General features: G+C 48.5%; 6 protein-coding genes and 1 non-coding gene across 9 annotated transcripts; 1 reads left to right on the plus strand and 6 right to left on the minus strand.

The window, feature by feature from the left end:
- Positions 1–3,720: 3,720 nt before the first annotated feature.
- LOC110091757 (uncharacterized) lies at positions 3,721–17,674 on the minus strand. Its single transcript, XM_072983939.2, has 12 exons — positions 17,011–17,674; positions 15,005–15,191; positions 13,431–13,586; positions 11,663–11,799; positions 10,777–10,922; positions 10,284–10,472; positions 9,588–9,677; positions 8,238–8,327; positions 7,173–7,295; positions 6,330–6,461; positions 5,834–5,950; positions 3,721–4,444 (listed from the first exon to the last, which is right to left on the minus strand). Exons 1-12 carry the CDS (start codon positions 17,018–17,020, stop codon positions 4,331–4,333), a joined length of 1,491 nt encoding a protein of 496 aa, XP_072840040.2. The 5' UTR covers positions 17,021–17,674; the 3' UTR covers positions 3,721–4,330.
- Positions 17,675–21,860: 4,186 nt separating this feature from the next.
- Positions 21,861–36,420, minus strand: RIN1 (Ras and Rab interactor 1). 3 transcript variants are annotated; one of them, XM_020816014.3, is made up of 6 exons: positions 35,490–36,420; positions 31,742–31,922; positions 28,391–28,505; positions 27,659–27,731; positions 26,995–27,086; positions 21,861–23,393 (listed from the first exon to the last, which is right to left on the minus strand). In XM_020816014.3, the coding sequence occupies exons 2-6, from the start codon at positions 31,919–31,921 to the stop codon at positions 22,768–22,770; spliced, it is 1,086 nt and encodes a 361-aa protein (XP_020671673.3). In that variant the 5' UTR covers position 31,922; positions 35,490–36,420; the 3' UTR covers positions 21,861–22,767. The 3 variants fall into 3 exon arrangements, with proteins under 3 accessions (XP_020671673.3, XP_078238219.1, XP_078238218.1); XM_078382093.1 differs by lacking the exon at positions 35,490–36,420 and adding an exon at positions 32,462–34,949; XM_078382092.1 differs by lacking the exon at positions 35,490–36,420 and having other exon boundaries at positions 31,742–32,435.
- A 3,154-nt stretch (positions 36,421–39,574) lies between these two features.
- Positions 39,575–53,120, minus strand: BRMS1 (BRMS1 transcriptional repressor and anoikis regulator). Its single transcript, XM_072984501.2, has 11 exons — positions 52,992–53,120; positions 48,109–48,250; positions 47,131–47,221; positions 46,079–46,206; positions 45,132–45,211; positions 43,587–43,683; positions 42,846–42,938; positions 41,490–41,554; positions 40,848–40,887; positions 40,514–40,652; positions 39,575–40,115 (listed from the first exon to the last, which is right to left on the minus strand). The coding sequence occupies exons 1-11, from the start codon at positions 53,031–53,033 to the stop codon at positions 39,998–40,000; spliced, it is 1,035 nt and encodes a 344-aa protein (XP_072840602.2). The 5' UTR covers positions 53,034–53,120; the 3' UTR covers positions 39,575–39,997.
- B4GAT1 (beta-1,4-glucuronyltransferase 1) lies at positions 52,029–55,412 on the minus strand. The gene is made up of 3 exons (XM_020816010.3): positions 55,135–55,412; positions 53,828–55,032; positions 52,029–53,242 (listed from the first exon to the last, which is right to left on the minus strand). The coding sequence occupies exons 2-3, from the start codon at positions 54,887–54,889 to the stop codon at positions 53,051–53,053; spliced, it is 1,254 nt and encodes a 417-aa protein (XP_020671669.3). The 5' UTR covers positions 54,890–55,032; positions 55,135–55,412; the 3' UTR covers positions 52,029–53,050.
- A 204-nt stretch (positions 55,413–55,616) lies between these two features.
- Positions 55,617–55,698, plus strand: TRNAS-GCU (transfer RNA serine (anticodon GCU)). The gene has a single exon. It is a non-coding gene; the product is annotated as a tRNA-Ser (tRNA).
- Positions 55,699–57,155: 1,457 nt separating this feature from the next.
- On the minus strand, positions 57,156–79,836 carry SLC29A2 (solute carrier family 29 member 2). Its single transcript, XM_078382100.1, has 13 exons — positions 76,394–79,836; positions 75,399–75,498; positions 72,595–72,676; positions 71,094–71,278; positions 70,111–70,250; positions 68,497–68,631; positions 67,335–67,432; positions 66,197–66,293; positions 65,086–65,261; positions 64,506–64,611; positions 63,759–63,844; positions 61,991–62,190; positions 57,156–60,940 (listed from the first exon to the last, which is right to left on the minus strand). Exons 2-13 carry the CDS (start codon positions 75,425–75,427, stop codon positions 60,829–60,831), a joined length of 1,446 nt encoding a protein of 481 aa, XP_078238226.1. The 5' UTR covers positions 75,428–75,498; positions 76,394–79,836; the 3' UTR covers positions 57,156–60,828.
- Positions 79,837–85,070: 5,234 nt separating this feature from the next.
- On the minus strand, positions 85,071–93,863 carry NPAS4 (neuronal PAS domain protein 4). The gene is made up of 8 exons (XM_020816017.3): positions 93,464–93,863; positions 92,868–93,019; positions 92,529–92,631; positions 91,814–92,063; positions 91,524–91,633; positions 91,232–91,370; positions 89,209–90,566; positions 85,071–88,299 (listed from the first exon to the last, which is right to left on the minus strand). The coding sequence occupies exons 1-8, from the start codon at positions 93,636–93,638 to the stop codon at positions 88,271–88,273; spliced, it is 2,316 nt and encodes a 771-aa protein (XP_020671676.3). The 5' UTR covers positions 93,639–93,863; the 3' UTR covers positions 85,071–88,270.
- Between the last annotated feature and the right edge of the window lie 12,761 nt (positions 93,864–106,624).

Raw genomic sequence — 106,624 nt, forward strand, 5'->3', positions numbered from 1 at the left:
GATGGAAACCTTTTACATACCATTTTTGTTTCCCTTCCTGGCCCTGAAATCAAAATTGGGGGGCAGTGGGTGGAAAAGTGAATGTTAATTGTGCAGAAGTTCTTCAGTATTTTTTCACAAGAGAGCGAGCGAGCGAGCACATGTTTATATTTAATCCGTATGAATAGAATAAACCCATGGTTCCATACATCCCATTATGTTCGATCTCTGGGGAGTTCTAATGTGCAACATGGCAAACGGTCGGGGAGTACAAAACAGAGTACAGTAAGTGGTGCCCCGCATAGCGAGGTTAATCCATTCCGGATTAACCTTCGCTATGGGGAAACATCGCTAAACGGAACAGAAAAGCCCATTGGAATGCATTAAACTTCGTTTAATGTGTTCCAAATGGGCCCAAAACTCACCGTTCTGCGATGTTTCCCCATCCGCGAAAACACTGTGCGCAGCCATTTTGGGTGTTCCGGTGGCCATTTTGGGTGTTCCGGCAGCCATTTTGGAACCGCCAAGCAGCTGTTCCCCATCGCAATGCGATAAAACATCGGTATGCGATCGCATTAGCGATCGCAAAATCCGCATCGCTATGCGGATTCATCGTTAAACGGTGCGCTCGTTATGCGAGGCACCACTTCTATATAGTCTTGACAAATGAGCTGAATAGAACTTGAATGGAATAGGGACCTACTTTAAACTCTGAATTTGTAGAAGTTTTCGTGGAGAAGGAAGTTTGTGATTCCCCTAAACTTGGCTCAGTGCTCTCGGTTTTCACATTTCTGGCTCGGGGGGCAATCCAAATTTTTGGCAGAAGCACTTCCCTAATAAAGCTGAATACCTCTATTCTGAATCTGGCAGGAAAGAGACGGAGGGAACCTTGCTCGCGTTTGGGCCCGATCCACGGGGCCTGCACACAAGGCTAAGCTTCTCTCAAGAGTTTGGGAAAACAATCTTTCGGGCTAAGCACTGAACCGCCATCAGCTCCCGCCAGCCAGTTCTGGAAGTTGTAGTATACTACAGGAGTATCAACTCTGAGTGCTCCCTGGAAGGACAGATCCTGAAGCTGAGGCTCCAATCCTTTGGCCATCTCATGAGAAGAGAAGACTCCCTGGAAAAGACCCTGATGTTGGGAAAGTGTGAAGGCAGGAGGACAAGGGGATGACAGAGGATGATGAGATGGCTGGACAGGGTCATTGAAGCAACCAACATGAATTTGACCCAACTCCGGGAGGCAGTGGAAGACAGGAGGGCCTGGCGTGCTCTGGTCCATGTGGTCACGAAAAGCCGGACACGACTTAACGACTAAACAACAACTGGGAGTTGTGCACCGTCTTTGTCTTGTTCTGATAAATGAGAAACTGCAAGAACGAAAAATCGGAGAGATGACGAAACCTTTTCCTCTTGGTCTTGAGACGTTCTGCATTTTCCAGGCCCTTTTATTCCCAAAATTGCAGGAATTAAGGACGTTGCACGGCTAATCCAGGCCAGCCGCTCACTTGTACCCTGTGTTTTGACAAATGGGAAGATGAGATGGATGGTTCACAATTTTAATTTTTCTCATCCATTCTCTCTGTACTAGTCATAGGCGCTCATTTACTTCTTAAGGGGAAAAGCAGCATAGATTCTTTCTGCTTGGTTGTGGCGATGGGAACTAGAGGTGGGGGAAAAGGGACTAATTGTTCTCGCATTTCAGACAAGATGCCCAGCAGAGTTTAATATAATGTATTCTCGAAGGCTTTCACGGCCGGGATCCGATGGTGGTTGTAGGTTTTTCGGGCTGTTTGGCCACGTTCCGGAGGTTTTTCTTCCGAACGTTTCGCCCGTCTCTGCGGCCGGCAAATATTGTGACAAAAGGTGAATACGCTTTTCTCACAACGTTGTGAGCGTGTCTCCTTCCGAAGGAGCAACGGAGCGAGCTTTTCTTCCTATCCTGAGCGCGCACGCAGGCAGAAACTTATTTTCAGAAAGTTTTCGGTACTCCTGATAATGCGTTCGGTCGTTTGTTTTTGTAGCATTGATACGGTGCTCGTAGGTGGTTTGGGCTTCTCAGGGGTTTGGGTCCCTGGCTGTGGAGCCAGAGATTTGGGAGTTCGATTCCCTTACTGTGCTTTCAGGGAGAGGGGAGCCACCCTGTGTGGCTTCCGGCCAGCTGCCCTGTCCTAGGATGCCTCCCCCCCCCCCAAGAAGAAGGAACGGGGAAACCACTTCTGACCAATTCCACCTGCAGAAGGCTGAAAAGTGTCACCATAAGAATTGGCTTGGTGACACACGATAATCATCCTCGGTCAGAGAGGACGTGCTGTCCTCTGCTGGTTGCCTTGTGCAACTTTGCTGCAATAATTGCATTACATGCAAATTCACCCGTTAATCTTGAAGTTGCCACACTGTTATTGTTGATTTTGGTTTGTTTTTTTGTTTCTGGCTGATATTGCTGCAACCTCGCTGATTAAGAGCAGGGACTTGAAGGAACAGGAAGGGACCCAAGACGTTTGGCAGGTGGGTGAGTGGGTAAGCACCTATTTCCTTCCCAAGAATAAAAGCAGACCCGACTTTTGATGGAGCAGTGCCCTATGTTAAAATAACAAAAGCAAAAGTGTGCTGCTTATATATGGCCCCATAGGGCTTAAAACACTCTTTGGGCTGTTTATGATGTAATGATGCAGGCTACACCTTGTTTTCCCTCCCCCTCCCCTTCGTACTCAATGTACCAACCTTAGAAGGATGGAAGGCTGAGTGAACCCAAACCACCTACCTGGGATTGAACCCAGGTCCTGAGTGGAGTGCTGGCTGCAGTACTGCAATTCCACCACAAGGCTCTCCCTGCTAACATGGGCGGGGACCGTTTGGAAGGACTACCCAACACAACATATTGTGTATGTACACACATTTTTATGTTAGTTGTGTTATTATTATTATTTCTTTAATAATCATTTTAAAAGACAGTCTTGAAAGGTGCCGCAATGTATTTTTTCTTCTTCTTTGTGGTTTTTTCCCCCCTTTTGTTTTGGCCTGATAGGCCAACACAACTAAAATAAATTTATTTAAATAATGGATTGTTCCTGAAGAATACCTGTACAGTGGTCCCTCACAAGACAATTTTAATTCGTTCTGCGAAAATCGTCGTCTTGTGAAAAAAAAAGTCTTGCGAGGTTCCCTATGGGAACCTCACAAGGCGAATAAAATTTAGTTGTCTTGCAAGGCATCGGTCTCGGGGGGGGGAAGCGTCTTGCGAAGCACGGCCATAGAAAAAACCATCTTGAGATCACAAAAACTAATCGTCTTGCGGATTAATCGTCCTGCGAGGCAATCGTCTTGCAAGGCACCACTGTACTTGGTTGTTCTAGATGAATCACTTAAAAAAATGGTATATTGAAAAATAAATAGTGAAACAACAGAAGTGTTTAACAAAATTAATGGTGCAACCAAACTAGGTCCTCTGAAGGAAAACTTTAGGAACTGGACAGGTTAAGTCTTGAGAAAAGAAATCTGATACGATAGCCCTTTTGAAATACTTGAAAGGTAGCCCTACAGAGGAGGCCTAGGATCATCCATCATCTCAGAGTGCAGGAGACATCATCATGGGCTCAAACTACAGAGAGCCAGAATTAGGCTGAACATCCGGGAAAACTTCTTAACTGTTAGAGCAGTATGATAATGGAACGGATCGCCTCGGGAGGTGGTGAGTGGCGCCGATGCTGGAGCCATTCAAAAGAAAATCAGAGAACCATCTGTCATATGTTTATTTATTTAATTAATTTATTAGATTTATATACCACCCATCTAGAACGTGTCTACTCTGGGCATTCTACGGATGGGACTCAATGGCCTTATCGGCCTCTCCCAATGCCATTATTCTATAATTCTATGATTCTATGACTCGGGGGTGGGTGGGAATGTTTTCACCCACCTATTTTCCATATGCGTTCAGTGTGCAATTCAGAAGAGAAGAGAAGGGAAGAACGGAGATGTGAAAGGACTCAAAGACATAATTAGAGTGACTGTAAGGGAAAATCTAGAAGAAAAAAAATCCACACCAGAAAAAAATGGAATTTCTTCCAGTCCACTCAACCAGTGGTTTCCCAACTTTGAGGAAGCCAGGTAAGTGTTCTTGGACTGCAGTTCCCAGAAGGCTTCAATCCTAGCTGTACTGGCTGGGGATTCTGGGAGTTGTAGTGCTAGAACACCTGGATTAACCGAGGTTGGGAACCACGATGTTATACCCCAAGGGAAGAGATGCAGACTTGAAACTCGATCGGAACGCTTTTCTAAAAAGCTGTACTGCCGGAGAGGTTATGGGCCCGGCCAAGGTTTCGCCGCCTCTCCGCACTCGTCCCTCGGTCTAGTTTGGCTTGCGGGCGGAAAAGACCCCCCAGCGCTGGTCCCCATCCGCACACCGCTGCAGTTTCTCCCGCCATCCGGAGGCCATGGACTCAAACTCCTCCTCGGAGAACTCCTGTATGGGGAAGGAGGGAGGGAAAAAAGAAAAACAGTTACTGCCTCAAACTGCAGTCATGCAGGATGGTGTGCAAGCTTTTTTACCACACTGCACTCTTCTTTTGGACGGACAAAGATCTCTGCGAAATTCAAAAGCAGCCCCTTTCTCTTCTGACCCATAACTAGGAAACAAGGAGGCAAAAAGCATTTCTATTTCCCTGGAGTGCAAGCAAGCATCTTTCCTTACTCAAATGCCTTGCTTTCCACCATCATCCACCACAGCGTGAGGATAGTCCTACTGCTCAATGTGGTGGCTGTGACGAACCTGCCTTTCCAGTGGCTAAGGGACACAAGCAGGAGGGAGCACTTGTTAGGCGCTGGCCACTATGGGACGCCAAGTCGCTGGATGAGGTGGGTCCCGAGTAGGGCTTTGCTTCTGTTCCTGTGCAGACAGAGAGGTTAACTATTCTGTGGTTGGATGTGGTAGGATTTTTGAGCTGTTTGGCTGTGTTTTTCTTCCTAACGTTTCGCCAGTCTCTGTGGCTGGCATCTTCAAAGGAGAGGAGTTAGAACTCTGTCCGCGTTCTGGTGTACTGTGTGGGATAGTTGAGTATTTGCAGCTGTGGGATCAGCTTTTTTGTCCATTTCAGACAACACCCATCAATTACAGGGACAAATCATCTCTCCCCCTTATCTCTCCCCCACAATACACTTATAAAAAACAAACAAACACCTTGATCACCCTAATCACCCAATCTCCTGAAAAGGACAAAAAGCTGATCCCACAGCTACAAATACATTATAGTGGTGCCTCACTTAACGACGATAATCCGTTCCAGGAAAATCGCTGTTAAGCGAAAACATCGTAAGGTGAAATTAAAAACCCAATTGAAACGCATTGAAAACCATTCAATGCATTCCAATGGGGTAAAAACTCACCGTCCAGCGAAGATCCTCCATACGGCGGCCATTTTCGGTGCCTGTATAGCGAGGAATCCATCCCTAAGCACAGCGGGGAGCCATTTTTGAAAACCCGACAATCAGCTGTTTTTGATCATCGTAAAGCAAAAATTGGTTCCCGATCACCGCTAAGCGACATTCCCCCATTTAGACCATCATTTTGCGATCGCAATTGCGATCTCAAAAAGATCGTCGAAAAGCAGGTTCGTCATAATGCGATGCAATCATTAAGCGGGGCACGACTGTACTCAACCATCCCACACACTACACCAGAACACAGACAGAGTTTTTCATCTGGGGCTCTCAGTGGTTGTGGGGCATGCTGGCTTCCAGTGTGGCCCTGTTGTTTTGGGGGAAAGGAGACTGGTCCTAAAACACGCCCAATGGAACATCCATCCTGCCTTTGGAGCAGCTCCAAAGCTAATCTTGCTCCGTTCGTCCAGCCAACCTGAACAAACGGCTCCCGGCTTCTCTCCAGTTGCTGCAGCTCCTCGGTCAGCGCTGACACCATCCGCCCTGTGTGGTCCAAAGCCCGGACCTGCACAAATCCGGCATCCTGCAGCTCCTGTGGGAAAGCAGGCAGAAGACCCAATGGGAAAGTTTTTTTTAAAAAATGGAGCGCTGTGCCTTTGCTGCTTTGAATCTGGGTTTGGGGTTGATTTCGTTTGCAGTACGGTATTGATGTGATTCTTTTATCTGCACGCTTGCTGCTTCCAGCTTTTAAAGATAGTCTTTTCGTGATATAAGCGGCTTTGTGTTCTTTTTAAGGAGAAAGACATGGTAAACATATTATACATGCATACATGTTTCCCAGGGGAAAACACGCTCGGTACAAGAATGGAGTTGGACGGGGCCCGTAAGGCAATCAAGTCCAACCCCCTTAACTAATCTTAATATTTTCTTCCCCCCCCCCCAAGGTGGCCAATTCACATCACCTACCGTACCTGCCCATATTCCTGCGGCGTATGCAGGCTGTACCCTCGCTGTTGGACGTACTCTGTGAACATTTTTGACCAGGGACGCGGCCCGCAGCAGTAGTCGGAGATCAGAAGCTGGCCCTCCGGCTTCAGCCATGACTGGGAGAAGAGACAGGAAGGTTAATGGCGTAAGCTTGAAGAGAAGGAAAAAGTCTGGTTCTATTCATAATCTTTGACGAAGGACGATCGAACGGGGGGACTTAGGAACGAGAGAAGAAAAACCCAATTAGTTCTGTTTAACAAATCTGTTCAACACAGGTGAAACAAAGCCGTTGGGCTGTTTTTTCTTCCTTTTAACGCATGTGGGAAATAGCTTTGCTTTCGCCACCAAGACCTTGGTGCTGTTTGAGATGTTTTATTCCTAACGAACGTTATCTTTGCATCGCCTAGAATAGGTGTAGACAGATTTCAAGATGGGCCGGGTGCCTTTGAGGGAGACGCCATGCAGATTTTGCTGCTTGCTACTAAAACAGAGAGAGAAAGAGGAAATATTTTCTGTTTCCTCAAGGACTCCTAGAGTTGTGATTTCCCATTGCAAAAAAGCTTAGCCCCCCCCCCCCATGCACCTTGTTTCCCACCACCATCCCAAACCCCCAAAATTCAGAACATGTGTTCAGAATATAAAGTGGTCTCCTGGCCCTTTCCAGTTCTGATTTTTGCTGTTGAGAAACACATTCCCGGGGGCTGGTTCAGCCTGCGGGGGGGGGGGGGTGTTTTAGGGCTGTCAAACAGACTCCACCAGGTACGTATGACCCCTGGCTCAGAGGACTAGCCCCTTGTTCTTCTTTGCAGGCAGGAGAGGGCACTCACCAGGAACTTCCTGAAGAGGGCGCTCTTGTCCTCCACATGCAGAAGGGTGTCCCGGCTGTAAATCACGTCAAAGGAGCCCTCGGGAAAGGTCCTTCGGGTGGCGTTGCCAATTTCGAACTGCACCTAAAAGCAAGAGGGTCAAATAAAGTTTTGGGGAGGCTTGGCATAATGTGCTAGAGAGAGAGAGAGAGATGCAGTCTTAAAGGATGAGATGGCAAGCATGTAGGTGTCCTTCCATCTCGAGAGATGATGGTGTCATGCTCTGTATGGAGGACGAGGAACAGCGTCTAGCATGGCTGAGAAGGCCAATCCGAGAGGGACCATCCCTTCCACACTGAAGACAGATCCAATCTGTCCCCTGTACAGCTCCCTGATTTTGCTGCTTTTAGGACTGCCTCTTTCCCTCAGCCTGCTGGACAAGGGTCTCTTCAAATTGGGAGAGGCCGTGATGGACCGCCTGCCTCCAGGCTGAACGTTCAGATGTTCAGGGTTTCCCATCTGTTGAGGTCCATTCCTAAGGCCTTCAGATCCCGCTTGCAGATCTCCTTGAATCGCAGCTGTGGTCTCCCTCTGGGGCGATTTCCCTGCACTAATTCTCCATACAGGAGATCCTTTGGAATCCGACCGTCAGCCATTCTCACGACGTGCCCAAGCCAACGTAGACTTCGCTGTTTCAGTCATGTATACATGGTAAAAACTCCAGCTCGTTCTAGGACTACTCTGTTTGGAACTTTGTCCTGCCAGGTGATACCGAAAATCCATCGGAGGCAACGCATATGGAAGGTGTTCAGCTTCCTCTCCTGCCTCGCATGAAGGTCCAGGACTCCCTGCAGTGCAGGAGTGCGCTCCGGACACAGGCTCTATAGACCTGGATCTTGGTCTATGCCGTCAGCTTCTTCTTAAGCCATACTCTCAAGTGATGGGGGAAGGAATATTTTTCCTTCCACCAAAAGCAGCATCAAACGATTCAGCCCTGGGTCTGGAATAAGTAATGACTTAGGGCCTGTGAGGTTGCGCTATGGATCCCGTCTCTGTCAGTGTTTTTCTGCCCCCCTGTGTCCTTACCAGGGATTCGGGCTCCTTCTGAGCCCGTTCGAGGGCCAGCTCCACCATGTTATGAGACAGGTCCATGCCCAGAACGTCCACACCAAACTCCTATGGAGAAAAAGACATCATCGCGGCTGCTCGGGGTGACTTGCGGACAGTTGAAATCGGGGACCCAGGCGGGCTCCGCAGTTAGCTGCCTCAGGCGGCCTAGACAGCAATGCAGCAAAAATATCTATATCTATATATATATTGGCGGCAGAGAAAGCAAGGTTCCCCTTGACTCGCTGGCCGCCTTGAGGGACCGTAGAGGATGCTAACCCATTACCGGAAGAACTGAAGGAGGGCAAAACCACAAATCCAGAGAACTGGGAATTTGAAAAAGTGGTGGGTGGGTAGCACCATGAATTTGACCCAACTCCGGGAGGCCGTGGCAACCACAGATTTTACCTGCCCACGAAATCAAGGTCTGCCCCCTGCTTGCTTATGGCCAGGTTGAGCCCATAGGCACAGACCACCGGGAAGATGCCCGACCAGAAGGATGACCCGGGAACAGACGGCGAGCTTCGAACAGCAGCTCCAACGTTTGCTCCCATCGCTCTTCCTGAAGGACTGATCAGGGAAGAGTTCTGTGTGCGAGGGTTGCGTGAAAGCAAAGAATGAAAAGAGGCCCCTGGATGATCTTTGTCTTTTGCTGTCTTGTGAATGAAAGCAATAAATGTTCAATGCATGGTGTTTCACCTAAAAATTCGGTGCATGGACTTCTCGTCAGTAGCCGGATCGAGGGCTCTGTTTCTCTCCTCCTGGTCCCCCTCCCCAGGATATAATGAACATGAATCTCATGGGTCATAAAAGCCCCCTTCCCCCCCCCCCGGGTTTCTTCCCGGCTGGAAGAACTAGAGAACCATGATTTGTAAAGCATTGATATTCTGAGATATAACGGGTTAGCTAAGAATGCAAGATAAAGAATCTATACAAAATCAATGTATTCGCGAAGGCTTTCACAAAATCAATCACTAGAATTATTATAACTTTAGGATGGTTTATATTGAACTCAATATTTAAAAGCAATAAAGTTGATGCAGCCAGATTTATATGATGGATAATATTGTATGGAAATGCCTCCCCCACTGCCTATATGTTTTGTATTTTTTTTTTGGTTGGTTTTGTATGTCTATATGTGTTATAAAATAAAATAAAAAACTAGACAACAACCCAGAAGCGGTTGGAAACTGCCTCGGGGTGCACATGGGGCAGCCCAGACTCAGGGGTTGTTCTCCCTTGCTCCAAGGTAGAATGGAAACGGACAAAAGGAGTGAAAGAAGAGAAAATGGGGAAGGCCGTCCGGATCCTAATTCATTTCCCCGTTACCTTGGCCATGTAGAAATCGCTGCCACCGAGCCCGCAGCCGACGTCCAGCACACGCTGACCGAGCTTCAAATCCAACAGGCTCACCAGCTCCTGTGGAGGTGTTTGGAAAGGGTTAGGTGGCCTGAGATGAAGCCACAAACGGTCCTTCTTTCATGCTCGGGGTGGCACCCGATCCAAAGTCACGCCAACGAGGAAGAACGTTCGCACGGGCGCCTTGCGCACGTTCATCGGGACCACCGACCACGCAACCGAATGGCACATTTCGTACGGTCTGGGGGTGACACCGGATAAATTCCTGCAGGTGTCATTTTATATCAACAAAAGATAAATGGGATTCTGGCCACAAGGTACCGTGTTTCCCCGAAAATAAGACAGGGTCTTATATTCAATTTTGCTCCAAAAAATGTCTTGGGGCTTATTTTCAGGGGATTTTTTATTTTTTCCATGTGCAACCATCTACATTTATTGAAATACAGTCCTGTCCTCTTCTTCTGGTTGCTGCACAAGGGTGGAGGACGGGGTTTCACTTCACTGGGGCTAATTTTTGGGGTAGGGCTTCTGTGACGAGCATCCTGAAAAAATCCTATGAGGGCTTATTTTCAGGTTAGGTCTTATTTTCGGGGAAACAGGGTAATAGTAACATTTCTAGAAGACCAAAGCTGCTCCATTCTACTCCCAGCTCTTCATACCCACTACCTTGGTGGTGCTGAGGCCGCCCGTGCTGACAAATCCAGGCCCAAAGATCCATTCGTAGCGCCGGATGCTGCGGGTGGCGTATTGCTCGCGGTCAAGAAACGTCTGGAAGGTGTCGTACCCTCGAGTGGCTTCTGGATCACGGGGGACTTTCTGGAGCAGCCAGCAAACCTGATTCCGATTTTGCTTCCTCTGGAAAAGGAGGTAGATGGGACGGGAGTGTGCGCCTTCTGACAGATGCAGAAGTCTTGAGAATCACATTCCCCTGCATTTTTTTTAAAAAAAGGTTTGAGTTTCTAGTCCTCAGGAAATCTCTGCACAGAGGGTAAGCTCTTAGTACAAAGTCTTTCGGGAGCAGGACAGTGGTTTTCATTGGGCAAGGGGCTCAATAATTGTGTGTCTCCAGGTGTCGGTGCAGACAGTTTTCTGCATAGGCTCAGAGGCACCCTCTTCATGCCGGGGGGGGGGGGTCAAAATACAAGTTACAAGTAATTACCTTTATGTAGGTTTGCACCGAACGGGACATGACGATCTCGAAGCCATGGCGCTCACCTCCGGAAGCCACGTGGGCTGTCGCCAGAAAGCTATTGTACTCCGCAGGAGACCGGTACAGCGTGGGGTTGAAGGACCGGGGACGGTCGCCTGAAGCCCAATGAAGCCAACAAGATTTGATTTTTCTGTCTTACGTAATTACCTGCCATGGGTCCTTCTCACCTTGGGATGTGTGTGTGTGACATAAATAGTGGGGCAGCGTGTTATAGGGTCAGCATACATTCCTTCCAGTTCATACCCTAGAGTAGACACCTCTTTAGTTTTTTTAATTATTATTTATAGACTTTAGGGCTATGCATTTGCAAGGAGAACAAACCTATCAATTCTAAAGGAAATCAACCCTGAGTGCTCCCTGGAAGGACAGATCCTGAAGCTGAGGCTCCAATCCTTTGGCCATCTCATGAGAAGAGAAGACTCCATGGAAAAGACCCTGATGTTGGGAAAGAGTGAGGGCAAGAGGAGAAGGGGACAACAGAGGATGATGAGGTGGTTGGATAGGGCCATCGAAGCGACCAACATGAATTTGACCGAACTCCGGGAGGCCGTGGAAGACGGGAGGGCCTGGCATGCTCTGGTCCGTCGGGTTACGAAGAATCAGACACGACTAAACAACAAAAGGGCCATAAATTGCATTTACAGAATCCAGTTCAGAGAGAGAGAATCCCATGTTTATAAACCAGATCGAGAGCTGGATGGATGGAATTCTCTTTATACCCATTGACCACGACCCTCTCGCCATCATCCATTGCTTCCCAGAATCAATCACACCCAGGACCTGCTGAGACTTAAGCATCCTCCCCTTTTTCCCTCTCACTGTTCGGATTACAGACCCGACTGGCAGAAACAGGACTCCCGGAAGAATAGATGTCCTCCCGGACGTAGCCAGAGAAGCATCTTCTGGACGACATCCCTCACTTCCGAGTCGGAGAGGTACATGAAAAGCCAGTTGGAGAAGATCAGGTCAAAGCTGGAGCAGGGGAGAAAAAGACCGAGTATCATCCTCTGAGTTGCATCTTCACCTGTTGAAATGCCGAGTCCCGAAGCCTTTGGGGTTCAAGGGCTGGAGGGGGTGTTGTGGTTAGACGTTGGGGCTCGGAATCGTGAGCGCTGGGTTCGATTCTCCCCCCCCCAAGACACAAAACTCATCGGGTTACTTTATAGCTCTCTTTCTGTCTGTCCTACTTCGCAGGGCTGATGTGACCGAAAAGGGGTGAGTTGGGGGACCGGCCGTCTATAAATGGCAGAGCTGGGACGGACTCTGTCCAGCCACTTATCAAACTGAATCCCCAACCTCTGGCTCTCCACGGAACGATCCAGCAGCCTTTGCTGCCAGGAAATAATATAGGATATGAATGTAACCCTAAATAGGCAACTACAGTGGTGCCTCGCTAGACAGTTATCCCCGCATGACAGTTTTTTCGCTAGACGTTGACTTTTTGCGATCGCTATAGCGATTCGCAAAACAGTGATTCCTATGGGGGAATTTTGCTGGACAATGTTTGGTCCCTGCTTCACAAACCGATTTTCGCTAGACGACGATTTTGACAGCTCCCTCCGCGCTCGCAAAACGGCTGTTTTGGGACCTAAGCTTCGCAAGACAGCTATTTAAACAGCTGATCGGTGGTTCGCAAAGCGGCTTTCCTATGGCCGATCTTCGCTAGACAACGACGATTCTTCCCCATTGGAACGCATTAAACAGGTTTCAATGCATTCCAATGGGGAAAATGCTTTTCGCTAAACGATGATTTCGCTAAACAGCAATTTCAGTGGAACGGATTAACATCGTCTAGCGAGGCACCACTGTAGTTCAAAATCAAAAGAGATGTCAGCGGGTGAACTGTAAATTATCTGGGTCATGCTTATGTCTGCTCTAAGGAAGCCTGTGATCCTTTCTGTTAATGAGTTTGGCAGCATCATTGTCGCCACCTCTTTCTTTTTTTACGGCTCCTGTGCCTCTTTCTTCTCGAACGTCCCTTGCACCGCAGCCAGAAATTTGACAGGGAAGATTTCCATCCAAGGAAGTCTGCGGGGCTCCCCCTTCGTCAGCCTGGATGGCAGCTTAGGGGGGGGCAGTGGTTTGTCCCCATACAAAGCAACTTCCTATGTTCTTAACCCGATCCTCCTCTGTCTGAAGCCACCTCACCTTGCTTCTCTGTCTCCCCCTGGACTTTGCTTATGAATTTTAACCTGTAAGCTCTGTGGGGCAGAGAGCTTGCTTTTCCGGCAACCCAAAGCAGAGGCGAGAACCTCCAGCATTTGGGCCAAATACAGCTTTTACGGTTTCTCAACTTCTCTGTTCTGAAAGATTCAAATATCTTTCCAAAGGCTGTGTGATCATCATCTATAAGACCTTTAAAGCTAAAAAGAGGTGTTATTTTTGAGCCCACCGAGACCCCCTCGCCTCCACCCAGCCCTGGCCTGAAGCTGTCAATATCTTCTTAAAGGATTGAAAGCAGAGGTGGGTAAAACGGGTTGGACTCCATGTCCCATCAGCCACAGCCAATGGGGAAGAATATTGGGAGTTGTTATAATCCAACAGGAGCTGCCGGGGTGTCACTCTGCCCACCCCCACCTCCTGTAAATTGCATTATTTCTCACCTCTGGCTTGGCATGACCAGGCTGGTAACGTCGGCCTGTTGAAACGCCACGTTTGGCCGATGCCCGTTTTCCAGCTGGTTCCGATTCAGGAAGCTTTCCGTAAAATCCACCGCCATGACATAGCGAGCCATCTCCGCCAGATGTCCGGTGAACCGCCTGAAATAAAAACGGGGAAGAAGAAACCTCAAAGGGCATTCACAAACTGGAAAGCAATCCGTTCCAGGGATTAATCCGAAGCGCCCATAAAGGAGTGAGTTATGGTTATAACTTTTTTAAAAAAGAGAATAACTCCTCGTAATGTTTGTTTTTACTTTACTTATCCCCTCCTTTTGCCAGAATTGGCTAAGACGTGAGGTGGCGTAGAGCAAGAAAGGGGGGGAAAAAAGAAAAGAAATGAAAATGCATTTTAATTAACGCCAGTGCTAGCATGCTGTTAAGCTAAAAACAATGTTTAAGCATCTCCATTTTTTAAAAAAGCGCATCATCTTTTCCGTGAATGCCCTTTCCCCTGTGGCAAGAGATAAAAAGCCCATCGGAAGGATCATAAGAGTCCTGTTTGTTCCTTCAGAGCAGTGGTCCCCAAAACTTGGGGCCTCCAGATGTTCTCGGACTACAAATCCCAGAAGCCTTCACCACCCCCTCTGCTGGCCAGGATTTCTGGGAGTTGAAGTCCAAGAACATCTGGAGGCCCCAAGGTTGGGGGGACCCCCTGCGTTACACCGTCTTAAGTTATTATTACTACAAGGTAATGTAGTTAGACCTTAGTTATTAGGACAGGGAAATAAATACAGCGAGGTTGTTATTTGTAATGTGTTGCTTTTCAAGCTCTGAGCGCACCCCTTCCGCCTAAATCAGGTAATTCAACATGGAAGGCTGCTCCTCGTCCCCACAGCCGTGCAAGATGCAAAATGGCTTAATTCTCTACGGAGTATCTGAGCATCTGAAGACTGCTTTCCTCCTCACGGATGAATAAAAGCAACTAGCTGTTGAGAGTTTTATTTACAACCTCACACACGGTCTGTAGTTGGAGGTACTTTTCCGGGTTGGGGTGATTATCTATCTATCCAGCACTAACCAACTGGTTCCTTTCAGCTTTTTTTTTTTTAATTCAGAGAAAGCCCTACCTCTCTGCTGTTCTATCTATCCCTCTCTTTCGTGGTTGGTAGCCGTCGTTTCGTTGCTGTTGATCTTTTCAGTTGGTTGCTAAGTATGTGTGCAGTAAAGAAAGCAGTATACTCAAGTCTGTTATTTCAAGCAACTGTAAGTGAAGAAACGCTTTTTATCCTTTCTCCTACAAATGTCTCAGAGTGAGTTGCTGAGATTTTAAGTGCCGGTTAATGAGAAAGGCGTGGACTCTGAGAAATGTGTAGCTACTCTCCTGTGTGGATCTCTGTACTTCTACTGTGTAGCAAAGAAAGAAAGAAAGAAAGAAAGAAAGAAGGAAAGAAGGAAAGAAAGAAGGAAAGAAAGAAAGACAATTTTACCAGAAATTCAAAAGACCATCACAAGAGAACGGAGGGTGAAACGCAGGTCTTTTGGGGGGGGGCGGTTGCTTCTGTCTGTTTGCCACTCACCCTATGCCGGCTCCCAGTTCGAGAACATCCCGTCCTTCCAGGGGAGGCAGGAGGGCGAGGACCTCAGGCGTGTCTTCCTCAGACAGCTGCTGCGCCCCCGAGTCGAGCATCATCTCCTGCAAAGAGGAGCCCCTCGAGTGTTCCTTCCAAAACTGGCGCATTTGCCTTCGGGCAGAGGAGTCCGGGGCTGTCCAAAACGGAGGCAACTTTTAATTTGGTTTTCAAATATTTCTCACCTCTATGTCTCCTGTCTTTCTTCCAGGGCCGGCGGGCGGGGGGGGGGGAGAACGTGGCTCTCCGTCTCCCTCCTTTATCCTTACGACAGCCCTGTAAAGATAGCTGAGGCGAAGAGAGAAGGGCCCGCTCGAGGTCAGGTCCACCCAAACAGATGGGGGGGACGACGAGAAAGGGTTTCGACCGAGAGGCAAGGAAGGGAAGGAGCCTAATCCTGTCGAGCAAGGATTTAAAGTGGCTGCCGTTGTTACGTTTCAACCTATACCTTGTCCCATCATGCTAAAACTCTCTCTGGGCAGTTTCAAACGTCATTACGCCAGCAGCACATGGCCCCCCCACAGCAAACTGGGTCCTCAATTTATCAACCCCGGAAGGATGGAAGGCTGAGTGAACCTCAAGCCGGCTACCTGAACCCGTTGGGATCAAACTCAGGCCATAAGGAGAGGCTTATCCGCAGCACTGCAGCTTAACCACTGTACTAGGTACGTTCGGAGAGGTATTTCTAGGTCTATGGACATTAAAAAATGCAGGTGTTCATCACCCACCATCGTTATACCTATCTGCCTTGTGCAAAGAATCCAAAAGCCAGCCGCTGTGTGTAGAGCTGTACCGACAAACCAGTTTTAGGTTGACTTCTACCAGCGGCGGGTCTTTTATGGAGTGAACGGACCCTAACGGCCACCAGAAGACCCAGCTGCCCCTGACTATTTTGAATATATATTGCTGAGTAAATGGATGCCCACCTGTAATGACTGTGACCCCCTGCAGCTAAGTCTAGGAGCAGCAAAGGTATTGGGGGGGGGGTGTCCTGGCATTTTGACCCCTGCCAGCTGCAGCCTCTCTAAACCCCAGTGGATAGTGAGAAAGGCTGGCATGTATTCTCGAAGGCTTTCACGGCCGGGATCCGACGGTTGTTGTGGGTTTTCCGGGCTCTTTGGCTGTGTTCTTGAGGTTTTTCTTCCTAACGTTTCGCCCGTCTCTGTGGCCGGCGTTTTCAGAGGACAGGAGACAGGACTCCCACAGACTGCCCCAGAGCACAGACAGAGTCCTGATTCCTGTCCTCTGAAGAACACAGGCAGAGTCCTGACTCCTGTCCTCTGAAAGATGCCCATGGCCACAGAGACGGGCGAAACGTCAGGAAGAACAACCTTCAGAACACGGCCAAAGAGCCCGAAAAAACCCACAACAACCAAAGGCCGGTATCTCTGGAGGAGGAGGAACAACATGGTCAACGTGGAGGAGCAAGAGTCCGTTACCGATAAATGAGGTGAGATGACCAAGGTCATCCCGGACTCTCTGATGGGACAGGAAGCCATTGGAGGGTGGGAAATAAGGTGGAACTGGTGCTTTTGAACCACTATCCCCAGAATTCTGCCAAGGTAGAGAAGTCCTAGGCATGGCAAGACCACAACTCTTGTTGAGCTTCTCGGCTAGAAAACTGAAATCACACTCCCTGGAACGACGCGCATCTAACTCGCGCATCCAAACTACAAAACCCATGCTTCTCTACGGACAGAGCGGGGGGGGCGTTGTCCCTCCCCAGGTGAAAGACCATCCAAAGAGCCCCTTCCCCTCTTTGACAGTGGAAGGACATAATACACCCTTTGTGTACACAAGACATGTCATATTTCGGGTCTGCGTCTAATGCCCAGGACAATCCCACCACGTGATTCCTGCTTCGCCAGTTCAGATTATATTTCTGACGGACCCCCTCTGATACACTCCCATGCCCCCCAAATCATGCCCACCCACCCCCCGGCCACCCCACTCACTCTGTGCCATAGGGTCAGCTTGCTCCTTCTGAATGCGCCTTCACCCCAGCGTTCCGATTAATCATTAATTGACTTTTGTCCTGATAACGAGACGGGCAGGACATTGGCAGGATCTCTGTCTCCTCCGAGGCTTCTCCAAAGCGAGGAAAAATTTTGTCCGCTTTGGGGGGGGGTGTGTGTGTTTGGTTTTTTCCACCAGAGCTATGATGCCAAATCTGGATTTCCGCAACCAGCGGAATAACCTCATTTTTTAGGATCTCAGGTCACTGGGTGAGACCTCTATGTAAATTTTTAGAAAGAACTGGCCCTGTCAGAAATACAGGTGTGAAGGAGGAAAGAGAGAGAGAGAGAAAAGTGAGCAGTGAGCCAGCAGCTGGAATCAAAGCGTCGGAGAAAGAGGGAGAGAGAAAAATGAAAAAGGAAAATTGGTTGTAGAAGGAATTGGTGGGAAGGAATTGAAGGAGAAAGAAGTAAAGGCAGAAGTCTGTCTGGTAGAGGAAGGAAAGGGGGAAAGGGAGAGGAAGAGTTAACTCTACCTGTGTGGGAGGAGGAGAGAAAAGATCAAGAGAAAATGAGAGTTTTCGGTTTATCCCAGGGAGAGATAAAGGAGGAGGAAGCGAGAGCCAAAGGGGGAGGAATTCAAATATGGAAAAGCATGCGGGACTCTTAGAAGATTTCCCCAAAGTGGGAAGGACTATTGCTCGACCCTGATTTAAAAGATTAAAAGGGGACTCTAATGGAGAGACAGGAATGTCCATTCTGAAGGAAATCAACCCCGAGTGACCATTGGAAGGACAGATCCTGAAGCTGAGGCTCCAATCCTTTGGCGACAGAGGACGAGATGGATGGACAGCAGTGGTGGGATTCAGCAGGTTCGCACCAGTTCTACAGAACCGGTAGCTAATGTATTATTGGTTCTGTAGAACCGTTTGTTGGCCTGCTGAATCCCACCACTGATGGACAGGGTCGGTGGCTCAGTGGGTTGGCCTCGGTGCTCCTCATGATGGGGGCAGTGGAGGCTAACCAGACGTTTGTGATGTCCCCCAACCCATGCGAGGCCACAGGCAAGCAGCTACAGGACGTTCCAAAGCACCACCAGAAGGAGGAGTTGGTAAACCACGAGTGGATCCTTTAGGTTTAGCAAACGGTGGGACAGAAGCTCACCATGAATCAGCATTAACTTGGTGACCGTTGGAATTATTTTGACCCGGAAGGTGATGCCGGGCACCATTCCTCCATCCAAGAGATTCTGTTTCGGTTTCCCTTGGGTCCCTGTCCAGTTCTCCATAAAAGAAACAGACGAGATGGGTCCGTTTGCTTGCTTAAGGGGTCCTAGTCTAGGTTTGAAGGAGCCTGGTTCCTAGTCTGGGGGTCTGCTGGGAGATCCGGTTGCGTCACTCATGTCAGAGGCCCCGGGGCGCATGATTGCTTTCAGTTTATCTGTCGTCTCCAACTCATGATCCATGGACTGAAAATCTCCCACTCAGATGATTGCCAGTGCTTTGCATCAACATTACATCTAAGCTTTGGGCATCAAAGATGTCTCAGAAAGCTTTCACGGCCGGGATCTGATGGTGGTTGTGGGTTTTTCGGGCTCTTTGGCCGTGTTCTGAAGGTTGTTCTTCCTGACGTTTCGCCCGTCTCTGTGGCTGGCCCCTACGGAGGACGGGAGTCAGGACTTCCACAGACTGCCCCAGAGCACAGACAGAGTCCTGACTCCTGTCCTCTGAAGAGGCCGGCCACAGAGACGGGCGAAACGCTGCTTTCTGATCACAATTCACAGTATTCCTCTATTGCTATCCCTCTTCCTGTGGGCATCAGTCCTTGATTTGCACTTTTATCTTTCCTTTTATCCTCTCTCTTTTTTATTCCCTCTCTCCTTCTCCCCTCCCGCCCCCTATAAATATGAGAATATCTTGCTATTTTTTACAACATCACCCCCGATCTCTTTTTATGATAAAAGGTGTAATGTTTTTGCTTTTTATATATAGAAATTCCCCAGAGGGCTTCGGTGGTTGAGCTTCTCGGCTAGAAAACTGCGATCACACTGCCTTGAACGATGCGCGTCTAATGCGCGCATATATATAAAACATTAATGCAAAAAAAAAGTTTATCTACGGTCCCACCAGCAAATGTGGTTATCTACGGTGAGACCATAGATAAACATTTTAATCAAAATAAAAAGTGTAACGATGGCTTCACTAGCACATTTTTATATACAGCGAAAGTGTACTGTGCAACACACACACAAAAACTTTTACAAATACACAGAAAAGGAGAGACAAAGACATTCGTTTTCAAGAAGTGACGAATGGACATCAGACTCAGAAGGGGCATCAATGAAATGCAGCGCTGCGGATCGTCTGGACTACCAGAAAGGTGAACCAGTGGGTCCTTGATCAAGTTAAGCCTGAAAACCATCCTTGGAGGCAAAAATGTCGAAACTCAGGCTATCCTGCTTTGGACACATCCTGCAAAAGCAGGATTCTCTTGGGGAGAAAAAATCGCAATGGTAAAGGCGGAAGGCAGCAGGGAAAGAGGAAGACTAGATAAGCAATGGATAGACCCCCTCAAGGAAGCCACAGGCTTCAGATTGCAAGAGCTGAGCAGGGCAATTGAGGACAGGATCTTTTGGAGGTGGCTCGTGCGTGGGGGTCGCCCTGACTTGGAGGAGCCCTGACAGCGCATAACTGCGCATAACCACAACCCATTTGACGCGTTTCGATTAGAACTGAGAATGCAACCGTTTGAAGGAGAGACGAAATGTTCCGGGGAAATTAAAAAAAATTACGCCACAAAGGGGCCGTCCCAGGGGAGGCGAAGAGGATGATAAGAAGCTGTGTTTTGCAAGGAAGGAGATTTGGCGGAAAAACAGGTTGTGCCAGGCTGAGCCAGAGCAAGGATCCGGGTGGGACCTGCAGCAAAATGCTCGTGGACTAAATGCTTTAAGATCCATCCATCCAGCTTCTTTTTGAATTTCTTTTCCCCTCCTTTCAGCATTTCTTTTGCCAAGGAGAGCGTTTAGCCCTGCTTGGGGTACTTGTGAATTTCTTTTGCTTGGTTTTTATGCCCCCCCCTCCCAATTCCTTTACAATCTCTTCCCATTAAAGTTTTATTTTATTTTTTACTGCTCCAAACTCTTCAGGGCCTATCCCCGCGTTACCGGGACCTCCTCCTTGTTCCTTTATTGCCTAGATTTGAGGACGATCTTCTTGGCATTCGTTGGGCAAAATCAAAAGGACGACTCCAGCTCATGCTTCAACAAAGAACGGCTATTTAGGTGTGAAGGTTTCCGTATTTAGGTGTGAAGGTTTCCCCAGTGTGGTGTGGTGGGTAGAGTAACAAAACCAGGACTTTGGAGAAGAAGGTTCGATTCTCCCCTTGGCCACGGAAACTCAACTGTGAAAGAATATGACTCTGGAAGAGACTTTTCCCTCCAGGCAGGCTTTCTTTCAGTGCCTTGTGGCCCGAGTGGAGGATTTTAATGGGTGATATTGTTCCTTTACTGCTTTGAATGTGTTTGGGTGTTGCTAGACATTGACTTTTTGCGATCGCTATGGCGATTTGCAAAACAGTGATTCCTATGGGGGAATTTTGCTGGACAATGTTTGGTCCCTGCTTCGCAAACCAATTTTCGCTAGACGATGATTTTGCCAACTCCCTCCGCGCTTGCAAAACGGGCGTTTTCGGGACCTAAGCTTCGCAAGACAGTGATTTAAACAGCTGATCGGTGGTTTGCAAAGCGGCTTTCCTATGGCCAATCTTCGCTAGACAACGACGATTCTTCCCCATTGGAATGCATTAAACAGGTTTCAATGCATTCCGACGGGGAAATGCTTTTTGCTTGACAATGATTTCGCTAAACAGCGATTTCAGTGGAACGGATTATCATCATCTAGCAAGGCACCATTGTATCCTTTCTCCCTTGCGACTTGTCTTCTTGAAGAGAAAAAGATGGCCTTAGGCAGAGGTGCGCAGTATTCTGGACATATTTAAAAGGCACACCTGTCCTCGTGTCAAGGGTGTGCCCCATGGCTTGGAAGGGAAGTTATTTCAACCCAAAGGAAGCTGGCACAGAACAGGCAGGAGTGAGTTACTGCTAAAAAATGCACCTAGTCACATTGCATTTTTTCCACATGCCTTTTGCCTCTCGGTCTCCGGCATTCACGTATCTCATCTCACCCCCCAAACTCCCTGGATTACACTGCCCTGATGTTGATATTTTGGCAACCTTGCTTGGCTCGCCTACGAAGGGGAGGTGGGTCACCAGGCGTAACCTTAGGATGGGGAAGGGGGTATGAATCAGCAAAGCAGAAGAGACAAAATGGTCAGGTTTTTCTTCTGATAGCAGCCTTCCTGCCATAAATTATTGGGTGTGTGTTCCTTATTATAATATCATCATTTACACTCAGCTAGGTAAACATAAAGGTTCCCCTTGACGTTTAGTCCAGTCGTGTCCGACTCTAGGGGCGCGGGGCTCATCCCCGTCTTCAAGCCGTAGAGCCAGCGTTTGTCCGTAGACAGTTTCCGTGGTCACGTGGCCGGCGTGACTAGACATGGAATGCCGTGACCTTCCCACTGAGGTGGTCCCTATTTATCGACTCGCATTTTTACATGCTTTGAAACTGCTAGGTTGGCGGGAGCTGGGGCTCCCTCCATTGCGTGGATTCGATCTTGCGACGGCTGTTCTTCTGACCTTGCAGCCCAGAGGCTTCTGTGGTTTAACTCAACTAGGCAGAGAGCTTAAATCACGTTTAAACGGTTAAACCGTGGGTATTTATGAGAACCAGGGTTCCCGAGGTTCTGATATGGATTGGCATGTCACTGAATTAAAAAAGTATTCCCGCCGATCATAACAACAGTCTTTATTCAAAGAATTTTATACCTGCCCTTGATCCAACGTAGGCAAAGCGCAATATATAAAACGGCAACCTAAACTGAACCGTTATTTGGCAGGGGTAGAACATGGTCAACACAACACGCTGCCAAACATAGACAGGGATGGATTTAGGGTAAGATTAAAAGGGGAAAAAAATAACAACAATTTTCTAGCAGCTTGTTCAATACAGCGATGTTTTTCTGCCTTGTTTTGGGGTTGTTGTTGTTGTTGGCCTCAGGTGGGGCTCGCCTGTTGCATTTAGCCTCTCTGCATCCAACAGAATCCATCGTTGGGAACACTTTCGAAAACGAAGCGAAGATTCTACTTCCGTCTGATGTATGTATTCCTCCCAAGTAGCCATGCAGAGTTCTCTTCTCCTCCCCTAATTTTACACCCTCTACTACCTGTGACGCTTCCGGTCACAAAGGGAGCTCGGCCGACCCTCAAAGAAACCCTAACGGTTATACAATATTGGTCCATTCAGGGAATGCCTTGAATTCTTGAATTACGAACTCCACTTGCATCTCAGCTTTCCTCCCAGAATATCCAGATGATGGACGGGCTTTGCACTCCCTTCCCGTCGGATCCTCACGGCCCCTGCGAGGTGGGTTGGCCTAGTTTTGAAATTAAACACTGCAATTCACTGGTTGGAACAGATAGTTTTGAAAGCATCCGAAAATACATGCAGGCACAGACGCTCCCTCCAAAAAAACGTTGGTCCCGTGCTGAGAATTCTTGGCTTCCAGACGATATTCTTTCCCCAGAATTTAGGATCCATTCACCATCTCTCTCTCTCTCTCTCTCTTTTCCTTCAGAGACACACCTGCGAGTCTTGGCATTTGTCTTCTCGACAAAATAAGCACGGCACCCGGATCGGCTCACGAAGGCCCGGAGAAGGAAAGGCCGTGGTCTCTTCCTCCGTGGCCCAAATTTTCTTGGACTGGGAAGCTGCACCGAAAGTGGCCGAGCTCGGCTGTTTGGTCGCGTAACTCGGGCTGTTCCTCTTCCATAACCTGCAGCGGCTGATCCAGAGACGAGGGAGGGTTCAGAGTGGCTCTGGGGTGGCCACTGGACACCCTCTCTTGGGTCTGGGGTATACGGTAGTCTTCCCGCTTCATCGCGGCCTGGGAAGAAACTCCAGCCCACGGGCTCGGATTCGAAGGCTGGCTTCTCTCCGTCGGAGACGGCCGTGGGTTCTTCTTCATCTTCTTCCCGACAGGGATGGGCGGTGGCGGGGCTGCAGGCGGCGAGAGAGGACTCGCGGCTTCCGTGGACACTTGTACCTTGACGTGGTTCTTGAAGTACTGGCGCCGGACACCCACGTCTCCGCGCAGTGGTCCACTCCACGGCGGGTTTGAAAGGTTGGTAGGCGTCCTGCCCGCTGGCTCTGCGGCGTGCGTCCGGTCGTCTCCCGCGGGGCCAGAGTCGGCATCCACCCCAGAAGGCAACGCCAAGGGAGTGGGGATGTCCAATTCCTTTGTGTTGAGAGATGAGCTCCAGAATTCTGGGATGGGGGACAGAAGGAAAAGGAGCAAAGTGTGATCAATACTGTATTTCCGAAGGCTTTCACAGCTGGGATCCGACGATTGTTGTGGGTATTCTGGGCTGTTTGGCCGTGTTCTTGAGGTTGTTCTTCCTAATGTTTTGTCTGTCTTTGTGGCCGGCCCCTTCAGAGGACAGGAGTCAGAACTCCCACAGACTGCCCCAGAGCACAGACAGAGTTCGGACTCTGTCGGTGCTCTGGGGCAGTCTGTGGGAGTCCTGTCTCCTGTCCTCTGAAAAGACCGGTCACAGAGACGGGCGAAACGTTAGCAAGAAAAACCTCCAGAATGCCGCCAAACAGCCCAGAAAACCCCACAACCACCACGTGATCTATACTGCTTAGCCCAAGACCTTTCCCATCCTGTTGGCCATCTTTGAGATGGCTAACGTGGCCGGCCAGCTACCAGAGGCGGAACGGAAGAAGCCTGGACAGGGTTAGCCGGCGAACATGGGCCTGCTCCCCAACCATCCGTGACTCTTTTTAAATCACGTTTGAATGTCAGTTCCGTGGCAGACCATTCCGGAGGCCTTTATGACCTTCTGTGGACTTTCGGCGGTCATACGCCTTCTTCGGCCCTTTCCAACTCATTTTTTTCCCTGCCGGATTCTTTTCAACGGGAGGTGAATCCAGGTCCTGATGAGCCACGCGCCCTCCCCTACAGTTGCCACGCGACAGTTGCCACGTCTTCTCCTCAGCGAGCCTCTTCCCACCCACCCTGTCTTTGCCAAACGGGGGGAAAACAGGATAGAGCCCCGTTGCTAGGCAACCGCAGGGGTGTGTGGGATGCACCCCTGCATCAACCCCAGTCACAGGGAGCTAAAAAAGATTTCCATGGTTCTCCTATTCTTGTGAAACCCACACAGTGAGAAAGATCATCGCAAAAGCCCATTAAAAGCATCGTGTAGTCCTGAACCTCCGGCTGTTTTTATTGAGAATATGGCTTATGTCCCTTTATTAATAATTGTCCATTTTTACTTAGCAAGTGCTGTGTACTGAAAAAATCCGATATAAAAGATATATCAATAAATTAGAATTTGATGTTGTAATGCATTGGATTGCATTTGTAGGGCAAACCGGATCACGCCTGAATCTGCAAACTCCCTCTGCTTGCAGATTCGATCTGATGGCTTTTAACATCTGGCCAGGACGATGAATCCAGAACGGTTTCCCACGTTTGGCCAACAACAAGCCTGATTTAAGACCGTCTGAAGCTTACTTTCCCCTTTTTCCTTCCTTCCTTTTTGAAATTTTGACAGTCCCATAAAAAGTGATCCCACTCTGCTTTTCTAAATTTGACTTATGAACCCCATGGCTAACTTTAAAAAAAAATAAAATAAAATTGCAATAGGGAGAATAGTACAAACAGAGGCTTTGGGGAAGATCAACCACCCCCACCCCCACCCCCGAGATCCGCCACCCTACAAGAGGGAACGTGCTCGATGGAAGACTGCATCGCCCAGCGTTCGGCTCTGATGGGCCATATTTTTTTTGTTTTTCCTCCCTCCTCCCAGATTAATGCAATGCCCAGCTGGTTGGACAGTCCTCAACGAGATGAAAAATAGTTTTTTTTTTCCCTTCCTTTTTTTCCATTGTAAAAAAAAATGTGCGACGGTCCAGGAAAAGTGATTAGCCAACTGCTTTTTGAAATATAAAAGCTGGCTTTGCAAAAAGAAAGAAAGAAAGAAAGAAAGAAAGAAAGAAAGAAAGAAAGAAAGAAAGAAAGAAAGAAAGAAAGAAAGAAAGAAGGAAGGAAGGAAGGAAGGAAGGAAGGAAGAAAGGAAGAAAGAAAGAAAGAAAGAAAGAAAGAAAGAAAGAAAGAAAGGAAGGAAGGAAGGAAGGAAGGAAGGAAGGAAGGAAGAAAGAAAGGAAGAAAGAAAGAAAGAAAGAAAGAAAGAAAGAAAGAAAGAAAGAAAGAAGGAAGGAAGGAAGGAAGGAAGGAAGGAAGAAGAAGAAAGAAAGAAAGAAAGAAAGAAAGAAAGAAAGAAAGAAAGAAAGAAAGAAAGAAAGAAAGAAAGAAAGAAAGAAAGAAAGAAAGAAAGAAAGAAAGAAAGAAAGAAAGAAAGAAAGAAAGAAATTATTATTATTAGCCACCGGAGGCTACGCTGGTCTGATCTTTGTCATCCTTTCGGAAGGAGGCAAAGCTTTTCCTGAGTGACCACCAGCCTGAGTGACTTTTTAAAATAGATAGCGCCACTTTTCTGCTCTCAATGTCTTTGGGTGTTGCTCTTTCTTTTGTCTCATGAGTGTTTGATCTTTTTTTAGTATTTGTATACTCTCCGTTGTTTGCTTTAAGAGTGCCTTTTAAGGATGTAAACCGCCTCGAGTCCTTTTAAGGAAAATGGCAGGGTAAAACTATTTTAAATAAATATATATTATTGGTTTGGGTGATCCCACCTTTCCCCCCCCCAGTGACCTCCAGGCAGGCTACGAGGTCATACCTGCACATTTTTAGGCTTCGAAATGAGCCCATGAGGTAGGTCCGGAGAGGAGTAAGGTTACCCTGTGCCCTTCGTGCCCAAGTGGGATATCCCTCGCCCTCGCCCACCAATGCTGTAACTCCGATGGGCTCTATCCAGCACAGCCGGTCCGCAAGGATGACGGGAGGCAGATCAGAAGTATGGATACGCTATGGTTATAGTAGCTCAGTAGCATGTTAGTTTTCCTACGGAAAGGTGGGATTTGCAGTCTGGTGAGATACTCTTAAAAAGCAGAGACATCCCCTTGCCGACAAAGGTCCGCATAGTCAAAGCTATGGTTTTTCCAGCAGTGATGTATGGAAGCGAGAGCTGGACCATAAAGAAGGCTGACCGACAAAGAACGGATGCCTTTGAATTGTGGTGCTGGAGGAGGCTCTTGAGAGTCCCCTGGACTGCAATGAGAACAAACCTATCTGTTCTGAAGGAAATCAACCCTGAGTGCTCCCTGGAAGGACAGATCCTGAAGCTGAGGCTCCAGTACTTTGGCCACCTCATGAGAAGAGAAGACTCCTTGGAAAAGACCCTGATGTTGGGAAAGAGTGAGGGCAGGAGGAGAGAAGGGGACGACAGAGGACGAGATAGTTGGACAGGGTCATTGAAGGGACCAGCATGAATTTGACCCAACTCCGGGAGGCAGTGGAAGACAGGAGGGCCTGGCATGCTCTGATCCATGGGGTCACCAAGAGTCGGACATGACTTAACAACTGAACAACAACAAAGAGATACTTGGAAATCTCTGTCAGAAAACTCTTAGTGCTCTTCCTCTGAACTCCAGTAGAGACTCCTAAATTCCTCGTCGTCATGGTCGTTTAGTCATTAAGTCGTTCCGACTCTTTGTGACCCCGTGGACCAAAGCACGCCAGGCCCTCCTGTCTTCCACGGCCTCCCCTAAATCCCAGGAACCGACAGGATGGAGCCAGGATGACAGCTACCGCAGAGTCAAACCGCTGTCACTCCATGCATGTTGTGGATTGCTCTCAAGTTAACAAGAGGGCGATGCAAGAGGAAGGGTGTGGTGGCTATTCTAGGGGTCCACAGAGGCTGGTGTGTGTGTGTTGCCTCTGATGTCACACTGAGCCACTCACCAAGCCCCAAATGTGCAATGGCCTCCAGCTGCTGGCAGGATGAGGCCTCCCAGATGGGCCGAGGAAGACGCAAAGAGAGGGGGAGGATATCCCTTAAAAAGAGAAGAAGAAAAAAAGATTCGTCAAGCGACCGATGGAAATGATTTTTTTTAAAGCAAGTTTTTCAAAACATGTTATCCGAACCCAGAAATTTCAAATTTAAATTTTTTAAAAAAAAATTGAAATTTCTGGGTGACCATAGCATAGTACTGTACAGTACATTTGAAACATAGGCATTGACTTAAAAGTATCCGACGCTGCCAGTATTCTGTGGCTCAGAGTAGCCAATGGCACTCAACGGGGATCCACTGAAAGAATAGGGATTCAATGAGTCAACTCCTGTGTAAACTCCATAGACTCAAATGGGTTACTCTAATGGGGACTTATGATGCTAAATGAGGGTAAGGCTATTTGAACTAATAAAAGTTGTACATGCGAGGCATGTACTTTAGGATGGAATGGCAGCCCCTGGCTGAAAAAAAAATTGCCGCTTCATAAGAAAACCCTTCTATAACGAAGGATTTTCACCCCCAACGTATACATGAGTTTCAACTGGAAGAAAGTCTCTTGTCTTGGGGCCATCCAAGGAGGTAACAGGACTGCAGGGGAAGGGGGGAAAACTTACGGGATCGAACAGTAGGAGGCGATGAGATGCAGGAGGCTGGGGAAGGTCAGATCCGAGCCCTCTAGCCAGGTGACTAGAGAAAAGAGGGAGGTGAGTATAAATAAACAATTATTTAATTGCCGTATTTTTCTGTGTATAAGACGCCTCCCACTTTTCTAAACCAAAATTAAGACATCTAAGTGGGGCTTAGCAAGTGTAGGGGGAAAGGGATCAAAGCGCTGCAGAATGGCTTTGATCCCTGCTTTCTCCCTTCACGCTAAGCCCCATGGAGCTTAGCAAAAGAAGGGGGAAAGGGATCCCTTTCCCCCTTATGTAGCCATGGGATTGCTTTGATCTTCCCCCCTCCTTTTGCTAAGCCCCATGGGACTTAGCAGGCATAGGGAAAAGCAGGGATCAAAGCCATCCTGCAGTACTTTGATCCCTGCTTTCCTTTTGCTAAGACTTAGCAAGTGGAGGGGAAAGCAGTGATCAAAGCCCTGCAGGATCACTTTGATCCCTGCTTTCCCCTCCACTTGTTTTTTTCTCTTTCCTCAGCTTACTTCAATTTTTAGTCTAAAGATTTTAGACAAAAATATAGTCTTATATGTGGAAAAATACGGTAATTGGATTTTTATAACCCCCCCATGAATGCAAACCACGTGAAATGAAAAGGTGGCACCTCTACTGCTTTCATCAGATGCTGCCTCATTTCCCTTCCCATCCTTCCCAAATGCAAAAGCAAACCCACCTTACCTGCACGATCCTGGTGTAAGCGATAGGTCGTGACAAAAGCCGGGGACGAAATATCGGGGAGACGTAAGCACAGCACCTGGCACTGCCGCGTGTTGGATCTCCGTACCAAAAATGTCTAAGGATGGGAAGGGGTAATGAGGCACTGGGTTAGGCGGGACTGTACAAGTCTGAGGGAGAGAAACACCATGAGAGGACCAGTTTTCTCAAAGGAGCGTGTGCCTCTTTCAAAACAGTGTCTGGTTAGAAAACAGAACGAAAAAGAAAACGAAAAGAAACCCCACCACAAACAAAATTGTTTTAGCTTTGGTTACTCCTCACAGGCGTGCACCCAAAATATCATTTAAAAAACCCAGATTCTCCATTTTCATGGATCTGGAGCCACTGCTTTTGTTACGTGCCATGAAGTCCTATTTATTTATTTATTTATTTATTTATTTATTTATTTATTTATTTATTTATTTATTTATTTATTTATTTATTTATTTATTTATTTATTTATTTATTTATTTAAGATATTTTTACCCAGCCTTTCACCATAAAAAAGGACCCACGAGGAGAAGACAAGACTTAAAAGCTAAAAACAGTAGAGACACAAATATTTAAAAGAACCAAAGAAATTGCACACTAAAAATAGTAAACAAAACCGACGCCAAAAACACATCCAAAGGAACGAGGCATAGTTTTCAAGGTATTTGAGGCATTTAAGGAATGGTTTTGCCAGTGCCTCTCCCAGTGAGTTTCCCGGTGGCTGAGCGGGTATTTGAACCTGACACTTTACCCCAGGTGGTGTGGTGGATAGAGGGAAGGACTACGACTCAGGAGACCCGAGTTCGAATTATTACTCAGCCATGGAAACTCACTAGGGGGTGGTGGAACTGGTAAAACCACTTCTCCAATATCTCACTTACCTTGGAAGTCCTATTAGGGTCACCGTAAGTCAGTTCAGACTTGAACGGCACGTAACACCAAAAGCTCTATCCGTGACACCCTTCTGTCTCTCTGTAATAACTGTTTGCTTGGATTTTTAGTAATCTAATGAAGGTATGACCTCCTCTTGTAACCACACAGCCTTTTCCTGATTTTTGTTTTGTTTTCTGCACTACCCTCAGGTTTCACGCCGCCATGAACAGAGACTGGAATTTAACTAGTAAGGACTGCATGTTACCGCAGTTGCCCTCGAACACATGAAAAGCGGGCATGCCGAAAATGGAGCAAACTTGGAGGAAAGCCAAGAGGGGGGTCCGGGAAGCCGATCTGGACTAAGAAATAGCAGAAGGAACTTTTCAAAAGTCAGGGCTGTTCTGAGTACGGAAGAGCCAGCCTCGGAAGCTGGTGCCTTCCGCTTGGCTCGAGATATTTAAGCCAGTGTCCAGATGTGCAAGTGTCTACTGATGCACACCACACATTCAAAAGTCTGCAGTGTACTGATCAGGTGGCTGGACCACGTGGTCTCCCAAGATCCCAGCAGGCTCCGATTCTGTTCTAATTTGAGGCACAGCATCACTTACTGCCTTTTTGGCTGTCACTTAAAAGCCGAGAGTCTCCCCCATGTTTGTCCACTTCTGGAGCCCTCTAAGAACAGCTGCGTCCCACATAAATATCCGAAGAAAGCCGTGTGATCGTCATGACACAAGACAAAATTGCAGAAGAAGGTGACACCTTTCTTAGACCACTAAAAAGCAAACCATAAAGGGAAGCTTTCATGGAATAACAATCCACTTCTTCAGGCATACCTCAGTCCCTTGTGAGTAATGCAGGAAAGTTATAATATCCCAAAAAAATGCATGGCAAAGATTGCCAGGAAAACTCCTCTTAAAGCATGTGTAATGCCGGTGGCTGGCAGGATGTGGCTTAATGTTTCGCCCCACGCCATGTGTTTCGAAATTTCCACAGTGTTTAAGAGGCAGCCCATCCCAATTTTGTTTTCAACATGAGGGCCAAGAGTTGTTGATGATGGTTCTTCAAGAGAGCTTAGACGTACCTCTTGCTAATGTCCTTTATGGCTGTACCAGTGACATGGATGTGGTATGTTCAGCAAGTGAATTTCACACAATCCCCCCCCCATATATGGCAGGCAGATTGTGAACGCAAAAGAGTGTCTAGTGGGACAAAATGTGGCAATCCTATCCAGTGGAGGAGGAAGGAAATACAGTGGTGCCTCGCACAGCGAGGTTAATCCGTTCCGGATTAACCATCGCTGTGTGAAAACATCGCTGAACGGGGCAGAAAAGCCCATTGGAACGCATTAAACTTCATTTAATGTGTTGCAATCGGCTGATTTACTCACCGTTCAGCGATGTTTTGCAATGGCCGGCAGCCATTTTCACGCCCTCCGCTCGCTTAACGAGGGCATGAAAACGCTGCGCACGGCCATTTTGGGGCTTCCGGCGGCCATTTTGTAGCCGCCAAACAGCTGATCGGCGGGTCGCAAAGCGAAGGTCGGTAAGTGAACCGCTTACCGACCTTCGCTCTGTGATTTTTGCCCTATACGTGGTTTTGCCAGTGCCTCATCGCTCTACGGTGCACTCATGGTGCGAGGCACCACTGTACCATATTTTTCCATGTATAAGACTACACTTTTGCCTAAAATCTTTAGACTAAAAATTGACGGTCGTCTTATACACAGAAGCTAGCTGAGAACAAAAACAAGTGGAGGGGAAAGCAGAGATCGAAGTGATCCCGCAGGGCTTTGATCCCTGCTTTCCCCTCCACTTGCTAAGCCTTAGCAAAAGGAAAGCAGGGATCAAAGTGCTGCAGGATTGCTTTGATCCCTGCTTTCCCCCTCTGCTTACTAAGTCCCATGGGGTTTAGCAAAAGGTGGAGGGAAAGGATCAAAGCAATCCCATGGCTGTATAAGGGGGAAAGGGATCAGAATAATTGTGCATTTGTGGAATTGCTTTGTTCCCTTTCCCCCTCCTTTTGCTAAGCCACACGGGGCTTAGCACAAAGAGAGAAAGCAGGGATCAAAGCCATCCTGCAGCACTTTGATCCTTTTTACCCTACATTTGCTACCGTATTTTTCCATGTATAAGACTATACTTTGTCTAAAATCTTTAGACTAAAATTGAGGGTCGTCTTATACACGGAAGTAAGCAGAGGAGAAGACAAAAACAAGTGGAGGGGAAAGCAGGGATCAAAGCGATCCTGCAGCACTTTGATCCCTTTCCCCCTACACTTGCTAAGCCCCACTTAGATTTCTTAATTTGGTGTTAGAAAAGTGGGGGGTGTCTTATACATGGGGGCATCTTATATACGGAAAAATACAGTACTTTGGCTAGGCTCAGAGGTCCTCTTCCCATCAACGTTCATCCACCAAAGATGAGTTCTGGTGCAAATGACACATGGCCTTACCCCGGGAGGTTCCCGCTGCAAGATGTGGAGGGCGGTGGCGGAATTGATGCCAAGCTGTAGCCAAACGGCCTGGGTGAGGCGCAGCCGGCCCACGAGGCTGATGTTTTGGCCAGACATCAGCGCCTCACGCCGAGGATTGGCGTAGGGCTCCGGGTAGTCGTAAATGGGATTGCGCGTCATCCTGAGGGAGCGAAAGGAAAGAGAAGATTCTCTTACGTCAGGCAAGACGCAAACCTAAAATAAAATAAAAGCCACGCCAAGGACGGAAATCAACCTGAGAGACCCAGTGGCCTTTCGTTTCCGTTTTGCTGATTTATATCCAATATGGCCCACATCTCCGAGAAGAAGACCTAAAACCTTCTATCTCTCTCTTTTTTTTTTTTTTTTGAGAAAATGGGCCATCTAACGAACGTCCTTCCTCCAGTGCCAGGAGGGTAACCTTCAATTCAGTTCTCAGAGAAGTGTGTTCCTTGGAAATCCCTGAAAACCTCTCGTTCCAGGTCACCTGAATGGAAGGCAGAAGAATGGCTCCCACACCAGCCAAGAAATCAACCACAAAATGGAATCGAAAGGGGAAATCCAAGAACAATTTGGAACCAAGACACCCCTGTTCTGAGGAGCCCCCCGGAGAGCTTCAAATTTTCCAGCCTTACGGGCTGTGATCCCATTACGGAAAAATGCAAGAGTCATCACGGGACGACCAAGTGGGTTAGCAAATACCTTTGGAGACAACACCTCGTTGTGCGGACAAGCGCTTGAAGAGGGAGTCGGGGATGAAGCCGCTCCTGTGCATGTCAAGAATTCCAGTCCCCGTCCCCTTTAGTCAAAAGGTGACCGGTGACCATCCGTGGTCTAGAATGATCTTTCTCCGCTTCGGGCCCCGGAGAGAGCGGCTGCCCGTCAGAGCAGGTCATATGGAGTTAAGATGGGTGAAAAGATGGTGCGGCGAGAGAGCAGGAGGATTCTAAACGATGCAAGGTGGAGAAACCCAACGGGGGAAAGACGATGCCTGGCACACAAATGCCAACACAGGTGAAAGCAGCGCCAGGGTCAAAGGCCAGGAGGGGGGAGCGTCCTGCTGCTTTGAAAAGGCACGAGTGGGGGAGTCCTCGCCCTTTGTGGGGGGCACATCTGGAAAAGGATGGGCGCTGAACGGAGCCGTCCTGGAGTTCTCACAACACGCAGTGGGAGTGGGCGGGCGGGCAGGAGGCCAGAGAATGAATCAGACAGGCATGGGTGGAAGCGAGCCAGGAGCAGCGTCAATTTGGGGAGAGGCTCCGGTGCATCCTTGAGGCCTTATCCTAGAGGTTAAAAAGATTAATCCCGAGTGAATCAGCCGCATGCCAGGGTGAGAGAGACCTTAACCCCGGAGTCCTTATTGCCTCCAGCCCCACACAATGGCCCTGCTCCAGATAGAGGCTTTGTTATCCTGATTTCATGTTCCCTTTTCATCCACTGCTCCACCCTAAACCATCGGATTAGATTGTAAACTCCTCGGGGCTCGGCCTTGAATGGTTTGGCCCTCGCTCGTCCCCAAACGAGTTGAAATCTTCCCATTTCTTCCCATCGCAGTGCAGACGGAAAAGCCCACCACGTTTCCCGGTCCATGAAGAGGAAACTTTCGTCGTACGTCGGTTCGCCGGGGGCTACTGACTCGAGGAGCGATTCATTGCCATCGTTAAGCGTTCTGCCAGGAAAGAGTGTCGTAGAGTGGTTACAGAGGGGAGCCCGGGTCTGGGGAGATGTGGGTCTCAACGCATCCATGGAAACCCACCTGGGTAGCTTTGGGCCACTCACGGTCTCTCTGTGTTCCTCATCGACCTCACAGGGTTGTTGTGAAGAATTTTTTAAAAAAAGTCTGGCCTGGAGGAAATCTCAGGGCAGGAGGCAAACGGGGAATGTGGCAATTCCGGGGAATTTGTAAGTTGAGCCTTAAGTGGGATCCTTTGGCCAGGAAGGGTTGACTCAGCCCCACAAGGGGCTGATGCTGGAACCCTTCCCTCCCCACCCCCTGACAGAGAGGCTTGATGTGATGCCATCATCTCCAGCCAGGGCAAACGAGGGGAACAGCCTCTGGAAAAGGAAGAAATGCCTCTTTTTTTTGCCTCCCCTCCCCTCAGAGGTGCTGGACTACAGCTCCCATCATCCTCACACAACACGGATGATGGATGTGGCCACCTGACCCGTCTGGAAAACACCCATTTCAAGGAGAGCTGCACCAGCCCGCTCCACTCTTTCAGCAAATTTCTGTTTCAAAACCGAGGACACGCGACAGAAGAAACGAAAACTGGTCATACCGTCGCACGAAATTCGGCGAGATGGGCTTCCCTTTAAGTGGAATATAGGTAGAGAAAAGAATAAACCTCAGCCACTCAAGAAAGTCACGGTGCAGGCCAACCAAGTAAGGTTGACACATTAAACCAAAAAAAACAAACAAACCCCACATCCTTCTTTTTTATTCCCGACAGTTTTTAAAAAAAATAACACTCCACAAGAATGAGATGAACAACAAACTCTTTCATGCCTTCTCATGCCATTTAGAATTTTCTGCCGTCGCATCTCACATATTTCTACCTGGCTCTGGGGTATTAAGATCACAGAGCCCCAATAAAATAAAATTAAAAAAGAGTGATTTGACAACGCTTCACTTAATCCAGTGTCAAACACTTTCGCCTCTGGGCGGAAAGTGGATGGAAAGTAGACCTCAATGGGGTGGTTGATCTCGGCACACGATTTCCAGTAGATCGGCGGGGACTTCCCATTCCTAACTGCTGAGTGTCAAAGGAATGATTCATCATCCTCCACGTGAAAAATTTTGCTGCTAAAAAGGAAGCAAGAGGAGCCGGTGCCGACCCAGACATTCTGCTGCCTGAGGTCAACAGCAGAACTGAGTTGATCTCGCACCCGAGGGCTGGCCAACTTATTTTTTTAGATCTTAGAGGCATAAAAACCCCAAAAGGAACACACACACACACATCCTTTTATAACACAAAGGATAGGAAGAGCTCAGAATCCCCAGTAATGTACACAATGTCACTTCAGTCGGTACTACAGTGGTGCCTCGCTAGACAGTTACCCCGCATGACAGTTTTTTCACTAGACATTGACTTTTTGCAATCGCTATAGCGATTCGCAAAACAGTGATTCCTATGGAGGAATTTCGCTGGACAATGTTTGGTCCCTGCTTCGCAAACCGATTTTCGCTAGGCGGTGATTTTGACAGCTCCCTCCGCGCTCGTAAAACGGGTGTTTTCGGGACCTAAGCTTTGCAAGACAGCGATTTAAACAGCTGATCGGCAGTTTGCAAAGAAAAAAAACTGACACGTTTGCAGTCCAGAAGCTGAAAATAATCTCAGATGGTTAACTTCAAGCTTTCCATCAGGGGACCCTCGCTTCCCATATTCCAGCCACCGGATGAAAACGAAATCGGGACTCTGCTCATCACTTCACTTTGGAAGACAGCTCCCTTTGGCACAAGCTGTTTTGAGGATACCCACAGAGGCCTTGATAGCAACACAAAGCGTTTTATACCTCTTGAGAGGAGAAGGTACGAGATAATTTCAGATCGACTTCGGTCACCAGACCTCTGACCTTCCCCAAAGCTAGGTTGCCACAGAACCTGGGCACTTAAAAAACTAGGAAATTCATCTGCAATTGTACATGCACAGTTGTGTGTGGGGGGTGTTGCTTTTAAAATGTGGACAGGCAAGTTCAAGGAATGAAACCGAAAAAAACGATTATCGCTCACCTCTGTTGTTTTCCCCAGGCGTCTCCTTGGCAGTGTGCGCTCCTCGCTTCTCCAGCAGCTTCTGTTCCATGTGATTTCCCTTTTTCGTTCGGTTGCACCCACTTCTGGGCTGTCGAAACACATCTCTCGGGCAGCGATCCAATGACGGGGAAGGCCTGGGCAGGAGGAGGGTTGGCCGGGTGTGAGTCTGTGTGTGTTTTGTGTGTGTGTGTGTGTGTGTGTGTGTGTGTGTGGGGGAGAGAGAGAAAGAGAGGTGGCCAGCTTTTGATGCCAAGGCTTCAATTTTGAGGAATCTGGACCTCCACCTCGTGGGTCACACCGTTGGCTTTGAGGCCTCTGTAAAAAGCCGAGGAACAGCAAAGCCCCCGGGAGCATCCAAAGAGCAGGCGAGAAGAGGGTCTCTGGGGACGCGCGAAGTGCTTTCGTCTGACAGCAGCCCGAGAAGTCTTTATCACTCAGAGGGCAAAGTTTCTTCCCGCTGCTGGGTTTATGGCGCTGCTACGCCACGGGCTTAAGGGTCAGATCCTGGAAGGGTGCCAAGCGTCCTCCCTGGTGTTCCCATTCTGGCTTGGTCGCAAATCCCAAGCAGGATGCTTTAAGATCGGGGCGAGGACAACATCTGCTCTGGGGAACAGCTCGGCTAGATGTGGGCAGAGGGAGCACCCAAAGTGGTCTCCTGCGGGGGCGACAACGGCTTTCGAACGCTGTTGAAACAGTTATTTGCACGCACACACACACCTACACATCCCTTTGGGTTTGCACGAGGTTTTGGAGAAGCGTGCGAAAGCATACAGAACACCGTTGTGCAGAACACAGTGTTCTTTTGTATACAGGACACCATGGTCATGATCTGGGTGACCCAGGCAGGAAAAGACTCTCCAGATGTCCTTGGATTACAACTCCCATCGTGCTTCACCTCTGAGACAAACGGCAGTCCAACAAAATCTTGCTCAGCCCTGGACCAGAGCATTTCAGAGAGATAAAGAAAACCCAGGGCTTAGCCCCTAACCTTTTTTTAAAAGGTAAAACAAAACAATACCCTCCACGGCACCACGGCCAGAGGGTGCAGGCAACGCCCAGCGAGAAGGGCCCACAATTGGACTCAGTGGGCAAAATCCTGTAGCATAAAGTTCCACCGGCTTTTAAGTTTGGCTCTTAATCAGTTAAAACTCACTGAAGGCTTTCTATATCTGAGGTTTGCTGGGGGCTCCCTTTTGTGCCGGGGGGGGGGAGAACCTGAAGCAAAATCTCATTCATTCAGGATCCATTCCTTACATTTCATCCCCACCTTTTTTTCCGACGGAGGAACTGAATCAGGCACAGGCACCTACGTTACATAAAAAAATCCGACAAACAAGTATGAGATGGACAGACTCCCTCAAGGAAGCCACAGGCTTGGTTTGGCAAGAGCTGAGCGGGGAGACGGCTCATTCAAAGGGCTGGGAGCCACCGGACAGCATCCTAACAACCAGTTACAGCTGATTGATTGACGAGATGCCGGGACGTGTCTTAGGGCGCAACTAAATGGCAAAAAAAGAGATCAAGTCTCCCCCAAAGGGATGCTTTGACTGGAGAGATCTCTCTTCGAGGGACCCATCTTTGAAGGACTCACTCCAACCCCCAAGCCCCTTCCAAAGAGTAGCTGTGTTGCTGAACCCAAAGACCCAAGCTTCCATTTTTAATTGGGGGCCTGAAATGGACCGAGAGCCAGCAAAACTGTCACAAGCCGGAGGCTCCCTGCCGCAAGCCATCCGGGTGCCACACCTTGGCTTTCCCGAGGTCCATCCGAATGGGAGGTAACCAACGGATCTCTGGCCGGAGCCAGATCGGACGTTCCCGGGGGGGGAGCCGGACACTTTCGCTGCAATGGAAATGCTGTCCGGCTTCGAGGCTGAAGCCGACGGTAACACCCCCCCCCAAAAAAAAAGCAATGGAGCAGGCTTTGGAAGCACAGATCCTTGCCAATCTGACTCGATCTGCCCCCGAAAGCCTCCGTTTGGCCTGGTCAAATCTGCAGTTCGATCCCCTCCATCCAGTCCATTCATGGTTTAGAACCAAAACCATCATCTCCTTCCGGTGAAATGGAGACATGAACTGTATGACACCGGCCGGACACGAAACTCCAGGCTATTCCGTCCCACCAGTTTTTTGTGGTTCCAGAAACAGGACCGAACCTCGAGGAGTCCCACCAGCACCCTCTTGAGATCACCTTTCAAGGAAGGATCCAAAGCCGCTGAATCGGAACCCGTGACATGAATAGCAATTTTTTTCGGTGTGACTAATAATGAAGAGTTTCTAAAGCAGCAATTTCCCAGCTTTTATATACCTGGGACTGGATACAGATTGGTTGTGTTTTTTTTTAACGGCACAAAGATCAGTGAGCCCACATTTAAGAAATTAACTGGCCCGTGGGCCACCAGAGATAGCCGGGGCTCTTCATTTCAAGGAATGAATGAATTCTCAAGATTGTGCGGAAATACCTGAAAATAAGACATTTTTTCCTGCTCACTATGAACAGGCCTTGTTTAGGTCTTTAGCAGAGGACATACTTTAGAAAAAATAAAGAACCCTTTTTCAAAGAACATGTTCCCAGGCTTTTACCATATTTAAATTTAGGGATTCCATTTACCCGTATTTTTCGCTCCATAAGACGCACCTTTCCATAAGACGCACCAATTTTTTGGGAGAAGAAAACAGGAAAATATAATCTGTTTTCTTCGCTCCATAAAACCCACAGATTTTCCACCCCCGTTTTGTGGTAAAAAAGTGCGTCTTATGGTGCGAAAAATACGGTACTACCTATCAGATGGATTAATAATTATGATCTCATAGTAATGGATTTTAAACAAAGCTGCACGTTTTAACACAGTCAGAACTGCATTATAACAATTTTGTTTCGTACCCTGCTTGGAAATGGGGTTGAAGGTATATAAATAGGCAGCAATGTCAATGTTTGTTGGCGAGAGTTGCGGTACGACTCAAGAGATCCGGGTGTGAAAAGAGCAAGACCACGAAACCCACTCGCCATCTGACTTAGGCTTGCTGTAAGGACCAATTAATAGAAACGTAGGCTATACAGGCGAGTCCTAGAATCTCAGGATTCGCACCGGTGGCCTGCAGTGCCGCCTCCCGCTTCAGAGGCCTCAATATCCTGGCATTTGCCCTTCTGTATTTTCAGCAAAATTCCCATGATTGGAATTCACACTGGCTTCCTTTATTAGATTTTGAATTTTCCCCCTGAACTTCCTTGAAGCACACAACACCGTAAGGAGGAGAAGGGGGTGTGTGGTGTCTGGGGAGCTCAGAAAAACATTACATTTTTTGGATGGAGCTGGGGGATTCTGGGAACTGTGGTTAAAAATAAATAAATAAATAAGGCTTCCAAGCGTAAACCGTACGACGGCGGATGGGTGACCAAGCAGCCCTAGCAGAACGGATAACTCATCTGACTTCAGGAGTTGGCACTAAGAGGAATTCCAGATGTCTTTTCATTCAAAAGCAAAGTACCGGAGACTTCGTCCCAGCTCATGGCTAGGGGGCGATGGGATTTGTAGTCAACAAAAAAACGAGGCCAGGCTGGCCTCATTTTGGTCGCCCCTCCGCAACGCAGGCGAAGACCTTTCCCTTCAGCCAAGTTTTCCCCCCCCCCCCGAGGGATGGGCTGCCTGGGCGAAGCTTTTTTTAAATGGATGGTTGCACCTGTTTTGAATGTGTTTTGGTGTTACTTATGTTTGTGTGTGTGTGTGTGTGTGCGGTATTTGTTGATCCTTTTTAATATCCTCCCTGTGGTTGGCCTTAATATGGTCTCTGAAGGACGTCAGCCACCTTGGGGGTCGTTTTTCAGGAGAAAGGCGGGAGTAAAAACATTTTAAATAAATAAATTTGCACACACACACAAACCCAGAAAACTCTAGATCTGCAGAAGGCGATGGGCAGCTGGAGGCTAGTATTTAGGATCAGCGAAGCACTGCGTGGCTCCTTCCTTCCACACATCGAACACCCCCCCCCCGGCATCCTCTACCTTTCCTCTGCCCCCAAACGGTTCGTGCTGAGTTAAGGAAGCCAGAAACGGAAGGGTCAGGTGGTGGTGGTGGTGGTGGATTTCACTTTGGTGTTTTATTTCTGGGGGGTGGGGGTGGCGGCTTCCAGACAGAGGCGCTGCCGGCCACCCCAACCCTGACTTCCTGACAGACAGAAGCCAAACACGCTTGGCAAGCGCAGTCCGACTTGTAGCAGGAGCATCGCAGGCGTTACCATCAACTCGATGCGCGGCAAGGAGGCCGGTGTCCTCTGACCCAGAAAGGCTGGTCTGGGATATTCGTCACAGTGAGCGGTTCTCCCTTCTGTCCCGGGACGGGAATCAAAAGAGGCAGCGACGGGACACAGCTTCGGCTAGAGGTCCCCTCGGTTTCCAAGCGAGAGAAGCACAAGAGAACGGCCCGGAGGGTTCCGGGAGAAGCCCGGGGGGAGCCAGAGTCTGCGGCCCCCGTCGTGGGGGTCCCAAATTCCTAGATCCTGTGCACGGAGTACTTGCCCTTCTGAAGCTGGGACATGTAGAGTTTGGTCTTGGTGCCATCATCCCTGCGAAGCCAAACTTCTCCTGTGCTGATGGCTGTAATGACCGCCCTAACGAGGAGAGAAGGGAGAAGGTTCGGAAGAGACCAGCGAAAACAGGGAGGGGGGGGAGGCTTGATAGCACGGCCTGAAGTCTTCTCAATTTTTGAAGACCAACCACGCCCAGGGCTGATTTAAACAAAAAGAACGGTTGCAGAGGCGATCAGGACTTTGAAACGGCCGATTTGCTGTAAAAGAACCTGGACATGAGATGCTACCTTCTATCCTGGAAATCACGTGTAGTCATCCCAACAAAGCGTTACTGACAAACTAGACACTTCAGGCCTCCCCTAAGTTTGCTCCAGGCTCAAATCTGCACAACCCTCCCTGCTTTCAGGGAGAGGAGGTGCCCCTGAATGCACCGGGCAGGGTAGCTGCCCAGCCTGCTTTCTCCGGCCTTTTGCACTCACTGGACAGGCGCCTCGTCCCCCACGCGCAAAGAGACGGTCTGCCCTCTGACGTAGACGTCGCCTTCGTAATGGAGGTGGCCGTCTTCACAGTGCGCAGAGAAGAGGGATGGAGAAGGCAGCTTTTCGGCTTTCACCGGGCCTGGAGAAAGGAAAGGAGGCCGGAAAGTTGGGGGGGGGGAATCAGGGCGTTTTAAGGGGAGGCACTGGGAGTCTCTCCAATCCACATCGCCCAAGATCCCCAATCGCACAGAGAGAAGCCCCTGAAAAGGTGGGGAACGGCCCCCAGCATCTCATGAAACCAAGGGAGAGAAAATTAAAAAATAACAACACCTGCCTTCTAGTTTCCTCTTCGGGGGCGAGACTGCGGCTTTAGCCTGGGAAGAAAACAATAAGGCAGAGCTGAGAAAGAGGCTTCGTTGACTCAAAGTGATGAAATAGTGGGGTTCTCCCCCCCCCCATTTTTGACTACAAGTAAGAGAATATTCCCAGCAGCCTATCCCAAAAGCAACTTTCCCCATCTCTGCCCTGAGTGCCTCGATGAAGGTTTCCCTACAGTCTCTTTAACTTTCTCAAAACAGTACAACAGTATGGACTCGTGCTTTGAGATTTGATGTACAGCCGTTCCGTTCCAAAAATCTTAACCATCGCAGGACAGAAAGGCCAAGGAAAATCCAGCCGGCTCTTTCTCCTCCTGAGTCAGAATTTCTTTTTCATGCTGGAATGATCTGCATGGTTTTAACATATGTGATCCGTTGGTTTTATTCTACACAAGGACAGCGGTGAGACACAGGGGTGGTGTTCTAGTGACATCCCTTATCTGAGCATGATGCTTTTGGAACAACAAGAACACCGGCCACAACAATCGGTCTCCCTGGTGTCTCCTCGGTTTCCCTCTCGGAATCACTAGGACACCATCAAAATCCTGACCCTACTCCCCTTCCAGAAACACCTTGCCTCCCACCCCCAACCGACTTACCTTCTTGATGGCAGTCCAGTCCTCCATGATGTCCATCTCATGCAACATGTAGACAATGTACGGCCGTGGGAAAGGAGGGCTAAGGGAAATATCTGCACTCTGTCTGCGCTCAGACCTGCTCACCCCCTTTTCAGACTGAACGTCAAGCTGCACGGCGATTTTTAAACTTTTTAAAAATTTCCAGAACCTCTCAGTTAGCATCGCTACAATTCCTGCAGTTAAAAAAAATCCTAAATCTTTATTTTTTCCCCCCTCTTAATCATTTTGAACACTTTCTGTTCTGCACAGATCGCTAAAGTCAGAGGATACCTGCTTTGACGCAAGTACTCACAATCCCCCTAAAAGGGGGGGGATTGAAAATAAAACAGTCAACGTGATAACGCCGTTGTACAAAATGCTGGTCAGGCTGTACCTTGAGTATTGCGTACAGTTCTGGTTGCTATACCTCAAAAAAGACACTGTGGGACTGGAAAAGGTGCAGAAGAGAGCAACTCAAAGGCTGACTGAGCTGGGGCACCTCCCTTGTGAGGAAAGGCTACAGCGTTTGGGACTCTTTAGTCTAAAGAAAAGGCGCTTGAGGGGGACATGATGGAGACGTATGAAATTATGCAGGGGATGGATAAAGTGGATAGAAGGAAGCTCTTTCCCCCCTCACGCAATACCAGAACCAGGGGACGTCCACCCCAATTGACCGCTGGAGGAGTGAGAACAGACAAATGAAAATATGTATTTGCCTGGCATGTTGTTAGTCTGCGGAACTCCTTGCCACAGGATGTGCTGATGGCACCTAGCTTAGATGCCTCGAAAAAGGGGACAGGGCAGATTTCTGGAGGAAAAGTCCATCGCAGGTGACAAGCCATGATGATGGGGATATATAATCTCTCAGATGCAGGGCAGGGGGATCAGGAGACAAGGATCTCGTGGGCTCTTGTGGGCTCCCAGAGGCATCTGGCAGGGCCACCGTGAGAGGCAGGAAGCTCGACCAGAGGGGTCCTTGGCCTGATCCAGCACAGGGCTCTTCCTAGGTTCTTACATTAAGGCCACGCCTTTCTTCACAACCCCTCCCCGAACAGACCACTCTGGTTCTGACTCCCTAATTCTAATTTCCAAACTCTGACGGACTACACTTATCGATCTCCATCGATGCAGAAATCATCCTCAGCAGCAACAGTGGGGATTCTGGGGGTCGTCATCCCTTTCCCAAGCTTCGGAACGAGGCCGGACTGACCCAACTCCTTGCACAAAACGCCACGAAGGCCTCCAGACCCAGCTTGGCGTGGCTTCACCCTCCCTGAACCCTAACCCCCCTCCCTCTCCCAAGACAAAACACCCAGGGGAGAGCCGAGAAAAGGATATCGGACACCAGCGGCGGTTTCTTCCTCTTTCCGGGCCGCAGAGGGTCCCAATCCTTGGAGCTGTGCTTCGGCTGGAGCTTGTCGTCCCACCATTCTGAGGGAGGAATAGAAAACAGAACTCTTGCCACTCCCTTCCAGCCCATCATCCTCTGGCTGACACAGGCTTCAGGTGTAAGGGAGAGGTCTTTCCCACGAACTCCGCGCCCTGGTCCGTCCTTAAACTGGACCCACCGTGACCTCTTCTGCTTGGGAGCAGGGGCTCTCCTGAGAAGCCCGGGTCCCCCTGCCCCTCCCCTGGGCTGAACCCGGAGGGCTGAGGGCAGCCGCTCCGAGGGTTCCTCTCTCCAGCGCTGACTAGTCCCTGCTCTCCACCATCCTCAACCAAGAACGGTTCCTTCCAATTCCCAAGCTGATCTTATTCAACAGGAGATGGCAAAGGAAGAACACGGAGATGAAGTTATGTGCTCTGCCACTGAGCTGTGGATTCTCCCTGTTCTGCCACCAGGCAGAGTCTCTTAGTCCACCCTGATCCGCGTGGATTACACGGATGGGTGACAGCTCTCCAGGGTTAATAGACAGAGGCCTCTTTTCTCATCCTGCCCATCAGGATTCTCATCAAACCTTGAGCATCCTGTGCCTCCAACAGGTCACCCACCGCAGGGCTACCGTCCTTCCCTTCGAGAGCAGACGACTGGCACACGTAATAAAAAGGTAGCAGCCAGCAAAGCCCTTCCTCACTGACCTGACGTGAGGCCGACACTGTGCCGGTCATCCTCCAAACGCTGGATCCGTTCCAATAAGCGCTCCTGGAGGGTGTCGAAGAGCATCAGCTTCTCACTCTGGGTAGAAAGCAGAGCAATCACGTCAGCCGAGACGCGCTGTGCATTTTCTCTTCCTTCCTCCTCCCCAACGGCGCTTCTACAACATCTACGCCTGCAGGGGACCTCCGAAATTCACCCGCAGCTTTGCCTACAGGAAGACCGGGCTTGCTTCCAGACGTTTATTGATTAGTATTGATAAGCCACTGACATCTATTTCAGGGGGGCGTTCTACAGCAAGAATACTGAACAACAGGGATGTGGTGGTGCTGCGGGTTAAACCACAGAAGCCTCTGGGCTGCAAAGTCAGAAGACCAGCCGTCGTAAGATCAAATCCACACAACGGAGTGAGCGCCCGTCGCTCGTCCCAGCTCCTGCCAACCTAGCAGTTCGAAAGCATGTAAATGCAAGCAGATAAATAGGTACCACCTCGGTGGGAAGGTCACGGCATTCCGTATCTAGCCGCGCTGGCCACGTGACCACGGAAGATTGCCTACGGACAAACGCTGGCTCTACGACTTGGAGACGGGGATGAGCATCGTCCCCTAGAGTCGGACACGACTGGACTAAACGTCGAGGGGAACCTTTACCTAGGCTGAACAACACCAAGACAACCCGCAATAAGAGGTTTGTCAAGAATATCCCACATTGTGGGTGCTGCTTCATTTAAGGCCCTGCTCCGAACCGCCGCTATGAGACTGTCCTTTTGATACCATTCTTGGTTTCGCAAAAAAAAAAAGTTTCAGTACATGCCAGGGAGGAAAGAAGAACATCACCCTTACTAACAAACCTATCTTTATTCTCCCTTTGCTGCAAAAGAAGCTGAAGGCCATATGCTTTTAGTGCCTCATTGCTCATTTTAATCTTCTAACAACCCTGCAAAAATTAAGCTGAGAGGGAGAACAGAACCGACAACAGCAGCTATGGTTCTAGGAGATCACGACACAGAGAAACCAAAAAGCTTTCTTCTTCTGCATGCTAACGAAGGACATCTTTTTGAGAAACGCAGACCAAAATGAAGTTCATTTCTTTTAAAGTATTCCCCCCCTCCTCCCTGACTTAAGAGGCCAGTGTTTTTTTCTACATTCTTGGAGGAATATGTAAAGAGGCAGGGTCAGCAGGAAAGGACGGTTTGCTTCCCTTCCTGAAAAGCACCATTGTTACTTGCTAATTATTGTTTACAAACTAGATCAGGGGGCTCCTGCAAGCTCAAACTTGCAAGCTTAATAGGCGCGCTGGAAGCTGACTCAGGGATTCCTAATTAGGAGAGGAGAGCCACACCACAAACGTAGGACCTAGTCCTGTGGCTTCATTCATAATAGAAGGTTTTGAAAGTGTTGCCCTGTTTAAAAAAAAGGAGATTTAGCAGCTGGGAGAAGATGGGGAGAAAACAAAGGCTTCTTTGCCTCTCTATCCAAGAGGAACAGACAGATAAGAAGGTTTGGGGGGGGGGGACAGGCGAGCCTCACCTCCAAATGTTGCTGCGCTCCTTGCACTTCACACCCATGTTTGTGATGGATCACTTCCAGGCAGAAACCTCGGTAGATTCCTGGCGAGAAAACAAAGCCCCAGGATAGCGTGGAGAGCCTCAGAGGAGAACCGGACAGATTTATAGTTTTTGGAGCATTGCTCTAGTACTGCAAGCTGGAGGATTCTGGGAGTTGCAAGCCTAACTCATCAATCTGGGTTTTTGGATTAATTATTACCGCCATGGCACTTTTCGTCCCATGGGCACACCTGGCTGTCTTCCGCCGCCCCCCCTTTATCCTCTCAGGAGCCTTGCGAGGTAGGTCAGGCTGGACGACAGGACCTGGCCCCAACGGTCTAACCAAAAAGTTTCACTGGGACACCCGCTGTCATCTCCTAAGACTTAATTCAAAAGCCCGCTCTACATCATCCCACGGAAGTCTCAGCCCCATCCCCGAATGGGGGATGCCATGAAAGACAGTGTGTTGTCTTCATTCCTGCTCCGGCAATGACACCCCAAAGCTTGAAAAAAGTTCCTTTTTTAAACTTCTCCTCCCCAGCCAGTCTCTCCCTAGGCTACATGGGAGACGCTGGTGATTGGGAGACGCCAGGAGAATTTTTTCCAAGCTCTGCTTCCACCCCATTCTGTTACATCTAAGCTAGTTCTGTGGTTTAGGCATCTGGCCAGAGATTTGGGGTTTGATTTACCCAGAGGTGCCTGCTTGTCAAAGGGCTGCTGGACTCGAGGATCCACTGGGTCCCTTCCAGCTCGGCAGCGCTAAGATCTGGGATTAGCCGGCGGGCCTTCTGAAGGGACTCAAACACCCACAATTGAGAAAGTAGCCACAGCCCTCTCCCAAAAGTGTTCTAGAGCAGAGATCGCCCTACGAGCTTCCTTCCTCTGCCTCCACCTCCCCCCCCCCCCGTCTTGCCAAAGGATCCCCCTTACCGGCCACTTCAATCCGAATCTGCATGCGATCCTGCAGGACCCTCAGAGGGTCGAGATATTCCGCCGCCTTTCCCGACATCACGTCCTCCAGCTTCGCCTTCACCTGGCTGAGGCGCTCCTTAAAAAGCCTGCAGAGTGACACACCACTATTATTTCGGCTTCCAGCCCCTACGACCTCCTATGGGCTCAGTCAGGACTGGTCACAACATTGATCCTGGAGGTTGTCAAGTCAGAAATTACTTACAGAGACCTTAATTGAGCTTTCCAGGTAAATGGGGTTTTAAGGAGTGGCTTAACTAAATTTCACCATCGCTGCAAGTGAGTTTCCATGGCAGAGTAGGGGATTCAATCTCACATCTCCTGAATTCCAGTATGTCACCGTAATCCAATACAGTCGTGCCCCACTTAACAATTACCCCGCATTATGATGAATTCGCTTCACGACGATGTTTTTGCGATCGCAATTGTGATCGCAAAACGATGGTCTAAAGGTTTTGTTTTTTTTCACTTTGCGAAGATCGGTTCCCTGCTTTGGGAACCGATTCTTCGCATTATGATCAAAACAGCTGATCGTCGGGTTTTCAAAATGGCAGCCGGGTGCTCAAAATGGCTCCCCGCTGTGCTTAGGGACGGATTCCTCGCTATATAGGCACCAAAAATGGCCGCCGTATGGAGGATATTTGCTGGACAGTGAGTTTTCAGCCCATTGGAATACATTAACAGTGTTATAATGCGTTTCAATGGATTTTTTAATTTCCCTTCAATGGGTTTTTTAATTTCGCTGTACAGCGATTTCGCTGGAATGAATTAACGTCGTTAAGCGAGGCACCACTGTACATCACACGGGGCGTATTAGATGTATTGAATATACGAGGTGAACTAGATGCCTAGGTGAACAGAATGTTGCTGTGCCATAGGCCAGCCACGCCAGTTTGGTCCAATTCCCGTTATTAACCTGGAACAGAATCCAGACGCCCCGGGTTCAAATCCCTCCCTTGGCCATGAAGTTCAAAGCAAAAAAAATTTAAAAACACAGGAAGGTAGCAACTCACGTCTCTTTCAGCTCAGTGAATTGCTTTTCCAAGTCCAGCATCTCATCCAGGCACTCCATGCGGCGCCGCTCGCAGTCCTCCTCGTCCATCTCTGCAAACAAAACAGACAACACGTGCTAAATGCTTTTTCTCCGCTATGAGAGCAGGCCCCGAATTTGAGGGAAGCCCTTCCTGCCAGGTCCTTTCGCACTCAGTCCCAGCCCCCTCAATCAGCGCATGTGGTGACAACTTGAGACGGGACTTCCCCAGTGGCTTGTGGAACTCCTTTCCACTGGAGGCCAGAGTGACTCTTTCCCTTCTGCCAGCACACAAAGACCTTTCTCTTTGGGCAAGCTTTGGACCACAGATCCAATAGCACAAGATGGCTGTTTTGTAACAAACTGTCCTTGTCTTCTTTAAACCTTATTTTTCTAAATCTTCAGATTACTGTATTTTTCCGTGTATAATCCAAAATTAAGAAATCTAAGTGGGGCTTAGCAAGTGTAGGGGGAAAGGGATCAAAGCGCTGCAGGATCGCTTTGATCCCTGCTTTCCCCTCCACTTGTTTTCATTCTCTCCTCAGCCTACTTCCGTGTATAAGACGACCCTCAATTATTAGTCTAAAGATTTTAGGCAAAAGTATAGTCTTATACATAGAAAAATACAGTAACTTTATTTTAATATGACTGCATGCTTAGCGACGGTTCAGATATTTCAGTGCACGTACCTGCTATCCTCCCCACCCCCCTGCTATTTTGTCATCCATGATTTTGGAGAAAGATGGGACAGAAATCAAGTCAAAGGCACAACGCCTCCCTCGCCATTTGCTTGCTGGCAAGGGATGAAACAGCTGCAGTCACACATCTGGACAGTCCGCTGCCTGCATGCTCTAACTGCAGGTGGTGGGGTTGGAGGAGGGGAATTGGACATGGGGGTCTTCTGCACAGAAAAGGTAGCTCCCAAAGAAGGGATCTGGGCCCTTCCGCTCACGGCAGCTACCTGAACTCTCCTCTTCAGATTCAGACTGGCTGCCACTGTGTTCGTCCTCGCTCTCTTCTTCGCCGTTCATCTCTGCCGCAGAGTCTCCTTCTGCCTCCATCTCTTTTGGCAGAGGCTGGACAGGCATTGCGCTGTTTTCCAGCTGAGAACAGAGAAGAAGGACCAAATAGGAAGAGGTGAAAAGGCCATCATTGACAATTGTAGATCATTGCACCTATTCTCCAAATAAAGCACGCAGAGCATGGAATTGGTCACTTTTGAGACGCTTTGCTTGAATTAAGCAGATGTGTCTAATCCTTCCCTCTGTAAAGGAAAGCTTGAACCTTATCTAGTACCCAGCATGAATAGAAGTGAAGCAAACTTTTCACATCACAGTCCTCCCTGTAATTAAAAAATAGATACAGTGGTGCCTTGCTTAACGATTACCTTGTTAAACAATGAAACCGCTTGATGAAGTTTTTGCGATCGCAAAACAATGTTCTAATAGGGAAAAATCGCTTAACGATGATCGGTTCCCTGCTTCAGGAACCGATTTTTCACTAGACCAGTGGTTCTTAACCTTTGTTACTCAGGTGTTTTTGAACTGCAACTCCCAGAAACCCCAGCCAGCAGAGCTGATGGTGAAGGCTTCTGGGAGTTGCAGTCCAAAAACATCTGAGTAACAAAGGTTAAGAACCAGTGCGCTAGACGACAATTTTAAAACAGCTTAACGACGGCTCTAAAATGGCTGCCCGCTGTGCAAAATGGCTCCCCGCTGTGATTTAGGACGGATTCTTCACTTTACAGGCACTGAAAATGGCCGCCCCTATGGATGATCTTTGCTGGACGCTGAGGTATTTAGCCCATTGGAACACATTGAGGGGGTTTCAATGGGCTTTTTCATTTCACTTGACGAGGATTTCGCTTAACAGCGATTTCAACGGAACAAATTTTCCTCGTCAAGCAAGGCACCACTGTATAGCTGAAATGAAGCTATATACATGTTTCTTCCCAGAAACATTCCGAATATAGAATTTAGTTTTCTTTTGTTTACACCATGCCTCACGTGTGATTTAAATTAAGGCCAGAAACCTATAGGCATGTACTTGGAAGCAAACCTCACTGAACTCAGGAGAGTTTACTTCAAGGTAAACATGCTTACATGCATGCTTTGATTGTATTCCTGCCTTGAGTAGGGGGTTGGACTTGATGGCCTTTTAGTCCCCTTCCAACTTCACTTTTCTGTGATTCTAGTTTAAGTTACTGTACTATGTTAGCCGCTGTATAAGGGCAGGCAGAAATTCAACAGCTGTATCTTTTCCTTGGCTTTGGGAATGTGAGCTGCACCTGTTGAATATCTCCCCGCCAAGGATGCAGAGTTCAAGCTGCAGAGTTTTGTTGTCGTTGTTTTGGAGTTTGGAATTTTCCTTCTTCTCTGAGACACTGTAAAAAATGGTTTACTCCTCCTTTTCAGGCAAAAGGTAAAATTCAAGAAAAGGTAAAATTAAAGGTAAAATTCAACAAAACACAGACACACAACCGAACCTGTCCGTTTGAATCATTTAGGTTCTATAACAGATAAAAAGCTTGCTTTCTCCCACACATCTGTCTGCATACCTATTAAAATAATTTTTAAAAGATTTCTATTTCACATCCACCCCAAATCTCAGAAACCAGGAGGGGTGAGTTGCTTTTAGCAGCTGTTTAGCAACCAGTATCTAAAATTAATGCAGCCCATTTGTTATGGATGACTTCCCCCCCCCCAAAAAAAAGGACAACGAAGGCCTTCATTACAAGTTGGGAAATTAAGTCTGCATTTTTTTAATGAGCTATTTTAATCTGTCCTGGGCTTGTTTTTTTTTTTTTTTTTAAATATCACCAATATTTTTGGCAGGGTTCTCATTTTTTTATGACTTCCTGGGTTTGGTGTCTCTTTGAATAATTCTGGGGGGGCTTGTGTTTTAAATTGTTGGGAATTAATTAAAATTGTATTTATGACGCTGCCTGTTCCCAGAGGGAGGCAAAGTGGGGTATAAATCTTTTAAAGCAAGGGGTGCCAGCCACTGGAGACCCGCCGGATGTGGTGGGACAACAAGTCCCATCAGCCACCGCCCATCATATAAACTGCCGTCCCACCCCATCCTGAGAGTTACAAACTGCCCACCCGTTTAAAAATAAATTAGGATTACAAGCCACACACACCCCCGAATTAAAATGGACTAACCCGTTTCTTCCTCCAAATGTGATAGGGGAACAGACTATCGAACCCCTTAAACGGGGGGGGGAGTAGATTTTTAATACAGAGAAAGCGGCCTTACACCCCCCACCCCCTACCGCAATGGGCTGGCCCACCGCTTCTCTCTTGCCCGGGCAGTGGGGAAAGGCATCAGATAGGAATGGGCGGAACCAACGTGATCCATAAAAAGGGGGGCATTGGGGAAAGAGCCTGGACCCCCTCATTACCTGGGGGAGGGGCTGAGGAAGACGCAAACCGCGCTCGGGCCTGTCTTCAGCAATCGGAAGTCGAGCTCGTTCGGCCCGCCCACCCGCGTGAGCCAATCACCAGCGGCTTTTAGGCGGCTGCGTCTCGCAAGCCGCTTAGTCTCTATGGTCCTCGCTTCGCTTCCTCGGCTCGCTGTTCCCTTTCGCAAGGCGTTGTGGGAAACCGGAAGTGTCGATGGGAAGGGAGGGGGGGAACCGGTGCCATGGGAACCAAAATCAGGGCGAAGAGAAACTTAATTTCTGAAATAAATGAAAAGAGCCGTTGGGGGTCCGTAGCAAATGCAAGAGGAGGCGACCCTTTTATATGCCACTAAAAACAATCATCACACCCTCCACGAAAGCTTGCGTGTGGTATGATGATGTCAGTGGCCTACAAAGGAATCGCCTCTGCTTGGATTTGTTTTTTTTGCGTGTGAAGACTCTGAAAGTTATGTAACAACAAAGTAAAAAAACAAACAAATAAAGCATTCAGGCACAAAACATGTTTGAACACCTACAGCTTAAAAAACTAAAAGCCTCTTGAAGGTTGAAAATCCCATAAGGCTGAAAAAAAAAGCGAGTATTGCCATGGAGACTGGCCTCCCCCTCCTCATGGCTCACTCCCCCACACACACACCATATGGGCTATCTATATGTTTGACGGCTTTGTGAAATACCAAGTGAGGCTTTGTGACCCAACAGGTACATCGGAGTCCTTTTCCTGGCTTCTCCATCGGAATGATTATACAGCGGTGCCTCGCTTAACGGCGATAATCCGTTCCAGGAAAATCGCCGTTAAGCGAAAACATCGTAAAGTGAAAATAAAAAGCCCACTGAAACACATTGAAAACCTTTCAATGCGTTCCAATGGGCTTAAAACTCTCCGTCCAGTGAGGATCCTCCATATGGCGGCCGTTTTCGCTGCCTTTCTTGTGAGGAATCCGTTCCTAAACACAGTGGGGAGCCATTTTATTTACCCGGCGGCCATTTTGAAACCACCGATCAGCTGTTGAAAAATCATCATTTTGTGAAGAATCGGTTTCCGAAGCAGGGAACAGATCATCGCAAAGCGAAATCCCCCCATTTAGACCATCATTTTGCGATCACAATTCCGATCTCAAAAAGATCATCGTTAAGCGGATTTGTCGTAATGCGGGGCAATCATAAAGTGAGGCACCACTGTATTCCACATCACGGCATGCAGGGAGGACAGGTCATGAAGCCCTGCTGTTTAAGGCTGCTGCCATTAAACCGCTTGATGTCCACACCACTAGGGTGGCCAGACGTCCGGCAAAAGGGGGAACAGGTCCTCCTTTTTAGCCGAATGTCCTCCGTCCGCCAGGCAAAGATAAAAACCTTTAAAATGTCCAGCTTTTGTATATTTTATGTTATAATTTGGATGGGAGGGGGAGAGGGGCTTCAATCAGTCGGCGCAACAGAGCAAAAAAAAAAAAAAAGCATTTTTAAACTAAGTGGTTTAGTTTAATTCATTTGCAGACTGCAATTTCCAGGTAAGGAAATAAATTAAGCGCCACTCTCCTGTCTCAGGAGGTACCTAAACATCCCACTATCTGGGAAAAGAAATCAAAGCTACCCATTTCGGGAAAAGCATCTGAGGCAGAACACAAAAATCATGGCATTGTTGCTCTGTTCCCCCCCCACACACACACACACAAAGATAATCAGACCTTACTGGTCTGGGCCATCCCCAAAGTCCACTTTCTCTCCCCGTGTCTCTTAATTAATCATCATACAACTTCACACTTGATTCCACAGGATTCTCACACAGCATTCCAGTCAATGAGAGATTTGATGGAGAGGGGGGTACACTGAGTGTTTGTAAGCACCATGGGGAACGGGTGGGATAGAAAGCTTCTTTACAAAGTAAGGTCTAACAGATGCCCAGGGTTTTTAGCAAGGATTTATATTCTCAGATAAAATCCCCTTTCTTCCCCCATGCCCTCGAAAGCAATATATAAAAATACCCAGATATGGTAATTTGATGGATTTCTTTGGGCACCTTGTGGCTTTCTAGACGCCAGAATCTCTACCCCGCCAACAGTAAGGAGTGAGTTGGATTCCGCCAACCTCTGAAGAGAGAGACGTTGTTCACTCCTAGTGTGAGACAATTGTCTCTCCAAACGACTCCTCGAGATGTTAGGTTGGGGTAACTAATCCGTACACAGCGACCATAAAAATGTCAGTGGGTCTCTAAACAGATGTAAACATAGCTGCCGATAAACGAACAGAACAGTCAAAAGTTGAGTGTGACCATCTCAAAATGATGCACCCAACTTTTTGCCAACCACAGGTCTATTTGGGGTAGACAAGCCACTCTGTTTTCTTCCACGCACTCCGACAAGCATCGGAGTGGTCCTTCTCCTGAGCTGGTCCTCTCTCTCAAAGCAGGTCGCAACACTCACATTTTCCTGCCCTCTGAAAGAGGCATGGGGCTCTTCTCCCATTAGGTGCGGGTGCGAAATCAGCACCGACGGGGCGAGGTGGGGTATTTGGCTTTCAGCTCCTGCTTGAACTGTCGAAAGAGCACCTTGTTGCGCTGGTTCTCGGCATCCTTTTGCGCGTGGAATTCACTCGCCACCTTGAAGCCCTTGTGCACCAGGAAGGCGTTGCTCAGCACCGAGAAACGGTATCCGGCCACGTGGAGCTCGCAGGCCTAGCCAGGGGAAAAAAAAAGCAAGGTGAACGAGCGCGAGCACTTTACCACCCCGAAAACAACAGTCTCCTCTGATTTTGGAAGCCACGCACGGCGGGGCCTTTTTAGTAAGAGACCACCAGGATCCTTTTTAGTAAGAGACCACCAGGATCCGTCAGAGAGAGCCAGGAAAGAATTTGGCCCAAAACTCTGGAGAACGGCTGTCATTCAAACACTGTGGCCTGACTCAGTTTAAGGCAGCTTCTTGTGTAACAGAGGAAGAATTAAAACGCCTTTTCGCTACAGACCTAGAACACTCAAGAACAACTCCCCACATATCCCGTAACATTTATGATTGTCAGGACAGAATTTTATCTCGAGGGACTTGTCAGCATTGCCTGAGAGGCCACCGAATACGAACTATGGCCAAGTCAGGATTTGAACTCAGCTCTCCACATGTCTAGCAAAATGTTCTCATGCTTCTTAACAAGAAGGTGGCGGTTCAGGTTGAAGAGCCTTCTGCCGCTCAGCCCAAGGTGGGCTCAAATTAAGGATTTCGCTTTACCCCTCTGACCTCGGGGGCCGGCCCTTGCCCCGCACACCTACCTGGCTGATGCGGTTGAAGCCGTACTGCTTGAAACGTTCGTCGTAGGGGGGAACCGAACTAGCACCAATGTAGAAAGGCTCCCAGGGGTCCTGCCACTCCACCTCGTAGGCCACGCGCAGGGGCCCGCCGACGGGCAGATTGAGCCAGTGGGAGTAGTTGGTGGGGGCCTGGCATCGCAAGCAGAGCTCCTCGTAGAACGGCCGGATCTCGCCCACTTGGTACAGCTGCAGCAGCTCCATCTTGCTCCCGGGGATGCGGCGAGTGTGGCGGATTTCAAAAGCCGGCACCACGTAGACGCCGGGGGTCCCCTCGTCGGGGGCTCTGGGCAGCGCCAGGAAGGCCTCCCGCAGACCCTCGCTGGGCACCATGTCCATGTCCACCACCAGCACCCAATGCCCACCCACCGCCCTCCGAGCGACGTTGCGGAGCAGGTTGTTGGGATAGGAGGCGTTGGCGACGTCCATGGCATAATTCCGGCGCCCGGCCCCGACCCGTGCCAGTCGGACGTAGACGTCGCTGCAGGATTTGAGCCGGCCCAACTCCGGGTGATCCTCCGACTCCGGGAACATCGCCACCTGCTCCGCCGGGCACACCAAGTGGAGGCGAAAGAACTGGCGGACCGGCGGGCAGAGGGCGGCCAGGGCGTAGACGATCACCGTGGCCAAGCGGACGTCGGCCGGGCCCGGCGCAAAGAGGGCCACGGAGATGGGGCCCTGCCAGCGTTCGGCCAGCTGCTGAGCGTGGTGCAAGTTGCCCAGGCTGGTGTGGGTGACCAGCACCACATCCTGGCGGCTTCGGCCACCCCAGGTGGCCTGCAGCATGTCCTGGTAGATGCGGTACTGCCCGCTGGCGTCCAGGGTGCCTCCGCTGGCCAGCACCCGCTCGAGCCTCTCCTTGTGCCCGTCCCAGGGCAAGGGCCGGCCGTGGCCCCGGAAAAGCCCGGCATAGTGGGAGCGTTGATCCTGCCCGTGCAGTCCGGAAAGGAGGCCCAAGTAGAGCAGCTGCAGGCCGGCCACCAGTGCTAAGGCCGCTGCCAGCACCTGGAAGCAGGAGCAGTGCATGGGCCTCCCAGGGAGGAGGAGGAGGAGGATGCTGATGAAGGCAGGTCCTCAAACCCGGCCCATCGGCTCTGCCCTCCTGCTTCCCTCCCCTTTGCAAAAGAGACAAACCCAGGGAAACATTTCATGCAAATCCAGGCTGGAAGCTGGAGAGGAAAAAAAAAATCACAGGAAAAAGAGAATTATTATTTTTTTTAAAAAAGGAGGGGGGAATAAATAAATAAATGTAAAAACGCACTGCCGGATACCTGCAGGGCTTTCGCCGTCCTCTTTCCTGGGGGGGGAGAAATAGCTGTCCAGCCTTGCACACGGAGTCCGAAATTGGGATTTGGAAAATGGAAAGGGGGTGGAGGCGGGGGGGGGGAGGGAAATGAGCCTCCGGCGCCCCCTGCTGCCTCGGAGGGGGACACTTCCTCATCATCCTCATCATCCTCCACGACAATAAAGCCACCACCATCCCCAGCCCAAGCATGCATGCACGGTGCATGGGCTTCCCCTGCTTTAGATGCTTCCCCCCCTTTTGATGAGTTTTGAGCTGATTGGGATTGGGGGCGATCCAGGGGGGGTTCCTGCACCCCGAAGAGGAGAGACCCCCCCTGCCTTTGCATGGGGAAAAGGGGGGCTTCCTGGGCGTATTTTGGGGTGGGGTGGGGGGTATGGATGTGCATGCATCTCTTGCCCAGGAGGGAGGAGCTATAGACCAGGTAGAAAGGAGAGCCTTGCTCCGTGAGACGAGGTGGCCGAGTGGTTAAGGCGATGGACTGCTAATCCATTGTGCTCTGCACGCGTGGGTTCGAATCCCATCCTCGTCGCTTCCCCTTTTTGGAGTGGCTTTGGGGGGGGGGAAGACATCACACCCGGTTGTGTGTTACATTTTTTTTGGGGGGGGGGGGAGAGAAAAACAAACTTTCTTTCGTGTCTCAGCGCCTGGAGCGAGAGAGACAGAAAAAAAAATCCAAATTTCCTTTGGGTTTCCACTGGCTTGGAAGCCCCTTACAACCCTAGGGCGTTTTGAGTCTCCCCCCCCCCTCCACTTCTTTAATTTAGTAACACGGGAAATAATAAGCAATCAACCAATCTCAGCACTAAAATGTGTCAGGTTAGGGTGGAGATGAAAGGGTTCATTGAAACAATCTTTGTAAAAAAATTTCTTTTTGCAGTAATTACATTGTAACTTCATTGTTAACTGTAGCTATCATTGCAACATTGTACAATATAAATGTACTGTAATTGCAATACTTATTAGCTCTTGTTTATGGCTTTGATTTGAAATGTGATCTCAGGGGAACGCTGTGGGGAGGAAGCAATTAAAACTATTTGCTTAATTGCTGAAGGCAGTCTTATTATTGATTCCCTTACTTTTTTAGTCAGCTTACTGAACTCCGTGGGTTAACATATAGTGACTTGCAGGACACGAGAGAAGGGGATAATGCATTAAACATATAGTATTTTACTCCATACAACCCCCTTGTAAGGTAGGTCACCAGATAGGCGGGGTATAAATTAAATAAATAAAAAAGATAAATAAATATTGTTATATGGCAAGATTGATGGTAGAAGACTAAGTGACAGGACTAGGGACACATAGTAAGTTTGTGACAGAGGGAAAATTCACAGCTAAGTACTTTCTTCTAATATCATAAAGATAAATTTATTGTCAAATTCATATAGTGGTATTAAATGCATAATTTAACTCGTAACAAAGAATCAGGATGTAGCTTACAATATATAGGTGTGCGTAAATAAATAAAAATAAATAAAATGTACACCCACAACAAAAAACACGCTGATCACCATAATCACCCAATCTCCTGAAAAGGACAAAAGCTGATCCCACAGCTATAAATACTCAACTATCAAAACAAACTGCACCAGAGCACAGACAGAGTTCTGACTCCTGTCCTCTGAAGATGCCAGCCACAGAGATGGGCAAAATGTTAGGAAGAAAAACCTTAAGAACACAGCCAAACAGCCCAAAAAACCTAAAACAACCATAAATAAAATGCATTTGGAAGATACGAGCACTAAGCTCACAGAGACACAGAGTGAGGGGAAATGGATAACACTGCTCCAGGAAAAAAATTATATATTTTTAAGATGCATTGGGATTTTTGGGTTGAACTTGCTATAGTTCTGGGGGGAAATATGCGACCATCTTGTTGTTAGCCAAGAGTGATATGCCAAGGAGAAGGGGTAAATTTTTCTTGTAGTAAAATTGGGGTATTTTTTTTCTAGGGATGCTAATCCAATAGAAATAAGAGACTTAAACTTCTTTGTTTCTTTAAAACTTTATTTAAAGGGCAAGCCTAAGCTAACAGAACAATTGCAATAATTCTGGACACGAAGCACCAATGTTTGTTTGTTTTTTTTAAAAAAAAGACAAAACAATAAAAACATGACTTTTCTGTTGTTAAAATAGAGACAGAGTAACATACAAGACCTGATTTCAAAAGGAAAAATGCCAAGACTGTTTGTGCAGCAAACAAGGAAACCAAAGTTAAAGTCATTGGCTTAGAAAGCCAATACTATACAGTATTGCCCTTTTATCCTGTCTAATACTAATATTACATCACTAAGTATTTAAAAGCAACCCTTTTTGTTTAAAGTGGTCAGTACACCTTTTTTTAAAAAATGGATTATATTGCTTCCGTCTACAACAAGATTGAAGTGGTCGATTGGATAATCATATAATTCAGTTTTCCTTTTAGGCGTCCGGAAGAAATGATGACCATCGGTGGGTTCCTTAGGGATCCTATCAGGACGTTCGGAGGATATAATTTGTGGGAGCCCATTGTTAACAAAGTTTTCCTTAGATCTTCTGGACATCTAGGAAGTCCCTGGAAGGGGAGACCCCCCCCCCTAATCCCCTCAAAACTATCCTTCTGGGCCAAGGATATGATTATATCAGTCTGTGGGTGAAAATGACCAGGATTTTGTATATAGATGGCTTGCTCTGGACCTCTCTTTTAAAAAGTGTATATCTTTTATTTATAGCAAAAACATAAATTACATCAATATGCAGTGTAACCCATCACCATCAGGAGAATATATATATATATAGTCTCATCAATAGGTTTCATCTTAATGTATATAATGTGCCCTGTCTCTTTCCAAATCTATAATGAATATTGTGGAGGGGTTTATGTTTTGTAAAGACATATCCATAGAAGGGTTCCAAAATCCCATTGAAACGACTGTATTTTCCTTTGATAATCCTTTTCTAACTTTCCATTCACAAGTTAATTTATTGTTCGATCCGGAGCCCTTGACATGGAGTGGTGGGTTTGTCTGTCTTTTGAGGTTGGGTTTATCCTTCTCCTGCCAACATAGCCGTTCGAAAGCATGTAAAAATGTGTCGATAAATAGGGACCACCTCGGTGGGAAGGTCACGGCGTTCCGTGTCTAGTCGCGCCGGCCACGTGACCACAGAAACGGTCTTCGGACAAACACTGGCTCTACGGCTTGGAGACGGGGATGAGCACCGCGCCCTAGAGTCGGACACAACTGGACTCAATGTCAAGGGGAACCTTTAACCTTTACTTATCCTTCCTTTGGGGCTCAAACCTGGGGGGGGGGCGGCCCTACAATTGGGCAGACAGCCCGGGCCAGTCCATTTCGGATGCCATGCAAGAGAAGCAAAGGATTGCCGATTTTCTTTGCTGTGACTATGGGAAGTTGCACATTAATTGGGGAGGAACATTTTTTGCAAACCCCCAAAATGGGGTGGAAGTTACAGAATGCAGTCCAAGAATGGACATACAGGGTCCCTGTTTCTTTCTATAGGAAACCTGGTGGGAAATTCAAATTCCCAACCTCTGTCTTGGCAGCCAGACCCCTAAACCAATGAGCTATTCAGCCAGCTATAAATAAGCATGGGTAGTGCAAAAATACCATATGTTTCCTGTCTTGTCAAAAGGCACTTCTCAGTTTCCGAAGAAGTGGCACAAGTCTTTGCAACAGGCTGGGATACCAACCAGAGGACAAATTATTTGAATAATACAATCATAAAGCTGGAAAGGACCTCAGGGGAAGCAGGAAATCGACTTAGTAAAGCAACGCTTTCTACTTTTGAGGCTGCTGTTGTTCACATCTACCTTTGTCAGTTGGTTATTGGTAACTCACTACCAACACATATGGCACTGGTTTTTTTTTTCCTTTTTCCAAAACCTGTTTTAAATTAACACAGCTGCAGATATTTACATTGATCCCACAAGAAGGCCACAACTGTCCCCAGAAGAAAGCAATAGTACAATCTTTAGCAACGTTTCAACAAACTGGGGAAGGCTGATTCACACGTTATGGTCTTTTCATTTAATTGTGCAATGGAGACAAGTACGTAAATATACCACGAGCGCTAGGACAGGCGTTAGCTCCCTGTGGCATGTTAATTTATTGCTAGGTTTGCTTCTACACACATCTCTGTATATATCCGATTTACTTCCTAGTCACTGTGCGTTGGACTGCAGCTTAAGGACTGCCATTAGCCCTTTAACCAAAAATGAGCGCAATCTCGAACTCTTGGAATGATTTGGAGTACAACTTCCATCATCCTTGACCACCGGCCATAGTAGCTGACACTTCCAGAGGATGAAACGCAAAACCTCCAGAGGACCACAAATAGTCCCCCTCTCCATGATCCTAAATTTCTTATGCTGAAGATGTAATGTACTTTAGACCCCAGCTAAAGATCAGACTGTGAGAAAATACTTCCTTGAATTCTACGAATTCTACGCTACCATCATCTCTCACCCATGCTAGACCCCTTTTCTGGGCTGGTGGGAGGAAAAAAAATCTCCTATTTTCCTTTTGTCTCCTTTCCAAATTCAAGGCGCAACCGTTGCTGGGGGGGGGGAGAAGTGGTGCCAACAGCAGTCTCCAAAAATCCTCGCGTTTAAGCCTCACGAGAGGCCCCCAAGCATACGGGCTTAACCTTGCTCTCATCAAGGGCGCATCTATTGGGCAGTAGAAAAATTGCTGATTTTAAAAGACCTTGGTATGGATGTTTGAGGAAGGCGAATTACTAGCCCTGTGGTTTTAGGAAAGTCCGAGACAACAGCTCAGGAAACAAAACAAGATCAGGGGAAAGGAAGCCAGCGGAAAATCTGGCTCTTTTCACCAGTAAAAGCAGGTCCAGAGTGGGAGAGCGCGAAGCCCCTTCAGGCAATACCAACGGCTTTAATATTCCCGCTTCTCCACATCCCCTCCCGTAGGACATCCTGCGGAGAACCTGTGCGTCGTACGGCCAAATATTTTGCAGATTTGAAGTCTGAGATGAGAGTTACAATCAGGCGTGTCTTGCAAAATCTGTGCGTCGCAGTCCAAGAGGAGGAAAAAGACAATCCTCTTTTTTTTTCCACCTTCCCCCAAGACAGAAAGGAGGTGGGGGGTGTCCTTTCCCACCCTTCTGACTTGAAAAATCCATGGGTCATCCAGGAAAATACATTCAGGCTCATTGGGGAGAGCAGAAAGTGACCGGATTAATCCGAAATCGGATCTATTAAGAGTCACGCACCCAAACGTTTCCCCATTGCCGGGAGAAAGCTACGGATGGGGACTTCGAGGACAGTGAGGCGGCCGTCTCGGGTGGCAGATGCTGGAAGGGGGTGGCAAGGCATTGGCGGAGAGAATTGTGTGCCACACAGATTGTGCTGCCCCATACTTTCCAGCATTGGGGCACCATCCAGACACCTGTGTCATTGGGGTTTCGAAGATAGGAAAGACCTTGTCTTTTGCCTCAGGCAGCAAAATGCCTTAGGCTGGCACCTGGCTTCCTCCACCACCCCCCATCCTAGGCCATCCCCGGCTGTCCCAGATATGGGTCACGAAGCATCCGTGGGCAGGGGGGTGAGGAACACACACACACCCCAGCCTCTCTTGACTTTCAAAGCGGTTCAGACATTCCGGGGAATGCTGTGCGCTGGAGCGGCAGGATGAGGCCTCCCTCAGAGCAAGGCCTTGAGGACGAAGGAGAGCCCGGCGCCACAGGAGAGGCCGAGCGCCAGGAAGAAGGTCATGATGGCGCCAGCCAGTTCGCTCTCATGGCGTTGGACTTGTCTGGGGGGAGAAGAAGAAGGAAAAAAGGCTTCAGTCATGCCACAGTCGGTTTCAAAGCCTCACCGCTCAGCGCAACAGGAAGATGCGAAGAACGCTAGGAGATGATGGGCCTGCCTGTCACGGTACCCATTTTTCTCAACCGAGAAGGCAGCCGGTGGATCTCGATGCTGCGTCTGAAGCAGGGGAGGAACAAAATCCACCACCACCATCACGGCACTCTTTGGCTCTGAAGGACACCAGACAAACTCCCCTTTATTCATTGATTTACTTATTAAAATTGATGTCAACTACCCTGTTTCTTCTCAAACTAGGGATTCGAGCCGCTGGTTCAAAAAAAATCTTACTCCAGACGCTCTCTTGAACCCTCCAGCAGCCCTCGGGGGGCAATTTCGCCCTTTGGAGCTGCTCCCAACTGGTGTCTGAAGGACGTCCCCGTCTCGAACCCACCCACCATGATCAGCTGGCCTAGAATCACCTGGGGAGGGGAAGGTGGCAGAATCAGTCCCTGCGTCCCTCTAGAACAGGGGGTCCCAACCTGCCCTGATGTCATTGGGAAAACCGACATTGGCCGACATGTGGTTTTTAGCCTGTGCGTGTTTTCAACTTTCCGTTCATTGTTCAGGTAATATATGTTTTAACTTGTTGTTAAACCATTTAGGTTAGTGCTGTTGCACTAATTGGATGGATGGATGGATGGATGGATGGATGGATGGATGGATGGATGGATGGATGGATGGATGGATGGATGGATGGATGGATGGATGGATGGATGGATGGATGGATGGATGGATGGGTTAGTCAATGGATGGATGGATGGATGGATGGATGGATGGATGGATGGATGGATGGATGGATGGATGAATCAATGAATCAATGAATCAATGAATGCATGCATGATTGGATGAATGCATGAATGCATGAATGCATGAATGCATGAATGCATGAATGGATAGACAGACAGACAGACAGACAGACAGACAGACAGACAGACAGACAGACAGACAGACAGACAGACAGACAGACAGACAGACAGACAGATGTTCCACTCACTTCGGTGCCAGGCACATGGTCAGGGAGACGAAGTAGCCGTTGGAAAGCGAGAAAACGGCCATGAAGAGGATGAACCAGGCGTCCTGCCGGAAGAGGGTGGGCAAGTAGGTGCGCTGGGGCACGTTGCACAGGAGGAGCAGGGGGATAAAGAGGAGGCGCAGGCCCACTGCCACAGGGATCAGCCGCAAGAGCTTCTCTGGCTAGAGAGAAAGAAAAAGGATCCTCACCCCGGATTTTGAAAAGGACAGGGAAACCCTTCTCCGAATGAAGAATAAAAACCTTGCCCACGCAGAGAAAAGGTATAGGACACCCACTGAGTATGTTTTTAGGATTCAGGAAAGTGCCTGCATAATCTGCGGCATGAAGATAAAACTTCCTGAGCGAAGGGCCAGCCCGTGTTTTTAAGTAAGGTGAGACAGCAGCTTCAGAGGGCAGCAAATACAGATACAGTGTTGCCCCGCATAGCGAGGTTAATCCGTTCCGGATTAACCTTCGCTATGTGAAAACATCGCTGTACGGGGCAGGAAAAGCCTATTGGAATGCATTAAACTTAGTTTAATGGGTTCCTATAGGCGCCAAAACTTACCCCTCCAGCGATGTTTTCGCAGTCCGGCGGCCATTTTGGAGCCGCCGATCAGCTGTTCGGCGGCTCCAAAATGGCCGCTGGACGCCCCAATCATCGCAAAGTGAGTGCGGCGATTGGGGCAGCTCCGTATAGCGATCCCCAAAAAGGGATCGCTATACGGATTCTTTGTTATACGGTGCACTCGTTAAGCGAGGCACCACTGTATTGTTGTCCTGCTAGCTTCTCCTGAGGTCCTTGGAGGCTCCCTTCTTGGGGAAGGGGCTGTGTGGGCCATAAATCCCATCCTATGCCTCCTTCACCCTGCTCTGCCACTAATGTGACCCGCTGGGACCCTCTCCTGTGGCCCGTGTTGAAAGGCCACTGCTGGTTCATTCGGCTTCTCCACACGGAAGGAGTGTGTGCAGAACGTTTCCGACGGAGAGAGAAATGCGAATTCACTCCTTGTCAAGTTGGGAATTCAGGTTTCTCCAGGTCTGTTCAAATCAATCAGCCACAAGGGGAGGAAAGGAAATTAGCTAAACAGCCTTGTTTGCAGCTTGTTCACATCGTTCATTGCAGGAGATATGGTTACAAGAGAACTACTTAACAAGCTGTAAACAAGGCCAGCAGAGTGGCAATTTTCACCTCTTGTTTCCTTCTCTCCCCTGCCCCCTTTCTAGATGCCATAGCGCAAAGGCGATGGCACCAATCTGTTTTTTTTTAAGGGTAGGTAAGGTATATTCTGCCCAGAGGGGAATGACAGAAACCGAAAGATCACACTTTTCTGCATCGGTTCAAGCGATCGCACCTTCTGAACCGATGCAAATGGTTTTGAGGGTTTCAAAAAGCAGAAGCCCCCAGCGGCAGAGGAAAAGGCCACAGATTGGTCAGGGGGAACTCTGAGCCAATTTGGAAAGAAAAACGCAAACCAGCTCATCCCATATCCTGGAGCATTTTCCGTGTTTTTGGCAAATGGGGTTGCACTATGGGGAAAAAAGCCATAAAACTTTATGCCACAATAAACATTCCCCTCCCTATTTTTTTTTTTTTTTTTTTTGTCTTCTTTGCCACAAGAGACGAACACCGTTACTCTTCCTCCTCTAGGATGCTGGTGATGCTGCTTCTCCCAACACGGAGCAGAACTCAAGTCAGGATCGAATCCCGCTTCTGACACCATCCTCTATCAAAACCCCTGTCATTTACCCAGAGGAAATAGGAGGTAGCGCTGCGGCCCAGCCAGTCCATGACGTTGAAGAGGAGGAAGCAGCAAACCGGAGTGAAGAACTTGCCTGGCAGGGAGAGAGAAAGCAAGTGAAAAGCGGAGTCGGAGAGAAGCACCTGGAACTCGCACGGCTGTCATCCCCCCAAAAAACACAACAACAGGTTTGTCGGAGAGAAAGAGAGAGAATATACTCTGCAGAATGGATCCCCTCAACAGTGGAATTACCACTTTTTGCACCACACAGGGGGTCACAGCACCACTGGTGATTTTTATTTTTATTTACAATGCAAATTTATACCTGCTGTGCATAATTCACTTTTACAGCCCCCTGCCCCAGGTGCGGGTGCCGATCCTTTGTTTTTTAAAAAAGATCAAAACCCTCTAACATACCAAGGAGGGTGGGAGAGAGAGACATCAGTGGTAACAGGCCTGTATGGTGCTCCATTAAAAAAAATGTACTCCCAGGCAAAACCCACATCCTGAATATATCTATGCCAATTGGAGATTATGCAGAAAAGGCAGGGAGCCCTTCCCATCCTCTGAACCCTCTTTCAAACTGAAGGCGGGACCTTCCACGAGCAAAGATAATGCTGTATAGATAGAGCTACGGTCCTTTCTCGGAGGTCCCAAATCTACCGGGAGCACCCCAAATTCTTCGCCAGCCAGGACCGGCTCTCCTCCTCCTCCTCCTCCTTGCCCCTTCCAAAACACAGCCTTCCCTCACTCACCCCACGTTTCGTTCTCAGACGTGCTGGCCACGCTGGCGGTGATGGCCGGGAACACGGACAAAGTGACTGAGAAGACCACGACGATACACAAGGCCAGCTGCCAGATCTGAAACACAAAGGAGGTCAAAGGAGGGGGTCATCCATCCTCCGCGCTTCCCCCATTCCTCCACCTTAGCCCTGCTGACCCCCCCTTCCTCTAAGAGGGCAAATGTGAGCCTCCAGATATCTGTGCCCGATGAGGTGCATCAACCCTAGCGGGCAGCGTCAGTGGGGTAGGTTTATAGGAGATGTCGTGCCAAAACACGACCTCCGAGGAACGCTCCCCAGGTTTCCCCCAAGAAACAGAATCCCAGAAAGAGTGACCACACGTCCGACAGTTCTGACTCTGCCTGTGCTCTAGAGCAGTCTGTGGGAGTCCTGACTCCTGTCCTCTGAAGGGGCCGCCCACAGAGACTGGCGAGACGCTAGGAAGAAAAACCTCTGGAACACGGCCAAACAGCCCGAAAAAACCCACAACAGCCACAAAGAATGTTTTCTTTCTTCTGCTTCTCAGCTATCGCTCGCTGGCCACCGCGCTTACCTTCTTGAGCACGTCTAGAACCGACGGCTTAGGTGCGGCCAGCCCTGCCCCGCTCTTCCCATTCATCATTTCTGGAGGACATGCCAGATCGTCCCGCTCGAGGGCCACCACGTTTCCGTTACTCAAGTTCTGAGGTTCCTCTCGGGGGCCACCAGGCACGACTGCCGTGACGTCCTCTAGAAAGAGCAGAAAAGCATCCAGTCATCACACCACAAAATCCAGGGCCCTATGGCCTCCATCAGCAGGACGTCATCTGTTATATGCTGTTGTACAGTGGTGCCCTGCTAGATGATGTTAATTCGTTCCATTGAAATCGCTGTTGTACGTAAACATCGTCTAGCGAGCAGCGTTTCCCCATGGGAATGCATTGAAACCCGTTTAATACATTCCAATGGGGAAGGATCGTCATTGTCCAGCAAAGATCGCCCATAGGAAAGCCCTTTGCTAGCCGCCGATCAGCTGTAAAATCGGCGTCTAGTGAACAACGGAAGCGCGGACCGAGCTGTTAAAAATCCTCACCTTGCGAAGAAAGGGTCCGCGCAGCACGGACCAGATCATTGTGGAGCGAAATTCCCCCTTAGGAAACATCGTTTTGCGATCGCTATAGCCTTGCGATCTCTATAGCGATCGCAAAAACTCATCGTTATGCGGATTTGGTGTTTTGTGGGGTAATCGTTTTGCGAGGTACCACTGTATTTATATACTGTCAATAAAACATTTAATAGGTCTAAAAGCATGCTGGTTCCCCTACATCTTCTGAACTCCTTCCCCTACATCTTCTGACAAGCCCTTAATTCCATCCAAAACTTCTCAGTCACATCTCCAAGGAATAAAATGCCACTGAGGCTAAATGACATTGAAACGGATCTGGTATCTGACATTTTTATTTCCCAGTTGCTGCTTGACTTTTTTTAGAGGCCACATTCGGTGATTTTTCACTGTCCGTGGCTATTTATTCACATTGTATGTTATGAGCCGTCAAGTCGGAACCAATTTAGAGTGACCGTAACAGAGCAAGTGAGATATTTAAGGAATGGTTTTATTATTTATATTTATTTATTTAACATATATGATGCCCACACTACCCAAAGGTCTCCGGGCGGCTTTTTACCCATTCCACTCCCTGGGGAAAGAAGGCCAGCCTTGGTCTCCAGTTCGAATCCCAGCTCTTCCGTGGGTCCTCGGTTCAAATAGTGACGGGCGAAATCCTGCATGGAAAAAGGGAGACTCTTGTTTGCGGGTCCAGCTGCCGCCGCCCCGCAGCCCTCCCTTGACCCCTCTGACCCGGCAAGACACATACAGCAAGAGGCAGCCTTGTTGGCAAAGGTTTGGTACCAGGTTCTGAGTTCGAGTCTCTGGTACCAAGCCCTGATATACCCACCTCCAAATCTCTATTTAAAAACAAACTTCCCCACCATGGGAAAAAGGGAGGAGTGGGTTCAAAGTTGTGAGTTAAGTCCCAGGCACTGGGAAAGAAACACACACACACACACACCAGGGCTGAATCAGAGTGACAGCAAGGGCTTGGAGGGTCTACCCCGAGCCCACTGCCCTTGAGTTGCCAACTTGTGGCCTCTGACAAAAGGGCACATTGTTAAAATGCAGCGGTGCCTCAGTTTACGAAATTAACGCGATCTACGTGGCGTTACGTCAAGCGAACATTTCGTAAACCGGAACGCGGATTGCCATAGGAACGGAGGTGGGGGGGCGCTATGGCCAGGCATCCTGGGGAGAATTTCTTTGCAAACCCAATAAAATCTGGAAAAAAAAAACCCATAAACCGTGACATTGTTTTTAACAGATTTCCATTCGTACCCCAAAAATTATGTTCACCGAGACGTTCGTAAATCAAGGTGCTGTTGTCCATCAATGACCCAATTTTTTAAGAACCACAAAGCTAGGTAGAAAGGGATTCCCGTGATATTCATCATCACGGCCAACCCCCCGTCAAAAACCCCACTGCTGGAGGTGGGGGGGGTTTGCTCTGAAGAGGGGGGCACCCTCCTTGTAGGAGGGAGTTTTGTCACACACCTCACATGGGATCACCTGAGACCGGGAACCTCCTTCCGCCTCATGAGATGGGCCAGGGCTGGACGTTTCGGTCCCCGCCCCGACCTCTCCGTTCCACGAGGGGACCCCCCCCCTTGCCTTTCCTCTCTGGAACTCAGACCCCACCCAGAAGCCTGCTTAACTTTGGAGGAGTTTGGGGGGTGGGTGGGACGGGGGGAGCCACGAGGCATCGCACTTACCCTGTGGGGAAGCCAGAGGTAGCAGATGATGGAGATGAGGGTCCCAACGCATGGAGTGACAAAGTAGCTCAAAGCAGAGATCTGAGCATCCGCACCACCTGGAAGGAGAAATGAAACAAGATGGGGGATGATGCAGATCCGCCTGTTCTCCTTTCCTTGCTCTCGACTGTAGGGGGAAAGTCACCCAGATGACTTTGCGAACTCCTCAAACCCTCTTCTAAAGCCAACCAAGTCGTTGTTCTTTCCTACATCTTGTGGACGAGAGTTCCACAGGCCCACCATTCACTGTGGGAAGAGGCGGCTTTAATTCTACCAGCCCCTGCTAAACCTCTCCACGTTCAGTCTTGGAGGATGACGAAGCTGCGTTCTACCGTCCTGAAACGCATGGGGAAATATTCCCCTCCGTCTGTTTCCCCGCTTCATGCAGGGTTTTACGGCACTCTTGTCATGCCCCCTCATTTTTCGCTTATTTTCCTAATTTACGAAGCCTCAAAAAGTGCTTTCTTTCTTAATAGAACAGCCACTCTAGACCGGAGGTGGATAAATCCAGGGGAAATTATTTGGGGTGACCCTCTCTTGATCAGACTGGAAGAAAAAAGAAATCGACGTCCAGTTTCGTCTAGTTTTGTTCCTAAAATCAGTTTTTCATTAGGAAGGCGCGGATGAGACCTTCCGAGATACGGCTGGACTACATCAGCCAGACTTAACTGGCATGAGATGAGGAACGCCGAAATTCCAACAACGTCTAGATTCTTGCAATTTATTCACCTCCGAATCCTATTTCTGAAGGTTTCCAGGAGAAAGAGGATGTGCTCCTTTTTAATATTTGTATACTTAATTATTTTTAGCTTTAACGTCATCTTTTAATGATGTAAGCTGCCATTTTATACTCCTTGTCCTTGGCTTTAAATATAGTCTCTCGATGATGAAAGCCAACGTCGGATATTCATTGTGTTCCACTTCATATATTGTCCTTTAAACGCTTTTTTTTTAAAGGAGGAAAGCAGAGCAAAAAAATATATATATATTTTCAATAAATACAAAGGCCCACTCCTGTTCTGGATCCTTGGAGTTCTTCTCTAGAGTTTAAAAACCACCTGCCAGCTGTACCTCGCAGGGCTTGGGTTCGAAATCCCCCGCTCAAGGTCCCAATAATACTCACTGGCCATGGAGAGCAACATGGCGAGCGCGGCGAAGGTCCCTGCCATGCCTTGGCCGCTCAGGAAGAGAGTGCTGTAGCGCTGCGGGAAGGCTCCCAGTTGGCCAAAAAGGCTACCTTGGAGGACAGCACAGAAGGCTGTTGGAAAAGGCAGAGGAGATTAGAATAATCCCGTGGATCTCTCATTCCCGCCCACCTCCCACGGACACACGGAGCCGTGGCAGGATCGAAGCTCTCCCCCGCAAACCACCCTGAATTTTGGCCAAGGTCTTCCCCTGGATCCCCAGCATCTCTGAACTAGAGGCTTCGCGGGCTAGATCCTGCTCCTCAGCGGGAAAGGAGACACACTCCTAACATGCTCAGAGGCCTCCTCTCCTTTAACAACTGATCAACGCGCGGGTCTGAGTTCAGGGACCGAGGACATGGACCGAAGCTAGGGTCCAAAAAGTTTGGGCCAAGGTTAAAACGTGAGTGTCTGGAAAGCCAAAGGGCCGATCTTTCGCGCTTTGATCGTGGGGGACAATCTAAAGTTACAGTCGTGCCCCGCTTAACGATTACCCCGCATTACAATGAATCCGCTTAAAGACGATGTTTTTGCCATCGCAATTGCAATCGCAAAACGATGTTTTAAACAGGGTTTTTTTCAATTCCCGATGATCGGTTCCCTGCTTTGGAAACCAATTCTTCGCTTAACGATGATCAAAACAGCTGATCGTCGGGTTTTCAAAATGGCCGCCGGGTGCTTAAAATGGCTCCCCGCTGTGCTTAGGGATGGATTCCTCATTATACAGGCACCAAAAATGGCCGCCGTATGGCGGATCTTCGCTGGATGGTGAGTTTTTAGCCCTTTGGAACACATTGAATGGTTTTCAATGCGTTTCAATGGGGTTTTTAATTTCGCTTTACGACGTTTTCGCTCTACAGTGATTTCACTGGAACGAATTAATGTCGTTAAGCGAGGCACCGCTATACTAATATAATTTTAATCCATAATTAATTATATGCCATCAATAGTATCGACGACTATTGTTACCTTGTTTCCCTGAAAATAAGACAGGGTGTTATATAGATTTTTGCTCCCCAAAATGCATTAGGGCTTATTTTCAGGGGATGTTTTTTCCCCATATAGAACAATCTATTCAAAGACATTATTTTCAAGTGGTGTTTTATTTTTTCATGTACAATCTACGTTGTTTATTTAAATAAAGTCCTGTCCTCTTCTTCTGGTTGCTGCACAAGCGTGGAGGGTGGGATTTCGATTAACTAGGGCTTATTTTGGGGGTACAGCGTATATGACGAGCATCCTGAAAAGTCCTACTAGGGCTTATTTTCAGGTTAGGTCTTATCTACAGGGTAGATGATTATCATCATGTATTATTGCATGGAAGAAGGTCCAGGTGCCATACCTCATTTGAACTTTCCCCTCGCTACTTATTCTCACAACAAGCCTGCAGGGTAGGCAAGGCGAAAGGGACAGTGAGAGGCTTAGAGGCTCTTCCAGCCAAAAAAGGAATTTGAAACTGGGTCTCTGTAGCAATACCTGAAACCACGATGGCCACGGGGAAGGGGGCTGGAAGAGGGGAGGGAAAAGAGGTCCCTGAGATTATACAGACTCACAGTTGATGAACCAGACGCTTGCCATCGTGACGGAGAAAAAAGCGTGGGGGGACATTTCCACCCTGACCAGGACGGCCGTCAGCACAAAGAGAAGCAGGATCCCACCGAGGCTGCCCAGGATTCGCAGTGCCTCTGGAATGCTTTGCGAGCGTGGAAAAGAAGACATTGAATGTTTAAGGGCTGAACTGCCTGATAGAGATAGCTGGGCTGGGGAGGCTCAGCAAAGAGGGCTCGGTTTTAAGCAAGACTAAGCGGGCCAAGCCGAAGGGGGAACACAAGGAGATGCAAGGTGCAGGACCTCTTTCCGAGCAAGCAGAAGAGCATCATCTGCCTGAGCCCCAACGAGGGATGAGGGACCTGCTCAGGGGGAGGCGATAACGAGGCTTTCAAGTTCCAGGGGGAAACAGAGAAGGAGACCCATTGCCTGCTCCTGTGCTGTTGTTTTGGGGGACTATAAGTGGTTTGGGCCTCCCCTCGCAGGCGAGGCTAGAGGAATTATGAAACTAAGAATTATACAATAAAAGAAATTCAATTAAACTGGGACATCTCCAGCCTTCTCTTCCTATAGCGATCGGTCAGTTGCCCCCAGCTGGAGAGCCCCCAAGCAGGATATGATGGCCATGACATTCTCCAGAATGGCCCTGGCTCTGGTGGTAGTATATATCTATCATACTAGTAACCTTCAGTAGGGTCATCCTCTACCGGGCTCAATAAAGCTGTTGTGGCAATGAGTTCCACTGGTGCAATGAGCGGAGATGTTCCTCTGCATACCAGGGCTTGGTTTCCCCAACGTACGATGGAAACAGCCTTGCCTTATAGGGTTGTTGTACCAACAAGCACAACAAAAGGAGTACCACGATTGTCTTGCGCAGAAGCCATTAAACGGGAAGGTCACAACGGCTCTTCACAGAGAAAACCTTGAAAAGTGTCTGTCCCGGATCTGGGGGGGGGGGAAGGATGGGGGGGAGGAACGAGCCTCTCACCACTGGTAGAGGAGTGAGTTGAGCAAGGTGAACAGCAGCAGCGGCAGCTGGGACAGGAGGGCCAGCCAGTTGCTGAAGTTGAAGGCGTCGTTGCAGCAAGACGCGGGTTCGAATCCCGGTGACGTCCCGTTCCTCGTCTCCTCGCCAGCCGAGCAGTTCCCCGCCACCAGCCGTGACTGAAAATACTGCCAAGAGGGGTTTTGTTGAACTGGGTGTAACACTGCCCAAGAAAGAGACTCAAGCAGGGCCCACCCGTGTCTAAACGTACAGGCAAATATATATTCCTGTTAGCTCCTGCTTTATTGTACTACCAGAACTATTAGATAGATAGATAGATAGATAGATAGATAGATAGATAGATAGATAGATAGATAGATAGATAGATAGATAGATAGATAGATAGATAGATAGATAGATAGATAGATAGATAGATAGATAGATAGATAGATAGAGAGAGAGAGAGAGAGAGAGAGAGAGAGAGAGAGAGAGAGAGAGACAGGCAGGCAGGCAGGCAGGCAGGCAGGCAGGCAGGCAGGCAGGCAGGCAGGCAGGCAGGCAGGCAGGCAGGCAGGCAGGCAGGCAGGCAGGCAGGCAGATAGACAGATAGACAGATAGACAGATAGACAGATAGACAGATAGACAGATAGACAGACAGATAGATAGATAGATAGATAGATAGATAGATAGATAGATAGATAGATAGATAGATAGATAGATAGATAGATAGATAGATAGATAGATAGATAGATAGATAGATAGATAGATAGACAGATAGACAGATAGACAGATAGACAGATAGACAGATGGATAGACAGATGGATAGATAGACAGATGGATAGACGGATGGACGGACGGATGGAAAGAGAGAGAGATGGATGGATGGATGGATGGATGGATGGATGGATGGATGGATGGATGGATGGATGGATGGATGGATGGATGGATGGATGGATGGATGGATGGATGGATCAGGAACTTTCACGACCCAGAAAAGGGGCGACACTAGATCCTCAAAGAGCCAAAATGGGGAATAAGGTGGAACCGACGGGAGACCCGCTGGCTTGATGGGGGGGGTGCTCTGAGTGAGGAAAGCCCGGCAACCCCCTTGCCCATTCAAAAATCAGTGTTCCAGGGACAGGAGAACCAGAGTCCTGGTGTGTGTGTGTGTGTGTGTGTGTGTGTGTGTGTGTGTGTGTGTGTGTGTGTGTGTCCATGTGTGAATTCACTGCAGATCAAGGCCTATTTTCCCCACACCCTCAGTTTGTTGTGGATGGTGCCGCATCTAGAACTTTGCAAAATATTCTGCAATTGTTATTAGTTAAGGAGAGGATTGGAAAGTGGAGGCGGGGGATGAAATGAAGACGGGAAAGGAGGTCGAGAAGCAAAAAGGGGGAAAGAGAGAGGTGGGCTATCCTGGCTTGACCCAAAATATATTTCCTTCTCTTTCCCCCTGCCCGCAAAGAAAAAGGATGGGGGGGTCAGAAGACAGCAAAAGACCCACCGGAATGGCTGTGATGAAGAAATTCCAGGGGAGAAGAGTTCCCAGGCCAAGGAGGAAGAAGATGATTCCTACGCAATGGAACCTGGAAAAAAGAGAAGAAGTCAAAAGCAAATAACGGGATTAATTTAATTTCAATGTGTCTACCACCCAGAGTAGGGGTTTCCTAAATTGGGCAGAAGGCATATTCCAGACATAAGGAAGGAAGGAAGGAAGGAAGGAAGGAAGGAAGGAAGGAAGGAAGGAAGGAAGGAAGGAAGGAAGGAAGGAAGGAAGGAAGGAAGGAAGGAAGGAAGGAAGGAAGGAAGGAAAAAGACAATTGGCAAAATCGTGCTGCAACAAACTTTGCATGTATGGGAGATTCTGCACACGTTTTCTGCCCTCCTCTCATTCACTGGGTGCCCAAGCGCATAGCTCAGCATGCAGCAGTAACAGGTAAGCCACACCTTTCCTACAACAAGTTCAGAGTGGTGTGTGTTGCTTTCTTCCACCCCCTTTCCACCTGGACATCAGTGGAAAACGAGGGCTTTATAGCCTAATGTGATTGTCTTGATTGGTAAAGGTCTTTTCCCACCTCTGGAATTTGAGGCAGGCCCCCTCTTCTTCCTTTGACCATCCTCCAAACAGCAAGCATACAGGGGCTCCTAGATGATGGAGATGTCATTTCCCCTCTTTTTTCCTTCTGACTGTAACTAAAAATGGTAACTGTAAGTAAAGATATCTTCTTCTGCTTTAAATGCTTCTAGAGTGATTTTTCACCATACCATGTGCTGGTTTTGTATGCAAACCAGGGAGAGTGTTTGGTGAGACTGGGCTGATCGGTCCATGTCTATGTGTTGTTTTTTTCCCTCCTGATACTCTGCAAACTCATTGAAGGAATGGCCAAATTTCTACCAATATCCTCCCTTTTTTAAACCAAAATCCGGAACATGGATCTTCCAAGTCTGAGTCCGACACACCAACAGTGTATTTATCTTCAGGAGTCACCCTGAAACTGTAGGAAAAAGCAGAATACACCTAACAGACTAAAGACTTACCTACATAGACTGTATATTTTAAAACTGCTACACATCCGTTCCCCCCCCCCCCCCTTTAGTAGCTCTCCTAACTCCTGTGCAGAGATGGAGGGGATGGAAAAGGAGAAAAAAGAGACTGGAGGAAAGAGAGAGGTGTTTCCACCTCTCATCGGCTCATGTCTGGACTTGAAAAACCAGTTACAAGGAAATACAAATAACGCCTCTGTTTGCAAGGAGTGGGGAGAGGCCACCTGCAGCAGAGGGGTGCAGTAGATAAGCCATATACCTGTCCAGAAAAGGTGGAAAATTAACCTCTCTACTTCTAACACCGTAAATTTAGCAATTCAGCCGCAGCCAAATCAGTTCCACCAATTTCACGAAAGGGAGAAAACCGTCAAACAAGCCCATACAACTCCCTCTCGTAAAAGCAATGGCTTGAGGACGCTGGAAGGTTTTATATAATTGCCCCTATTTGTGCCCGGGGGGGGGGGGAAGCAGGCCAGCTTTGGAGTTACACAGAGTTCTTTTGTGTGGCAAGATCAGACGAGCTTCCAAGCCCGGAAGCGGAATTTTTCCAAGAAATAATTCTTTAAGAAATCAATGTCTCTCACTTTTCATGTCCCATCTTGCTGCAACTTTTCCTTTGTAAAATTGTTTTAACTATATTGTTGTCGTTTTATTGTTGTCAGCCGCCTAGAGTAATCTTAATTGATTAGATAGGCGGGATAATAAATAAATAAATAAATAAATAAATAAATAAATAAATAAATAAATAAATAAATGAATGAATGAATGAATGAATGAATGAATGAATGAATAAATAAATAAATAAATAAATAAATAAATAAATAAATAAATAAATAAATAAATAAATAAATAAATGTTTAAAAAACCCCAAAAACCCAAGAATAGTTGGAGGCAGTAAAATAGGCCAAAATACAAGACACCCAATCCAGAGAAGACGAATTCAATATGGAAGGAATACGTCTAATTTACTTCTAGGATCCTTTATACCAGGGGTGAGCATCCCTCTAAAACGTGTTGGACTACAACTCCCATAAGCCCCAGTCAGCATCACCCATGGTGAGAAAAACAAACAGCCCATCATCTCCTCAGAGGCCACACTGAGAAACTCCAAATGTTTGTGGAAAAATGATTCAGGGGATCGACAGAAAGCACTTTGCATACGCTCAGAGGTATTCCCACATATTAGTCTCAATATCCAAAATTGATCCTTGGCATTCATGGGATTGTGCTGATGAACAGAATAAGGAATTTGGAAGGGGCCTCTAAGGCCACTGAGTACAAATCCCCGCTCAGTCAATCCAAATCAAAGCAGGTATGACAGACGGTTATCCAATTTTCTCTCAAAATCCTTTAGAGCTCACAACTCCCGAGGTCATTGATTCCATTGTCGTACTGCTCTAACAGTTAGGAGGTTTTTCCTGACATTCAGCTGAAATCTGGCTTCCTGTCACTTGAGTCCATTAGGATGAGTCCTGCACTCTGAGATGATCCAGGAAAAGATCCTTCCAGAACTAGTACCTCGCAGGATTCGGTGACCATACTGCCATTCATCGAGGCTAAAATGGTATTGGCCTATTTTGCAGCCACGTCGCACGTCTGGCTCCTATTCAGCTGGGGGTCTATAACAATTCCAGGATCCTTCTCGCGAAAGATCCTTCCAAAGGGGGAAAAAACCCGCGATACGGCTCCATGTTGCCACGTTGGACCCTTTCCACCCTTGTTTCCAAGTCCACCACCACCACCGAGGGAGGCTGAGGTACTTACGAATCTTTGGGAAGCCCTGGTGGAGCCATCGGAAAACGGATCTCCCTAAGCAGGACAGAGAGGATCCTGTTGTTCCCTCGTTGTCAAATGACAGCTCCACCTGGAAGGAAAACCAAAAACATTTAAATTAAAAAACACACACACACTAAAGTAGCAGAAGGGCCAAACCTGCCTTGCAGGGAGAGAAAAATACAGGTGCAAGCGCAAGGGAGAGGAAGCGCCTGAGGACACTGGCTCGTCTTCTTTCGCATTTTTCCATGTTCGCTCAACGAGAATCGCGCCATCCGATCCCTCTCCTTAGGAAATGTACGTCTTCCTTCTTCGTACCTTCTATCCAGAGTTTTGAGCGCTTGATAGAATTTTTCCTACGCTTTCTACATCTTTGTATGCAGTTCGAGTGCATAGCTTTCAGCTTTCGATATTGTCTTTTAACGAGGTCAGCCGCCTTTCTATGCACATCCTTTTTAGCTTTCAATATTGTCTTTTTAAGACTCCTTGAGTCCTTTTAAAGGAGAAAGGTGGGTTAGAAATATTTGAAAAAAATAAATCAATAGTTGAATGACAGTAATATATGTCCCCCTTCCATTGGATAAGTATTAATAAGTAATAATAATAATATAATTTATTGTCATTGTAAGTATATACACAGTATACCCATACAACGAAATTCACAATTCCCTACCCAGATGCACTTCATGTCTGTTGTAACAATTACGGTAATTATGTGCCTCATTCCTGCTCAAGGAATAGATGGCGTGCTCAGAATCCTATTGTAGTTCACTAGATTTTGATCAACAAACTTAACTTACTCCAAGGATCTATATGTTCGTCCTTTTCATGTATTTTACTGTACTGCGGATTTCTTTTCTGCGACTGTGTTCCGAGATCATAACATAAATTTGCAACCCAGATGTTCTCAGCTCCCTTCTGGCCCCCTAAAACTTGTCAGAGGCTGTGGGCTCTTTTACATTTCCGTCTAGCCGTGATGCATGTACCTGGAAAACATCATGGGATGGTTTTTCCATTCACTTCTACATCTCAGGCATCTGTGGACAATTCTGGAACTGGTATGAAGATGCCTCTCGGACTCTCCCAGTTTGCTTTCTGGACTGGCTGGACTCTGGATTGCTTTTTCACTTTGGATCCTCCACGCCACCTTCGTTTCCTGGATTTCTTCTGTTTGCGGGAACACTGCTTTGCCTCTTGACCCCGGTTCTGGACTCTCCTGTCCAGGCGTGTCTATTCTATTCACGCCGTTCCCTTGCCAAGACTTTGCCCTTGGTATCTGTCCAAAAATGTATTTTCGAAACCAAATAATCCCTAGTGCAAATTCCTAGATTTCCTTTAGTGTACACACCCCAGGTCTTCACGGTTCTTAGACGACAGCGGTCGCAAACAGAAAAGCAAACCTCTTTTTACGTAACCTTATAAATGCACAGAGTCAGCTGTTTCCGAGAGCCATTAAGACCCGACAAGGGACAGATGCTGTTCAACTTACAACGAAGCAATAGCCCAGTTGCAATTCAAAAAATATATATATTTCCTGCCTTTGGCCTGCTCGAGCTCAAAGCAGGCAGCGAAGGGTCACAAAAACAGTTTTGCAACAGAGGGGTGGGAGGAAAAAGCAAACAAAACAGAGATAAGCCCTGAATCGTTGACAAGGGGAATAAAAACGGCGGCGTGGCCAGAAAGCAATCCACAGTGGAGAAACCAGTGCATTTATTTAGACACCCGTGCATATATACAGAGTAGCTGATACTACCACAGAAAAGACATAAAATAATATTCCAAGAGGAATTCATTCACCTTAATTTAGTCTGAACAGCATTTAGAATTGGGCAGTTAAGGTTAAGGGAGATGCAGAAACTGGTCGGCTCAAAGGGCATGGAAAATTTCCACCTTTAGAAAGGCTTTTACTAATGCTTGCCACTGCTTCACTATTCGCTCACTCACTCACTCACTCACTCACTCACACACACACACACACACACACACACACACACACACACACACAGAGAGAGATTTTGTTCAACAAATATTTCATTTTAATGCCAATAGAACACTTGACATTACAGTGGTGCCTCGCTAGACGATGATAATCTATTCCACTGAAATCGCTCTTTAGCGAAATCATTGTCTAGCAAAAAGCATTTCCCCATTGGAATGCAATGAAACCTGTTTAATGCGTTCCAATGGGGAAGAAGTGTCATTGTCTAGCGAAGATCGGCCATAGGAAAGCCGCTTTGTGAACTGCCGATCAGCTGTTTAAATCGCTGTCTTGCGAAGCTTAGGTCCCAAAAACACCCGTTTTGCGAGCGCAGAGGGAGCTGTCAAAATCATTGTCTAGCGAAAATCAGTTAGTGAAGCAGGGACCGAACATTGTCCAGCGAAATTCCCCCATAGGAATCGCTGTTTTGCGAATCGCTAGAGTCATCGCAAAAAGTCAATGTCTAGCGAAAAAACTGTCATGCGGGTTAACTGTCTAGTGAGGCACCACTGTACTAGAAGAGACTGATGTACTATACAAGGTGAGATCCAGACTCAAGTTATAATTGGAGGAAACCCACCACAAATTAATGAAACTCCAATCACTGTTGATTTCAGCCCCACTCTTTCTGTGGGTCTGCTTTAAGTATGGCGAAGCCCTGATCCAAGCCACCATCTCAAGAAACCTCGCCACCTTGTTGTGTGGGTCAGGTGGCCTTCTCTGTGAATTTTGTGGCGCGGAAAAATCTTGCCTGCTGATTTTTGCAGCTTGAAAGCCCTTGTTGGGTCCATTCCGGCTTGACAGCGTGTGATAACAACCCTTTTGGTGGCACGCAAGATTTTGGCAGCAATGCTGTTGTCGCAAAGGGACCAAGCAGGAGCCACAGACGATGCCTTGAGATCCCTAAGAGGAAAGGCTGGCTACAAAGGTGAACAAATACATGGATTTTTTTTTTTTAGCATGACGGCCTGCACTCAGGAGCAGGAGCGCACAGACTCTGGTGGCTTTTATTTATTTTATTTATTATATTTATATCCCACCCATCTGGCCAATTGACCACTCTGGGCGGCTAGCAACACTTAAAATAAAACAATTTAAACATAACATCAATATACAACATCAATAATCAATTGTTCAAAATGGAAAGAAATGGCTTTTGCGTTTATTCCTCTCTGTCTCTATGAGTAAACCTCTGAGGTCTCCTTTTAGTGATGTCAAATTTCTGGAAAACATCCATTTTTTTTTCCCAGAGGGGGGGAAAAACACCTAAAAGTGTTTTGATTTTATAGGTTCTTATGATAAGAACTCTAGAGTTCCTTAGAGATGTAAAATTTCCAAAGATTTCCATTTTTTTTCTTGAGAAAAAACATATTTCTCCCCTGTTGTTTTTTCCCCCATGGGGAAAAAAATGGAAATGTTCAGAAATTTTACATCTTTAGGCAGGCTTGGAAAAAAAATCTGGGTTCTCCCAGCTGCCTGCCACCCCAGGGCTTTTCCAAAGAGGATGATGGGACCCTCCAGTCTCCGTAAAAGAAAAGACATCCTTTTTTTTTAATCCCAGAGGTTTTTTTTCTTTTTTAGCTGCCATACTGCTGACCTTACCTGCGACCCTTAGCATTCTTAGCTCTCTACACCCAGGCTTGAGAAAACCGGTTCCAAGAGACTTTGGTGAGATCCTGCTTTGCGAGGATCAGCGGTTTGATTTGACATCTTTCATTTTATTTTACCTTTCTTCCCCCCCAACCCCCACTACAGCCTGGGAGACTTGCAGGGCCACACAACCTTTTCCCGGGAGTAAACCCCGCGGGTGTTTAAAGTCTCCAGCAAAGGCGCTTCTCCGTTCCCACCCTGCCTGCGCGCAAAAGGACGCGGAGGGGCTCCCCTTTTTAAAAAGCCATGGGGGTGCCGAGGGCATGGGGCGAAGGCCAGTAGCCCCGGGGGTGGCATCTTTACAAGCCAGACCCACAGACCCACACGCACCCCCCACCCCACCCCCGTGGGGTCAGCCTTAAGACAAGCCCGCTGGGTTTGCCTTCCAGGAGCGCATCGGACGCGTCTTGGTGACTCCGATGGGGACCCCCGTGGGAACGCGCGCACCCCCAGCCCCGGAGCCCAGCTGTTCCCCATATGGCTCCTTCCTTCCTTCTTGCCTTCCTCCTCCTCCTCCTCCCGGGAGGCTCACCTGCTCCTGCTCCTCCTCCGGCACCGCCTGGCCTCGTCTCCATCCGGCCAGGGCGCTGCGCTCTCCCTTTAGCGCTCCACCGAGAAGACCCGCTGAGCTCTCCAAGCCGGCCGGGAAGGCACCGAGAGGCCACCCTCGCCGGGCCTCGGATATCTGGGGGGGGGGGGGAAGCAAAGGGACGCCGCCGCCGCCGCCGCCAAGCCAGCGGGGCTTACGCGCCCGCGCTGAATCATCCGCTGGGTACCTTGGATGTCCGTGAGCGCAAGAGGGCGCGCGCGCGCCTCGCTCGCTCGCTCGCCTGCCTCCCCGCAGCCCCCCAACGACAGCCCTGCGAGGTAGGGCCGGGCTGGAGCTCCCACCTTGAATCATACCCCCCCCCCCAAGATCTTCTGGGAACTGCAACGCCCAGAAATCCTGGCCAGCCCTGCAAGAGGGGAAGGCTTCTGGGAAGCGCACTCCAAGAACATCTGGGGACCCCAGTCTGTGGATGGATGGATGGATGGATGGATGGATGGATGGATGGATGGATGGCATGGCTTCTCCACCTTCAGTCCTCGAGGAGAAACAGGGAGGGAGAAAATATCAGCAGGTACCGTGTCTGCGTGTCAGGTAAAGGATCCTTTTTAGTATTTGGCAACTCACGGTTTTTGAATTTTGATATGGACTTCTAATGGTGTAAGCTGCTTTGGCTCCTTTTAAAGGAGAAAGGATACATAAAAATATGTGAAATAAACCAACTCCAACAAACAGACAGAGAGACAGACAGGTAAAGCCGCTCCTTAAATACCTTAAAGGTAAAGGTTCCCCTTGACATTGAGTCCAGTCGCGTCCGACTCTAGGGCACAGTGCTCATCCCCGTCTCCAAGCGGTAGAGCCAGTGTTTTGTCCATAGACAGTTTCTGTGGTCACATGGCCAGCACGACTAGGGAACGCCGTTTTACCTTCCCACCGAGGTGGCACCTATTTATCTACTCGCATTTACATGCTTTCGAACAGCTAGGTTGGCAGGAGCTGGGACAAGCGACGGGAGCTCCCTCCGTTGCATGGATTCAATCTTACAATGGCTGGTCTTCCAACCTTGCAGCCCAGAGGCTTCTGCGGTTTAACTCCTGCTGAAATCCAACAGTAGGGAGTCAGGGAGCGAATGGGCCACCGGCCAGAGTTTCAAGCCCGTGGCCAGCCTTCAGAAGGACTGGGAATCTGGGTTTGGTTTCTCTCTGACCGTTTGCTGACAAATCCAGGCCAGAGAAAAATCTCATTCCTGTGGACTTCAGTTCCCAGAATCCACCAGAGGGGTGAGAGGGTTCTGGGTCTTGTGGTTTTTTAAAAAAGGTCCCCTTTCTATCTGAGCCTCACAGGCAGGAGCAAGAGGCAGAGAGCCCGCACAAAGGACACCCCCAGCGACCCCCCCCCCCCAATTTCTGACCTGCATTCTTGACAGCCTTCCGGTGGGAGGTGTCGTTTGAACGGCATTTTTCTGTAATAGAAATAAAAAGAGCAAGACAAAATCAAATTGAATGACTAAGAGCATGACTCTTTAAAAAAATTAGATGTCAAATATCTAAATAATAAGCGGTGAGCATAAGAGGCACATCAGGAAATAATGGATCAGGAGCAGAGTAGAAAGAGGGAGGTTGCCATTTTGAAATGTAGATACATGAATGTAAGAACGTAAGAGGAGCCCTGTGCTGGATCAGGCCGAGGGCCCATCTGGGCCAGCTTCCTGCCTCTCACGGTGGCCCCGCCAGATGCTGCTGGGAGCCCACGAGACCCCTATTTCCTTATTCCCCTTCCCTGCATCTGGCATTTGGAGGTGCCATGCTTTGAAGCCTGGAGATTGTACATCCCCAACATGGCTTGAATTCTGGTGCTGGAGGAGACTCTTAAGAATCCCTCGGACTGCAAGGAGATCAAACCTATCCATTCTGAAGGAAATCAACCCCGAGTGCTCACTGGAAGGACAGATCCTGAAGCTGAGGCTCCAATCCTTTGGCCATCTCATGAGAAGAGAAGATTCCCTGGAAAAGACCCTGATGTTGGGAAAGTGTGAAGGCAAGAGGAGAGAAGGGGATGACAGAGGACGAAATGGTTGGACATAACTTGCAGCACCGTTTTTTAAAAACACCTGGACCAATGAGCAGATGTGGAGATCTCAAAAGTTTGCCCATGAGGTTTCTAGAACTCTGGGAGTTGTTATCCGGAAGAAAACCTACGCACATACGTCTACAAACTCTACTTCCCAAGAATTTTTTTTCCTGTCCTTTCCTTTTTGGCAACAGGAAAGTGTAAAACCTTCAAACCAGTTCACATTTGCAGCGTTATTTGGGTCAAACAAGGTTTTTGGAACACTCAGCCTCCACATGTGGTTGGACTTACAGTGCCCAGAATCCCCAGGGATCCCTGCTGGCTGGGGGATTCTGGGATTTGTCGTCTTAAAAAATTCCGCTTTCCCTGGCTTCATACTCAACTTTGCGTGGGAGGCTTTTTCTATGCTTTGGAGCAAGAAGAGGCTTCTTCTCTTTTAAAGTTTTGAGTGGGAAACAACACACACACACACACACACACACACACACACACACACACGTACATGTGCAGCCGGAAGTAACTTGGCTGGTGTTTATGGCGGTGGGGGAGGGCTGGAAGGGAAGTAAAACTGCAGAGCGGGTGTGCAAGGTCAGCACCAAAAGTTCCCTTTCGCTGGCGGGAAAGAAAAACAGAGGACTTCTGCAGAACATTGTGCTGAGTGCGAGATGCGACAGAGAGAGGCGGGAACAGAGAAGACTCAAACGCTGAGATACGTGGTGGAGCCCCTTGCCCTTCCTCAGAGGAGGCCGGGGTGAAGAGAGTGGACTGCTTCTTTTTTCACGACAATCCTGCAAAGTAGATGAGGGTGAGGTGTCGCGGCTGGTCAAGGGCGCACGCCGATGGCTGAAAAAAGGGATCTTGCTTCCCCCCCCCTCCTTCCAAACAGCTGACGTTCAGAGGCACCCTTCATTAGAAAGGAGCAGGCTTCACTCGGCTTATCCTCTCACCCAAGGCTGCTGGATTCCCTGCTAATGTCATTGGCACATCCGGTGTCCATGAGTTCCACATGCAGCAGTAATGCAGCGGTCTGTGTGGCGCGGCTGGCCACGCAGTGTCATGGTTAGAGTGCAGGATTAGGACTTCAGCTCCCCAGTGGGTCGTGCAATTCCCTGTTTGCCCTTGGGCCGGGCCAGTCTCGGCCCCACCTACCTCGCAGGGTTGTTGAGAAGATAGGAAAAGGAAGAAGAGAACCACACGTGCCAACTTGAGCTCTTGGCGAGAGCTAAAAGTAGAAAATACTGTAATAAAAATAAATAACTGCAAATCTGAATTACAATTATGGGGCGGGGGGGTTTGGCTCTCCTTCTGCCAGACCACTGTGGCCCATAGACAGGGGATGATGGGAGCTGTAGTCCAAAACACCTAAAAGACACCAGCTCCGGAAACCCTGCTTGAGGCTGGCCTACGGTCGGAGAGGGGACTTCCTTTCATCGAGAGCTTTGGTTCTCTATCACAACGACAGCACGAGGGGTGGGCTGGCCTCTTACAGAACAAAAACAGAGAGGTCTCTGCCCCAAAGGAGCTTCCAGTATAAAACAGAAGGAAGGGAACAAAGCGGGTGGAGACGGAGGCCGTGTGCTCGGTTTCACGTGCTCAGCTTGAGCCGAAACGTTTGCTACGTGGGAAGAACGAAATTCTGCTAAGTCCATTAAATAGTTTGCAGTGAATTCTGTCATTTCCATCCTGCTCCCACCTGCCTTCTTCCCGTGACCCCTGGAAACTGGGTCTTGGTAGAAGGCAAGAATCCTTGCTTCCCACCCATGCCTTTATCTCCTTACCTTACAATCCTCTCGCCTGGCACATTTCAGCCCCGGAAGGCTGAGAAAAAGGAAGTTCGCCCACTTGTTCCCGCCAAGTCAGAGAGCATCCTGTGGCTTCTCTCGGATGGCCTTCATCTCCTGAGCCGGCAGAGGGCAGAACAATCGTGGGAATGGAAAGAGAGCTGGACCATAAAGAAGGCTGACCGCCGAAAAATCGATGCTTTTGAACTGTGGTGCTGGAGGAGGCTCTTGAGAGTCCCCTGGACTGCAAGGAGAACAAAACCTATCCGTTCTGAAGGAAATCAACCCTGAGTGCTCATTGGAAGGACAGATCCTGAAGCGGAGGCTCCAGTACTTTGACCTATCTCATGTGATCGGGATAGCAAAATGGGAAAATCCGCAAGACGAAATTTTCGCACTACGACATGACTCGCAGAATGAATTATTTTCGTCTTGCGAGGCATCACTGTACATTGGCCACGATCAGGTCATCTTCCGTCAGGGAACCCCATGGTCAAACTCTGTGAATATATCCTTCCTTTAATTTGTCCAAACGGTATATTATGAGGGTGAGGGTATGGTTTGAAATGCATGGGTTTATTCCTATGTTGATTTAAAGAGACCAAAGGGAGGTTTGGCACTGGTATCAGAGACGAGAGGTGTGACATTAGCATAGAATAATAGAAAAGCGAAGTTGGAAGGGGCCTATAAAGGCCATCAAGTCCATCCCTTTGCTTAAATGCAGGGAGCAAAGTAGCTGTGGCAGACGGCGGTCCCATTTCGTCTTTAAGGCCTCCAGGGTTGGAGCGCTCGCCACGTCCTGAGGCCATCATGGGCTCCGTCGTCGTACGGCTCTAACAGTTAAGAAGTTTTCCTTGATATTCAACCGAAATCTGGGCTTCCTGACACTTGAGCCCATCATGATGTGTCCTGCATTCTGGGAGGATCGAGAACGGATCCTGCCCCTCCTCTGTAGGACAGCCTAGCAGCCCTTCACCATTGTCGTTGTTGCCGGTGTTGATGATGATGATGATGTGGCTATGAATGAGTGGCCAAAATGTCCTCAGCAGCCAACCTCCGCATTTGCAAACTCGTCTGTGGCTTCCTTTAAGGAGTCAGACCATCTTCTATTGGGTCTTCCTCTTTTCCTGCTGCCTTCTACTTTCCCTAGCATTATTGTCTTTCCTAGAGAATCCAGGCTTCTCGTCGTGTGTCCAAAGTAGGACAGCCTCTTATTTCAGCATTTTTTTATGCCCCTGGAGTTCGTTCAGGCTTGATTTGCTCCACTTCTGGATTTTTCTGACCGTCCGGAGCAAACTCAAACACCTTATTCCTCTAAAACAATGTTAACTTCCCTGACTGATATCAGCTCTTCATGATTTCAGACAGAGGAAGAATCTTTCCCATCTCCTGATCGTTGACCCTTCTTTTAACTATAGATTGTCAGGAACTAGGAATGTCCCCCTAAGGTTAGGTGGATAGTCCTCAAATTAACACCTTTGGCTGTTTTGCTTCTCAAGAGAATTGCAAATCTGTCGATGACACGGATGTTTTATGAAATGTAATACCTGTGGTTTTTTCCCTTTCTTCCACTTGAGGAGAGCTAGATCATGCCAGTAAATGCCAGGCCTTCAGAGTTCCTAAAAACAACACTACACTTTTGCACAATTTTATATTTTACTTTTATTCCAAAATGTTCACAGCCAGACCCAGGAAGGGGTCAAGACTTCACACAACACAAACATCCAGGTGACAAAATTCCACTCATGTTCAAGTATAGACAGATGTTTGTTTGACTTTTAACAGGAAAAAGCACACCCAGTTGTCATTTTCGGTGTTAAACAAAGGACACACTACGGATGCGTTGTTATTGTTCTCGCTTACGACATCCCACATTTGGACAATGTGCAAATTTACAACTTCTTTCGAAGGATCCGAGCGCGATACTCGGTCATAGAGAATTCTACATTGAGTGAGGGCATCGCCGTCTCCATAGGACGGAAAGAGGGTGTCCCCGTCTCAAATATTTGCATTGTAACAAAACCACAAGGAAAGAGAGGAAGGGGGGAAGCGACAAATCTCTATACATCCAATCCCTACGTTTGTGTTCAGAACAAACGCAACGACAGGATCCAAGAGGGTCTCATAAACTCCTGTACAAAAATAAAGGCTTAAAATATAGTCCATGGCAGATTGCCATTGGTGTTTATATCTATAAACATTTCTGATCCATCCTATCCTCTAGACCAGTGTGTGTCTACCTCTACCACCCAGCTGTGGTTGGAATATGGGAAGCTGCTTTGTACAGTGGTGCCTCGCTAGACGATGCTAATCCGTTCCACTGAAATCGCTGTTTAGCGAAATCATTTAGCAAAAAGCATTTCCCCATCGGAATGCATTGAAACCTGTTTAATGCATTCCAGTGGGGAAGAATCGTTGTCTAGCGAAGATCGGCCATAGGAAAGCTGCTTTGCGAACCGCCGATCAGCTGTTTAAATAGTTGTCTTGCGAAGCTTAGGTCCCCAAAACACCCGTTTTGCGAGTGCGGAGAGAGCTGTCAAAATCGTTGCCTAGCGAAAATTGGTTTGCGAAGCAGGGACCAAACATTGTCCAGCGAAATTCCCCCATAGGAATCACTGTTTTGCGAATTGCTATAGCGATTGCAAAAAGTCAATGTCTAGCGAAAACAACTGTCATGCGGGGTAACTGTCTAGCGAGGCACCACTGTACTGAATCAAGCAATTGGCCCATAATTCCCGTTCGGTGTTGTCTAGACTGGGCAGCAGTGGTTTCCCACTGGGTTTCAGACGGGGTTTGTTCCCGGCTGTGCCAGGATTCAAACCCGGGACCCTTTAACTAGCAAAGCACGTGCTCTACCATTGAGCTACAGCCCTTCCCCCCCTCCCCAGCGGCCTGCTTCGGGGAAGTTTTGGGATTCTGGAAAACAAACATCATTCCAAGGAGCTCACACGGGCAACCGCGTTGAGGGCAGATCCTGTTAGCACAGGAAAACGCTTTGGCTTGTCCAGGACAGATGAGTTTTCTTTCGGGATGATTTTTTGCTGAAAGCTAGGAAGACACATTTGGGTAAGGGAGGAATCGACAGAGGCTCTCAGCCCACATTTGCAATAAAATAGATTTAAAAGGAGCGTTGGTTGCAACGTTAAAAAAAAATAACCCGCCAGAGCCTTTACTGTGCTTATCGAGTGTCAAAATGAGGCTGTTCCTGATCTTTTGCCTGAGAAGGGAATTTAGTAATGAATGGCGTTGTGCAGGCAGGACGACTTGCTGATTTGCAGTCGTAGGATGGAAGCATTAATTCTCAGCACCATGCTCTGTGCTGCAGTTGTTGTTGTTGTTGTTGTTGTTGTTGTTATCATCATCATCATCATCATCATCATCAATCATGAAATAATATACTTTTGTCTAAAATCTTTAGACTAAAAATTGAAGGTCGTCTTATACACGGAAGTAAGCTGAGGAGAGAACAAAAACAAGTGGAGGGGGAAGCAGGGATCAAAGCGATTCTGCAGCACTTTGATCCCTGCTTTCCCCTCCACTTGCTAACCCCCACTTAGATTTCTTAATTTTGGGTTAGAAAAGTGGAAAAATACGGTACCTCTCAACAATGGCAACAGTTAAGTCAAGAATGAGGGATGTGAGAATTTGAGTCTGTTAAACATCTGGAGGGCTAGAATTTCCTGTCCTTGCATTTTAAATGCAGCTGTTCTCTCTGCCAGCTCCAGCACTCAGAAATCAGAGAAGGTTACCAGGACCATCTTACTCATGGAGATTCAGAGGGAAGCCCCATAGAAACCCAGTAATCGAGTTTAGGATTGTAGTTAACAGTCATTGTTATCCAGCTGTGCCATTCCTCTGAAGCCGATAACAGGGTATCTGCTCCTGCACAATACAGATGCAATGGCATTTCCATCTGAGCAACCCGTTCTGGAACCAGTTGCAAAGTCCAGGTTGACAGAGGTTTGCACGGATGAACTGCAGGACTAGTCACTTGAGCGACCAAACACCGAGGCAGCACCAAAAAAAAAAAAAGTTATGCAACTGTTTAAGCAGCTAGAAAAACTCCTGGAATGCCACTCATACACAGCTTTCCTGTCCAATAATGTCAGGTTGGGTTAAAGCTTCCGTCTCCCAGAGCCATTCCAAAACACAACAAAAGCAAGGCGTTAAGGAGAAGATCAAGAAAGAAACCCCTTCGGAAATGGACAAGCCAAAGCTCAGATCTTTAAGAAGACTTCTTTGCAAACCGAAATTCGATGGCCGCAAGGAATTAAAAAGCAATATTATAATATCACAATCACCAGCCATTGGCTCTTACTAGAGTAGGTTCTATTTACCACCTACACGTCCTGTTCACTTGGGCGGGGGGGTCGGATCGGAAGAGGAGAGATCCCCAAATCGTGCGCAAACTGGCTATGCAGGTGCTTCGCTCCAACTGTGTTGAATGGCCACTGGGCGCAGCTTGACGCACGCCCCCCCCACCTTGTGTTTCTTCATAAATTACATATAAGATTACTCACTACGAGTGAATACAGTAAGATGTGAAAGTCCACTTACGATGGTCCTTCCCTTAGCTCTGATCAGCTAGCCTAACGTCGATGTCTTAGAATCAAGATAGACATATCTCTTTTTTTTTTTTGCTTTTGTTATTATTATTTTTTAAAAAAAAACATACACAAAAAAGAGTCTTTTCCTCCGAAAACCCCCAGTTCAGAATGCGCGGAAAGACATCCTCCTGCTTCTTTCTTGGAATGTTTCCCAGGGCTTTCGGTGAAAGAAAGGTCCTTGAGATATGACAATATGCCATACTTTAGAAAAGTTAAGTCATGGACTTATTTCAAAACGAAGGGTCACTTTCGCTTCCATCTGTAGAAGAAACAGAAAGCAAAGAGGCAACAGGTTAATTGGCGGCAAACCTTCTAAAAGAACAACTCAGCCACATGCTTTGCACCTCCTTATTCCTAACTTTAGGGACTAGAATCTTGTTTTCTAAAAAAGAAATGGAATAGGGGATGGATTACGGATTGAGACAAAAGAATACAGTGGGGCTGCAGAATAAACAAAACGTATCTACATTTGGAGAGTCTGTCCTCTCACTTGTGGATGAAACCCATGGTTTTAGGAATACAGTGGTGCCTCGCTTAGCGATCGCTCCATTGAGCGATGAAATTGCTTTGCGATGGACTTCTGGCCATCGCTGGAGCGATCGCATAGCGATGGCCCCTATGGCTAAAATTCGCTTTGCGATGATTGCGGGGGAACGATCATGGCAAAGTGAACTTTTTAAACAGCTGATCGGAGGTTCCAAAATGGCCGCCGCCTCGCAAGACAATTTAAATTCATTCCGCGAAAATCGCTGTCTTGCGAAAAAAATTGTCTTGCAAGATTCCCTATGCGAATCTCATAAGACGAATGAAATTTATTCATCTTGCAAAGCATGGGTATTGGATGAAAAAGTCTTGCGAAGCATGGTCATAGAAAAAACTGTTTGCGAGGCACCATAGGGATTGCTAAAACCAATTGTCTTGTGGGTTTTTTGTCCTCCGAGGCAATCGTCTTGCGAGGCACCACTGTATATAAAGCTGTCCATTATCAAGTCATCATGCTGATTATTCTACTACACTAACGGAGGGTTGTTTTTCCAAAAAGAATTTCAAGCGAGACATTTCCTCTGGAAAGGCTGGGAATTGAACCTGAGACCTTACGAGCGTGGAACCGACACCCAACCCACGAGCCCGAAACATCCCTCCCTCAGGGTTGGCCCTTCTTGCTTACCTTCATGGAAGCCCTCTTGCGCGTGGCTCTGGAGTTGATACAACTCATCTAACCCGTCACAGGGAGAGTTTGAGGCACATGTCTCAAAGGCTGTTTCGTAGGAGGCCAGTTCTTCCAAAAAGCTTTGCTCTTCTGGAGGAGGCAGGCCCAGGCTGGGCGAAGGAGCCAAGGCCCCGGGGTTGCTATCTTCGGCGTCCAAACCCATTGGACTACTGACATTCACACCGCAGAACGGGTGGCGAGAGCACCTCAGACCTGCGCCAGCTTTCTCGAACAAAGAGGCAGACAGGTCTTGGAGAAGGGTCTCGAGAGCGTCCTCTTCCAGGAGGTCGTCCTCCGGACAGGTCAACAAGGAGAAGTCAAGGCTCCTCCAGTTCTTGGCAGGCTGGAAGTCCAGGCACAGCTCGGGGGCCACGGCCGGATCCGAGCCCTCCAGAGTCACCGGGGCGTTCTTGGTGAGCTCTCGGGAGGTGACGGAGCCGAACGCTTCGGCCAGGCTGCTGATGTGCCGGGTCAGCCGTTCGATCTCGTTCTTCTCTTTTTCAGAATATCTGAAGAAGGTCTGCTTGATGGGGGAGGCCTCCGGCGTCAGGATCCCCTCGGGCACCATGGGCACGTCTACGTAGAGGGGACCTCTGATCTCCGGCAAGGTCATGACAGTACAGTCCCCATTACCAGGGCTGTCCGGGGTGGGCGGTAACTTCTCATAGAGAGCACTGCATTGTTCTTGGGTGTAGAACATCTCGGGCGTGGTGGTGGTGGAGGAGGAGGCAGTGGTGGTGGTGGTGGCAGCAGGCGTGGCAGCGGCTGCCGTGGGAAAGGTGGTGGTCATGGAAGTCATGGCGGCAGAGGCAGACGGCGGGGTGTACGCTTCCTGGGCCCCGAACAAGAAGGCCGATCCCTGGTGGGGTGTATAAGGAGGAGTGCAGACGAAATCTTTGGAGGAAGAGCCGCTGAGGTTCTCCCGACGCAAAGTCTGTTCGTAGGCTGTCGGGAAGAGGACGTAGCCGAACAGGGGGCCCTTGCCAGGGAGGCTGACGGTGGAACCAGGAGTGTGCTCCTCCACGGAGGAGATATTTCCAGATGTTTCCATCACCTCTCGGGGCAGAGCTTCCGCCGAGGGATCCAGGAAGGCAGCAGAGGGGCCTTCTGTGCTGCCGGCGGCCCCGAAATCGAATGACGGCGCAACCACAGTGCTGGTCGGGGTGCCGGCTGCGGGGGTAAAGACTTGATCCGGGCTGGAGAGTTGCCCCGGGGAGAGAAGGCCTTCCAAGAAGGCCGGGGTGCTTTCGAGGGTGTAAGCCACCTGGGTTTCTTCAACAGACAGCTGTTGCTTGAGGCACCAGGCTTCGGAGTCACTGGAGAAAGGGAAGAGAGGAGGAAGAGATGAGTGGAACGTCTCCGGGGAACACGGCCTACGCGAAGCCAAAAGCTAACACTTTAGCAACAGCCCTCCCTCACATCTTAATTGTTTTTCATTCTCTCCTTCCCCCTTACAAGACACGGAACTGCAAACTCCTTGGTGGGCACATAGACCCGTCTCTCCTCCCCTCCCCTTTGCTGGATGAGGCCTCACCAAGTCCCTCTGTCCCATCTGCACAGTGACCAGCTTTTACCCCCTAAATGATCTGATTCCCTGCATTTTCAAGAAGCTATTGTGGGGATGGGTTCTCATGACTCTACTGGGAGGCTAGTGGCGACTTTGTTTTTACTCCGTATAGCCCAAGCAATTATTTCAAAGGTTATTAAGATGAAAACGAAGGCAAGCTTTTCTTTGTGCTTTGGATTCTCGCGCTGTTTTAGCCTTCCTGATTCCCAGAGTCCACATTTTTCTAAGGCGCACGCCCCCAACCCATTCTCTCCTTGACATTCCTGAGGATCTACTTTGGCCATTTGCTTCTCAGAGTAGAACCTCAGCAGCAGGGATTGAGACAAAATCTTGGAAATTCTACTTCTTGCCTAACTAAGTCACTTGGGTCCCAATCCATCTGTACAGTGAGAGTGTTGCCCTCTTGATGCCTACCTGATTATATAGTTGTGACTGGTGATAGAAACGTCAGAATTCTCCATGTGGAGCAGTGAATATATCCATATCCAGTTAACGCCCTCTTTGGTTTGAAGCCGGATGACCATTTCAGCCTGAGTTCCATTTGTGTCACCCACTGCAGAGAGAAGCGCGCAAGGGAAAGATTAGCTTTCTGGTTTCAGCGAAAACAGTAGCCACAATTTAAATAGGTGGCTGCTGGATTCTACCACCACCCTGCCGGGTCCAGAAAATGCGATGAGAAGATTGGAGAACTCAATAAGATACTTACACAGCCGGTAATGCTGAGTGGAGGCATGGCTCAAGTCTTCTGGATGAATCAGGCTGTACCAGGATTTGCAAAACAGTTCACTTTTCTCAAAACCCAAGTAGAACATCACACTAAAAGAAGTCAAGAAGAGGAACGCTCAGTGTTTTTGAGCAACAGAGATCGAATTGATGAACTCTTTGCTTTTTAGGGATAGGTAAATATCCATGCCTTTTCTCTCTATCATTGATTTTCTGAATTCTTTCACATCCCAAGATTCCAACCCTGCACATTCCCCAAAAACAATGCCTCACCTTTCAGAGATGTCCACAATGGCCAGATCTTTCGTGTGGCGGCTCTCAAAAGAAGACAGGAAGAAGGAGTTCTGGCCGACTCTGGGTTTAGGGTCCAGAGGGGTGCAGAAAGCTGTGAAGACGGGGTTGCTGGACCAGTAGGAGCCAGGCGGGGGCTGGTGGAACCTCCCTCGGATCAGGACCAGTTTGTTTCCTGCGCTTTGACGCCTGATTGTCTTGGAAGTATTGAAATGGCAACGGAAGAGCCGATCTGGCATTTTCAAAGAAAGAAAGAAATACAGAGAGGTCAGGAATGCCACAGAGAGATAACCCAGCTTGGTACATTTGCTCCAGAGTTGCAATCTCTCCAACAGACCTTGCTTCTCTACCTTGACTTCAGGGCTTAACTTCTAAAATAGAAAGATCTTCTGCGTGACTCTTACCGGAATCTAGTCCTCTGATCTACAAGCCCCTTCCCCTGAACCTCAAGAATCTAGAGCTGACTTGGGTTCATCAGTGGCGAGAGAAAGACCATTCTCGCTCCTGCTCATTTTGCTCCAAAGCTGGGCCCCAATCCCTGAACAAAACTTTTAGGGCTGAGCCATTACGATTCAAATTAACCTTGCTTAGGCATCCCTCTCATCAACTTATCATCCACTCCCTCTCTTATCCAGATTTCCAGCTTCCTCTATGAGTTGTCCGAGAGCAGGCCTCTGTTTTACAAAGGAATGCTTACCGGTATCCATTGGAGAAGGCAAGGCCAACTGGTTCCTCATCACAAAATGATCCACTGGGTCAATAATGTCGTAGATGCTGTCTCCTTGGGCCACCAGATCCACCTGAGGTTGAAGAAGGAGAAGGCCATCAGAGAAGGTTGCTAAAGCACTCGTCATGCGTATCACAAGGGCAGAACTGCTCGTCTCAAAAACAGGAATCTGTTAAACAAGATTCCTTAACACCTAAGTAGGGAAAGGGTGGTCCCGTTTCCTTGTTTTAGAGTAAAGCTGTTTCTTCTCTCCCTCCTCCCCCCATTTCCCGTTCCTTTCCACCCTGGCGGGCTGGGCGAGACACATACCATAGAGTGCCCGAGGTGTTCGGCCACGTTCTCCGAGACGTAGATGAGTTTGCCTTCTCCCGTGAAAGCCAGCAGGAAGCCCGGAAGGGACTGCATGAAATCGTCCAAGTCTTGGGTAGAGAGCAAGCTCTCCAAGCTTTCCGGAGTTGCACCTGTTGAGAAATAAGAGAAGGGGGGTCTTGAGGGGAAGCTTCTTTAGCAAACAAACAAGCAAGCAAGCAAAATCTGCTCTTGCAGGTGTATAAGGATGTGCGGCGGATAGCATAGTGGTGGCTAAGAAGACTGGGGGGGTCAGGAGACTGTTTCAGCACTCTGGACAGCAACGACGGCTGCCCCCCCCAGGCAAAGGTCCCTGCATTTTTGTTTCAGCACCACGGACAGCGGCCACTGAACTCAGCCATTCATCTGTTTTTCAGCTTTCAGCACCATGGAGAGCAACTTGTTGAGTCCTGTCAACCCAAAACAAGGGGGAAAATACTCCCAACCAGTGACCCCCTTTTCCTAACTTTGGTCCTCCCACCCGCCCCCAACCTTGGACACCCCCTTTCTCCCTTGCCACCCCGGCCAACCACCCCGGAAAGACTTCTCGTACCTACCTTTGGAGAAGAAGATGGATTTCCTCGTGTAGATGCACGCCAGCGACATGATGTGCAGGTAGGACAGCCGGAGTTTGTCCCCTTCGGCAATCGGCAACAGGTCCTTGAGGTTTCGGATCTCTGCATTGATTTGGTCCCGCCGCGCCTTGGAGGCTCCCTTCGTGGACCGGTACATCTTGGCTGCCGGCGAGGCTCCGTGCGGCCAGCGCTCCGCCGTCTCTCCGCGTTCCTGGTCTCCCTCTGTGTGTGTCTGTCTGGCTTGCTCTCTTCCTCTCTTCTCCTCTGCCTCGGATGCCTGCCTGTGGATCTGTTGGAGAGCCTCAGCCTGCCTTCCATCTTTTATAGGCTGTCGAGAGTGTGGGCACTTGCATGTTAAGGAAAGTGGGGCGGGAAGATTTGTTCAGATCAATGGAGGGACATGGCTGCAGAGTGGCTCCCCCCCTCCCTTCTTTGGGCTTGGGGGAACCCTACGTCACTGGCTTCTGAATGACGTGGTGAGGGAAGGGGGGGAGTGGAGGAGGCAGCCAAAGAAACACTGCGCCGAATTAGGAGATGAAGCAGGCAGAGGAGAGAATTGACTTATCTTGGTCGACTCTCAGGCCCACTCTTTTCTGCTCCATTCCCTCCCTCCCTCCCAGACTCAGAGATTCACTCTTGAGCTCCAGTCTATTTTCTTTCTTTCCTTCTCACATACCAGGGGTTGCTGTCTCAAATTTTTCATAGGTTGCTATTTTTTCCCTCCCTCCCTTCCCCTTACCCTTTTTTCTTTTCCTTCCTTCCTTCCTTCCTTCCTTCCTTCCTTCCTTCCTTCCTTCCTTCCTTCCTTCCTTCCTTCCTTCCTTCCTTCCTTCCATCCATCATCAACTCCTTCCTTCCTTCCTTCCTTCCTTCCTTCCACCCATCATCAACTCCTTCCTTCCTTCCTTCCTTCCTTCCTTCCTTCCTTCCTTCCTTCCTTCCTTCCTTCCTTCCTTCCTTCCTTCCTTCCTTCCTTCCTTCCTTCCTTCCTTCCTTCCTTCCTTCCACCCATCATCAACTCCTTCCTTCCTTCCTTCCTTCCTTCCTTCCTTCCCTCCCTCCCTCCCCCATTTACCTCTTTTTCTTTCTTTCAAACACCTATGCAGTTGATAGGATGAACTCTTCATATATACATATCAAGAGTTATATGTATATATGAAGAGTTCATCCTATCAATAGGAACAATACATATCAACTCTTCATATATACACATCATATATATATATATAGTTCCTTTCTTTCTGTCTTCTCTCTTTCCTTCCATTCAGGAAACAAATTAGTTTATCTATTCTAATTAATTCTTTCCTGATCCTTCCTCCTGTCTCTTGTGATCATTAAAAAAAACCCCAACGCCATGTATGTGATAAATCGCTTCCCTGATGCTGTGAAAACAGACTACCTAGGTGATGTAAAAACTGAGGAAATATACCTGTTTGTATGAAAAACGGCTCTGAACAGCCTAAAAACAAACAAAACAAAACAAAACCAGTTTGCATAATGTTCCTCAGCTTGCTCTCTTTCATCTAAATATGTGTGTTCATTTCTCTGAGGCTGTTCATCCATAGAATGTTGTTGGATTTTATTTTTTGGGGTTTTTTTTTTGTGTGTGTGTGTGTTTTGGAGAAAATGTGCCTTGTGCAAGCAATCATGTCTGTGAAGGGGAAAATGTTTTAAGGCATTTCCTTTCCTTTCTTTTTTTTAAAAAAACACCTTTTTATATAAATAAATAAATAAATAAATAAATAAATAAATAAATAAATAAATAAATAAATAAATAAATAAATAAATAAATAAATAAATAAATAAATAAATAAATAAATAAATAAATAATGCAAGTGTTCAACAGCACTTTTCTATAGGCAAGAAATAGGCTTTGGAGAGGGAGGGGAAGGAAAGGAAGATGAAAAAAGGGGGGGAAAGGTACCTTATTCTGGCTGCTTGGTTGCTAGAGCAACTGAAGCTAAAGTGACAGCTCTCTGTCTCCTATTTTTGAGAAGTTCTCCTCTTTTTTTTCCCTCCTCTCTCCCCCTCCCCACCCCGAGAGGTTACGTAAATTAGGTAACTCACTTTTTACCCAATCTCTCATTCCATATAAGGGAAGAAAGCTGGGATGATGCAAATAACTCTTTCGAGTCTGGATGTTTCAGCCTTGCTTTGGAAACTGCCGAGCAGGGAGGGCATTTCGCCGGCTGTACTTCTTCTTCCAGGTGGGCTGTGATGCTTGCCAAAAAGAGAGAGAGAGAAGGGAGAAGGGAGAAGGAAAGGAACACACACACACACACCAAGATCACTGGGTGGTTATTGTGTTGGCCTTGCATTTGACTCCATGCTTTTGCATTGAAAAGGGGAGATGCTGGAAACAGCCGATTCCAAAGAGGAAAAAAAAAACTGTTATGCAATTACAGTGTTCTGCAATGCAGGGTGTCTGTTCATGCGATCAAGTGTTCCTCTGAAAAGTTCCTTCTAAGTCAGATGCATTGTATTTTCAGACCTACCTTTGTGTGTGTGTGTGAGAGAGAGAGAGAGAGAAACCCTTGCAAAATCAGGAGCTTTGGGCATCTTCCCTTCAACCGATAGTGCAAGATTCCAGCATATAAACCCCAAACTCCTTGTACATGATTAAAATACAAGGTATTGGCTTCCAAACCACGCAGCTGGCTGGAAAGCAGAGTTCCTTAGAAAGGCCTGGAAAGGATTTAGATAAACCACCAGGACGACTCTGGTTGGAAAAGACAGGGAGCAATGGACTCAGAATGCACCACCCCTGTGGAAAATTGCTGTCACTTTTGGGGATCCACATACGGCCCCTGGTGCTCCCAAGATAGGCTGGACTACAAACCCCATTATCCCATCAACACAGCCACAGCCCGTGCCAAAGACCCGGATTTCTCCCAAAGTCTTAGAGCCGGGCATCATCTAGCGAGAATGTTGATCCCTGCCTTTCAGGAGCGTGCTTGTTTAAACGAAAGCAAAAAAATCCATGAAAGGAGTAGCCGTTTTCTGTGGAACCGAAGAAAGGATCAGAGCCTCGGTGGCCAATGATTATGATCTTCCCATAGCACAAGTTTCAGCACGACCCCAAAACTCCTTGGATGAAAGTTTTCTGTTTTTCTGCTGTCTCTTGTGCGTCGACAAATAGCCGTGTATATCAGCAACATGCTTCTTCCATATTGTGGTATGTATGACATGATTCCGTCAAGGAAGAAACGATAGGAGATTGTTGGGAGACAATACGCTGAACCCAACTGTGAATCCCAAGTGGGGTAGATCTGTTGGAACCAAAGGGCCTGTATTTGTGTGGATCTGACCCACTCCGAGTTCATTGCCTGCTGGACAGAAGGGGGCAAATTCGTGGTTCTTGGCTGTCCGACAACACAGATCTCTCTAATTCTGGATTTAGCCCAGTTCAACCTGAGATTTGGTGGGCCATCCGGTCCATTCTTGCAAGGGGTGACCCAATACATTTGCAACAAAAAAAAAACCCACAATAGTCCTTCCCCCCCCCCAATCCCACCCTCGCTGACCTGCATAGGGTTCCAGACCAGAAGCGCCTTCATGAGGGAGACTCAAGGCATGGATTTTTCTTCCTTTCCACCCCCATCTCACAGCTGGATAGACCCAGCAAGCCCACGAGATGTGGAGACCCCACTCCCTGCATTTTGTCTTCCTCCTCTTTGGCTTCCAAACCAAAAAGCCGCCCCCCCAAGCGCTCAAGCAAACTGCCTTAAAAGGTGGTGGAAACTCCTCTGGAGGTTTGTAGATAAAGGTTTTAAGAGTCCATCTTTCGGGGCTGTTTTAGCGGTTGTTTTTTCTCCCGTTGGTCAGACTAAATAACTCTTGTGGTCCTTTCCAACTGTACACTTCTGCAAGTCTACAATTCCCTTGCATTCCTTATTCGTATACACAAGAACTGAGACCCATACAGTATGCCTCTTTGGGGTTCCAGCCGGACAGCGGGTGAGCTATAACCTTTTACAAGAAATTTTATCCCACTTTTACCTGCCTACACCCCTCCCTAGGCTTTCTCTCCCAGCACCGGATATGAAGCAGGATCCTAGCCATGTAGTCAGACAGACTGGCAGACTTCTAGGGCAGCCGGTCATCGCTGCAGGCGATGACCCTCCTCGGTCCTCACTTCATGATGGGGTTACCTCTCTGGAAGAGAAGGCGAGTCTCTTTTTAAAAAAAAATAAAAACTAATGTACTTCTGCAAAGACTGGAACTCCCCCAGGTTTGCTGATACAATCCTCTAATAGATGCACCTTCGGGCCGACTAAGAATCCCCATTTAGGGAGTGATGAGTTTGCTCTCCATCCGTGGGATGATGGGATGGGAAGGGAGGGAGGGAACCATCATAAGAGGAGGAGAGAAGAGAGGAAGGGAAGGGATTCTGAAAATGAGGAGGAGGGAAAATGAATCTGCTCTGTTTCGACGATGCTCTTTCGGAAACAGGGTGCTATAAATAGGCCTGGGAGCTCCCTGGTTTCAGGATTCCCCTCCCTGCTAGCATCTTCTTTTTTTCTAAGATGGGGTCCTTTCCAAAGAGCCACTGCTAGGTCTGCCTCCCTCTACTGCACTGAGTTCAGCCTTTGGAGAAGGCAGGACGAGGGAGATTCTATGAAAGTGGCCAGCCAGGTGGAAACAGAAGCCAGAGCGCTGGTCGAGAGGGAAAGCAGGTGAGTAAAAGGAGGTGGCCCAGTGGCCTGCAGTGGCCCAAAGCAAGCTGGCCCTTGTGGGCGCTAATGATCCGGGAAAGCCAAAGGAGAAGGTGATTGATGCCGGTTGCATTTCTCTGGAAATTTAAGTTTTCAGCTTCCTTTGGAACAATAATGAGGAGTGTTAATTGCTTTGAGACTGCCTTGGAAAGGAACGGATTCCCTTTTGCAGGAGGTTTGAAACAAGCGTCGGAGGACTGCCTCTCAGGGACGCTCTTGCTGGTCTCTCCCTGTATGATCAGGGGCTGGACTGGATGACCCTTGGGTTGCCCCTCACCATGCCGCAACTCTTATGATGTGGTGTTCAAAGCTTTGCGCATCCCACTGCAGAACCGCGGTCCGGTGTGTGCATGTGCCAGGCACTGAGCCGGATCCGGCAACTTTGGCTATGGAACAGCAACCCGCCCCGATCCCTGTGTTTTGGACTGGCCATCCAGCCGGCCGACTCTCGATCCAGGTTTGCATTGGTTTAGATCTAGATTTTGCAGGGGCGGCTCCAGAGAGAGCTAAAAATGTCCCAGTACATCTCGTGGCAGAGGCTTCTGGGAGTTGCAGTCCAAGAACATCTGGGGGCCCCAGATGGGAAACCCCGGGTAAAAAGAAGGGAGGCGTTGCCTCCTGTGGCCTCTTCTAGGTTAGTGGTTCCCCAGACTTGGGCCTCCAGATGTTCTTGGACTACAACTCCCAGAAGCCTTCACCACCGCCTCTGCTGGCCGGGATTTCTGGGAGCTGAAGTCTTAAAACATCTGGAGGCCCCAAGGTTGGGGAACCACTGGTCTAGAGGACTGTTCTGAGGAACGAGGACACGGGAAGGGTACATAACGGCCCACTCCCAAATTAGACGGGCCGAGAATCTGTCATTCTTAGGAATCGTCTTCCTTTGCTCCCATAACACCCTAACCGCCACCATCGCCCAGGCAGGCACAGCATCCATTTCGGGGCTTTGTGTAGACATTTTGAGGGGTTTGGGGGAGATTAGCTGAAAGGAAACCCCCCCCCCCCCAAATTGCAGGTCTGCCTTTCTGTGACTCTCGTTGCCCTGCTTAGTCCAAGCAGGCCTGTGGGTTGGGTTGGGTTGGGGGGGGTAAGGTGGAGAGGGGGGGGAGGCCTCTGAAATAAAGAGGTCCTGCCTCAAAAGGGTGGCCGGTAAGAAATCCACGTTTCCCCCCGTTTAGCCTCCATCTGAGTGAATCATCCGACATTGTGACAGTGACTCAATGCCCTTCTGGCATCCTCAGTGGGTCCAAATTGGGGAAAGGGGGGGGTCAGAAGGGCTATGGTGGTGGCCGGGGACCGGGGGGGGGGGATGAAAGTGATGACTGCAAAGCTGCTCATCCCCTCAGGATTTCCAGAAGCCTCCGCTTTCCATTTCCTCCACCCACCCATCTTTTCGCCCAAGCCTTCCTGGGCATCTTTCCTCCCCCCTCCTTCCCCTCGCTTTTTTTTCCCCTACTGCTAATTTAAGGTTCTGAATCAAGAAGCTAAAAACAGCAACTCAGGAGCTAAATATAGGCCGGGCCCGGTGTGCGCGCGCATGCAGGCATACACGCCAGAGCGCCTTCCCTTTACTCTTCAAGCCGCGGTGGTGCTCAGGCGCTCTGCTGCAGCGTGCGGGGGCGGCCAAGAGCGTCCGCGCATCAGGGCTAGGGAGACTGCAGCAGGCAGGAGAAGGAACGCGGGGGAGGCCACATGGGGGAAGAAGCCAGAGCTGTACTTTCACCCCGGCGAGGAAGATCTTTTCATTCAGAACATCATTTGCTCATCCATTCCCAAAAAATGACAGAGACCAAGGCTAGCCATCCAGCAAAGGGGGGGGGGGGAAGAGGTGTGACAGGCCGACATGCGTGATGTTCATGCATCACCATGCTCTGACACAGAGCCCCATGTGTCCTGCCAAGAGAGGTGTCGGCAGCTACCAAAGGTACCGTATTTTTCCATGCATAAGATGCTCCCATGTATAGGACACCCTCTACTTTTCTAACCCAAAATTAAGAAATCTAAGTGGGGCTTAGCAAGTGTAGGGGGAAAGGGATCAAAGTGCTGCAGGATCGCTTCGATCCCTGCTTTCCCCTCCACTTGTTTTTGTCCTCTCCTCCGCTTACTTCCGCGTATAAGACGACCCTCAATTTTTAGTCTAAAATTTTTAGACAAAAGTATAGCCTTATACACGGGAAAATGCAGTAGTTCTCACCACTATGGTTTACTCGGAGTGGAGAACGGTCGTGCAGGGCCGATGCATTCTTTCATGACTCCCCCAGAAGGAACGCTTGGCCCGCCTAGTTCCATATTGATGACACGGGCTGGCAGCCGCTCTCCTCGGCTCCATCGCCTGTGGGAAGCTCAGATGAGAGGGGCTGCCTGCAAAACTGCAACCCAGCCACTAAGCCGAAGCCATAAGAGTCCTGACGGAGCCGAATAAAGTTTGGAAACATAGGAAACGACGTGAAATTAGATCCCTGTCCTATCTAGCCTGATATTGCATACACTGACCAGCAGCTGCAGGTACCCAGGTTTTCAGGTAATCATCTTCTAGATGCAAATCTGGAGATGCAGCTCAGACTTAAACCTGATTCTTCCCCAATGGAACTCACTAAACAGGTTTCAATGCATTCCAATGGGGAAATGCTTTTCGCTAGACGATGATTTCGCTAAACAGCGATTTCAGTGGAATGGATTATCATCGTCCAGCGAGGCACCACTGTAAATAGTTCCACTTTTATTTTCCCATGGGGACATCCAATCATGTGGGGGAAAAAACTATCGCTTCTGCCCAGTGGAGCCTCAAGCATTCACCTCCGAGTAAACGTTTATGAAACAAATGGAATATACTGTACCTGGGTAAGATCTGTGGACTGTGCCATTGCCCCTCCTATGGATTCGGGACATTAAGATTTTACATTCTCCTTTTGCCCAGATTTTACATTCTCCTGCAAAGCATCTGGGGGAGGAATCCAGCTACTTCTGTAGCTTCGTAGTGCGCCGGTTCAGATCCTGGAACTAAGCCAATGAGCAACAAGAACTCGCTCCTCTACCAGTCGTAATCACAGTTCCTGGCCCCGCTCTTGAACCAGGGCAATCTTTAATTTCCCTTTTATTTTAATGCTTCGGCTCTTACGGAATAGAGAAAATAAGTTCTGGCTGAGCATCTTAAGAAGCTGAGCTACAGGATTGGCTGCGGCAGTCGGTCTTCATTTAGTCTCGGAAATGTATACGGAGATCGCAGTTGGGTGACGGGCAATGAAAAAGAATCAAGGAATTTTGGGTGGGGGGAAAAAAGAGAGAGAAATGTTCCCGGGGTCGAAACCTCATTACATAAAATAGCCCCTCACCGGTACGGGGGCCTTAATCTGTTGCTTTTAATAGCCCAAGAGAACAGGCTATTTATATGCTTCCACCGAGCCAGGATAATAAATACATAGAGAGAGAAAAAGGAGGTTTAGGAAAAAATATATATATATGTGTTTTGCAACCGTGTTTTCAAGGGGGCCTTTCCAGAGATAGCAATGGAGGCGATCCGATCCAAACCCTCTTGGAAAAATGAGGAGGTCTTAAGGTTGATCTCCCACGCGGGATTGAGTTATAAAACAAATGGGGGTTGTTCTGTGAATTCCATGGCTTCGTTCATGGAGTCCATGCATCTCACATTGATTCTTCCTCTTTTCCTAACACCTTCCGCTCTCCCCAGTTTTCCCCCCGATGAATCTTTTCTTATCATGAAATCCAGACTGGCTATAACTTGCGTGTGTGAGAAGATCCATTTGGTGCTTTCTCATTACTTTGCACCATTTAGATCAGGGACCGGGCAGACAGACCCACCCAGATATTGCCGGGATGTGACTCTCAGCAATCCTGGGGATGATAGGCATTGGAATCCAGCATCCGCAGCCACAGACTTCTGCACATGTATCAGGTCTACAGCATCTTCCTAGAAAGAGCTTATCAGCCACATCTTTTAAAAAGCAATGATGCTAAATTAAACAATATTACATTCTGCCCCACAGAATGGTGGGGTAGGGTGGGTTTCCCCCCCCCCCATCCCTCCATATTTTGCATGCCTGTTATTTCTAACTCCCCGCTTCTCTCTGCCTCTGCAAGGGAGGGGTACCCAAAAAACAAAGTGTAAGGAACGTAACCAAGCTGAGTCCCCGTCTTCATCGAAAAATATCTTCGCCGTTGCCATGGTGACCCGCCCACGGCCTCACCAAAAAGGACAAGGAGGTTCAGAAGCGGGAGATGGAAGCCAGCGGCTTTTTATAGAAAGAATTGTGCTTGTATGCAATTGTGGAGGTGGAGCAGGAGGTATAAAGCCATCCTTGGCAAGTGGGGGGTTCAAACCCCCACGATCCATGAAGGGCTGAGCATATCATAATGTATGTACCAAGGGGCATATTTCAGCCTACAGGTTTGGAGAATGTTAATTACTTTAATAGTGGCTCATAAACCTCTCCTTCGGCCTCCCCCCCCCAAATGGAACAGAGTTGTCTTTTAACAGCAGCGGGCAAACAGGTGGAAATCAAAGAAACACCCTATTTTCCAACACTCGGAAGGGAAAGCCAACTCTACCTGTTGAGTGTCTGCCCGCCACCTAATGCTTCAAAGCCTGCAAACCAGTGCCATCAAGAGATCCAACCCATTAGTAGGAAAATTAATATGCAAAAGCACCTTTACATAAGGAGAAATCAATTGCAAAAAAAATATAATTGTATATTACAGGAAAGGGAACGTAAGTTAGAAGAGATAAGTCAGAAAGTTTGCAAATGTAGGCAAACCTTCAAAATTAGTAGACGACAGAGAAGCAGGACGAAACGGACTTAAGGCTGGAAAAATAGGAAGCCGAGCGAAATCGAAATGGCAGATCTCTCTCTTCCTATCTGATGGTAATTATTTTCAATCATCAAATGTAAACGATGTAACTGTTAAGTTGGTGATTGTTGTTGTAGGTTTTTCAGACCCAGAAGTTCCAACTAACCTGATCTTAGGCATTTTTATTCAGAGATAAATTCCACCGAATTACTCCTAGGTGAACCCCAGCTTCGATGCCTCGGATCGTGACACTGTGCTGTTGAATGCCTTAAGATTCTCCGTACGGAGCAGGCCGTCTGATCGAGCCTTGGGAGATATCCAGAGTGCTGAAAATATGCAGGGGTGGTGGTGGTGGTGTTCACTCTCACAATGAGAATGATGGCTGACGGTCGGATTCCAAAAGATCTCCTGTATGGAGAATGAGTGCAGGGAAATCGCCCCAGAGGGAGACCATAGCTGCGATACAAGGATATCTGCCAGCGGGATCTGAAGGCCTTAGGAATGGACCTCCACAGATGGGAAACCCTGACATCTGAGCGTTCAGCCTGGAGGCAGGCGTTGCATCGTGGCCTCTCCCAATTTGAAGAGACCCTCGTCCAGCAGGCCGAGGCAAAGAGGAAGTCCTGAAAGCAGCAAAATCAGAGAGCTGGACAGGGGACAGGCCATGCGAACTTGCCCCACCAAGCTAGGTGGCTTCCCCATTTCACTTAGCAAGGCCTGCTCTTAATGGTAGAAGCAGCCCCTTCCCTTAAGCCTTTCTCATCACAGGATTCGAATCCAGGATCTGCAAAGTCACACCCGCTGAGCCCCTTTCCCCTATTCCAGAAACACCAAATTTTTCGTATTTCAGGAACCTTTCACCGTCCCTCCTCCACCCACCCACCCCCTCTGTGGAGTCCATTCGCATTCGTGGCCTCGCTGTTTTGGTTTCTCGTCGCTTCGTTAGCCAACGCTCTCGATGACTGGCGGCTGAGTGTGCAGACCGCCTGACTCCACCGAGAAAAGGCGCCCTTGACGTCCTCGGTGGAGGATCGGGGATGGCTCATTCACACAGGCCTCTCATCCCCGGAGGCCAGAGTCATCTAATGACAGGCTGGGTTCGGAGCAAAAGGCAGGAGCGGAGGGGGGCGATGGACGCCCCAGAAATGGAGCCCTTCCCAGCGCCGTCCGGGGTTGCGAGCAAGGCCTTGCACCCCCACAAGGTTGCGAGCCGGGCTCGGCGCCTTTAAAAGCGGGCCAGTGTGGTTGTGTGCGCAGGGAGGGAGGGAGGGAGAGCTGACGCAGCTGCGTTGGGCTCTCTCTTTTTTTTGCTGCCAAAATAGGGGAAAAGGCTGGGGGAAAAAAATCTGAAAAGGAAAATAAGCAGGGCACCAGGCAACCAGAAGCTGGCGTCACTGCTTCTCTCTCCCCCCCCCACTTCTCCATCATCTTCTGTGCTCTCTCTCCCCCCCCCTCCCCAACAAGACAGCCTGCATCCGGTTGCCACGGCGACGGCATACAACCAGCCTCCGGAGCGTGAAGGCTTTTGTTTTGAGTGCCATTTGAGAGGGCCAGGATCCTAAAAGCATCCTAATCCAGTCCCTTTTTAAATTTATTTATATATATTTGCAGTGAAAACCGAGGGAGGTTAAAAGGCCAGACCTTCTGCAAGGCTCCAGGGCTACTATTTCGGGAACGACCCCACAAAAACTTCCAAGGGAGCAAACCAAGAATAGCCGCCCGCCCCCCTTATGCAACACCGGGGCTGAGCCTATGGGCTCGGCCAGGCAAAAAGCATGCTTCGTACGCCCCCCCAAAAAAGACCCATGCCCAGCCCCATTCATGGCTGCGAGACAGGTTGGACATTCAATTCATTCACTGAATTTATACTCCACCCATCCAGATCGAAGTCTACTCCGAGCGGCTAACAATAAGAGATAAAATTTTAAAAAATGATAAAATTAAATGACCCTTTCAATTCCCGCACCCCTAATTAAAAGGATAGATTAAGGAAGCGGAAGGGGGTCAAGCTGGCAAAGTCCTAAATCCACACTGAAGCGGCGGCTTCATTCTGCAGAGGTGGAATAGTTGCAGGGATTTCGAAAGGTCCAAACCCATCCGGTCTGAGTGAAATTGAATTTTTTTGTTCTGATGGTGCTGGGTTGGGGACCTAGAAGGAGCAAAGGCATGCCCTTGCGGATCCCTAAAATCCCTTACGCGGTGTTGCACCCACCACCTTTCCTCGGCTCGGCCTACCACGCAGGACTGTTGTTGGAAAGGAGAGCCATGGAGGAATGCCAAGAGAGGAATAAACAGAGGACAGAAACTCTTAAGTCTCCGAGAGTGAAAGGAGTCAGATTCATGTCTTGTTGCTTAAGATCGTCTGTCAAACTTAAGAGTAGACCCATAGAATCCATGGCCTCACCAAAAGCCCCAGGGATTTCAATGAGACTTAGGTCCTTTTTAAGGTGGGATAAATATATTTTAAATAAGTAAGTGATTTACTACACTATCCGACAGAATCTTCAGCCGGCGGTGTCCCTCAATGACGGCCATGTGGATGGCTTTCTTTCTTTCTTCGCACAACTCTCCTGCGAGGTAGGCCAGCTTCGGAAGTGTGTGCCAGGGTTGAGGCCACCCAGTGAGCTGGCTGGGGATTTGAACCCAGGACTTCCGGGGGCGAAGCCTCACGGTTTAACCACTACGTCACACAGCTGGCCACTGAGGGCCTTATACGAGTCTCAAAGCCCTATGCTTCAGCCAGGGGGCATCTGTGGTGTGATGTCTGTCTTAGGGTCCCCAAGAGTTTCGAGCGGGTGTCAAGATGTTTAGACTGGCTTTCTCTTCCTAGGAGTGTGCGCACGCAAGCATGCATGCACACACACCTCCTTTCCACCCCAACATGGTCCCCTGCCCCCAACAAAATCCCCCCACGCTTAAAAGCATTTCTGCGGTTGCTCCAGAAACCCTTAAGCCCGCTCGGGCGGTAGAAAACTTGCAGCAACCTGACGTTACTACGAACCTAAGATCCAGAAAAACACACGAGTCCCTAGCCTTCTAGTATGAGAAGGGGGGCAAGGTCTTTAAAGTACCCCAAAGCGGTAAAAAAAATGGCAATTGGGGGGGGGGAAGGAATCTTCAAAGCAGGACAAATAAAGGCCAGCTCAGAGCTGACCCCTGCCGGACATACCTGGCAGCATCCCCAAGGCTATCATCCTTGCCAAAATGATCTCTCTCACAATCACAACTAATATTCAGTTAGAAGACACCCACCCGAGATTTAAGGCGGGTAAATTTCCAGCCACTAAATACAAGATCAACAGCTTTTTCTCCTTGTGGGACATGGTGGCGTTAAGTCTTCTATCTTCTGAATAAACACGGGGTTCGGCTCTTAAACCATCCTCTCCCAATTCTCAAGCGGGGAGAAAATATTAGGAAAGACGTCGCTGGTTTCCACCCATCCTGCCATTTGTCCATCTGGCCAGGTTGCTCAACCTGGGGTCTCCGGCTGTCCTCCGGACTACGACTCCCAGAAGCCTCCACTCCCAGCTGCGCCGGCCTAGGATTTCTGGGAGTTGTAGGCGAAGAACATCTGGGGAAGCAAAGTTGGGAAGCACTGACCAAGCCCCATCTTTTAATGAGATAA

Source organism: Pogona vitticeps, chromosome 15 (assembly GCF_051106095.1).
Source record: "Pogona vitticeps strain Pit_001003342236 chromosome 15, PviZW2.1, whole genome shotgun sequence".
In the NCBI taxonomy this organism is placed as follows: Eukaryota; Metazoa; Chordata; class Lepidosauria; order Squamata; family Agamidae; genus Pogona; species Pogona vitticeps.

What these genes read in the sequence shown, in the direction of transcription:
- NPAS4 (XM_020816017.3), bottom strand. Translation starts at nt 93,638, where the DNA reads ATGTACCGGTCCACGAAGGGAGCCTCCAAGGCGCGGCGGGACCAAATC. An exon ending in ATCCATCTTCTTCTCCAAAG is followed by an intron (nt 93,020 to 93,463) that starts GTAGGTACGAGA and finishes ATTTCTCAACAG; the next exon opens with GTGCAACTCCGGAAAGCTTG. An exon ending in ATTGTGGACATCTCTGAAAG is followed by an intron (nt 91,634 to 91,813) that starts GTGAGGCATTGT and finishes GACTTCTTTTAG; the next exon opens with TGTGATGTTCTACTTGGGTT.
- RIN1 (XM_020816014.3), bottom strand. Translation starts at nt 31,921, where the DNA reads ATGACGCGCAATCCCATTTACGACTACCCGGAGCCCTACGCCAATCCT. An exon ending in CTTACACCAGGATCGTGCAG is followed by an intron (nt 27,732 to 28,390) that starts GTAAGGTGGGTT and finishes TCTTTTCTCTAG; the next exon opens with TCACCTGGCTAGAGGGCTCG. An exon ending in GCCTCCTACTGTTCGATCCC is followed by an intron (nt 27,087 to 27,658) that starts GTAAGTTTTCCC and finishes TCTCTTTTTAAG; the next exon opens with GGATATCCTCCCCCTCTCTT.
- BRMS1 (XM_072984501.2), bottom strand. Translation starts at nt 53,033, where the DNA reads ATGGGAGAAGAGCCCCATGCCTCTTTCAGAGGGCAGGAAAAT. An exon ending in TTCACTGAGCTGAAAGAGAC is followed by an intron (nt 46,207 to 47,130) that starts GTGAGTTGCTAC and finishes GTCACTCTGCAG; the next exon opens with GCTTTTTAAGGAGCGCCTCA. An exon ending in GATTCGGATTGAAGTGGCCG is followed by an intron (nt 45,212 to 46,078) that starts GTAAGGGGGATC and finishes TTTTCTCGCCAG; the next exon opens with GAATCTACCGAGGTTTCTGC.
- B4GAT1 (XM_020816010.3), bottom strand. Translation starts at nt 54,889, where the DNA reads ATGCACTGCTCCTGCTTCCAGGTGCTGGCAGCGGCCTTAGCACTGGTG. An exon ending in GCTTCAACCGCATCAGCCAG is followed by an intron (nt 53,243 to 53,827) that starts GTAGGTGTGCGG and finishes TCCCCTGGCTAG; the next exon opens with GCCTGCGAGCTCCACGTGGC.
- LOC110091757 (XM_072983939.2), bottom strand. An exon ending in CTGGTCATGCCAAGCCAGAG is followed by an intron (nt 11,800 to 13,430) that starts GTGAGAAATAAT and finishes CCCCTGCTCCAG; the next exon opens with CTTTGACCTGATCTTCTCCA. An exon ending in CCCTCTTCAGGAAGTTCCTG is followed by an intron (nt 6,462 to 7,172) that starts GTGAGTGCCCTC and finishes CTCTTCTCCCAG; the next exon opens with TCATGGCTGAAGCCGGAGGG.
- SLC29A2 (XM_078382100.1), bottom strand. Translation starts at nt 75,427, where the DNA reads ATGGCTCCACCAGGGCTTCCCAAAGATTC. An exon ending in CCAGGGCTTCCCAAAGATTC is followed by an intron (nt 72,677 to 75,398) that starts GTAAGTACCTCA and finishes TCTTTTTTCCAG; the next exon opens with GTTCCATTGCGTAGGAATCA. An exon ending in GTCTGAGAACGAAACGTGGG is followed by an intron (nt 63,845 to 64,505) that starts GTGAGTGAGGGA and finishes TCTCCCTGCCAG; the next exon opens with GCAAGTTCTTCACTCCGGTT.